This window comes from Leptonychotes weddellii, chromosome 15 (genome assembly GCF_054177405.1).
Source record: "Leptonychotes weddellii isolate Sample4059 chromosome 15, ASM5417740v2, whole genome shotgun sequence".
NCBI lineage: Eukaryota > Metazoa > Chordata > Mammalia > Carnivora > Phocidae > Leptonychotes > Leptonychotes weddellii.
The window spans coordinates 13,370,346-13,507,616 of NC_138383.1; the positions used below are offsets into that span (position 1 = coordinate 13,370,346).

At 53.3% G+C, this 137,271-nt stretch overlaps 7 protein-coding genes across 22 annotated transcripts in view; 5 read left to right on the forward strand and 2 right to left on the reverse strand.

Moving 5' to 3' along the window:
• Nucleotides 1-17,466, forward strand: part of ERN1 (endoplasmic reticulum to nucleus signaling 1) — an 83,027-nt gene extending 65,561 nt beyond the window's left edge. For 5 of the 7 annotated variants that reach the window (XM_081804708.1, XM_081804712.1, XM_081804711.1 and 2 more), the window contains 10 exons: nucleotides 80-344; nucleotides 1,100-1,190; nucleotides 1,470-1,659; nucleotides 2,445-2,544; nucleotides 2,832-3,031; nucleotides 3,488-3,635; nucleotides 4,869-4,996; nucleotides 7,479-7,602; nucleotides 8,283-8,350; nucleotides 8,883-13,486. In XM_081804708.1, coding sequence (XP_081660834.1) covers nucleotides 80-344; nucleotides 1,100-1,190; nucleotides 1,470-1,659; nucleotides 2,445-2,544; nucleotides 2,832-3,031; nucleotides 3,488-3,635; nucleotides 4,869-4,996; nucleotides 7,479-7,602; nucleotides 8,283-8,350; nucleotides 8,883-9,095 — 1,527 coding nt within the window. In that variant the 3' untranslated portion in view covers nucleotides 9,096-13,486. Of the gene's footprint in view, nucleotides 1-79; nucleotides 345-1,099; nucleotides 1,191-1,469; nucleotides 1,660-2,444; nucleotides 2,545-2,831; nucleotides 3,032-3,487; nucleotides 3,636-4,868; nucleotides 4,997-7,478; nucleotides 7,603-8,282; nucleotides 8,351-8,773; nucleotides 13,487-16,004 lie in introns of those variants that run through there. The other 2 variants (XM_081804709.1, XM_081804710.1) reach the window with 2 other exon arrangements.
• Nucleotides 17,467-24,943: 7,477 nt separating this feature from the next.
• Nucleotides 24,944-37,987, forward strand: ICAM2 (intercellular adhesion molecule 2). Of its 3 annotated transcripts, none has more exons than XM_081804715.1 (5): nucleotides 24,944-25,076; nucleotides 33,256-33,360; nucleotides 35,102-35,365; nucleotides 36,758-37,078; nucleotides 37,652-37,987. In XM_081804715.1, exons 2-5 carry the CDS (start codon nucleotides 33,288-33,290, stop codon nucleotides 37,798-37,800), a joined length of 807 nt encoding a protein of 268 aa, XP_081660841.1. In that variant the 5' UTR covers nucleotides 24,944-25,076; nucleotides 33,256-33,287; the 3' UTR covers nucleotides 37,801-37,987. The 3 variants fall into 3 exon arrangements, with proteins under 3 accessions (XP_081660841.1, XP_081660842.1, XP_006749465.3); XM_081804716.1 differs by lacking the exon at nucleotides 24,944-25,076 and adding an exon at nucleotides 26,784-26,802; XM_006749402.3 differs by lacking the exon at nucleotides 24,944-25,076 and having other exon boundaries at nucleotides 33,123-33,360.
• Nucleotides 37,708-41,981, reverse strand: PRR29 (proline rich 29). Of its 2 annotated transcripts, XM_006749404.3 has the most exons (6): nucleotides 41,101-41,981; nucleotides 40,743-40,818; nucleotides 40,462-40,568; nucleotides 39,287-39,513; nucleotides 39,047-39,123; nucleotides 37,708-38,901 (listed from the first exon to the last, which is right to left on the reverse strand). In XM_006749404.3, exons 1-6 carry the CDS (start codon nucleotides 41,158-41,160, stop codon nucleotides 38,873-38,875), a joined length of 576 nt encoding a protein of 191 aa, XP_006749467.2. In that variant the 5' UTR covers nucleotides 41,161-41,981; the 3' UTR covers nucleotides 37,708-38,872. The 2 variants fall into 2 exon arrangements, with proteins under 2 accessions (XP_006749467.2, XP_081660843.1); XM_081804717.1 differs by lacking the exons at nucleotides 37,708-38,901; nucleotides 39,047-39,123; nucleotides 39,287-39,513 and having other exon boundaries at nucleotides 40,100-40,568.
• Nucleotides 41,982-47,799: 5,818 nt separating this feature from the next.
• Nucleotides 47,800-90,854, forward strand: SCN4A (sodium voltage-gated channel alpha subunit 4). Its single transcript, XM_081804718.1, has 25 exons — nucleotides 47,800-48,013; nucleotides 61,822-62,473; nucleotides 62,564-62,681; nucleotides 62,820-62,910; nucleotides 63,188-63,316; nucleotides 63,793-63,884; nucleotides 65,753-66,067; nucleotides 67,131-67,194; nucleotides 67,435-67,576; nucleotides 68,381-68,590; nucleotides 69,156-69,309; nucleotides 71,158-71,396; nucleotides 73,143-73,316; nucleotides 74,350-74,706; nucleotides 78,769-79,239; nucleotides 81,150-81,282; nucleotides 81,949-82,103; nucleotides 82,650-82,823; nucleotides 82,941-83,063; nucleotides 84,370-84,648; nucleotides 84,904-84,957; nucleotides 85,226-85,363; nucleotides 85,875-85,979; nucleotides 86,584-86,854; nucleotides 87,618-90,854. The coding sequence occupies exons 2-25, from the start codon at nucleotides 62,201-62,203 to the stop codon at nucleotides 88,841-88,843; spliced, it is 5,487 nt and encodes a 1,828-aa protein (XP_081660844.1). The 5' UTR covers nucleotides 47,800-48,013; nucleotides 61,822-62,200; the 3' UTR covers nucleotides 88,844-90,854.
• Nucleotides 90,855-95,032: 4,178 nt separating this feature from the next.
• On the forward strand, nucleotides 95,033-98,530 carry CD79B (CD79b molecule). Of its 2 annotated transcripts, none has more exons than XM_031032780.2 (6): nucleotides 95,033-95,186; nucleotides 95,884-95,928; nucleotides 96,796-97,098; nucleotides 97,332-97,450; nucleotides 97,722-97,763; nucleotides 97,873-98,530. In XM_031032780.2, exons 1-6 carry the CDS (start codon nucleotides 95,129-95,131, stop codon nucleotides 97,969-97,971), a joined length of 666 nt encoding a protein of 221 aa, XP_030888640.2. In that variant the 5' UTR covers nucleotides 95,033-95,128; the 3' UTR covers nucleotides 97,972-98,530. The 2 variants fall into 2 exon arrangements, with proteins under 2 accessions (XP_030888640.2, XP_006737702.2); XM_006737639.3 differs by having other exon boundaries at nucleotides 95,037-95,186; nucleotides 95,881-95,928.
• Nucleotides 98,531-106,513: 7,983 nt separating this feature from the next.
• LOC102740189 (somatotropin) lies at nucleotides 106,514-108,058 on the forward strand. 6 transcript variants are annotated; one of them, XM_081804139.1, is made up of 4 exons: nucleotides 106,514-106,775; nucleotides 106,891-107,043; nucleotides 107,229-107,390; nucleotides 107,680-108,058. In XM_081804139.1, the coding sequence occupies exons 1-4, from the start codon at nucleotides 106,575-106,577 to the stop codon at nucleotides 107,878-107,880; spliced, it is 717 nt and encodes a 238-aa protein (XP_081660265.1). In that variant the 5' UTR covers nucleotides 106,514-106,574; the 3' UTR covers nucleotides 107,881-108,058. The 6 variants fall into 6 exon arrangements, with proteins under 6 accessions (XP_081660265.1, XP_006737704.2, XP_081660266.1 ...); XM_006737641.2 differs by having other exon boundaries at nucleotides 106,514-106,769; nucleotides 106,927-107,043; XM_081804140.1 differs by having other exon boundaries at nucleotides 106,514-106,769; nucleotides 106,969-107,043.
• An 11,581-nt stretch (nucleotides 108,059-119,639) lies between these two features.
• LOC102744530 (intercellular adhesion molecule 5) lies at nucleotides 119,640-125,392 on the reverse strand. The gene is given in 8 exon segments (XM_081805953.1): nucleotides 119,640-119,702; nucleotides 119,704-119,849; nucleotides 120,051-120,293; nucleotides 120,966-121,235; nucleotides 121,767-122,045; nucleotides 122,302-122,622; nucleotides 123,504-123,770; nucleotides 125,320-125,392. Coding segments are annotated over 8 exon segments (1,644 nt in total). The 5' UTR covers nucleotides 125,375-125,392.
• Between the last annotated feature and the right edge of the window lie 11,879 nt (nucleotides 125,393-137,271).

The window sequence follows — 137,271 nt, forward strand, 5'->3', positions numbered from 1 at the left end:
GGGAGCCTCTCCCTGCTGGCCTGCCTGTGTCCCTGGGGGAGCGGGCTGCACTTGTTTGGACGTGTCTCTCTCTTCCCAGAGCATGCATCAGCAGCAGCAGCTCCAGCACCAGCAGTTCCAGAAGGAACTAGAGAAAATCCAGCTCCTACAACAGCAGCTGCCCTTCCATCCACCTGGAGACATGGCTCAAGATGCTGAGCTCTTGGACTCGTCCGGCCTGTACTCCGAGAGCTCGGGCACCAGCAGCCCCAGCACGTCACCCAGAGCCTCCAACCACTCGCTGCACTCCACTGGCTCAGCCTCCAAGGCTGGCACCAGCCCCTTCCTGGAGCAGGACGATGAGGGTAAAGCGAGTTGCTGTCTTCTCTCTCCTTTGAACACAACCTGAGAACCATAAAGTACCAAGTCCTCCTGGGGAGTCTGCGTGGGATTATGGAGTGCCGTTTCTAAGGGTTCACCGTGTTCTCACCTCATTCCCTGTCACTCTGGCGGCCGGGCTTCCACGCCATCCCAGGGCCTTTCGCCCTCAGGGGCCCTTTGGGGGACCACCTTGCCCTCCCTCCATCTTGCTCCATAAGGGCTGGCAGTTGCTGCTGGCCAGAGGGCCACTGGGTGTCTGGCTTGAGAGCGTTCCTGAGGCCAGCCAGGGGCCCTGTGTGACAGTGCCATTGTTGACCCCCATTCCTCTGGGGGGTTGGCTCAGACCAGCCGTCAGGGCAATATTCTGAGGGGATGGATGCTGAGCTCGTGCAAGAGACCTGAGCCCCAGTCTCAAGCTGGAGGCCGCTCCTGGCCTCATTTGCGCATCCACTGCTGCTCCCTGAAGGCTTCAGGCGCAAATCGTAGGTTCATCTGTGGCAAACCCCTGTCTCCTGACAGTAATGCGGAGGTAGGAATGGAGGGCGGGAGGCAGGGGAGGCCGTGGTCCTGGGCGTCAGGGAGGCGTGGACCCCGCCGGCTCTCGCCTACCGCAGGGCTGGGAACGTACAGCCTGAGAGGTCCCGTCCCTGAATCTGAACTCAGGAAGCTCGCACCATTCCGGCCTCAAGGTGTTTTAGATTATGTTTGTTTAAAACCACTTCTTCCTGTTTTGTCCCAGATGAGGAAACCAGCATGGTGATAGTTGGGAAGATTTCATTCTGTCCCAAGGACGTGCTGGGTCACGGAGCTGAGGGCACGATTGTGTACCGGTGAGTGGCCCCGGGAGCTCTGTGACTTCACCGCCTGTCCCAGTACCTGTCAGCTTGTGGGTGGCAGGCCAGGCTCCAGGGGTGCAGCGGGGTCACAGCGGTGGCGTGGTGCCAAGACGCAGGAGTTCACCTCCGGGGAGGAAGCGACAGTTGGTCAGGGCTGTGAGGGTCACGAGGCGGCTGCTGGCTCACGGGACAAGGAGCACGGTGGGTCCGTGGGTCTCTCGTGTCCACAGCCTGTCTTGCCCCCCCAACCCAGCCCCTGATCCTTGTCCTCAGGGGCATGTTTGACAACCGCGATGTGGCCGTCAAGAGGATCCTCCCCGAGTGTTTCAGTTTTGCGGACCGCGAAGTTCAGCTGCTTCGAGAATCAGATGAGCACCCCAACGTGATCCGTTACTTCTGCACAGAGAGGGACCGGCAGTTCCAATACATTGCCATTGAGCTGTGTGCAGCCACCCTGCAGGAGGTGGGGGCCCTGGGGCAGGCTTGCCGGGGCCGCTGCAGCCTTCCTCCTCCCAGCGGCGGTGGCTCGAGGGACTGCAATTTCTTTTTCTTTTATTTCTCTATATTTACTTTATTGAAGTTATAACACAGCCTACTCATTTCAGTGACCAGTTTGGTGCGTTTGACAGGGGCACACGCCCATTTAACCACAAACAATCCAAACGGAGAGCACCTCAGCTTCATTTGGGTGGGGCAGTCTTTGGGTGCAGTTGGTGTCTGTCTCCCTGTGCCTCCAGGTAACCCCGCAGTTGTTCTCACCACTGGTCAGGGCTGGTGTGGGCTTGGAGGATGCTGGTTGAGGAGTCAGGCCTTTGAGATCCTCCATCAATCTCCTTTTGCTCAGTCTCCAGGCTGACTGTGAACCTATCTTGGTATTAGCTGGCTGCACTTGCAGGTTTACCTATATGAGGCCATGAACTTGAGTTCCTTGCCCTCTTACCTTTATCACTGTACACTAGTCCGTCAGAACTTCTGGTTGTTTAAGTGAGCCTATGGCTTCAGGAGAAAGTCTGTTGGCAAATGTGGATTTGGGCAGAGAACGTTGTCAGTAAAACTTCCCATTTCTTTCTTAAAATAGGAGCAAAGAAAATGAGCTGACCTAATCCCAAATGTTAAAGCAAAAAGCTGCAGGCGGGACTTTTCTAAATAAAATTGAATCACTTGAAAGAAAGAAAGAGCGTGCTGTGCAGAGGTGCCCCTCTCTGCAGAGGGGCTTTGTGCATGACCTGGCCATGGTGTCTCTTACAGTACGTGGAGCAGAAGGACTTTGCCCACCTCGGCCTGGAGCCCATCACCTTGCTGCAGCAGACCACCTCGGGCCTGGCCCACCTGCACTCCCTCAACATTGGTGAGAAGCTTCCCTTTCCCAGGCCGCACCCCAGCTGAGGAGGGAGGTTGGGGAGGGTGGCCGACTGCTGGCGTGGTCCATCCCTCCGCTGAGAATCTGTGCTTCATCGCTGGCTTGCACGTGGGGTTTTTAGGTGGCCTTTTGACAATAAGAATTTGAGGAGGAACCTTTCATAGTCACAGACCAGAACCTGTAGAGGTGGCAGCAGGCCTGCTGGGAGTCAGAGAAAGTGCACTCCCTGACACTACTCATGGTAAATATGGGACTGATCTGGAGCGTTCTATTAGTTCACAGAGACCTGAAGCCCCACAACATTCTCCTCTCCATGCCCAACGCACATGGCAGGACCAAGGCCATGATCTCGGACTTCGGTCTCTGCAAGAAGCTGGCAGTGGGCCGGCACAGTTTCAGCCGCCGCTCAGGAGTGCCAGGCACAGAAGGCTGGATCGCTCCAGAGATGTTGAGCGAAGACTGCAAGGACAACCCGGTGAGCACTGGGCACAGCTCTCAGCCTCTTGCCTCTTCAGGAGTGACAGCCTCTGAATTCAAGACTTGGGGGCTGTGGCACATGAAGAATGACATTTCTTTGTCAAAGAGCTTCTGTGTGAACAGTATGCTGCTGGCACTTTCCATATGGTCTCCTGCTCAGACGAATGAAAGGGACATATGTGGGCAATTACTATCCGCACCCCCCCAACTTTTCCAGTCACTTCCAGCCCCAGCCCATCGGCTCTAGAGCCCACATTCCCCGCTGTGAACGCCAACACGCCCGCAGCCCTTGCAGGGGGCCGGCGCACCTCTGGGCACTGCCAACATGCTAGACGAGTCTCCCGGGACCCCTTCAAGGTGGGAGAAGCGGCAGCAACACTCCGGTCCTCACTGCTGCTGAGTCTGAGGATGAGAATTCTCCAGAAGGCCTCTCACACCCTGCCTCTCTTTTCAGACCTACACAGTGGACATCTTCTCTGCAGGCTGTGTCTTTTACTACGTGATCTCAGAGGGCAGCCACCCTTTTGGCAAGTCCCTGCAGCGGCAGGCCAACATCCTCCTGGGTGCCTACAGCCTCGACTGCTTGCACCCCGAGAAGCACGGTGAGCGGGCCACAGGGTGGGAGAGGTCGGGAGCCACCCTAGCTGCCCAGGTGGACCCTTGGCCTGGAAGGGTGCCAGCTCTGTGCCCCCAGAGGCCCTTCTTTCCAACTGCTTGCCCTGTGGGCCTCCGTGAATTGATGACTCATTCCGAAGCTGGTAGAAGGTTGGGTAGGTTGTCTTTGGAGCACCTCCCCCTAAAGCCAGGCAGCTCTGAGGTTCCTTCAGGTCACCCAATGACCTCTGTGACCTGGGCAAGGCCCCCTTTGGGGACCTCTATTTTCCTGCTTGTGACTTGTGAGGGGTTAAGTAACCTGAGGTCCCTTCCTGCACCGACATTCAGGAAAACAGATAGTCCATGCTCTGTAAACTCTTGTGTGCAGGCCAGTGGTCAGTGGGTGTGGTCTGGGCTGGGAACAGACAGGCTGGGTCTTGCTCTCCGGGTGCAGCGGCAACAAGTCTTTCTTTCTGACTTCAAGGTTTCCTGTGTTATAATTGGCCCATGACACCCAGTGCCACCTTTTTAAAAAACTAAAACTGGGGCACCTGGGTGGTTCAGTCGGTTAACCGTCTGACTCTTGATTTCGGCTCAGGTCATGATCTCAGGATCGTGAGATCGAGCCCCACATCGGGCTCTGCACTCAGCACGGAGTCTGCTTGGGACTCTCTCCATCTCCCTCTGACCCTCCCCTGCTCGCATGTGTGTGCACTCTCTCAGTCAAAATCTTAAAAAAAAAAAAAATTAAAACTAACTTACTGTTTTGGTCATGGATTAATTTTCCTTATTCCCTGTAGAAACAATAGGTTAGCATAAAGACCCACAACGCCTTTACACCGTGATGAATTCCTGCTATTAATACCTTTGTGTATCTTATTCCAGTCTTCTAATTAGACAGGTGTGTGTCCTTTTGTAAAACATGGAGGGTAAATCGTACATGCCGTCGAATCCCTCTCCATGTTGACTGGTGCTCCACAGGGCATCATTTTAAGAGCACAGCCCAGGACCTGGAGGCAGCGTTACCGGAGCCTCCGCTAGTGGGTATCTCCAATTACTCCTTTTCCCAGACACCCCGCCCATCAGCTGACATTTGTGCATGTTCTTAATTCCATTACTGCAGTGAGCTCCTGTGGGTAGAATCTTGAATCAAAAGGCACGCGTGCTGTTAAGTTTCAGGTATTTCACGGTGACCGTGGGCCGGTGATAATGAGTTACTTGCTTGTTTTCCTCCTTTGTAGAAGATGTCATTGCCCGGGAATTAATAGAGAAGATGATTGCGATGGATCCTCAGAAACGCCCGTCCGCGAAGCACGTGCTGAAACATCCGTTCTTCTGGAGCCTGGAAAAGCAGCTCCAGTTCTTTCAGGTCGGTCTCTTGGGTTTTTGCGTTTGGGGTATTTTTTTTTTTTTTAAGATTTTATTTATTTATTTGACAGAGAGAGAAAGCACAAGTAGGCAGAGAGGCAGGGAGAGGGAGAAGCAGGCTCTCCACTGAGCAGGGAGCCCGATGTGGGGCTCAATCCCAGGACTCTGGGATCACGACCCGAGCCAAAGGCAGCCGCTTAACCGACTGAGCCACCCAGGCGCCCCGCGTTTGGGGTATTTTTTTAATCAAAAACCTTCATTTAACTTCTCCCAGATTTTAAAAAACAGAGCAAAAGACAATGAAACAAATGACTCCTAATCCCATAACCAAGAGATAACCATGGTTGACATTTTAACATATTTTCTTCATATAGCTAAAAGTGTGATTAGGGCCAAACTGTATATACAATTTTATATCCTTTTCTTTTCTCAGTACCTAATATTTTTATACAGTATTTCATTCAGTATTAATAATAGCATTAGTAGTATTTGCAGTAGTAAATGTAGTGTTTTAACATACTCTTTTTCCATGTTAAAGTTCTAAAATTTTAATGACTCTAGTACTCCATCCTACGGATGTGCCATAATTTAAAAACCTTATGTTACGGGAACTTTCAAATATACACAAAAGTAGAGGGAATACTAGCATGAACTCCCCTTTATCCATTCTCCAGCTCCAGCAATTAATAACTGAACCTCTACTCCCTCCTCGAATCTCCACCCCAGATTACTGTGAAGCAAATCTTAGGCATTATATAATTTCATTCGAGTCTCCTAAATCTAAACATTTACTTACATTGGATTCTTTCTATCCTCTTTTACCTAATCTTTGCCCAGATTTCTTTTCGCTTACGTTGGATTCTGAGACGTGAAATTAATAGGATCAGTAGAGATGAGCTCTGTCGGTGGTTTGGCTGTCTTTTTTTTTTTTAAGATTTTATTTATTTATTTGACAGAGAGAGACACAGCGAGAGAAGGAACACAAGCAGGGGGAGTGGGAGAGGGAGAAGCAGGATCCCCGCGGAGCGGGGAGCCCGATGTGGGGCTCAATCCCAGGACCCTGGGATCATGACCTGAGCCGAAGGCAGTCGCTTAACCGACTGAGCCACCCAGGCGCCCGGTGGTTTGGCTGTCTTAAGGCTTTGTGGTATTGCCCGCCCGGTGGCTTTTGTAGAAAGGGAACGTGTTTCTCAGAGTCTTCCCTGGTGTCAGTTCAGCACAGCTCGTCCAAACACATCGTACCCAGCACACCAGCTCTGGAAAGCAAGCACACGGGCTCAGTGCTTTTCCTCCTGGGGCTGGGTCAGAGTGAAGCTTGGGTTTAGGAGTGACCATTGCCCTGTCCTGGAATCTGACTAGAGCCTTAGCCCCCAATATTTAAGCTCCTTGAGGGCAGTGGTGGTTGACTTCTGGTTCATCGCTGCCTGGCATGTGGCAGGTGCTTACTAAGTATTTGGATGGATTGGGAAGGCGAGGGTTTTGTGCCACTTTCCACGGACAACATTAGGATTGTTCACTGTGTGCCACGGGTCATAACATTACAGTTCGGAGGTCAGGTATCCTCAAGGGACGTCTGGAAAGTCGCCAGGTTCCTTTGATGATGACAAGATGTAGAACAAGAATAAAGCTCACACAAAGGGACCTCTAGCCCACCGTGGGTTAGGATTTAAACTCTTCATTTTTCCAAGCCTTCTCTCATGTGAACACACCTGCCTCGCGTTGTATCAACTCGCCGCCCCGGCTCTGCGGCAGAAGTGTGTGTCTACAGGGCGTCCAGGGCTTTCCTCTAGCCACTGTAAGTCTGAGAGTCAGCCAGTCTGGCTTCATCTTCATCAAAGAAAGAAAAGCCTATGGCTAGTGAGTCTGTGTGGGGCTCCTCGCTCCGTTTCCTCAGCTGCTGGAGCTCGCGCTCGGCTCGGGCTGGAGCCCTCAGACACGGGGCAGGGCGTGAGGCTGGGGCAGGGCCTCCGGAGCCCACACGCTTGTCAGCAACTTTCTGCCTCTCAAAGAGCGCTTCATCCATCTTTTCTAACTGTTTGTATGGGGAGTGCTGACTGGCTGTGGATCTGAGCATGTCCTGTTTCCCTGCGTTGACAGAAAAGCCCAAGATGCAAATCAAAATTGAGCTTTTGTTGTTGTTGTTCATTGATGAACGATGATTGCACTACGGCTCCGTGTGAGATGCGGTGTGCGTGCGCAGGGGTGAGACGTGGGTGCGGCATTAGGGTTCGTGGAGAGGTGCGACACCTCCCCCTGTCACGGAGGTGGTCTGTGTGGGTCTCTCCCCAGTGAGCCACAGACGGGGCTGCTTGCAGGGGAGAGGGTGACGGATCGGGAGGGACCGAGGCACAACACTTCCTGTCAGTCCTGAGGCCCGAGGCTCATGTGGCAGCGACCAATCTGTGACTTGTGTGTGTGTCGCTCCTCCAGCTTCCGATTCTCCACACCCTGACCATCATCTGCTGCCCTTGTCACCCTCACAGGACGTGAGTGACCGAATAGAAAAGGAGTCCTTGGACGGCCCGATAGTGAAGCAGCTGGAGCGAGGCGGGAGAGCTGTGGTGAAGATGGACTGGAGGGAAAACATCACCGTCCCCCTGCAGACAGGTGACCACGCCGACGCCCCAGCCGTGCATGTTGGCGGAAACGTTTCAAGAGCAGTAGCCGTTTCTTTTTTTTTTTTTTTTTAAAGATTTTTATTTATTTATTTATTTATTTATTTGAGAGAGAGAATGACAGAGAGAGAGAGAGAGAGAGCACATGAGATGGGGGAGGGTCAGAGGGAGAAGCAGACTCCCTGCCGAGCAGGGAGCCCAGTGCGGGACTCGATCCCGGGACTCCAGGATCATGACCTGAGCCGAAGGCAGTCGCTTAACCAACTGAGCCACCCAGGCGCCCCAAGAGCAGTAGCCGTTTCTAAGAAGCGAACGTGGAACTGGCAGCTCCAGGCGGTCTGGGCTCCAGATCCTCCCCTCGGGGTTGAGGCTGCCGTCGGTGTGTCCTCTGGGGTTCGTTACGCTGATGTGGGTTTCATTTGTGTCTCTTTGAATGACAGGTTAGTGCCGGGTGCTGTGCTCTTACTGGTTGGTTGTGCTTGTGGGGGCGACCCAGAGGTGGCATTCATAGCGCTGCCCTCGGTCAGGCTCGCTCTGGGGGCCACACTCCTTTAACCCCGAGCGTGGTGGAGTTCTCTTGTGTTGCAGTCTGATCGCTCGTCCCCAGGAGCCCCGGGAATTTTCTCCTTTCGAAATGGGTTTGTTACATTGCATTCCTTGTTTTTTCCCTAGATCTGCGGAGATTCAGAACCTATAAAGGTGGCTCCGTTCGAGACCTCCTCCGAGCCATGAGAAACAAGGTAAGGGGCGTGAACCCCCAGTGGTCCGGTGACGGGGGTTACAGCCACCTTTCTCCTTTCTGTTCTTTGTGGGTCCTTCCATTCGTACTAGAATTCTGAACTTGCAGGGCCAACTTGTTCCCTTAGGTCGGTTTTCTCTTCCGGGATGTTGAGACGAGGAGTTCCGCTCTGGGAAGCGGGCTGTCTGGTGTCATCTGTGGTCTCTGCTGACTTGTGTGTGCCCTGTGAGACAGCACGGTATAAACTCCCGTAATGGGGACCTTCCCACACAGGCCTGGCCAGTGGGCCACTCCGGTAGGGCAGCTCCTGCCTGCCTCCCCAGCCCTGGGCCTGACTCGGCTCTGAGGCACCCTCCTGAACAAGGGGAAGCAGGGAAGGTAGGCGGATGGACCGTTGAGTATCTGAGTCTTTTCTCTTTGACAGAGAACCAACTGACGTTCTATCTTCCTTGACTAGCGAGAGGATCTTTCACCCGTGCTTCCTGGGCTTTCCAGCTGCTAACCCCTGTGTCTGTGTGTCCGCCTGTTTGCAGAAGCACCACTACCGGGAGCTCCCCGCGGAGGTGCGGGAGACGCTGGGCTCCCTCCCTGACGACTTCGTGCGCTACTTCACGTCCCGCTTCCCCCACCTCCTCTCCCACACCTACCGGGCCATGGAGCCGTGCGGCCACGAGCGGCTCTTCCAGCCCTACTACTTCCACGAGCCCCCAGGGCCCTGGCCTCCATTGACTCCAGACACCCTTTGAGCCAGGGTGGTCCTCCGTTCTGGTGGCCGCAGCTGTGACTGTGGGCCTGGTCTCTACAAGCCCGAGCCTGACGCCTCCCGGCTGGGCAAGGAGACCAGGCTCCCAAACCAAGTGCCTTGAGCTGTCCACAGTGCAGCCAGCAGGGGATGATGCCGACCCCAGGAAGCGGGAACCATGACCCGTTCTGACCTGTAGGGAGCTGGGAAGATGCTGACCACGAAAGTTCTGCAGTCGGGGGTCCTCTGCCAAGGAGGGCCCATCCCCAGAGGCAGCGACAGAAGCATCCTCCACCTTCTCCTGGATGCACTTGCTTCAGACCTACACTTTCTTTTTTAAACTTCCTGTTTGATGTCAGCCTGTGGGCCTGTAAGGAAGAGAGAGGAGGGAATCCCACGTTTTGCCTGCGTGTGGGACCAGGAGCATCTCTCTCCCTGGCCAGCGAGGCTAAGAGGCACTAAGCACAGCTTCTGCTCGAAGTGGGGCTCCAGAGGTGAGGGGTGTTACGGAGGAGGAAGTCGTTCAGAGCGTGTCGTTCCTGGGGATCGGAGATGCCTCACTCATCACGGACGCACCCAGAGTTTCCCAGCTCACTCTGACCAGTGCTCTTTGGGGGCAGCGAGAGTCTTGAGTGTGAGGCGCAGCGTTGGGACAGGTGAGCACCGCACACTGGAAGATGAGGCCGTGTCTGCAGATCTCTTAGAAACGAAGAGGACGCTCTGTCCTGAGTCCACGGTAGCCCAGTGCATCAGTGGCCTTTGGTGGATTTGGGGGATGTTTAGGAGCATTTGGGGGCAAGAGGTGATAAGTTCCCCATCAAGAAGAGCAACACCCAGGCAGGAACAGGCCTTTGGGACCAGAGGGGAGCAGGCCAGATGGGACACTCACGGCCACCGTGGGGGAGTCCTGGGCCAGCAGGTGGGCAATGTGGCTCCTCCGTCCCTGGAGCCAGCAGGACGGGCCAGGGGGTCGGGAGAAGAGGCCAGGGTCACCACGGGCTTCGTGGGCAGGCTTTTATGTTTCTCTTGGCAGATTTTAATAACTTTATATTTTGATCATACTGTAGAATGCTATGTTAGCATAAGTAAGCTGAACTTGAAGCTTCCTTGTGAAGAAGATAAATGCAAGATATATAATTCACTTTTTATTTTGTGGGTACCAAAAGTCTCCCTCCCCTCCAGAGAGAGCGTTCACGTTCAGAACATGCTCTACTGCTGAAGAGTAAAACAGTGTAGCAAGGCTATATACATCCATTAAACAACTTCAAAGTAATAGTCCCTAAATTATGTCAATATCTTTTTTTGCTAAAATTAGTGTAGTTTTTAACTTTAGTTTCAGTCAGAAATTCCTGTCTTTTCCTCTACCGAGAGCCTTAGCGGTTAAATGTGAGCAGGGTACAGTGTGGAGGTGTTCCCCGTGTCCTTTGTCCAGCCGGGTGAGTGGGTCCCTGCACTTCATTCAGTGCTGGGGAGCTCGGAGACTCCACTCGGGAGTAAGGATGTTACTGACGGACCGAGAACTCACTGTTTCTTCTGTGAAATGCTTCCTGATGGTGGATTGGACTGAGGGCCACTCCTCAAAAGCTCTCCTTCTGTCTTCGTAGAATTCAGTTCCCTTCCTTTCATAATGCCCGGAGTCACTTTTTTCCTTAAATTCACATTATCCTCCATCTGCGTTATCCTCCACCCTCACCGGTTACCTCATCTAGACCTGGGAACCCCGGTGTTCTGGGCTGGCCTTGTGGTGAGTCTTCTGCCATACCGCCCGTTTTTCAGGAACCCGGCCAGATGCCTGCCCTCTCCCTGCTCTGCTGCATCCACGCCATTGTCCCTGTGGCCCTGCGGTCACTTTGCGGCCGGGCCTGAGTGGCGATCCCCCCCCACCAGGCAGTCAGGTGGAGAAGGTCCCACAAGTGACGGGCAGGCTGTCGGTCCTCTGTGCTGCTTCTGTCTCGTGGCCGAACGGTGTCGTTGGGGGAGTAGCCAGTCACTTCTGGCTGCCCAGGGTTTGTGTCCTCTCGCTGTTCAGGCCCAGCTTGTCTCCAGGACAACTGTTTTTCACATGCCTTTTCTGCTTCTCCTCTTCATTTCTACCCACCCATCTTCTCAAATTCATGTATTCGATGTGTTGGATTCTGGGTACTCACGGGGTGAGCCAGGCTGGATCCCGGGGGCTGGGGACGCAGAGGTGAACAAGATAGGCAAAACCTCTGCTTTTGTGAGAGCGTAGAGGGAGAGACACAACAAACCGTAAAGATCAGGGCTCCAGGAAAAGCCGTCCTCCGTCAGCCTTCTCTCCGTCACTTTTAGGAACCTGGTCACTCCTCAGCCCCTCGGGTGGCTTGAAGAGGTCTCATGTGGACCCTGGTCATGCAAACTGCTTGGGCATTCTCCACCACATCTCTCTTGTCTCTAGAATCCTGGTTTCCTGTTGTGCTCTGCACCATGAGACGGTGTCTGTCCTTTGCTAGAACAGGGCTCTGCGGCCTTGTGTATCCTGTCACAGCGGAGCTATTTGATCTTTAGCACGATTCCTGGAAGGCTGTTTAACTTTTTAGAAATACACTATCTTCATTGTCACGACAGAATTTAGTCATATCTGTTGGGAATCCCAGGGACACTCTCATTAAATCCTGTGTTGAATCTGTCTTTGGCACGCCTGCCAGAATTTCTCCGGTTGCTTCTTGAGTCTTTTTAACTGCAGTCTATCGAGAGCTCCCGTGTCGCTAGGAATCAGAGCACTTGCACTTTGGGGGATCATTGGTGTCTGTGGTAAGTCACTAAATCATCTAGTGGCGGATCTAAAACCCTGGGTGCAGAGGGGCTCTCCTTAACCCCGCCCTCTCCGTGCCATAGCCATCCTAGGCTCTTTCCAGTGAGACCTCACTCTGACCCATTACACGGATTAGAAGATCCACAGGTTAGTGGGCCCCGCAAAGTATTTTCTTTCTACCAACTCTAGAAGAAAGGCCTTGATCAGAATCAACTCCGGGCAAGGTTTTGTGTGAATGTGGTTTGTTTACCATTGCACTTCTTTCACACCACAGTGAAAGATGCGGTGGCTGCTGATCGGACCTCTCGCAGATGTGGGGGGCCTCTGGGTTGTAGACCTTTCTCTTCTTGGCCGCTGTCTCTTCAGAAGTTGGGCTCTGGCCGGGTTTGGGTTTCCTGAGTCTGCTTTCGCCTTCCCGCTCTGTGTATTGGGTCCTCAGCCTGGAGGTCCTCGCAGAAGGTAGGCTGGTTCACCTTCTGCTGCCTTCTGTGCCACGAGCCCTGGAAGAGCACCCAGCACATGTGTACAGAGCCTCTCTACATTCTCTGCTCTTTTAGTGTCTGAACTCCCTTTTCTTCACATATCCCAGTGTCTCTTCCTTGCTGATTCCTTCACCATCCTGGAGTTGTCCTTGCAGCTGAGTGTGGCCTGGCATTGACCTTTCCTGGAAGAAAGTCACTGGGTGTCCCATACAGATGAGCCAAAATGCCACCTTCCAAGGTTGGACTATGATCTTTTAAACCAAAGTGTCTCCTCATCCTGCACTTTGTTTTCTTGATGAAACAGTGATTTCCCCCACGAGTAACCCTGGTTTCAGTTTTTTGTATCTGCGCGTGAATCCTTTCTGTATTCATTGGGCAACCACAAAGAGCGCATCTGCAATGAGCCTCCCCCTGGGGCAGCCTTAACCTCCACTTCCGGCCAAAGTCCCCACTCCACTCGCCTCACCCTGTGTTTGGCGGGTACAGTGTTCCTTTTCAGTATCCCAAAAGCTGTGACGGGGGCATCCCCACTTACCTAGAGAGCATTACCAGTCAACCATGCGGCATTCTCAAATGCAAACCTTACGTAGTGTTCTTTTTGCCATGACCTATTTATTTAACCTATTTATATTTATTTAATTTTTACTCTGACGTATATCCAGCTATAATTGCACTTGCTTTTAAAGCACATCAGATTTGTTTTGGACAACACACCCCTGACCATTCTAAAACTGGAAAAAGAAAAGTTATACTGTATCCTTCCATGGGATGGACGCCTCACAGTAGTTTTATCATTAAAGGGTGAGAAATTTGGTCAGGGTAAAAATTTTCTTTTTTGAGTGATTTTTTTAAAAAAATTCTGTGCCATTGTGTCTTCTCTGTAGACAGTTGTTTAATGGGTATGTGTTAATTATGTGATAGAATCCTCTCTGTGAACCTACAATCCTCTTTTTAGCTTTATATTTTATAAACTGCCAGATTGTACAATTTTTATGTGTATTTTTAAAGCTTGATGTGAGGGTAATTATCTAAGTTAAACAGCCTATTTTTGTACCTCCTGTACAGTTTTATAATTCTGCTGATTGATAAAGGCGTCTTACGCAGCGCCAACCACAAATAAAGGTAGTTTTAGACCTGGAAGTCGGCTTCGTCTTCTTAAAAACTTGACCCCCACTCTCAGGCCTGGGGTCATTCCTGGCCCTTTTCCTGGCTGTAGGGGTCTGGATGGTGAGGGTGAGCAGCTGACTCGGGGGGTGAAAGGGGTGCAGTTGCCCGCCGGTGTCCGAGGCACGGTCCAGGGGGCTGGAACGTCCTCCTTGGTGACTACGGGGAAAGGTTCTTTAAAACCCTGCAGGGAGTCCCCAAAAGTATTGGTTTGGGCTGAATTCCAGGAAGCTGGCCAGGTTGGGACCGAAATGCCCCATGGTGAGAATGAGACTCCAGCAGAGTTTGGGGGTGGGGGTGTACAGTGGGGAGGACCCGGGACCAAGAAGCCCATGAAGAGGTTAAAACCCCTTCAGTAACTCGGCCGGCGCAGTGCCGGGAAAGCAGTGACCTGAGTGTGTCAGGGGCACATACTCCATCTACCCACATGCCAAGGAATGAGCCAGCGGCCAGTCTGGTTGGAATTTAGAATCCTGCCAGTGTGCTTCTTCCTTTCCATCTGGTGAAAAAGCAGAGGAGGTTCCTCTCTCTTGGATCACAGGAAGGGACCACTCACAAAGCCCCAGGACTGGCTCCTTCTGCTCTGCCCGCCACTGTCCCATCCCTCTGGCTCGGCAAGGCCCCAGGAGCGTGCCTGACAACCATGGACACAGCCTCTGAAGCTCTGGATCACGGACACACCCAAACCCAAGGGAGCTGCAGGATGCTGTTGATGCCCGCTCGCTGCCTCCTGCCACTCGATGGAGCAGCAGAAATAGCACTTGGAGTCCCCAGAGAGCTGCGAGGCCGGAACAGGGGCCACATTTGGAATTGGCCCAGGCCAGGGAGGGGGGCCTCTGGTAGGACCCTTAGCTGCCTCCGAGAATAGAGACAGCAAAGGCACCGACTGGTACTCTTTCTCTTATTTGTCCCATCTGTCATTTGTGCTGGGCGCATGCCTGAGCTACAAGAGCTCATGAAAAGAGCCAGCTAACAGCCCCACCTGTCTGCCCTTCCCACAGGGCCAGGCACTGTGCCTGACCTTATTTCTCTCCCCCTGCAGACCAGCATTTCCCTTCAGATCAAAAACATACAAATCTTTCGTTTTAGCGAGACACTGACTGGACCCTTCACCAAGGCCAACGATCGGGAGATGATCTCGCATCTGGGCCACTTAGCTGGGGGCAGAGGGAGCAGGGCTGGTAAGAAGATGGCAGCCCCTGGGAAACCATAATAAAAGATGGCAGGGGGTAGAAGGCGTGGTTTCCAGAAACAGGAGAGGCTGGGCCGGCAGGACAGTAGCTGAGTGAACTTGGCCTCTGAGAGGGTTGGCAGGTGAGCCCAGTAGGTGTTCTTCCCTGCCCTCCCCAACCTTTGCCTCCCCAGGTTCACCTACGCCTGCTCAGCGATTTGGATGAAGCCACAGAAGTGTGCTCATTGGGTTTGCCTGCCGGCGACACAAACCTGGAAAGAGTGACTAATCACGAACGTGATTCATGACCCAGTCAAAATTCCAGAAGGTTAACAAGAAGCTGGAATGCCAGCCCAAACCCAAAGGATGATCGGAAGCCCTTTGACATTACAATGGGGTTGGGGGCGGAGGGCAGGGCCGTGAGGGGCTTGGGAACTGCCACAGACACTTGAAAGCAGAGCTGTTGGGGCCTCAGCCATCTGTCACATGACGAGGGGCTGGCTTTGCCCCCTTGCGCCGGAGGGTTTCAGCTAGCCTAGTGGGGAGCAGGGTCCAGGCGGGAGCCTGAGCTGCCCGACAGTGCCAGAGGAGGCTGGGCAAGGGAGGGAGAGCTGGGTTTCTGGAGGAATCCAGCAGAGGGGACAGGCGCCATCCTGCATCCCGAGCAGATCAGGAAGAAATTCTTCCTTGGGTCGGAGGTTGCACTCAGGGCCCTTTCAAATAAGCATCTGTGGCTGAGGCCTGCCCCTCACCGCAGTGAGTTCCTGGAAAAGGCTGCCTGGCTGGGTGTGAATCACAGGAAGCTGGGGCGGGGGGGCACCTCGAAGGAGCTGTTGATGATTGGAGGGGGCTGGGCTGGTGTTCTCTGAGATTCTGCCGGGGGCGTCCGCTATTCCAGACACAGATGCTCTAAGTGGTTATATAAGCCACAGTTGACTCATTTGGGACAAGTGTTCACCTCAGAATGCCAGTTCCAAGGAATACTGCACTTAGGAAAAAGCACTCGATGACCAAATAAACTTGGGAAATGATGGACTAAAGACAGATTTCCTATTGAGTGCAACACCATTCAGAGGCTTTTCATATACCAACAGGAAGGGCGCCTGGCTGGATCAGTCGGTGGAGTGTGTGACTCAATCTCAGGGTCATGAGTTCAAGCCCCACATTGGGTGTGGAGCCTACTTAAAAAAAACAAAAAAACCCCACCATATACTAATAGGATATCTTGAATTATTGCCTTTAATTCTTTTTTTTTAAAGGATGTTCAGAGTGGCAGAGATAATGTTTTCATCAAATCTTATTTTCCTCTTTCTGGATTCCTAGGAAGACAGCATTCCCAGCCTCGCCGGAAGTTAGGTTGGGGCACGTGACTAACTCTGGCCAACAGGCAGGAGGGGAGGTGATCGGTACCTCCAGCTCTCTCTTCCTCTGACGCGGTGACCGGCCATCGTGGAGGCCACAGGTGGAGATGACACACAATGGAAGCCACCTGGATCATGCAGACACCACACAGAAGGCAAGCTGCCCTGAAAAGTCACCTGATTCAGAACAGGCTTCTCATCAGTAAAATAAAGAAACAAACCAACCCTTGTGTTAAGCCACTGAGATGTCTGGGTTCAACACCGCAGCCCAGCTGAGCCCATCTTGACTAACCGTTTAGGTAGAAAATATCCCGGAAAAAGACTGCCACACATGCCCTGAAAGGTGAAGGACAGTGCTGGGCCACTGGTGAATTTAGCCAGCTAAAAAGTTTGTGCTGTCAACAATCTGAGGGGGCAAAGGAGATGGATTCTCTGCCTGCTGCTCTGTCTTTTGTCCACCCACCTCCCCTCATCACTGAATGCCCCATTTGGCTTCTATGGTTACCTGTGGTCACCTGATGTTTTGGTGGTTAGCGGTTCTCACGGCAAACCCTGATGAGAAGTGGCTGAACCCAGCAGGGGAAGGGGGAGGGGCAGGGCAATAACACACCCCCCCCCCACACACACACATACACACACACTGCCTTCCCTTGGCCCCACAGGGCTTGCTGGGCTCACGGTGGTCTCTCCCAGGGCTTGGGACATACAGTTGGTGGGGACCAGAGGAGGTGAAGGTGGGAAGGAGAGTTCCTCTCGTTGGCACCCACTCTCCCCAGAACAATTTTAGGGGAGAAACAAAATGGGGACTAAGGGGCAGTAGGTGGATAATTTACATTAGGCCCCATGAAGCATGGAGCTGAGGGTCTGACCTCCATTCTGGGTGGCTCAGAAGCCCCCTTCTTGCTCTTGTGCTGCAGAGGAAGGAGACAGAGATAAGGACAGTCAACCACAGCTATTACTGAGCAAATATTGCTTTCCCTTCCAACATGGGAGCCATGTTTTGACACCCTCTGCGGCTGGGTGGCCGTCACAGGGAGTGGGGGGCAGACAGAGAGTGGAGAACTTGTTGGTTGAAAAGGAAGCCCTCTTAGATAGGATTTGCTGTAACCAGGATGACAAAACCCAGTGTCATTGTTTGTAGGTCTTAGAATTTTTAGCTAGGTCAGTGGTTTTCGAACTTTGATTGTATCAGCATCATGGTGTGGGAAACGGGAAACTTGCCCAGGCCCTGGTCCTATCCTGCTTCAGCAAGCCTGGGTCTTTGCATTCTTTGATTCCCAGGTGATTCTGGCACAACCCAAAGTGTGAGAACCATCGATCTAGGCCATAGTGCTTATCAGAGAAAGGAAGTTCACAAGATAAGTACCGTTAACGCTTTGGTGTGTCTCTCACCTATTACAAATAAATGGATACCAGTTTTTAAATCCAATGATATTGTACATACTTTTAAAAAATCCTGGTTTCCACAAGCCAGTCCCCAGGGCTGAGAAATAGCTGGTCATCTCATTCCTTGGGAGGGTGGGTGAGAGCAAGAGCTCATCATCTGGTTTCCTCAGCTACTGACTTTCTGAAGGAATGCGGTCAAGCCCTCAGTCAGAGACCCCCAGCACCCAACCTCAGCCCCCAGGAGAGTGTGTTCCATGGAAACTTTGGGGAGGAATCTCATTATTGCTTGTTCCCAAAGACATGTCTGCATGTGGGTCTTATTTCCTTGTGCTGGACACTGGCAAGTCCTTTCAACCCAAAGGCTTGTGTCTTTCCGCCGGGAGAAATTGGCTTGTCTAACTTTTAAATCATTGTATCCCCTCCATTTTCTGTTTTTATTTTCTGGAACTTTCAACAGTAGAATGTTAGAACTCTGGGTTTGATCCTCCGTGGCACTTACAGTTTATTTCTTATATTGCTTTTGTTGACTTTGTTCCTTCTGGAAAATGTCCTGGCTTTATTTCCCAAATTTGCCATGACACTCTTCTTAGTTTCAGCAGTCATTTTTCATTTCCAAAGCTCTTGATCCTTGTCCCTTTCTTATAGTATTTGAGGATACTAATTAGACTTTTTTTTTTTTAAGGCTTTCTTCAGTTCCCTGTATCATCTCTGTATCCTTTTGGGTAGTTTTTGCTTATCTTGATCTCTCTTTTCCAAGTTGCAGATTTTCCTAAGTGTTGGTGATGCTTGATGGGTTATACATACCAAAAAATGAGGTAACAAAAAGCTGATTGAGGCCCTGTGTTGGTGAGTAGAGCTTGTCAGCTGGCAAGCCTTGTTTTTTAAGTTATTATATGGGGAATCCTTAAATGCCAGAGGGCAGAGGTCTTTGCTCTGGGGTCCTTAAATGTCTTTGGAGAAGAGTCTTCTGATTGTTGGCCTGGGGATTAACTGCTACTATCTGTCCTTCTGCATCAGGCATCAAATGTTTTGTGAACCAACTTCTTAGTTCATTCCAGTTCTAACATGTCACTCCCAGCCTCCCCTGAATCTCCAAGGGGAAGCCTCTCTCTGGTTCTGTTGGCCAGATCTGCCCCTCCTCAGTTCCATCTCATTCACGTGTAGGCTGAGGCAACCGCCCTTGGCTAGGGCTGCAGCCTGTAGAGGAGACCTAGCCTATTGGGGGTGGGGGTACTGAGTGGGCACAGCAAGTGCAAAGATGGGGCATTGAGGGAGTGGATGGGAAAGTGGTTGACCTTGGGGTCCAGGCTGATGGAGGGAGACAGGAATGTGGTCAGGAGAAGTTCCGGAGATATGGAGGTGGAGCAGTATTGCATAGTGACAAAGTAAGATTTGGCTGCAGGAGTGGGTGGTGGAGTGAAGGTGAAGAAGACTCTTACAGCTTGAGGAAGCGAGCAGATGTTGAGGCTCAGGTGTAGCTGGGTCTTCTGGTAGACGCTGGGGTTGACCATGGTGGCAGCAAGAGTCAGGGGGCAGGGGAGGTAGAGGTAGACTGGAAGACAGAGCTGAAGTCCTCCAAGAACCCCAGGTTGGGCAATGGCCTTGAGATGGGGAGTTGGCATGGGCCTTAGTGGGGGAAAGCACATGAGGGTGGGCTTGCTTCCAAAACGCTGAAGCCATGAGGAACCAGCCAGTGCTCAAAGCCTACCCAGCTCAGAAGTACGGGAAGTCCCCACTCAGGAAGAATGGGGGGAAATGAGGCATCCTCAGAGGAGGGCCAGGCTCCAGCCAGGGCGAAGAAATGGAGGGTCTGTGAAGAAGTGAGGGATGTGGGCAAATTTATCTCCAGTGAAAGAGAATTCAGAGGGCAAATGGGAGGTTTGAGCCAAGAGAAGCAGTAGCCTGAATATGGGTGAAACCTCAGGAGCTGGTGGGGGCCGAGCACAGTCCTTCAGACTGACAAGGCCCAGGACAGTTCACACGGGTGGGTTAACTCTCCTTCAGGTTGTGATCTGAATGGACAGAAAGTTGCTCAGCAGCCAGAAGGGACATGGGGCCCCCGGGAGGTTGTGAGGTCTTGACTTTATCAGCTGCTGAGGCTCTCTTCTACACCAGCAGAGGAACTGAGGCAGTTCTCTGCTGTTGCAACAGAACCTGACTGGCTGGGTGGCCTTGTTGTGGCTGGAGAGCCCACGCAGCCGTGAGGGGAGCAGGGAAGCCAGATCCAAGCCCCAGCACCAGCCCCCTCAGGTCCTATCCCTGCCGCTGGGCCCGGACCCTACAGCGGGACCCACGTACAGAAAGAATATGCAATCAGAACCACTGAAAAAACACAAACACCTGGTAGTATCTAATTTTTAAAAAATAATCTTTATCCACATTCAAATATCTTTTAATCTAACACTCAGGCCTCAAAAGAGAACAGTCTCACAGTAAAACCAAAAGTTAACCTCTTACACGCTTGGATTTTGCCTTTGCTTTTCCAACAAGCCGAGGAGCCGCCTTTGGTGTCTTTCCTAAGGAAGCAGTTCGTTTCCCCACCTGGGTTCCTAGTCAAGCATCTCAGTCTATTCTCTCCCTTGCAGTAAAGGTGAAAGGAAGAAAAGGACAGCAGGTGCTTACCCTGACATCCGTGTTTTCCAGAGAAAAGGCGATCTTCCTTCTGTGAGAGACACTCTCAGCTCGTCCTCCGTCAGCTCTTTGGCTGTTGGGTGGTTCTGGGTAAATTTGCTGCATCTATATAGATCACCTTCCTTAAAAACAGCCTCTCGGGATCCCAGCCCATTTCCAGCCTCCTTGTGATTGCAAAGAAATGTGATCTCCCACTGCCAACGCCATCAGGAGAACTTAATCGTGCCTTTCAGACAGAGCAGCAGAACCCCTGTCACTTGGGCCACTAGGTGGCGCCTGTGTGCAGCCTCCTTTCCTGCTGGGCCAGCAGCTTCCCGAGTTGTCCCCTGTCCTGGGTGTGGCTCCTATTCCTCCCTCCAGCTCTGTGCGGCCGCCCTCTATGACATGAGCCTGGGATCCAGAAAGAAGGCCAAAGGACCTGGTGTTGTAAACAACTCAAGTCCTTCATGAAAGTAATGCATATTCACAAGTTCTTCTCACTCGAGCATTAACATGAAACATACTGTGTACGGCCCCTTCTCTGGGGATGATCTTGGGGTCTGACATTCTCTGGATCTACACCATAGTCAAGACAGGTACTAGGGTGTCCTTGAGCTCAACTACAGGGACACAGATAGATGCATGTCCAGGCACCAGTTGTAACAACCCCCATAAACGTGGTCTGGTGCTTATCATGTACCAGGCTCTGAGTCAGTGTTTTACAAATCATCAAATTTATTCCGCCCAGAAGCCCTTCGAGGGGGCTCTAAGGTGGGCAAGAGGACCTTGGAGCTTGGATGTGGGATCCCAATTGCCTGGAATAATTTTTGTGTGGCCTCTTGTTGCCGCGGCATGCCAGCTCAAAGAACCACCCACCAACTACTCACTCAACATCCATACCGAGTAAGCGCAGCAGAAATGTTGGCTGTCAGTATTTTCTGCATGTTACAGATAGGCAAATTGAAGCTCGGAGAAGTTAGGCAACTTGCCCAAGGTCACACAGCCGGCAGGGAGCTGTGCAGAGAATCAAACACAGGTCCTTGTAACTGTACTCCGCCAGAATGACCCCACAGTCTCCACCCTTCGGCCTGTAGGCCGCTGCGTCTATGAAGAAATGCCGTCCAAGGACCTGGTCAGCATTTCTACTCTGAATCTCTGTTTCTACCTGTAGTTGCGACTCCCTTGACTTTATTTAAATGGAGAGCATTTTCTCATTCTTGCTAAAACCGTGTGGTCTCGGCACCAGAAGCATCAGCATCACCCGGGAACTTTTAGGAATACAAATTCTCAGGCCTCATGCCAGACCAGCTGACTCAGCAACTCTGGGGATGGGGCCCTCCATGCTGATGCATGCTAAAATTTGAGGGCACTCGCTCGTGTCTCATAAAACCAAGTCCCTAAGCTTAATTAAGTCCAACAAGCATTTCCCGAGCATGTTCTTGGTGGCTCAGAGAAGAGGGCACCAGAAACCTAGCAGCGAAGGGAAGGAAACAGACACGAAATGGAATCTGCCCCAGAAGCTACAAAATGGTGGGGGGCAGAGACAGGGGTTGGGGGGTTGCAGGTCAGAGATGGACCCAAATGAGGCATCAGAACTGTCTGCGCAGCTCTTAACACAGGCACACGGGGTTATAATCAGACAGTTCTAAGGTGGGTTCAGCATCTCAGCTAAAACCTGCCCAATCTGAGATGGCTTTGGGGGCTTCACAGCCAGGCTTCGGTCAAGCTTGGCATCCAGGTGGAGTCTGATACTGTTTGCAGTACAAAAGATGTCACCCACCCTTCTGGAGAGGGACCGCCTTGGTCTTTCCCTTCCTCGGCTCACTTTTGGGGACTTGCAGAGCACTTTGTTGCCTCTTCATGCACCTTCTGTGCTCTCTGCCCCCAACTGACCCCTGCACCTCCCAATGCACCGAACGGGACCATGGCTTCATGCCTCTGCTCCTGCTTTCTTCTGCACTTTTCACCCACATTTCTGCTTTTCCACCCGGTGCGCTGGTGGCTCAGCATTGTGCACCTTGGAATTACCTGGAGAGCTTAAAAAACACAGTATATACATACACAAGATGCAACTTACAATGCGCAGTGTTTGAGACATACTAAAAATAATGTATCTGAAATTCCAATTTCACTGTATTTTAGGAGAGTCAGAAGCAGGGCTGGGGACCAACCAGGTCTAGACCCCCCTTGGACAGCGGATGGTTGATAAGAGCCTGTAAATGCCGGGGCTCAAGCCTACTTCCCAAGCCCCTTCTCTCATTACTCCCCCTCTGAAAGCAAGCTTGGGTCCCCAAGGTGGCACTCAGCCATCAGGGAAGTCTCGCCAGCCTCCCGCCCTCCCCCCACTACCAGGTTATTACAGTTACTACAGTCCTGGCTCTGATGCCTCATGAGCCACAGACCCCACATATCAGACAACCCATGCATTCCCCACTTTACTCCCCTGGCCCGGGGAGTGCCCAAATGCAGCAAGATGCTGTCTCTGACAAAACAGAGCAAGTCTGAATTAGGAAGGAACGAATGTGAGGCACAGCAATCTATAGTGAACTGCTCACACGCTTGTATTTTCCTCAGTACAATGCGATTTCGCTTTGACCATCTGAGAATTCGAAAAGCAGTTACCAAAATGCTATATTACTTCCTAAAGCTCGAACCAAAATGCATGTGGAGATGTTCTCAAACATTGATGCCTTTTCACCCGCCCTCTTTTTGTGAAGACCCAGCACCAAATTAAGCCACTGGTGCCAGAGCCAATCCAAGCAATGGGCAATTTTATTCTGGAACATTCCTCGGTTGACTGATCAGTTTCTCTGGCATGATTCATGGTTTCTTATTCCACACTCTGGTTGCACAGGGCAGAAACCAGCTGAAACTGGCTTAAGCAAAAATGGCAAAAGGATAGGCTCATGGAAACCAATCTTCAGGAATAGGCTTCAGGAATGGCTGCAGACAGGGGCTGGAACGCCATCAGAACGTTTTCACCTCTTCTGTGTGCATTTTGACCTCTTCACCTCCTGCAGATCCCCCTTCTCCTTTGACTGGGCGGATAGCCTCAGGTAGCATCTGTCCTCTGACCTCTGCAACCAGGCAGGAAAAAGGCTCTTTCCCTAACTTGTTAAACACCACCACCACGACAAACCCTCAAGGTAAGACCTGAAGGTGGGGTACGATGGTGCCAACCTTGGACCAATCATTTGGCAGGAAAGTGGGGTCGAGTTGGAGGACAGAAGTTCCCTAGAAAACCTTCCAGAGTAGAGAAAGGAGGGGTTCCCCTCAAAAAAGGCCAAGTCCAGCATAACTCCTGGGGAAATTGCAAGTGGGACATGCATCCTAATTTGTGTCTATGACAGATGCCATCAAAAGTTTCAAGTCACATGGGCTCCTCCAAGCTTTGGGCCTTGATGCCCTCCCACCCAACGTCCCACATTGGCTTTGTTTCTGCCAGCAGTATGACAGGGAGATTCCAAAAAGAACATTTGTGAAGATGCTGATGCACAAAAATACCAAGAGAGATTGTTCCAGAACCCAGCAGACCCTCCGCGTTCATGGTCTTGATTGCCCTGTGGTCTCTCACGTGATCTAATTTGTGACTTTGCTAAGCCAGGAATTTAAATGGTATGTGGGGCTGGCTTGTGGAAGCAAGATCCCCTGCCTCTGTGTGAGCCGAGCTGGCTGCCCAGCACCCACCTCTGCACCTGGCTTTGATACTTTCTGCCTATTGGTACAAAACCACTCTGCTAGGGTAGGGTTTGTTTTTTTTTTTTTTTTAAGATTTTATTTATTTATTTGACAGAGAGAGAGATAGCGAGAGCAGGAACACAAGCAGGGGGAGTGGGAGAGGGAGAAGCAGGCTTCCCGCCAAGCAGGGAGCCCGATGTGGGACTCGATCCCAGGACCCTGGGATCACGACCTGAGCCGAAGGCAGACGCTTAACAACTGAGCCACCCAGGCGCCCGGGTTTTTTTTTTTTAATTGCTGGGCGAGGTGGCAAATGTGGCAAGATCTGAGAAAGCAATGGTTCTTAGTCACAAAGAGAAGTTTCTCGTGGCAGGGCATGTCAATTAGGGGCAGACCCAGCTCTGTGACAGTGACTAGCCTCCTGCAGGGGGACAACAGGGGGCTCCTCCTGGAACTGTCCGTGCATCAAAGGCCCCCAGCGGTGTAGACGCTGCATATCCAAAGAGAGAGTAGGGGGAGAGCGTAGGGCAGTTCCTCAGAATCTTGCACCTAGAATTATCCTATGACTTGGTAATTCCACTTATGGGGCCTACACCTCGCAGAGCTGAAAGCAGGGCCTCGAGGACGTATCTGTGCCCACGCTCATAGCAGCCTGATGCACAGTAGCCAAAAGGTGGAAGGAACGCAGGTGTCCATCAACCAATGTGTGGGTAAGGAACGGTGGTGTGCACAGGCAGCCGAGTGTCACTCAGCCTTAAAAAGGAAGCAGATTCTGACACCCGACTCTGACACGGACGATCCTTGAGGACATCCCGCGAAGTGAAGCAAGCCAGTCACAAAAGGACAGGTACTGTAGGCTCCTATTGCTATGTGGTTCCTGGAGTAATGGGATCTGTACAGAGAGAACAGTGGTTGCCAGGGGCTGGGAGGGGGCAGGAACCGGGAGTTAGTGTCTCCTGGGACAGAGTTTCAGTTTGGGAAGATGACAGTGCCTTGGAGGTGGGCGGCCGTGGCCGTGGCAGGACAGCGCGAATGTACCCGAAGGTCGTAGCAAGGTGCCCTAAAAGTGGTTAACACGGTACCTTTTCTGTTGCGTGTATTTTGCCACCGTTTAAAAAAAATACAAACAGGAGTGGTCTGAAAGTGAGGTTCGCCTGAGGGGGGAGCCTGCCACAGGAAAGCACGTGAGTCGGGCGTGAGGAGGGAGGGAGGAGTCTGAATTCACACACGCAGAGCCACACAACCGCAGAAGTGGGAGTACCTTGTCCCCTCCGCCGATCCCGGCCGCTGGAGCCCGGGCTGCCTGCGTCCCCACCCCCCCGCCCACCCAGCCCAGTCGTCCCATCAGCAACGACAACGGGTAAGGTCACGCCTCTCCCTTCTCTCTTGGCAGCCTGGAAGGGGTTTCCCACGGACTGTCAAGGCCCGACTTCTAGTCCCTTCCCCTCTCTTGGCCTGAATCCCTGGCCAAAGCGGGCAGAGACCCCCAGAGTTCCTTCTGGGTCGATGTTCCCTGCCGGGTGAAGCTCCCCCCTGTCATCTCTGAGTTCACGAGTTTATTGACCTTGCTTTTATGGTTGCTTCCTGTTTTTGTCCCACTTCCTCTCCTGTTCTGTCATCAGGTGACGGATTTAGAAGCGAGGGGCTGCCTTCTGGCCCGTGGGCCCACGTGGGTAAGGCCTGAGCCATCTGCGCTGTGCTCCGAGCAGATGCAGAGAGAAAGGGATGGTCCCCTTCCTCTGGGGATTGCATCTGGGGTTCCTGATGAATCTCTCTTCTAACTTTCTTACTATAGGTCACACAGGTTTTGCTAGTTTATTCCTCTTACTGCTACTGTAAATGGTGTGCTTTTAAAATTTTGTTATTGTATGTTACTGATACACATAAAAGCAACTTATTTTTTGGATCTTGATCTGATAGCTAGTTGCCTTGCTAAAGTCCCTTGTGGTTTTGAATCACTTGTCTGGTCATTCTTTTGGATTTTCTACCCAGGCAATCGTATCATATGGAAATACTGAGAGTTTATCTAGGACCTCTGGAGCAATGGTAAAAATAGCAGAGATAGTGGGCATCCTCATCTGGTTCTTGCTTTTATAGGAAATGCTCCTAAGATTTACTCATTAAATATAATATATGCATAAGCTTTTTGTAAATTCTCTTTACCAGTTTAAAGAAGTTTCCTTGGGGCGCCTGGGTGGCTCAGATGGTTAAGCGTCTGCCTTCGGCTCAGGTCATGATCCCGGGGTCCTGGGATCGAGCCCGCGTCGGGCTCCTGGCCCAGTGGAGAGCCTGCTTCTCCTTCTCCCTCTGCCTCTCCCCCTGCTCATGCTCTCTCTCTCTCTCTCTCTATCTCTGTGTCTCAAATGAATTAATAATAATAAAAAATCTTTAAAAATAAGAAAAATTAAAAAATAAAGAAGTTTCCTTCTAGGGGTGCCTGGCGGGCTCAGTCAGTGGAGCATGAGACTCTTGATCTCGGGGTTGTGAGTTCGAGCCCCATGGTGGGTGTAGAGATGACTTAAAAATAAAATCTTAAAAAAAAGGTTTCCTTCCAATCTGCTAAGATCTTTTTCATGAAATGATATTGAATGTTCTCTCTCTTTTTTTTTTTTTTCTGGATGATCCTATGTTTTTCTTCTTAAATCTGTTAATGTAAGTTTTTAGTTTGAGCTCCTCTAAAGGCAGAGCCTGAAACAAGGACTTGGGTTCAGGTAGGTTATTTAAGAGGTGATTCCAGAAAGCTGGGAGTGAAAGAGCAGGGGGATCTGAGAGGGGAAGGAAGAAAAGCCAATTAAAGGTGCCTTGACTGAGGTCATGGATGCAGGCAAAGAAGGCTTGACTCTCTGCAACCTTGGAGAATCCTGCTAGGTGCCTCCCACAGTTGCCCAAGGAGAAGGAAGAGGCTGGAGCTCACATCCCGCAGCTCCTGTCCTTTACTGGTTGAGGGCTGCATCTTAGGGAACTTCTCTCCCACTTTTGGGAAACACTTAGGCTGATAAGTGGCTCCTAAAGCATTGAAGAAGACCCTGAGGCAAGAAGCAAAAAGAAACATGGTATAAAGTTGAGGTGGGACACTGCAGGGTAAGGTAAGTCTAAGCTTGCATGAAATTATCTGCATTAAGTTCTGCTGATAGCAGAGAAGGGCAGAAGTGATGTGACAGAGCACCAAAGTCTTCTGTTACCAACATAATAAATGATATCTGTAGGTTCTCTTCTATTGTTAAACAACTTTTGCATACCCAAGATAAGGTCAATTTGGATGTGATATATATATATTTACACACTGCTAGATTTGGTTGGCTAGCATTTTTCGTATAATTGTTGCATCTATATTCATGAGTGAGTTTGGCCTCTAATCTTTCTTTCTCATCCTGTACTGGTCTCATTTTGATGTTAAGGCTAAGGTTACCCTGGCCTCATAGAAAGAGTTAGTGGTCCTGCTTTTTCCATTCTCAGGGAGAGTTTTCATAAAATTAGAACCATCTCTACTTAAACTTGCATAACACTATCTGGACCAGGTATTATCTTTGTGGGAAGATTTTAAATTATGGATTCAGTTTCTTTAATAGTTATAGAACGATTTCGGGCTTTTTATTTCTTCTCAAGTCAAGTTTGGTAAGTTATATTTTTCTAAGACTTGGCCTGCTTTGTTTCATTTTTTTTTTTTTTTTTGCGTAAGTCATTTATAGTCTTTTAAAATTTTTAATTGTGGTAAAAAACACATACCATAAAATTTACCATCTTAACCATTTTTCAGTGTAGAATTGGTTGTGTTAAGTGTATTCAAGTTGTTTGGCAGCTAATCCCCAGAGCGTTTTCATCTTGCAAAACTGAAACTATGCCGATGAAGCAGTTCACTTCCCCTCCCCCAATCACTGGCAACCATGTCGACCTTCTGTTTCTATAAATTTGTACTGTCTTCATTGTAATCCTGTAGCTATGTTCCCATTTTCATTCCTAATAGTGGTGACTTGTACCTTCTTTTGTTTATAAGTAGATTTCACCAGAGATTTGCGTATACTATTAGTTTCTCCAAAGAACTTTTGGTTTTATTAATCCTGTCTACCACATCTTTGTTTTCTATTTTGTTGGATTTTGCTCTTTATTATTCCGTTTTGCGTTTACTTTGTTGTTCTGTTTACTTGGATTTCTGCTCCAATCTTTACTCCCTTTTGAGTCACTTTCGGGTTTTCTTTGCTGTTCTTTTTCTAACTTCTTAACTACATACTAAGATTGAATACTTACTTCTGACTTTTTTTCTAATACAAGCATTCAAGCCTATCCATTTCCTTTGAAGTGCCACTTTTGATGTATTCCAGACATTTTAATATAAGTATCACTCAATGCGAAGATTTTTAAAACATGTCATTACAATTTCTTCTCTGACCCATGTGTCAGAGGACGTTTTCACATTACCGAGTATATGGGGCTGTAAAGCCTATCTTTTTTTTTTTTAAGATTTTATTTATTTATTTATTTATTTATTTATTTATTTATTTATTTATTTATTTAAGAGAGACAGAGATAGCGAGAGAGAGCACTGGTGGGGAGGAGAGGGAGAAGCAGCCTCCCCACCAAGTGAGGAGCTCGATGCAGGACTCGATCCTAGGACCCTGGGATCATGACCTGAGCCCAAGGCAGATGCTTAACCTACTGTGCCACCCAGGCTCCCTAAAGCCTATCTTTTTGAAGAGTTTGTGTTCTCTAATTTAGAGGTGCAGATCGAGCTTTTAAATTATGTGTTTCATCTCATCCATTCATTTACACTCTTGTTTGGTGGCTTCATTATTCCTAATTGAGAGACATGTATTATAATTCCTTGCTATAATGATGGTTTTATCTCTTTGTGGTTCTTTCAAGGCAGATGCTTACAAATTTAGAAGAATTATAACTTTATGGTGATCTGTCCCTTTAGTCCAGGCATTCATGCTATCCCTCATAATATTTTTGTCTTAGAAGTTCTCTTTCTCTGATATGAACAGAACTTTCCCAGCTTTCTTTTGGTTAGTGTTTGCCGGGTATATTCTTTCCCATCTTTTGACTTTCAACCATTCCATACTCTTATGCCTTAGGTTTGTCTCATAAATACCAGAGAACTGGGTTTTGTGGGTTTAAGATTTTATTTATTTGTTTGAGAGAGAGAGAGAGAGCACAAGCAGGGGGAGGGGGAGAGGGAGAGGGAGAAGCAGACTCCCTGCTGAGCAGGGAGCCCAATGCAGGACTTGATCCCAGGACTCTGGGATCATGACCTGAGCCGAAGGCAGACAGATGCTCAACAGACTGAGCCACCCAGCCACCCTGGGTTTTGTGTTTTCATGTTTTAAAAATCCAATCTGAGATGAGAATTTAGGAATGACTGAGTCCACAACTCCCACTATACTCTACTGAGTAAGAGTTGAGTTTAAAAACCTGCATTTTCAACAAGTTGACAAGAACCCTAATCCAGAAGTTTCTCTTTTGAGGTTGTGTGTTTGAGCTACTTATAGAAATAGACTTTATTTTTTTAGAGTAGTTTTATCTTCATAACAAAACATAAAATGGCCCCCACGCATGCACAGCCTCCCCTATTGTCAACACCCCCCACCAGAGTGGTCCACCTGTTACGTTCAGTGATGCTACCCAGGCACATCCTTAGCACCCAAAGTCCACAGTTACATTAGTGTTCACTCTCGGTGTTGTACATTCTATGCCCTAAAAATCCTCTGTTCTCTGCCTATTCACCCTTCCCTCTGCCCCAACCCCTGGCAACCACTGATCTTGCCTAAGTTCTCATTTCACTCTATCACTTAATAGCTCCATGACCTGGGTACATGATTAAGTCACCTAAGCCCCGCTTCCTCAAATGCATAATCAGAATGCAGAATGGTTCCTTATTTTTGTGGTTCCTTATTTTTGTATGAAAATTAAATAAAACAATGTATTAAAACCTCCCTTCAGTCCCTAACAGAGAATACACATCAACGAAATGTTAGTTTCCCATTCCTTCCCCCCACCCCCTTCTCTTAATAATCGGAAATCAAGTTTTGCTGAGAAAAGGCAAAGGGATGTTCCCTTGTGGCAGGGTGTATCACCAGAAATCTAAGCAGGGGAGGACACAAGAGGTTACTGCCTCCCAAACCCTCTCTCGCCAACTTGGAAAGTCCCTCCCTTTCTGCTTCCTCTCAGGAGGGTTCCCATCCATACATTATCTGTCTTCTCCATCCAACACCTCTGACCTACATCTGACAAACACACAGGTGTGTGTTTTAGTTTTGAACTTTTTAAGACTTCTCAAATTAAATATTATAAATATTACATACTTATCTTCCATATTTGTTTGCTGTTTTGTTTTCTCATGCTTCCTTCTTGCATAGAAAACTCTCCTGCAATCATTTTTTCTTCTGGACGCACATCTTTAAAAATTCCTTTAGTGGAGGTCTCTTGGGGGTAAACTCTCTCAGTCTCTGTTTATCTGTCTTTCTCTCACTTTGGTTCTTGAAAGACGGTTTTGTTGGGAACATGAGAGAAGTCACTGGATAAGACCCAGTCATGACAAAACCCTTCCCCAGCCCTGTGAAGACATGAGTTCACTCCCCAAACCGACACACCAATCTCCATTCCCCTCAAATCCTCTTGTATCTTCCAGAGCAGAGCATCTTAACTCTTCCAGCTTTATTGTCCCCTTCACTGGAGAACTCAGAGACCTAAAGAACAAGGCAGGGAGTATTTGGTGGTAGAACAGTGCTCCAAGAAGGAGCACCTGAATTTCTTCTCTCATCTACATGATGGTCGGGTTCCTCTCATCCCTGGGCAGCTTCTTGGTGACAGGAAGCGTTGGTCTTCCCTCTTTGTTTGGAAGCATCCATCTGGCCTTCTAGGGTCTGATCATCAGGCCCCCGAATCCACATCATTCTCTCTCCCGGAAGGCCTTGCAGCCTCATGCCAAGACAGCACCCCCGTCCCCCCACACCGCCTTCCCATTCTGCCCCAAAAGTTCTGTGAGGCAGAACGGGGCTCCAAGTAACTCCCGGTTCACAAGGACCCTGACTCCCATGGGCAGGTTTGAAGGGCCAGAACCTTCCAGCCTGGAAAGCACAGAGTCATCACCAGCCCCTCCACCCAGAGGCCACCCCGTAGCCAGCACTCAACCTGGGACAATTCTGGGTCACCTTCCCTCCACCACTGAGTCCAGTTCCTCTCTATCAGCTTCTGCACTTGCCGGGGGCGTAAGTGCGGATAGCTGCTGGTTCATGGGTGCCTGCTGTTAGGATCAGGAAGAGAAGGGCTTGTTCCTACCAGTTCTGGTTCAGAGAGTCCCAGGAAAACCACTGTCCAGGCTTCACTCTGAGGGCCCATCTTTGGGGGGTGAGGGGCCCTGGTTGGCCTTGTTAGGTGTTCAGCCAAGCTCCGTGGCCTGGGGATCAGCAGAGACATCAGCAGGAGAAAGGTACACTGGACAGGCCCAAAAAGAAAGACCCCATGCAATCTTATCTGGGTGGTACACCAAAACAAACTACTTCTTCTCTTCATTTACTCAACCATTCCTCCATCCCTCCATCCATCCTCTTACTGAACAGTTACTCAGCATCAATGGTTCGCCGGGTAGTACCTACCATACCCACGGCAGAACAGTAAGCAGGTCTAGAATCAGCTTCTGCCCTGCTGGACAGGCCAGTGGGGAGGGAGGGGAAGTTGATGTGTAAGCTATCAGATGCACAGCCACATTCCCATGCCTGGAGATCAGAGAGGAAGTGGTGGGTGGGAACAGGGGCTGAGGGCTTACAGCAGGACCTTGGCCCCCAGAAGCTTCACTTGAACACTGGTGGGGATGGAGTCAGGCTGGCCCAGCTGTGTGTGCAGTTGGGATTCACAGGCACAGACCCTTCCAGAAGATGTTTGGAGAGCTCCCTGGGCGTGAGCCACACATACACACACACACACACACACACACACACACACACACACACACCCCACAACCACTACCCCCGCCTAGCCCCTTATGGCAAGGAAGGCCCCAGCAATTTCCTTTGGCCTTCTGCTGTCTTGCATTTCTCTCGCAAGGGTCTCCTGGGCGTGTAGCTTCTAAGAATCCTTCTCTTGCCCCTGCTCTGTGGGCTTCCTCTCACTCATAAAGACTTCACTCTGTCCTAGGGATGTGACCTTGGCAAGTCAATCACTCTGTGCCTCGGTTTCCCCATTGGTAAGATGGGGACAGTGAGAGTACCTACCTCACAGAGGTAGAGCGCTTCTGACAGTGCTGAGCTGTAGTCAGTTCACTATTGCATTATTTTTGCTGTTATCGCTCTCAGCATCATTATTATTCTGACCCAGTAGAGACCACAGGGTCTCCAGCACAGCAGTGCCCACTGTCGGAGCCCCAGGGCCGCACCCTCAGCCTCCCCGTGGGCTGGACGAGTGTTCCCTGCAGCGCCACATGGACCAGATCCTGGGCTGGGGTTACAGCTCGCGCTTTCCTCCATCTTCTGTCTACATCACTCCAAAGCAGTGCCATCCAGGGACGTCCCTGGCTCCAGGCTGACCAGCAGCCCTTGCCCACCGCACACGGTGGTGACAGCTTTTGGCTTCAGTAGCCAAAGAGAAGGGGACAACTTCATTCCACCCTCATAACCCAGAACCGAGTTAGGCCTGAGCCCTGAAAATGCCGGGGCACCCCTTGTTAAAGCAAGGAGACCCACTCCTCTCCTGCCTCTCCCAGGCCCTGCTGGCCCCAGGGACTCCTGCTTCTGGGGATTCCCTCAGTAGGTGACAAAGCCTTTCTAGAAACGCACTGCAATGCCTCAGGCCCTGAGCCCCCCTCCCCAGACCAGGGCTCCCTGCCCAGAATGGTTGGGGGGAGACACCATAAGCCAGGCCCTAGAAATGGAGGCTGGGGGTTTGGGCTACAGCCAGACTGAGCCCCATTGCTCTGTGCCTGGGCTGCTGGGCACTCTTGTGGGAGCTCTTCCCTCAAGTTGTCCCTATCAGCTGAGTCCGGGCAGGGTGAGGTTGCAAGCTGGGTGGGTGTTGAGCTTTCAAAAGACGTGCCAAGGTGGGGGGTGTCCATCTGAGCACTTCCACTGCCTGCCCGGGTCTGCTTAGAGAAGGCCAGCTCCCGGCCCGCTTTGCGAAAGAGACAGCCTGTCCTGGACAGACCTGACTTTGGATATTCTCTTCCCAGGAGGGAACTCGATAATGTGTCCTGTGGGATTGGGGGTTCTCAGGTCTGGGGCTTGTAGGCATCATGGTCCTTTGTGCATACACAGTGCCCTGAACCCCATGTGGAGGCACATCACTCACATGTGTACCCGCCGCTTGCACTGACCCCCAGAACAGTGACATGGCAGGAGGCCAGGTCATACCCCGGCTTATCGGCTACCTCCCAGCTTCCTCTGCCTGCGTTCCTGCAGGCCTGGAGCTCTGAGAGCTGGCCTTCCACGTGGCTTCCAGAAGACCTCTCAGATAATGAGAGGAAATGTGGTCATCAGCTCATAGAAGACTGGGGTTCCGGGCTACAGCTCTAGGCTACCACTCCCTGACCTGGTTCCACCATCTCCCTCCAGGAGGCCCTCAGCTGTTCCCAGTGAGCCTGTGGATGCCACTCGAGATGTCCCCTTTTGGCTGCTGGGGACTGCCTGCCGCCCTTCTTGCCCTGTTCTGCTGCCCAGGTGAGTTGGTACCTGGGGATCCTGACTTGGCATGTGCCAGGCCAGAGGGGGGGCTGCCTGTCCCCCTGGCTTCAGGCGTGGGAGGCGGGGCTGGTCCTGAAGTCACTGAGGCTTTGAACACAGGGGCAGCCCACCCTGGGCGCTGGATGCTCTACCAGCCTGGCTCCCCCATGATCCTGGTTGGGGGTTGGGGAAGCTGGTCTTTTGGAAAGCAGGTTGAACAGGCTCCACGGCTGCATGGCCTGTGGAAGTGGCAGGTTGTGGAAGCTGAATGGTGGGCTGCGTGGGGGACTGAGGCAGGAGGGGATGCTGGGGTTCGAGGGAAGGTGAGGGAATGCCCCAGCTGTTCTTCAGATGTGGTCCAGGGACAGCAGGGGGCAGCAGAGGACATGGCCTTTACACGACCCCAGGGAGTCAGGGGACTGTGAAGGGAAATGCTACCATGTGCTCAGCACTCTGTTTTGGACAACCTGGCAGGTGCTTTTCAAGGGCTAGCTCACCACAACCCTGCAGGAAAGGGATTACTAGTCCGTTTGACAGGTGAAGAAACAGGTTCAGAGAGAGAAATCACCTTGCCCAGGGTCACACAGCTGGTACATGGCAAACTCAGGATTCAAATCCAGCTCTGTCTACCTGCAAAGCTCCTTTCTTGCCACTTCATTATATGCCACTCACTGAGCGCTGAGTGGGGACTTGCTGGTGTGGGGGAAGCACAGGATAGGCCCCGCTGGTTGAGATCAAGGACCTTCTGAGTGGGAGCTGAGCTCTGAGGACTCAATCTTGAGGCATCAAATACTTCTGGATGTCTGTCACACACAGGGCATTGTGCTAAGCACTGAGGGAAACCTATAAAATCTCAGCCCTGCCTTCTAGAAGCTCTAAAACATCTAAGGGAGAGTTGGCATGGATATCAATCATTTGCAAGGTGGTCCCATTATCTTCCTGAACTCCTCTCCCCCTGCCTTCCTCCTCACTGAGCTCTAGCTGTCCTGATCTTGTCATTCCTCAAGCACACCATGCATGCCCTTGACCCAGGGTCTGAAGGCTGGGAACACTCCCTGCTCGCCAGATATCTGCAGGGCTCACACCCATCTCTTTTCGTGTCTGTGCTCAAATGTCAATGCCTTGGTGAGGCCCGTGCTGACCACCCTATTAAAATGGCAACTCCACCTCATTCCTGTTTCCTGTCCCAGGCACTGATCACCGTCGGACAGGGCTGGATATTTCACTTGTTGATTATTGTCTCTCCCCTTCATGACAAAGGGAGCTCTGCAAGGGCAGGGTTTGGTCTGCTTTGGTCACTGCTGTGTCGTCAGAGCCTAGAACAGGGCCCAGCACACAACAGGTATTTACAAAGTATTTGCAGAAGAAAGGAAAGAGGGAGGAAAAGGTTGAACCTAGGGCCACAGGGACCCAGAGCACCCAGTCCACCTCCGTCTCTGAGAGGACTTCATGGAGGAGGGGACATTTGGGCTGGGCTTTGAAGGTCGCATAGGATCCCTCTACACGGAGATGGAAGACATGCACGGAGGAGACTCATCTGAAGGTGGTGGGCTGGAGGAAGAGCTGTGGGGTCGCCTCCGCAGTCTGGACACGGGGCGATACATAAGGCCTGACCAAGGGGACAGTAGCAGACGGGCCATCTCTGGTACCTGCCCCGCGATCAGACTGCTGGCGGTGGGCGGGCCCACTGGGCAAGGGCAGCAGACACGTTTGCTGCCCAGTCTTTCTGGTCTTCCAGGGTCTGGTGAGGGGTTCGAGGTGCACATGTATCCGGAGCAGCTTGTGGTGGAGCCTGGAGGGTCAAATTTGATCAACTGTAGTACCAGCTGCGCCCAGCCGCAGACCGGTGGCCTGGAGACCGCCCTAACCAAGACCCTGCGGGAGTCGGGAGCTCAGTGGAAGCAGTACTTGGTCTCCAACATCTCCCAGGACACAGTCATCCACTGCTACTTCACCTGCTTCGGGAATCAGAAGTTAAAGAGTCTCAACATCAGCGTGTTCTGTGAGTGCCACCCTGCGGGGCCCTCCTCCCCAGGGCCGAGCCCGTGTCTCCTGACTGTTTGCAGAGCAACTCTGGTACTGCTCCTGGGCACTCGCTTTGGCCCCCACCTCCCTGGGCTCCTGGGGGGACGGGGAGCGGGACCCCGGCCATGGGCTCAGAGTCTGCTCACACCCTTCACTGGACTCCGTGAGCCTGCTGGCCACGCCGCCTCCGAGGCTTGCTCAGAGGACAGTCCAAGCAAGGTTTGCACAAACTGACAAGTCATTTCCCCGGCAGTGCTCACAGTCTCCTACCTGCTCAGGAGCAGCCCATCACCGGACACCCCCCACCCCACCACAAATAGCGGGGCACCAACAGAAGGGCCACCGTGCTCTCCGGTCGCCCCTTCACCTCACGGAGAGAAGGTTAAGGCATGACCTGGTGCTTTTATATTCCTTTTTTTTTTTTTTTTTAAGATTTATTTATTTGAGAGGGCTGGGGAGGGAAGGAGGGGAGAGGGAGAGAGAACACGAGCAGACTCGGGGCTGAGCGCGGAGCCGGACACAGGGCTTGATCTCACAGGCCTGAGATCACGACCTGAGCAGAAACTGAGAGTTGGGTGCTTAACCGACTGAGCCACCCATGTGCCCCTGCTTTTATATTCCTGAGGGCCCCTGGCAAATGTGTGACCATCACCCATACGCACCTGTGCACGGGCCATGGAGACCTCCCCATAGGGCAGGATTCTCTCAACGTCTCGGCACCAAGGGTATGGCTTGGGTCCTCCCCATGACCAGCATCAGTGGATCAAGTGAATAGAAAGATGTTCTAAATCCAACATATTACCTTGGGGTGATGGGGGCAAGGTATTCTAGCTCGAAAGGGAATCCATGATACCACTGAGGACCCCGTTTAATAGATAAGGGATGGCAGGTCTAACTAAGCAAGGCAGGTCTGACTCCAGCCCCCACCCCTTAAGTGGGGACCCCACAACTCTTGACCCAGTTCCAGTGAGCACCCCCTTCTTAGTCTCAATATAATTATCCAGCTGTTTAATACGGAAATTTGTGTTTGATTTCTGGAGAAGGAGACAGATCCATTTTTTTTTGTTTCTGGTTGGCTGTACAATTTCTAGACCTCCTCTTTGTAGACCCCTGGCCACCTCCATTCTTGTCAAGTCCAGAAAACGTCATGTTGATAAAACTCCCGGCCAATCCATCCTTCACCCTGAACTACTTCCTCTGTCCTCTCCCTATGCTCTAGAGCAGGCCAGGCCCCAGCCCGCTTCCTCCCTATGTCCAGCCGAGGCCCTGAGAACACTGTGGCGCCAGGGGATGGGCCAGGCCGGAGGGTGGGGGGGCTGCTGGGACTGCACCCCCATCCTGACCAGCCCTCCCTTCTCCTTCCCTGCAGACCCTCCAAAGCAAGTGCTGCTGAAGCTGCAGCCCGCGTGGGTGGCTGTGGGGAGATCCTTCACCGTCGAGTGCCACGTGCCGGCTGTGAAACCCCTCGAGGGCCTCACTCTCACCCTGCTCCGTGGCCAGGAGGCCCTGTGCAACAAGACCTTTGCGAGGGGAGACAGTGGCACCCGAGGGGCCACAGCCACACACAACAGCACGGCTCACAGGGAAGACGGCCACCACAACTTCTCGTGCCACGCCCGCCTAGATCTGCGGTCTCTCGGCGGGGGCATCGTTCACCGTGTCTCCGAGCCCCAGATGCTCAAGGTCTATGGTGAGGGGCGCCCCCCAGATGGGAGGGGTGGGAGAGGGCATTCGCTTTCAGTTCCTTAGGGGAAGAAAAAGCCCTCAGCGCGCCCTCCGCCAGCCCAGGGGGCAGGCACCCAGGGACCCCACGCTGAATCCCGGGGCTTCCCTCTTGCTCTTCGGGACCTTGACCAAGTCACCCCCCTCTCTCTGGCCATGGCCCCTCTCTACGTTCAGAGGCTGGGCCCAGAGGTCCCCTGGAGCTCTGCTGTTCTGTGACTCTTGATGGCCAAGGTGTTCCCTGTCTTCAGAGAGTTTGGTAGAAGCTCACTCAGCTCTGCCCAGGGCGGGGCTGGGCTGGGACCACACCGCGGTCCAGGCCACGGTGGCCAGCATACATACGCTGCTGCCAAGGGCCGGTGGCCTGGACCCTGGCCTACCTTTCCCTGAGATCCTACACCATTAGCCCTTCATCTCTGCAGCTCAGGTGGCTGCAAGATGGATGAGGCGTGGGCGGGTGACAGGCGGACCCCTCCCCCGTGGGCCCTGGCCTCGAGCACCGGAGGACTTCTGAGACCACTGCCCCCTCTTCCCTCCCCAGAGCCCAGGCCAGACAACCAGATGGTCGTCATCATCTCTGTCGTGTCGGTGCTGCTGTTCTTGTTTGTGACATCCATCCTCCTGTGCTTTGTCTTGGGCCAACACTGGCGCCAGAGGCGGATGGGCGCTTACGGGGTACAGGATGCTTAAGCAGGGCCGAAGTCGGGCCGACTGGGCACAGCCTACATGAGTGGCACGGCCACCAGCACCGCAGCCCCTGGAACTCAGCACGACTCCTCGGGATCGTGGTCCAGCCCTGACTACAGGACTGTAACAAGCAGCCGAGGACATCGGGGTCATTTCCTTTTCTAGTCTGCATATAAACATCTGGACTTAACCCTGTGCCTCCATGTCTTCTCCTGGGATAGGACTCCACGGCCAGGAAAGGCACCCACCAGGCCTGGACTTCTCCCCAGAGGTCTCCTAAGCCTCCCTCCCCCCTCGCCTTCACAGGGGCCTTCCAGAGCCCCAGCCAGCCCAGGCCCTGGGGCGTCCCCATGCTGACCAGCCCAGGCCCTGGGGCGCCCCCATGCTGACCAGCCCAGGCACCAGACACCCTTCGTCGCGGAGCCCTGAGTGACTAATTTCTCCCGAGGGACAGGGACGTGGGGGAGACACGCCCTGGCCCAGGAGGGCAGAGAGACCTTCTGTTCCTACTTGGCGCTGGGGGACCTGAGGCCACTCCCAAGCAGGACATGGCTCTGACTTCTTTCTGCCAAAAGAGCCAGCTTCCTGGGGCAAGGGTGGGGTCCAAGGGAACTGGTTCAGCTCCAGGACCCTCTGAACCAGGCCTCTCTCCCATCACTCTAGGCCTTCAGAGCCTTGGACAACAAAAGCAGTCCTCCCCTTACCTCCTGCTCTGTCATTAGGCCACCAAGGCCCCACAGCCCTGGCCCTCCCACATAGGGGTGAGTGGAGGAGGTCGAGCGAGGGAGGGCTCTGGTTCCCAGACCCCCAGGCCCCCCCACCGGCGGCTTCCCAGCCCTGGATGATGCTTGGAGGGGTCTGTGCTCCAGGGCAGAGATGAGGCCAGTTCAAGGTCTCCATGTGGTGAAGAAGGTTTTGATTCACCCAGGAGAGGGCCTGGCTGTGGTTGAGGGAGTGGGGGAGGGCTGCCAGGCATGGCTGCAGAGTCGTAGGCACTAGAGGGGCACCTAGGGGCTCCAGGGCTCTTTCCAGCTCTGCGGTGAAGCTGGCAGGGTCCCAGGGCCAATGTCTGTCCTCACGGGAGGCTCTCGGCATCATAGTAGTCTGGGGAGAGACAGTACCCGTATCTTGGCTCCGGACAGGCCAGTTGCCTGTAGCAGTGATGATAGGCGCTCCCCCACCCCCAACATGGCCCTCCTGGCCTCCTGACACATCCCTGGGCCCCACTGCCCCCCTACCCTGCCCCTACCTGAAGCCGGGGGTACATCCGCACCCACAGTGCCTGTGGCACTGGGGGGTGGGGGTGGGGGCACGGTTATGGTTCTTCTGATATAGAGAAAAGAAAGACCCCCCCATCAGAAGTGGTCTCTGGGGTCTCACCCAGAAGTATCTCCACCCCCACCCCCCACCCCCCAGCTCCTGGTGAGCTCTTCCAGCCCAGCCCCAGAGCAGGACTCTGGCAACGCCCAGATCCCCCAGCCTCACTTACCCCCTCCTTTTCCCAGAGGCAGGAGGGCAGTGCTGAATCCTGGATGTGTCCTGCAAGTGAGGCTGATGTGGGGGCAGGGAAAGGAAAGGGACTGGCCAGGGTAGCGAGGGGCCCAGCACGGGCATTGGGCAGGGCAGGTAGTGGTGATGAAACACCAAAGGCCCTTCCTCCTGGGCTTGCATCTCCTCCTCCTCCTCCTCCTCCTCCTGTGGACCCTCCAGGTAGACCTGGGGATTGTGGGAAAGGGGGAGGAGGGATGATGATATGGGACCCAACGTCCCTACCCCCACTTCTCTGTTCCTCTAATTTCTCCAGAGGAACATCATAAATTGGCTTCCCTTTATCGAGCAGCTAGGTACTTTGGAGACGTCTATTCCTTATTTTGCAAGAGGAAAAACTGAGGCTCAAAGAGGTTGAGCAACTTGTCTAAGGTCACCCAGGTAATAAGTGGCTGAGCAGGGACTGGAAGAATCCAGGTATGACTCCAGAGCGGGGTTAGGAGTCCAGTGACCTGCGTCTGGCCTCGCCCCCAGCCCCTGGACCCACCTGTGCCCCCATCAGGGAGGTGGGATGCTCATCCCAAGGGCCCCCCTGAGGGCCAGGGTGTGAGGAGTGGTGGCAGCCCCTGCCAGCCTGGATGGTGGACACAACCTGGCCTCCTCCAAGCGGCAAAATCCTACCTGGCTTCCAAGGGCTGGTTCTAAGGTCACCTGCTCCTCCAAGGAGCCTTTCCTCATTCCCCAGTGAGTGGCGCTCATGCCTTGCCCCCCTCCCCGTGCCAGTTGGGACGAAGTCGCCTTGTATTCATAGTCATTGATTTATTTTTTCACTTGTTCAGCAAATTTCATTTGAGCCCCTAATAAGTATCGGGCACCCTGCAGACTCCAGGTACAGTGGCGCCTGTCCTCCTGGGCCTGCAGTCTAGTAGGGGGTGCACTGCAGGGAGAACTCCTTGAAAACAAGACCTGAGTGCTCTGGATGTGGGGACTCCCACCCCATGGAGGCTGCTGACTTGGGAGCCTGGCACATAATAGATGCCAAAGGGACCCAGCCGGGCGGCTGCACTGTTGCCTGGTTCGTTTTCTCCAGGATGCACCCCAGATGGATCCCCGCCCTTGGACCTGCAGGCCGCCGGCCCTGGTGGCACACCTCCACCCCACCCCCAGCTGACGCACCTGCGGGTGGCAAGAGGCTGGCCCCGGGTGGAGCGCTGCTGCCACCAGGCGACTCAGCAGCAGCTGGTGCGTCTGCGCGTTCTGCAGCGACATCAGTTCCAGCAGGTCTAGGGCGGGGGAGTTCAGCAGGCCCACGCCAGGCCTCCCACTGCCCGCCGCTCCACCCCCACCGGCCCCCCCAAAGCCCAGCCCAGGACCGCGCGGAAGGGAGGTGCAGCGAGGACGCCCAGAGAATGTGCGAAGCAGAGTGGGGTACAAGGCGGGTGAGCCCCGAGTCTCACCTTCCTTCACTCGGCCGGGCTGCGGGGGCGGCGGTGGGACGGCCCATGTGACAGGCTGCAGGACGGTCACCCAGGGCTGGGGGGAGCGGGAGACTCAGGCGAGGCGGACAAGGGATCCGGACCAACCTCTCCCCAACACCCCCCCACCCCACCCCGTGCACCCAGCGAGTGACCTCCCTCACCCCGCTGGGGCCTCGTTCTCCTCCCCGCCCGCCCCGGTTCCCCGAGTCTCCTCCTCTGCGGCTGGCGTCGCTCTCTGCTCCCACCCCACTTCCTCCAGGGGTCGGCCCCTCCACGGACGGCTCCCCAATCGGCCAAGCCCCCAGGCCTCGCCAGTAAAAGCCGGCTCAGCCCTCACCGTCCCGGCTGCACTCAGCGGTGGGGGCTGACCCCAGCTCCCTCCAGGGCCCGAGGCCATGAGGGCTCCAGCGGGTCACGGTTACCTAGGCGACGTGGGCGACGCCAAAGTCTCCTCCCACGCATGCGCAGGTCCCTCCCCGCCTCCGGTGCTCGGGGCTTGCTCAGCTGCGAGGACTCCCTCCCCCAGCAGGCGGGTCCCTCTGCCAGATGTCCACCCCCAGCTCCCAGGCCAGGCATCGGGTCTTGCTCCTCGCTGTACCTTCCACCCTTGCGCACCTCCGGGACCAAGCCCGGGGGGGGGGGGGGGGGGGGGGGGGGGGGGGGGGGGAGCGGCTCATGTTTGTTGAGTGAATGAGTGAGGGGCTGGGGACACTTGGTTTTCAGGCCCCAGGCTTGACTAGGGTGATGAGTTAAGCAGGAATAGAACATTCTGTAGGAGCGGACTTGGCGGGGAAAGGCAGGTGAGTGAGGAGGGCAGAAGGTATGTTCTCGGTCACTCTGAATCAGAGGGATGTCCTTTGGGCCAGGAGTGTTTTCTGGAGCAGACCAAGGACGGTTCACAGAAAAGTCTGGGCCCTGGCCAGAAACAGGTGGCTGGCCCCTTGACGCCCCCCTCATGGCCGTTGGCTCCCTCATTCCCGGCTGCCGCTTTGCAGAGGTGGAGAGGCCTGGGGCGATGAGCACCAGAGCCCACATTATTGTCCCACAGCCGGGAAAAATCACCAAAGCAGGCATTCTTTTGATAGAAGTTATCAAGGTCTTCCTTGCATCAGAACAGGTGAGGGAAGAGATCTATTTCGGCAGCTGTGACCATCCTAAGATAGGCTCTGAGCAGCAGTCAAGGAAAATCCAGACAGGAAACTGGGATTAGCACCCATGAGTTGCCCTTCCCCCACCCTCTACTTCTGTTCAGCTCCTCTTCCTGGCAGTCCTGGTATCTAGAACCACAAAGACCATTCCCACCTCCTCTTTTGTGCCTTAGTCCCTGGGAGGGGCCTGCGGGCTGAGCATTAGCTGTGAGTCTTATAGCTTCAGTGGCCATCAACCAGCTGACATCGGGCAATGTGGTGACAGTCCCTGGGGGGGAGTGGGATGAGCACAGAGGTGCGTCTTTCCGTCTGCACCCTCATTGCAGTAAGAGGGGCAAAACCAGGGGCGCCTGGGTGGCTCAGTCGTTAAGCGTCTGCCTCCGGCTCAGGTCATGATCCCAGGGTCCTGGGATTGAGCCCTGAGTCAGGCTCCCTGCTCAGCGGGAAGCCTGCTTCTCCCTCTCCCACTCCCCCTGCTTGTGTTCCTGCTCTCGCTGTGTCTCTCTCTGTCAAATAAATAAACAAAATCTTAAAAAAAAAAAAAAAAAAAGAGGGGCGAAACCAGTCCTTGTGTTTACCATCACCCAAACCTTGACCAAGGAGGTGCCTGTGTGTGCAAGGCGCCCTTCTGAACACTGGAGACACAGTGGTGTATTCTTGCTGGTCCCAGCATTGTTGGGAAGTGAAAATGTACCCATGGGAAGAGAGCAAAAATACAAGGCTCCCTGTGGGGTGAGACCTAGAAGAAGGGGTCATAAAAAGGGATGAGTTGATCACTGAGGGATAGAGTTCTGAAGTGGAAGACCTTGGGATGGGGCCAAGCAGTGTGGGAGAAAAGGGGCAACCCAGGCTGGGGACACAGCCCAAACAAAGGCATAGGGGCAGGCACCGACAGGGCCTGTAATGACCCAGTGGTCACATTGTCCAACTGTAGTGGCGGGTCTGGGCTGAGAGAAGTTCTAACAGCCCAGGCAGGAACAGGTCAGACTTGCAGGCCCGATCATGGAATTTAGGCTGTGCCACGTGGGTAATGGAGAGCTCTTGGTGAGTTCCGAGCAGGAGAGAAATAGGGGGGTGACGTGTGCACGGCCATGTTTTAGGAAGATAAATCTTGTTCCTTACATCTTTGTGTATGTCAACCAGAATTAGGAAGAACAAATGTCTGATGGGGATGTATCCTCCCAATGGTATACAGTTGGTTCCTGCACTCACCTACAGTGTCTCCAGTTGGGGACATTTTCTGGCCACAGGTGAGGCAGGCCAGAAGTCATCCCAGAAGCAACCCTGATGCATTTAAGGGACAGGAGTTGATGGTAGAGCCCGCTGGCCTCAGTAGGACAACTCTGGGAGAATCCTCCCCAGAGTCTCTCAACACTCCTATGTGTCCCAGTTATAACCTACTTACCAACCGAATACACACTTTACTGGCTCTTTTCTTTTCTCTGTCATTTCTCCAATCCTTCACAGTGAGTGCTTCCTGGGATCTCCTTCCAAATAAAATACTTGCTCCCAAATCCTTGTCTCAGGCTCTGCTTTTGGGGAAATCCAAACTAAACACCAGCCTCCCATTCTCTCCGTGTCTGCCCCCAGGCTGCTAAAAACTCCTGGAAAACACAATTCTAATAGCTCTATGATAAATTTGTGTTTGATGAAGTAAAATACTGAAACAGACCCTGAAGAAAATTCATCTGGGAGTATAATAGTCAATGGATTAACCTGAGGCAAAGCTGGAGGCAGGGAGGCCAGTAGGAGGCCGCCGCCCTCCTCCTTCTAAAAGCTGCCCAGAGGGGTGCGCCTGGGGGGCTCAGTTGGTTAAGCAGTTAAGCGGTTAAGCATCTGCCTTCGGCTCAGGTCATGATCCCAGGGTCCTGGGATCCGTGGTGGGGGTGGGGGTGGCAGGGAGTGGGTTTCTCCTTCTCCCGCTGCCCCTCCCCCAGCTTGTGCACTCTCTCTCCGCCCCCTCAAATAAAGAAAATTAAAAAAAAAAAAAAAAGTAAAAATAAATAAATAAAAGCAGCCCAGAGCAGGTTGGAGGCGGCTGTGGAAAACAGACAGGGATTGGTGATTACTTCACTACGTCCGATATAAGACCGCACGTTGAGCCCACATGTGTTTTGGAAGACAGGGCCAAGGTAAAAACTGCCTGGCTTCTGTGTGCAAGCAGAGTTCCTTGTTGAAGGAAACTAAAGCATTTGCCCTTTGAAGAATGGAAAAACTGCACGCGCTTATCTGCCGGGGCTCTTTTGCTTATAGAAGATCTAACATTAGTCCCACAGTGGAGGAGGTGACTTTCCGGCCACTTGCCTGGCCCCCTATTATTTTCTGTGAGGCACTGAACACTCCACCTATTTCCTTTTCATGTTGTCTCCGTGAGGACTCTGGTTTTGCATCTTTGTTTTTTTTGTTTTGTTTTGTTTTACCAGGTTTTTCGTTTGTTTCTGGGTGTCCCACAGCGATATATGTTAAAAGTCCTCCCTGTTACCTCGGTAAATCTATTTCTGGGAATAAGCTAAACACCGCAAAGGATTTCTCCTCAAGTGTGTTCATCACAGTGTTATTTTTAAGGGTTGAAAATTGAACACACCCAGGGTCCTCTAAGAAGGGAATGGTTGTGTAACCGAAGGCAAGTCACTCAAAGGAAGAGTGTGCAGTCATTAAAAAAAACCCCACGAAAAATGAGCTCCTTCCTCTCCTCCTCAGATGGGAATGGAGAGAAAAGAAAAGAACTCGGGTGGAAATTTCAGTGTTTCTTCTTGGTACAGATAGGAAGTGCTGAGCAGAGACAGATGACCCGACAGCAGGCCCTTTTCTTGGGCCCAGGTCCTAACGAGACACTAATTGGAAGGAGGTAGTTACATGACCGACTGGCTATGTTTGGAAGGCCTTGAAAATACCACAGTAAAGAAATTCCATTTTTCTGCTTGGAGGCTCTGACTGTGCTGTTTCTCCAAATCACGGTTCTCCTTGTGAGGTGTGTGTGTGGTTTTGCCTGACAGGACCCTGGTGGTACTCTGGGGACTTACAAAGGGTAGATGGCACCAGTGGGATGCACGGTGGTGGGGACTCAGTTTCAAGGTCCCCCCCCCCACCGCCACCAGAATAGAGCTGTGGTATGGAGCCCTGAGCCCCTCCCCTCCCCCACTCCCTGGAATCGGGGTGCCGCCAACCATGGGGGAGCACCTGCCGAAGCTCCCAGGAAGTCCCCCTGAGTGAATGGCTCAGGAAGGAAACTGAGGCCCAGGTGGGGGTGAGGAGCGGTGGGTGGTGGCCAGGACAAGGTACGACAAGGCCAGTTCCAGCGGGTCAGGGTGGGATTCTCTGAAAGGTGGTTCTATTCTGCAGAATTCTTGTGTCTGGGGGCAACTGAAACTCACCCTAAACTAAGGAAAAGGGATGCTTTTTGGTTCATGTGATGGGGGAGGACGGTGATGGGGCTTCTCTGTAGTCCCACTGACGCAGGGGTCAAGCAGGGCCTTCAGGTCCCCCTCTCATCCCCCCCACCTGTGAGTGGTATTCTCATTCCCTCGTCCTACAGACAGACGCTTCCACTTGGTGGGAGACACACCTCAGGCAGCTTCAGACTTACCTCAGTTACTCTACACAAACTCAGAGAATCTGAGGAGAGAGAGATTATCTTTCTTTTGTATGGATATACATAAACCCCCAGGAAGGACTATGATTGACCCCACTTGCGCCACATATCCAGCTTTGGGACCAACCACTGTGGCCAAGAGCATTGGCCAGGCCTGGGTGACATGGCCATTTCCATGGCCAAGGTGGGGGGGGGGGGCGGGAATCAGCAGCCAGGCCAGAATGACATATTTGGGGTAGGGAAGGAGCAGTTTCCCCAAAGGAAGGAGGAATATTGGCATCAAGAGAGGGAGGCATTCCTTCCCCTTGGGCTGTGGGAAAAGGTCATATTTCCCATACAGCTTTGGTTTTCCAATCAGCCTTATTCCTAATCCCAATGACACCTTGTGCAAATTAGAAAAATTAGCCCTGTCCTCTAGACAGTTTGCTACCATCTGCTACACAATTATCATCTCAAATACACAAATCTATAATGATTACAAAGGTGACGGTGCCCAGAGTTGTACAGTGTACAACCCAGACAACCGAATGCAACAGCCCTCCGCCCCCTTCATATGTTACCATTCCCTTCAATTACTTCAACCCCTCATTAAAGAAATTCTTACCCCATAGAGCTCTAGGCAGTGCCCGGGTAGAGACCATAAATGGGAATGACGGCTGCCTGCCCACCTCCCTCCTCCGGTGCTCCCAGACAGGGAGGAGTGAGCTACCAAGGGGACAGTAACCAGCAGCAAAGCAAACTGGAGCCACAGCAGGGCCTTCGGTGGTGACAGGGGCCCCGGGGAACAGTTCCAGGGAGACAGCTTGGGAAGGCAGACACAAAATGTGTGCTTTCCCTCTGAGAGCTAGAAGCAGCAGCTCCTTATACAGAAGAGACAGAGGTGTGCAGATACCTGGATCACATCAGCAGTAAAACTATACGGAAAGTGTGTGTCAGAAAGGTGTGTGAGCCAAGCAGCATAAGAACGGTGCACAGAGAACACCAGCTTCACACCTGTAGGTTTGGGAGACCCACCTCTGAGGGTGTGAAGTGACTCCCCTGGGGTGAGCTGTGGGCAGTTGCAGGCAGAGCAGAAACTTCTCAGACCACAGCCAAGCCTGGCCCCCGAGGAGGCACTCGACAAGACTGAGACTGGGTCCACCGAGGGTCGCTGGGAGGAGAGATGCCATCCAGCCTCAGCCTGAGGGTGACCACTCCCCAGACCTCCCCGGGCCCCTCACAAAGGCCGCCCTGTCCTGGGCTCAGCTCAGCTGGAGCTCTGGCTACCAGAAAAGACGGCGTCAGGGACGGGCATGGGACACTGCGGGGAGCACCGCAGGGAGCTCTGGGGCACCGTGACTCTGGACTCAGCCCAGGGTTCTCTTGGCTGCCTGTGGCAAGCGTGGTGGGCGAGCTGGGAGATGGGTCATTTCCCAACAGCTCCACTAGGGGTCATCACAGCCCCTGAATGGAGGGGGGGCGGGGGCTAAACCCACCTCATCCTTCCCCCCCCCCCCCCGCAGCCCACTCTCCCCTCCCCAAGCTCTGAGGGACAGATGTCTAGCCAGTGGGATGGTGGTGGGGGTTGGGGGGGAAGCGGTGGTGGAGAAATGACTCTTGAGACTTCTGTGTTGTCCCCTGACAGTTGGGTGTGTGCAGGCAGGCATACACTTCATGAAAATCCCGTGACCGTAGGTACGCGCAGGTGGCCCTGTGCATGTGGGAACAGGAACGTGGACGCAGACTCAGGCAACGGTACAGATATAAGGAACGTGCGTGGACACGCGTGAATGCCTGAGCGTGCCCGTGGGAATGGGTGTGTGCACACACAGACATGCGTGTGATAAAACTCTAGCGTCCGGGATACGTGGCGTTCGCGCTCACCTGGGCAGGACAGTAGCTACGACTATGTGTATATGATAATACAAGTGTACGCACGAGCCTGATGGGAGTGCGGGAGCGTGTTTGCGTGAGCAATGAGCGTGCGTGGGCACGGGGGTAACACACAGTGGGAGGGTGTGTGTGGGTGTCTGCAGGGTGACTTATGTGTGTGGCTGAGCATGTGTGAGCGCGGCATTCGTGGGGAGACGCGTCCGCGAGTGTGCACGGGAGCGAGTGTGAGTGTGCGAGCTGGCACGTGCCGCCGGGGCTTTCCCGGGGCTGAGTGTGAAAGGACACTGCGTGGAGAACGAGCCTGCGAAGCTCCTCGAGGGCGGGACAGGGCCCACGTGAAAGGGCTCCTCCGTGTGCCCCGCTGCGCGTGCGCGTGAGCAGGAGCGTGCGTGCCGGCGGCGCCCCCAGCCCCGCGGTCCCGGGCCGGGGCCGAGCACACCCGGTGAGGGAAGCGCGGCCCAGGCTCCCACCTGAAGATTGGCCCAGTCCTCAGGTTTCACTCATGACCCTGTGACATCAGCGGCAGCAGCTGTCCCCGCCGGCCGGCCCCCCGGCCAAGTCCCCCAGAGTCCCAGCCCCAGCCCGAGGTGGGCACGGCGCTCCAGGCTCGGCCGCAAGCACTCCGCTCCTGTCCGGCAGTGAGTACCGCACCCCCGCCCCGGCCGGCGCCCCGAGGGCCGGCCACCCCGAGGAGCAGGGCACCCTGGCCCCAGGCCCAGCCTGGCTTCAAGGAAGCCAGCGCTTCGCTCCGGGCACCGCTGTCCTCCTGCCCACACCGGGCCCTGCTCTGCCCGGGCCGCGCCGAGCTCCTTGTGCCTTGACCCGCCCCGTCCCCAAACTCGCCTCGTGCGGGGGGCCCCCCCCATCAGCTGCCCTCGGTGCCCCTGGCTGGCCGTCTTTGCCCCCAGCAAGGGTCCTCGCCCTGGTCACCAATGGCCCGGTGGCGAAGGCTCGGCTCCAGGCGAGCGCAGGGTGACCCCGGGGACGGGACGGGGCTAAGTGTCTTCAGGAGAGGAGAGCAGAGGAGCCAGAAGCCCGTTCCCAGGGGCCGCTCAGCCTGTTCCGTGGCTCCGTGGCTCGGCTCTCTCGGAAGGCAGGGCTGTGGGGGGAGGAGAGCGGCGGGAGGCCGGGTGGGGGGTGGCGGCGGCTCCTTTGCTCTGCTGAAACAGGAATCTTCCAGATGCCAGCAGAGGACACATCTCAGGCTGCACGGCCCAGGCTCTGCCCACCGCCCTGGCCTCTCCCCGGGCAGCTTGTGGCAAGGCCGGGCTCCTTTCCTGGATGAGTGGGGAAGGCAGAAAGCCTGGCCCGAGGGGCAGAAGATGGGCCCAGGGCCCTGAGGGGCCGCTGGGGGCTTCAGGAGGGGACTCGGGCCAGGGTGTGCGGCCGGGAGCGCGGTGCCAGGGCAGAGCGCAGCCCCCCACCCCCTCCCTGCTGGCAGAGCCGGGTCCCCGGGGCCGGGGGCTGGGGGCGGGTGGGGGGGGGGGTCGGGCAGCGGCTAGGGCGAGAAGCCGAAAGGTCTGAGCGGAGGTAGGAGACGGGGTTTGGGAGGAGTGTGATGCTGCTGATCAGAGGAAGGCATTTGTTCAAAAGATTGGGGAGTCCCCATCTAGAGGGCCCTGAGGGTGGGATGGGGGCTTCTGAGGCTTTCCAGGAAGGCACTGGTGTGGCACAGAGGGCCTGGGCGCCTTCCCACTCCGAGCGGTGAAGTACCCTGTCTTGCGGCCCCTCCCCCTGCCCGGGGCACAGGGCCCGGCTGAGAGGGCTCACACTGCCCCAGGGTGGGGAGGGGGCCCTCCAGGTGGACACTAAACATGTCCCCTCCCACCCATACCACCTGCAGCGGGGGACCGGCCTGGAAAGAAATCACCCCAGAGCCTGGGATGGGCAGAGCCCGAAGCAGCCTTGAAGGCCCTTGAGTTTAGCCTCGATGGAGGAGCCGGCTTGAGGAGAGTAGCTCCAGGCCAGTTTGGGGCCAGTCTGGCTAGTCTGGAGAGGGGAAGGGGCTGACGGAGAGGTAGGGAAGAGCCAATGGTGAGCACTATTGTCATTCGTCTGTGACCAAGGCTGTGACTGCCCCTCAGGGCCCTGAGCTGAGCTAAGGAGACCCCAGGGGTGGTAGTCGGGGGGCACAGGAAGAGGACTGGTTCTCCCAGGACCCTCCAGATTCTTCTGGGCCGTCCCCAGTCCCCTGGCCGTGGCTGGCGGCCTCACGCTGCGTGGCAGTGTTGTGGACCGTTATGGTTAACACACACGTCTTTGGAGCCACATCATCTGTGCGGGCGATGCAGGGTCCCAGACATAACCCGAGGGCCCACTCCTGTGTCCATCCCAGGCATCTCTCAGGGGATCGGCTGAGATTTTTAGTGGGCTTTGGAAAGATAATTAAGGGCCCTTCCTAGGTGCCCCTGTTCTAGCCTGGCTCTGCTTGTCATTTCTGGTTGGGAACTTGCCTGATGTGGGGGCTCAGGACTCAGAATCATCTTCCCAGCTCTAGGCTGGCCTGAGCGTCAAGGCCTGCCTATGGCTTCCCTCGCCAGGGCTTCTGGGTCCCACCGCCGGGCCCAGGCCACTGGGAAGCCCTGAGTTCAATGCTGAAAGCACACATCTCCTGGCCAGACAATGGGGGTGGTCCTGACAAGGTCCCTGCCTTCGGAGGCAATTCTGGCCCACAGGACAGAGAAAAGTGTAGAGAGTGGCAGGGACAGGGTAGGGGGGAGTCCAGCTGGGGATGGAGTTCAGAGAAGTCTCCCAGGGCCAGGCACAGCCAGAGAGGAGACAAGGGATTGGACCTTACCGAGAGGAGCGGAAAGGCTCTTTCCAGGTGACAGGAGAGAGATGCATTGACCGGAAATGAAAAATCTGAGGCCTGAGGTCCCAGAGAGCAGGTGGGGAGAAGGGAGGGGACGTCAACACCCAGGTTGTGCAAGCCTTCCGTTCCTTGACTCGTCTTAAGGGAATGTTCAGGCTCCGAGGGTCCTGTCACTTGCCTGAGGCACACAGCTAGTGAGGGGCGCTGATGCTGGTGCCGGGCTGGGTGGGGGGGCGGAGTTCGCCTCTGAGACTTGGGGGCGGGGCAGGGGGTTCCCGTGGGCGGGCAGCCCGAGGGCTGGGGCAGGTGCTGGGCCTCCTGCAGGGGTCCCCAGCTCTGCAGCAGCAGAGACAGGCCATGGTTCCCAGGGGCTCCTTTGGGAGGTGCTTATGGGGCTGGGCGAACCCCAGGTTCCCTCTACCTCCACCACCCCTGCCCCAGGCCTTTCATGTGCTCTGGCCCCCCTTCTGCCTTGTCAGCAACAGCTATTTTTATTCCCGGAGGTTTTCAGTCAACAGCCATCGTTGGGGGGATGGGGCAGCGGGAGGAGCAGGAGGGGCTCAAGGAGCAGACAGGGAGGGGGTGGCAGAGAGCTGTGCCCCTTGAAGGGCAGGCTGCCCCTTCCCCTCAGGCCTTGCTGCCCTCTGCCAGGAGCCCTAGCATAAATGCAAAGTACAGAACCACAATGGTCACCAGACCCCACTCTGCCTGCCCCGTCCCCCCTCCACCCCCCACCCCCCGCCCGATAGGTGCTAGAAGGACATGGTCCATGTAGACTTGAGTGGTGGTATAGCTTAGTCCTTAAGTGCCAGGGGCTCTTTCGAGAGCCCCAAGGGCCGGGTTTCCAGCCCCAGTCTACTATATAAATCACCTCCAGCAAGTGACTTACCTTCCCTGTGCCTCAGTCTCCTTCTCTGTCAAATGGAGTGATAATACTAGGATCATGGGGAGGATTAAAAGAGCTCATGAATGTGAGGTGCCCAGAACAATGCTTGGCAAGTAGTCAGTTCTATGTAAGTGTTAACTAGTAGTTAATTATCGTGCCTCTTACCAGGCTGTGACTCTGAAATCAAGAGCTCATCTTGTGGGGGTAGGGGGGAGGAAGCGATGGAAGGAGGGAGAGGAGCTATAGAAGGAGGGTCTGCCTGGCAGGAAGCAGGACGAACTTATCTAGCTCCGGGCACCCTGCATAGCTGGGAGGAGGGCTATGTTTTTTTCCTGTCTGGTCTCCCTCAGGTGAGGGAGATCCTGGTATAAAGTGGATGGCAGACCCCTTCCACGAGGGTCCACGGTTGACACATGTTTGCTGTGAGGACAGTGACGCCAAAAGCCAAGCAGAGTCCCTCCGGCTTTCATTTCAGTAAGATCTGCTCGTGACCCCAGTGTCTTTTGAGGCTTGTAAGTTCTTGATTGGCCTTAGTTGGGGAGAAAGACCTTTTACCGGGGTTGTTGGTAGGAAAACATCCCTGGAGCAGTTTCTGGGGTAGAGCGAAATTCTCGGAGGTAGTGGCAGGGCCCAGCTGGCTGAAGGGGCAGAAAGAGTCCGCCAGCCTCCCTTGTGGGTTCCCGGTGATGGGGCTGGGGCTCCATAGGCAGTAAGAGGGCCACTCTTCCTGGGGCTGGTGACGGTGATCCCCAGCTCCCAGGACCTGGCAGGCATGGGGGGCCCACGTGGGGAGGGCTCAAAGCCCACCTTACCTGGATGGTTGGGGGTTGATGGAGGAAACGGGGAGCCAGGTGGGCTCTGATGGGTTTTGAACAGACTTCCTGTCACCTTCTTGGTGGACCCATGGCAGGAAAGAGCCTGTCTGCCATGGTCTGGGAGACCATAAGAAGAGCACAGAGGCAGAGGTATCTCCCGGGGCAGACTAGAGGTAGGAACAGGCAGGGCAGGGGAAGCAGCCCTGTGTGCAGGGGGTGGATCTGCCCAAAGGCAGGCCCAGATGTGTACAGGAGAGGGTGTGCATGCACAAGTTTGAGGGGTGGCATCCATAGAACCCTGGTGGTCATGCTTGGGGGCTCCTTAGAGAGAGCCGAGCTAGCAGAGGGCAGGAAGCCTCAGGCCTGCGTGGAACTAATCAGCCTCTCCACCCTTTGGAGCAGCTGGGAAATGACTCATAGAAGCAGTGTGTATGTGTGTGTGTGTGTGTGTGTGTGTGTGTACAAGTGGGCTGCAGAGGGCCTTAGGGGGTACATGAGGGTCGACTGGTATAAAAGAAAGTCTCTTTACCAAGTTGTTGACTTGTAACCCCCACTCCCACGATTCTCAACACATACGGCCCCAGGAGGCCCAAGTCTAGTCCTGCCAGGGCCTGCCAGACTCCCACCCCAGCTGGTGTGTTTTAGGGGTTTGGCCCAAGGACCCTGGTCTGCCTTTTGAAGAGGACAGAGAGGTGAGGGTCAGGCCAGCCCAGTCCCCCAGAGGGCTGGCGGGGGAGGCAGCGTTTGTAGGAGTAGGCACATGGATTTGCCTCAGAGAGCTGCATTCAAATCCTGCCTCTGCTGCTTGTCAGCTGGGAGGCCGAGCCTGGAGCGGTGCCAGGCACTCAGTAAGCACCAAATGAACATATCCATGACTGCTTTCTTCAAGAAATAATTCTTCAGCCTCCGCCTCAAGGGCCTATGCATGTCAGCATGCTGGGTGAAGGGGTGAAATTTGGGGGCCGGAGGAACCAACCTCCTTCTCTCCTAATAGACTCTTCCCCATGCTGACTGAGGTCGGAATTCCACATCTTAAGATGAATTCCTTTGATTTGAGGCTCAGTCTTGGGAGGGGAAAGCCACTCGTGGGCCTTTGCTTCTAGGGAGAAAAGGCTTCCAGGGCCGTCAACAGATGAGCTGAGAGGGGTTGGAAGGAAGGGGGCACAGTTCACAAAACCCAAACACAGCCCATTTGAGGATTTATTTCCCATTTGTGGGTTTTTTATTTCATCGGGCCCCAGGCCAACGAGAAACACTCTGGGTGAAGGCAAAGAGTCAGGTTTGAGAGGAGGAGGCAGGTTGGCAAAAACTAACTGATGTTTTTTGAGAGCCGTTGGGGGTTGGCAGAGAATGGATCTGATTGTGGGGGGAGGGGCTGCTGACATATCCTGAACAAGAAAACAAACTTGGCATACAGTAAGTACAAAATAAATGTGGTCACCACTATCATACTTAACCCTTGTGGCGGATACATTATTAGGCTGGTTGATTCAGGTGCCTAAAAAAAGGGGAGGCATGTTTTGGTCCAGTGAGCCCCATATGGAAAGCGTGATCATCATTAGCCCACCCCTCGCCCTGGAGCACCCCTCATGTGCCCCTGATTGTTTCCGGAACTCTTGGGGCTCCTGAATGTCCGGAGGTTTCCACTCCCAGCTCTAGGCCTCCCTCCAAGACCTCTTGGAGCAGATTTCCTCTGCAGAGTGTTAGATCAGGAGGGGAGGGCACCCGGGGTGACTTCCTCCAGGGCCCTGGTCTGCCAACACCTCAGCCCTAAGTGCTGGCAGAGAAACAACACAGCTACCCCTTTCCCATCCCCACCCCCAGACTGCCCCAGCTGAGAAAAAGCTGTGACTTGAGATTTATAACTAGGGGGCATGGGGATCCATTTTGCATTCTTGGAGCAGGGCCACAATGGGAATGCAGGAATTTGGGAAGTAGGCCACCCGGATGCCCGGTGCTGTCTTTGGCCAGGATAGAAAAGCTTTGATCTCTTCCAGTCTCCCAGAAAGTTCTGAGTCTGAGCCCCCACTGCAGGTGAAGCTTAAGGAGGGGTCTCCACTGGCCACATGGAGCTCTGAAGTAATCTTGCTTCCAATCCACAGAGAACCAAAACAGCCTGACCCTGGACTGCAGCTCTGCTGCAGATGAATGGCATGCTTGGTTGGCAAGAGGCCCGATGATTGGGGCCTGAGCAAGGCCAGAAAGCTACCTCTGCGTCCAGAGGGATGGGCCCTAGAGTGAGCAAGGAAGGCTGCGAGGGACAGGTCACATCCATTCTCAATCTTCCAGGAGAGTTTCTCAAAGTGGCTTTTATATCTCGGGCTGGTATGGCATGGCTGGCATTTCTTGGAGGATTCCAGCCCCATGCAAGTGCAGTTAGGTGGGTTTCTGGATGTTTAAAGGACTGTCTTTGAAAGCATGGTTTCCTAGGAGAGAAGGCTCTAGAAGCATGTGGTGGTGGGGGATGGTGGTAGTGACATCTATCCTGAGCCATGTTTGGCCAATAATTTGGGACAGTCATGATCACAGACACCTAGCTGTGAGGGTGTTGAACTGAGAGGAAAAATCAAGATCCAGCAGGCTTTCACAAAAGACTAGAAGTGAAGAGGTGCAATGAATAAGAGGAACTTGTAGAATGTAAAGTCCAACACCTGGATTTATATTAGCCTTGCATCCTAAAACCATTATTAGTTTCAAGTTTGGTTTGTTTTTGTTTTTTTTTTTTTGGTCAATTCTTTCGGATTTTGTACATAGATAATCATGTCATCTGTGAACAAAGACAGTTTTATTTCTTCCTTTCCAATCAGTATACCTTTTATTTCCTTTTCTTATCTTATTGCATTAGCTAGGACTTCCAGTACGATTTTGGAAAGGAGTGGTAAGAGGCAACATCCTTGCCTTGTTCCTGATCTTAGTGGAAAACTTCTAGTTTCTCATCACTAAGTACTATGTTAGCTGTAGGTTTTTTATAAATGTTCTTTATCAGGCTGAGGAAGCTCTCTACCAATCCTAGTTTACTGAGTTGTTGTTACTGTTGTTGTTTTATCATGAATGGGTATTGGATTTTGTCAGATTCTTTTTCTGCATCCCTTGATATGATCATATGATTTTTCTTCTTTAACCTTTTGATGTGATGGATTATGTTAACTGATTTTCTAATGTTGAACCTGCCTTGCATACTTGGGATAAATCCCACTTGGTTGTAGTTATACTGCTTTTTATACACTGCTAGATTTGATTTGCTAATATTTTGTTTGGGGTCCACCTGGATTTAAAAGGGAAAAATCAATTGCACAATTTATAGGATAGGGAAGATCTAATTTGACTATAGTTCATGAGGAAAAGATCCAGGAGTGATTGCAAATTTCATCTTATGAGTAGGCTGCTGAAAGAGTGAATACTGTCTTGGGATGAATGAATACAAAGGGTGTCTAGGCCAGGGAGAAAAGGCCTCTCTCTGTGGTCAGACTATGTCTGGAATTGGGTGTTCCAATCTGGCAGCCCCACAGAGAAAGACAATGCTGGGCTGGACCTGCTCCAGGGAGGAGCCGCCTCACCCTCCAGCGTCCTTACTCTCGGCTCCCTGCCTATGGACAGCTGGCCCCAGCCTGGCTCCCCGACTCCTGACCCTCCTTCCCCCACCCTCATCTCTGTCTGCTCACCACTTCCAGGCCCCCAAGATGGCCTGACTTTACTCACCACTTCCGCCCCAAAGTTCCGTTTCAATGCAGGTTCCGTTGGGGCTTCTCACTTACTAAATGGGCTCTGGCCCTGGTGCTCAGGGAGCTGGGTTTTATTCTTGGCATGGCCTCTCATTTATCACTCTCTAAAATTATCTTATTTGCTTCCCTATTTATTATCTCCCTCCTCCCTCTGGAATGCAAGCTCAGTGAGGACAGGGGGTTTGCCAGGGCTATATTGTGGCTCCTAGAACAGAGCCCAGCGCAGAGCAGATGCTCAAGAAATGTTTGTTGAATGAATAAATGTATGATCTGGGGGGAGTTGCTGCTCCTCTCTGGGCCTCAGGTTCCCCATCTGTGAAATGAGGGCGTTGGACTCCTTGATCTCTTGAGTCCCAGCAACTCCCACATTCTTCAATTCAGTGGGAAGAGTTTGCCTCAGTTGCCACATCTGAAGAACAGACTGAGGGTGGAGGCCAGAGTCTGATCTCACGCTGTCACGTTGGCCCCCATTACTCCAGGCTGTAGCTGGAAGAGCCATGTGGAGATGTACCAGCATGACACCTAACCCATGATATGGGGCATTGTTGTGCTTGTCCCTGCCAGGAAGCCACCATGCACACATCCCCGACAACCTTTCACTCCTCCACTGGTGTCCACTGCAAACAATATAGCTTGTCCTGTCTATTCTAAACACATTGAAAGGGTGGGCAGAAGGCACATACATGCCAGCTAACTGTGGTCTTATCTCAACCCACTGCCCCTGCAAGGGGCTCTCCAAGGCTGCAGGGTGAAGTCCAGACTCCCAGGCCTGCCAATCAGGGCTACAGCCAGCCCCCAGCCCACCTTCCCCAAATCCCTGAATAGATTCTGTGCCCCAGAAAGACTGTCATAACTGCAGCTCCCTATGTCCTGCCTCTGTCTTTGCTCTGGCTGCCCCCTCTCCCTGGAGTGTTCTTCCCCTCCATTTCTCTGTGTTTATAACTTAAGCATCCTTTGAGGCCCAACTGAAAAGCCACGTCTTTCCTTCTCTGACCTGGAAGTAGCCATTCATCCATCTGAACTCCCGTAGCACAATGACCTCCCCTCTTTAGGGCAAGCATCGCTTTCTCCTCATATCATAGTTACGTGTGCCCATGTCCACCTTCCCCCAACCACCAGCTCTCAGAAAGCAGGATGACCAACTGGTGCATCTTTGTGTCCTATTCAGGGCTAGCTCAGCTTCTGGCTTATAAACAGGATGGATGAATTGATGGATGGATGGATGGATGGATGGATGGATGGATGGATGGATGAATGAAATGTATAGGAATCCATTTTATGCCTGGAAAGGTCTGTATCCAAGTCTTTCTCCACTCATTCTTTCAGCAAACACGTATTGAGTGCCTACTGTGTGCTCAGTCCTAGGACTGGCTATAGTGAGCTAGACAGACAGCTCCTGCCCTCTTGGCATTTCAGTCTAGTGGAGGACACAGACAAATAAATTAGGCAAATTGCTTGTTTAAGTAATTACCAATGATGACATATGATGTCAAGGAAAACACAGGGGACTGATAGAGAGTAAAGAAGGAGAAAGCCACTTGGAGAAGAGACATTTGAGCCTTGACTGGGGGGTGAGATGGAAGAGCCAGGTGAAGAGGGAGGGGAGCAGAGGGCCAGATAAAGGCCAAAGGCAGGCATGAGCCCAGTGGTCCAGGAGCTGGAAGGAGGTCAGCAGGCCTGGGGCAGAGGGAACAGGGAGGAATCAGGAGACAAGGGTGTAGAGGGAGGCAGGGACTGGATCGCCTGGGCCTTGTAGGTCACAGTAAGACATTTAGGTTTTGTTCTAAGCACAACAGGAAATTGCTGGAGAAATTTAAGCAGAAGAAACAACATGATTAGTTTCTTGTTTTTAAAAGATCACTGGCTGCTCTATGGAACGGATTTGCAGAGGGCAGGGCAAAAGCGGTTAGCAGGAAACAGGCTATTGCAAGAGATTATTGTGATATGGTCCAGGGGGAAAAGGTGGAGGTCATGTATATTTTGGAGATGGTATTAATGGAACTTTGGATGGGCTGGATGTAGAAGGTGAGGGAAAAAAGCATTCAGGGAGGCACCCTGATATTTGACTGGAGCAACCAGATGGATGGATGGACATTTTCTGGGTTGAGGAAGACTATGGGTTGGACCAGTTGAAGAGCGCAAATGCTTCATCGCAGATACTTTAGGTTGGGATACCTCTTAGCTATCCACATGGAGTCGTCCAGTTGGCAATTGCATACATCAGTCTGGAGTTCAAAGGAGAAGTGATGCTATTCCTGTAACACTATTTACAGTCCTAGGAATGATGCCATCCAGACCCAGATTGAGCCCTGAGAAACTTTAGAGATTGGGCAGAGAAAGAGGAACAAGCAAAGAAATTGAGAAGAAGCAGCCAGAGAGGTAGGAGGGAAACCATGGACGTGCTCTCATGGAGGCTGAGCGAATAGAGCCTTTCCAGAAGGGGGCTGCGGCCAACTGGGTTGAATGCTTCTGAGAGGTTGAGGGAGGTGAAGACAGAAACGTGTTCGGCAGACTTGGCAGCAGAGAGGGTGCCAGTGACTTGACAAAAGCCGTTTCAGTTGAGTGGGGGGATGGAAGCCAGGTTGGAATGGGCTGGAGAGTGAACAAAAGGTAAGGAAGTAAAGACAGCTGGTGTAGACACTTTCTAAGAAGTTTCTCCATGAAGGGAAACAGAAAAATGGGGCAATAGATGAAGGGAGGTGTGAGGCTGGGAGGGCGGTTTCTGTCACCACCGCCATTATTATCACGATAGGAGAGCCTGGTCATAGACAGGAAGAAGTTCACGGTGGTAGAGAGACGATAACTAGAGAATGAGATCCTTGGGAAGGCAAGAGGGGTCGGGGCCGAGCCCACGTGGAAGGCCTGGCCTTTGGTGATTCCCCGTCTTCCGTTTAGCAGGATGGCGGGGGCAGGGGGCAGCGAAGATGGTTTTGTCAGTGAAATGGGGTGTGATGCTATGTTCTTATTGAAGGCTGAGGCAAAGTCACTGGCTGGGAGCACCCTAGGGAGGAGTGTGGGGGGTTGGAGGAAAGAAGAGAAGGCATGGGATGGTTTTGTCACCAAGTGGAGAAGTGAAGCCGCCAGAGAAACCTGCACCCCCAGGGCAAAAGTGAGGGCACACGTGGTGTTTGTAACCACGACGTCAACTGTGACCCCAGCCCGGCCCCGCCTTTGTTCCAGCAGCATCCAGCCGCGCAGGGGCTGACCCAGGAACGGCACAACTGGGATGGGCGGGCTGCGGTTTCCCCAGATGAGTGCGATGGAAGGAGAGAGGAGGCCGGAGTTGAGAGTATTTTCGAGGAGGGATTGCGATGATGGCACTTATACTTGAGCTGGGCAAGTCAGAGGGTTCTGTTGGAGAGGGAGAAAGTGCAGGGACAAGGGGTGAAGGCCAGAAGAAGCCCAAGGATCACAGCAACGGGCACTTGACTGTGAGCTGAGAGGTAGGAAGTGAGGAGAGGGGATATCAGAGGAGATGTGGTCTCTGGTCATGATTTAGATTCAGGGTGTGCTTACAGGAGAAAGGGGGCAAAGGTGGAGGGCTCCTCTCATTCATTCACTCATCCATTCATTCAACAACCTTTTATGGGGCATCTGGCTGGCTCAGTTGGTAGAGCGTGCGATTTGTGATCTCAGGGTTGTGAGTTCGAGCCCCACATTGGGGGTAAAGTTACTTAAAATCTTAAAAAAAACACACACACACACACACAAAAACCCTTTTGTTCAGTATTAGGTACTTGGGTGGTACAAAGGAGAAGTCCACTCAGCCAGGGTGCCCAGGGAGGGCTTCCTGGAAGTAGTGGTTCTTGTGTAGGTTGAGTCTAGAAAGACAAATTAAAGTTCTCTGGGGTGACAAAAAGGAGGGGTGCCCCAGGAGGCAAGCAGACCATAAGCAAAGGCCTGGGTGGGGGGGGGGGGTTGTAAAACAGCTTGGCCCATTTGTGAGGATGGAGATGGCACAGCCAGAGGGTGGGTACGTGCGGGGCAGGGGAGGGTGATAAAGTAGGGATGGGGTCGTGGCGAGCCTGGGGAGCCAGGTGGAAGGGTGTGGACACGCTACTAAGCAGTAAGAAGCCACTGAAGGAGAACGCAGGTTTGATCAGATTTGTGATTTCAGAAATGTGGATGGTGGATTACCGGGGAGCCCAGTGGGAAGTAGGGAGGCAGGTGGGGGGGATCTGGACAGAGCAGGTGAGGGGCGATGAAGGAGCAAGAGCCTGAAGGATGGAGAGCCTTGTGGGTGCTGGACCTGGGAATGGACCAGGTGTACCACCAGCCAAAACCATGCCTCAACTGGCCTAGCCAGGGACAGCACTTTCTCCCTCTCATAACAAGACAGCCAGACATGAAGGGGCTTCAAGGCCGGTGAAGAGGGTGGGAGAGGAATTTAGGAGGAAGTGCAGATTTTGAAGGGGGAGATGCAGAGTCTGCCTGGGGCCGGCTGGGTTCAGCAGGAGGAGTTCACACAGCCGCTGTGCCGTCTGTGGGTCTGGAGCCCGGGGGAGGGGAGAGCCCAGGGGAAGGAAGAGGCGGGGGCCAGGCAGCAATCTCTAAACAGACATGTGCCAACGTGCCAGGCACCAGATTCAGTGATGACCCCAAACCCCAGGCTGTGTGGAGTCTGGCGGGGGAGACGGATACCAACAGACCCTCGTGCAAGCAGGGCATGAATTACTGCTGACCTTAGAGCTTTGAAGACTTCGTGCGCTGGGGGCCTCTAGGGACTCCAGCCAGTGTAGCTTCCACGAGTGCTGGGGGGGAGCCAGACTGTCTCTGGTTCTCCGTCGTCCCACTTGGGGCCCCGTGAAGGGCAGAGTGGGCAGCATCAGGCCAGAGGATTGTTGCCAAGCGAGGCCTGTGAACTGGGAGGGCGCCCAGCAGCCATGGGGTCTCTGCAGGGCCATCTTGTGTATGGGCATGTCTGTGGGGCCGGGGATGGGATGAAGGCGGGAAGGTGTGTGGCCAGCGGCAGGGTAGGATGGGGTGTGTGTGTGTGTGTGTGTGTACATGTATGCTCTCGCACACGCGCGCTCCCACGCCCACGACGGGGCGGAGGAGCAGCTGAGGGACGGGCTCAGCAGGGATGAGCAGAGTCATCCCCGTGGAAACACGACTCCCTGGGTGATGGTAGGGAGCAGCTGGGCCGCCAGGCAGGGGGGCGTGGCCGGCTCCGCCCAATGGCTCTGGCCTCTCCCTGGGCCGCCCTCCCCACCTGTTGACCAAGCCCGGGGAAGTGCCGTGCTGGCCAGGGCAGGGACGCTGCACGCCGAGAAAGGGCCGCCCTCACGTGGAGCCCTGGGAGCCTCTGACGGGGTCTGCCTGAGCCCCTTTGGTGGAGAGCTGGCTCTGGGGTGTCCGTGCGGGCAGGCCTTGCAGTGGCTCGGGTGACTGGGCTGCCGTGGTCCCCATGTGCCTGCCTGCTGATGTGGGTCATTCCCCAGGGCCTTGCGGATAAGTGACCCACCACCTCCACTGGGAATGGGTTCAGGAGGGCTGGGCAGCAGCGGGGCCATCAGGAGAGGCCAAGGGACAGTCCACACTGTTCTCACAGGCCTCTGAAGCTCCGGGTGGGTGCGCCTTTATCCACCCAGTCCACACAGGGACCACCAGCCAGAAACAGTCCCTGGAACCTCTAGCCCTGCCCCGCCATTGAAACTCCCATGCCTTTGTCCCCATGACCTTGCCTTTGTGTCCTCCTCTTCCGCAGTGGCATCTGTAGGCTCTCCTGACATGCCCCCACCCTCCCCCCTGCACACACACAGCTTGCATCCTTTTGCTCCAGCCCCTCTGCTTGCGCACGGGTTAGATCCCACAAGTTCCGTGGGAGGGAGCTGGTGGGACCCTCTGCAGAGCCTGGGTCCCTTCCTTCTTCCCTCTCCTCGCCCAACATCATGCTTCCCCAGGGCTCAGGACAGGGTGGCCCGCCCCCCACATCTTTCTTTCCCCTTCCCTCCAGGCCAGGGATGGCAAATACAGGCAGATTGGCTACATTCTCCTTTCTCGATGGGGTCTGCCCGCAGTTCTAGGCAGTCCACAGCAGCCCTTAAGACGAAATCCACCTGCCCTTCCTGCTTTAGGCTGCTGCCACCAGGCCCTTCATCTTGAGCCATCCTTGGGGCCGCCTGCACTGTCACCTTCGAGTCCTGTCCGCCTCGCTGCCGGCCTCAGGCCGCTTGAGCGTAGCCAGCTGTGGTTCTCTCTGTCCCCACAGGCCGACGCCGCACAGTTCTGGAGCTTGGGCCCAGGAAGCGGTGGAGGGCACTGGGGCGTTGGCCCCAAGTCCCCAGCACTGAAGAGGACCTGGTGGGTTTGCTGTGGGTCCCAAGGGCAGCCAACCCCCTGCTGGGGAGAGTGTGGTGCAGGCCCGGGGGGTGATGCTCTTGTGTCCAGCACCCAGGCCCTGCAGGCACAGCTCCCAGTTCCGACAGGCCTTGCGTGCTGACCACCCCGGCCTGGCCCCGGGGCAGGCAGGAGGTGAGTAGCAGACAGCAGGCCCAGGGCGGGGGAGCCGCCAAGCACCCGGGGGGCGGCACCCTGCAGCCACCCCGGCGACTCGCCTCCCTCCCAGCCGCCGAGCCCAGGATGCGAGAATGGCCAGCTCATCTCTGCCCACCCTGGTGCCTCTGGGCCCTGAGAGCCTGCGCCCCTTCACCCGGGAGTCCCTGGCAGCCATAGAGCGGCGGGTGCAGGAGGAGGAGGCCCGGCAGCAGCGGAACAAGCAGATGGAGATCGAGGAGTCTGAAAGAAAGCCACGCAGCGACCTGGAGGCCGGCAAGAACCTGCCCCTCATCTACGGGGACCCCCCACCGGAGGTCATCGGCATCCCCCTGGAGGACCTGGACCCCTACTACAGCGACAAGAAGGTCTGGACCCGGTAGGGTTTCTTCTCCCTGCCTGTCCATCATCCGTCTGTCTGCCTGTCCCTAGACCTCACAGCACTCTCTCTGCCACAGACCTTCATCGTCCTTAACAAGGGCAAGGCCATCTTCCGCTTCTCTGCTACGCCCGCCCTCTACATGCTGAGCCCCTTCAGCATCATCAGACGCTGCGCCATCAAAGTGCTCATCCACTCATATCCTGCCCAAGTGGGGCGAGTGCAGGGGCAAGAAGGGGTTAGGGGCGGGCAAAGCCAGGTGCTGTAGGCGAGGAGGCCCTCCGCCCACCTCCCCTCCCCACCTGCTCCCTCACTTTCCTTGACCCTCCCCCTGACGCTGTTCAGCATGTTCATCATGATCACCATCCTGACCAACTGTGTGTTCATGACCATGAGCAACCCGCCTTCCTGGTCCAAGCACGTGGAGTAAGTCTCCTCAGAGGCCCCCTCCCCCCACCCCGCCCCGGTCTGGGACACAGCCCACCCCAGGGGTCTGCACCCCAAGGATGCCCCAAGTGGCACTTCCAGGAAGACACACACTGCAACTGTCCCCCCCACCAACACCGTAAGACCCTAGGGTGGTGCACACTGTCACTCTCACCAATATCCTCAACCCCCCGGGCGGCATATTTCATTGTTGTGACCTCCCTCCTGGGAGGTCCATCCTCACCACCCCTGGCCCTGGGCACACTCTCCCGACCAGGTACACATTCACGGGGATCTATACCTTTGAGTCCCTCATCAAGATGCTGGCCCGGGGCTTCTGCATTGACAACTTCACATTCCTCCGGGACCCCTGGAACTGGCTGGACTTCAGCGTCATCACCATGGCGTGAGCAGGGCCTGGAGGGCATCCTGAGGTGGAGGAGGGTGAGGGAAGGGTGCCAGGCCTCAAAGAGGGCAGCTGAGTGGGCTGACCCTCTGGGAGGGACGGACTGCGGGGGTGACGGGCAGGTGTGCGGCGAGCTGCCATTGCTGGGGTCTGGTGGGGAGGCTCTCCTGATGCCCCCTCCGTGAGCCTCCACACGCCGTGTGCAGCCACAGGCAACAGGGCTGGACCCCAATCCCACAGGCCTCTACCCTTGCCACCCCCACGCCCAGAAAAACTCCTGCACTGTCTTCCCCAGCTCTCAGGACCCAAGAGGAACCTTGGGGGGTCTGACCTGACCTTCCCCCCCAACCCCTGTGGTTACCCCAACCACAAGGATTCCTCAGCAATCCTCATTCCGGGCCTAGAGAAGCTGTGATTTCTGCCCTCACATCCACTCCCGACTCTGACACAGCCTTCACCCCAACCCCCCTGCCCAGGTACCTGACGGAGTTTGTGGACTTGGGCAACATCTCAGCCCTGAGAACCTTCCGGGTGCTGCGGGCCCTGAAAACCATCACGGTCATCCCAGGTACTGGGAAGGTGCAGGGACCCTCTGCCTGAGCCAGCAGGCCTCCCCCCACCAATGCCCAGGCCTGGAACCTGACACTCAGGTCCAGGAGCCTGACGCGGGGTCACAACACTCTCACACCAAAACCTGGACACAGTTGGGGGTGCCCCATGGCCAGGGAGGAGCAGGGGCTGGAGGCTGGAGGATGGGCGTCTGAGAGGCAGCACAGCAAGGTGGTTAGAGCACAGACTCTGAGCCAGACTTCTTGAGCTCAAGTCTCATCTCCACCACTTCCTAACTTGGACTTCGGGCAAGTGGTTCAACCTGCCTATGACTCAGTTTCCTCCTCTATAAAATGTGCATAATAATAGTCCCACTCATTGGGCTGTTACGAGGATTAAATGTGCATGGATGTGTGTTAAATAAAATGAGCAGACTGGGCAGAGCAGAGAACTCCACTAGGGAGAGACAAAGGGAATGAGTGATGGAACGTGCCGGCCCCGAGGGCTCAATAAGGAACATGCCACATACCCACTGAGCAATCAGGCCAGGGCAATTCCAAAGTAATGCAGCGAGAAACATGAAATAAATAGAATCCTGAAAACCCAGGTCCTCAAAAAAGCACATGGAGAAACCAGACAAGGTTCACGAAAGGAGAGAAAGACGGTCTGAAAAGAGATGGACCCTGGGAGGAGGGGGATTAGGTCTGAGTGCTAGAAAGTACCATAATTTTCCTCTAGTCCAATGCCCTCAAACTGTGGCTGAGGAAGGTGACACCCTGACAGGCCCTGGGAGAGGAAGTGCTTTCCGAAGGCCATACTGCTCTCTGGCCACCGAGTGAAGGCCACGGTCCTCAACACCACGCTTCCAGCATCCTCCCAGCTTGGAGGGTTTTGATAAGGCAGCTGCTGAGCCCCTGTTTTCCACATCAGGATAAGAAAAGGAAATGAACTGGGTGCCTGGGTGGCTCTGTCAGTTAAGTGTCTGCTTCGGCTCAGGTCATGGTCCCAGGGTCCTGGGATCGAGCCCCACATTGGGCTCCCTGCTCAGCGGGAAGCCTGATTCTCCCTCACCCGCTCCCCCTGCTTGTGTTCCCTCTCTCACTATGTCTCCCTCTGTCAAATAAATAAATAAAACCTTAAAAAAAAAGGAAAGGAAATGAACTGATATGGAAGGGAGAGACACTCTGATTAGGCCCAAAGAAAAAGTTACAGCTCTTCCATAAATGATGGGAATCCATCCCTGGAAGTCTTTAAGAGTTTCTATGCCTTTGTCTGTCCAAAGGGGCAGGTTGCAATAAGATCTCCAGCTCAGTCCAGAGCTGCTGTTCCTTGTTCCTCCAGCTCAGTCCAGAGCTATGTCCTTATAATAGGCATTATAAGAAAAAGGGTTCTGTTGTCAAGTAAGTTAAGAAAATGTGGTATTAAAGTGTGTGTTTGTTTCTGCAGGACTTGTCAGAGCCTTTGATAGGCTAATCTACAGTCATGCTCCAAGAGCGGAATCTAGAACTGAGCCTTTCCCAAACATTTATCGAACCCCTTCTTTTAAGGGCACAGCTGGGGAGATCAGTGTTGTGTAGAACACAGTTTGGGAGTGTTGACCTGGTGACATTCAACTCCACCGTGGGCCTGTGTGTTACTCTACAAGTCAGGCAACAACCTGGAAAGTCCTTATAGCTTACTCTTCTAGTGGCCGAGATTCTGTGGCCATTCAAAGGCTCCACATCAAGGATGAGATGGGAGAGGGGTGGGCTCATTTGGGGAGGCTTCAGGGAAGTGGTGCCCCTCATATATCAAGCCTTGAAGGAGATGTGTAGGCAAAGGCTTGAGGGGATAGGAGAGGGAGCTCTCACCCTGCGAAACCCCTACCCTCACCCTCCCTCTGGTCAGGGCTGAAGACGATTGTGGGGGCCCTGATCCAGTCCGTGAAAAAGCTGTCGGACGTGATGATCCTCACCGTCTTCTGCCTGAGTGTCTTTGCACTGGTGGGGCTGCAGCTCTTCATGGGAAACCTGCGGCAGAAGTGCGTGCGCTGGCCCCCGCCCTTCAATGACACCAACACCACGTGGTACGGCAACGACACGTGGAACGGCAACGACACGTGGAACGGCAACGACACGTGGAACGGCAACGACACGTGGAACAGCCATGAGAGCTGGGCCAGCAACTCGACCTTTGACTGGGATGCCTACATCAGTGACGAAGGTAAGAGCGCAGGCTGGGGAGGCCGGGGGGATCTGTCCCAGCCCCTAGGGCAGCCCCTCACACAGGATAAGCAGCAGGGGGCACCGAAGCTTAAATCCATCGCTTACCAGCTTGGGGAACCTCTGACAAGTCACGTGGTCTCCCTAACCCTCAGAACCCTCACCTCTAAGACTGAGGCAACAGTGCCTTTCTCGGGCGCCTGGGTGGCTCAGTCGGTGAAGTGTCTGCCTTCGGCTCAGGTCATGATCCCAGGGTCCTGGGATCGATTCCCGCATGGGGTGCCCTGCTCAGCAGGGAGTCCGCTTATACCCCTCTGTCTGCCACTCTCTCCCTCCTCCTCCCCTCTGCTCGTGCATGCTCCCGTGCACGCGCTCTCTTTCTCAAAAAAATAAATAAAATCTTTAACAAAAAAATTCCTTTCTCAAAGGGTGAGCGTGACAATGAATGCCCCATGGCTTTGAAAATCCTCCGGCTTTCCCTATGAAAAGCAGCGGCCCATCGTCCCCATTCCCTAACCGACACATCCCTTATTTTCCCCCATAACATGACCTCCTGGCACCCTGGCAGGGCCACCACCCGCCACCTATGGACTCACCTGGTCACACCCCATACTCCACAGGCACACACACAAGCCACACGTTTTCACGCAGCCACCGTTAGTCCATACAAGGCCTTCTGGCTAATTAAGAAAAGGTACCCCTTCTTCAACCTGGCCCCTGGATTCCAGCTCTCCCCCCACCTGCTCACCCCTCAGTCGGGCGTCCCACACAGACGTGCGGTAGCTGCGTGCAAGTGCACACACCGGCCGGCCGGCTCTCTGTGCCCCTGCTGCGTCCCGACCGCCCAGCCACACACCCGAGGCACTGAGCTGACACGGCTTGCAGCTGGGCTCCCTGAAAGGCATCTACCCAAAGACCTTAAAGGAGGGACAGGGGCAGCCAGAGAGCCTCCATTTGGTGCATGTGGTGCACACAGATGTGCCCCCAGGCGTGCAGTGAGTGCGAGTGTCCACAGTGTGTGCACGTGGGTGACACGTCTCCTTTGTGGCCTCTGACTCCCAAAGGGAACTTCTATTTCCTGGAGGGTGCCAATGACGCCCTGCTCTGTGGGAACAGCAGCGATGCTGGGTGAGTGATACGGGGGGCTGGGAAGAGGTGTCCCAGGGGTGTCAGGAGTCGGGAGCTGACTAGGGACAAGGACGTGGGGTGGAGGGGAAGGTAAGGAAAACCCGTGGATGTGAATGGGACCCTTCCCTGTTTGGGGGACATGGACAGAACTATAGGATTTTTCCTCTTGGGATTCCCCCCATCTTTTGCTCGGCTGGAGTTCTCTTCCTCCCTAAAGCCAGCAGCCTGTTTTATCCACAGGCACTGCCCCGAGGGTTACGAGTGTATCAAGGCTGGGCGGAACCCCAACTACGGCTACACCAGCTACGACACGTTCAGCTGGGCCTTCCTGGCCCTCTTCCGCCTCATGACCCAGGACTACTGGGAGAACCTCTTCCAGCTGGTACGACTGCCCCCGCCCTGCTCGAAGCCCCCCCACCACCTGGCCCCAGCCCCACAGCCTCCTCAGGGCGTGGCCCGACCTGTAACAAGGCCCCCTCCTCCCTGAGACCCCCGTCAGCACCCCTGCAGACAGCTTCTCGGAGGCCTCTGACACTGGGGACCTGCCCACATCTGGCCACAGCCTTCTCTTCCTTTGCCACCTTCGCCTTAAGCGCTGAGATCTGGGCCTGGTACAGACCCCCCAGGCCTCACAGCAACCAGGAGGGTAGCTTAGAAATTCAACCCTGCCCCTACACAATTATTTAGCTTCTACCGTTTGCATGGTAGGCAGGTTGCGTCTGGAGCCTCAGTGCCTTCTGGTCCCTGGTAATGTTTCTAACACTGATGATATTAATGATAATAATAACAATGGCAACTATTATTTGTTGAGCTCTTATTAGATGCCAGGCACGGTAGCAACGGTAGGATTCAAGTTGACCCCAAAGCCTGTGCTCACCACTTCTTTTTTTTTTTTTTATCCTGGCTCTCTAATCTCAAGATGTCTGTCTCAGGTCCTAGGGCTCTCTGAGCCAGGAGACCAGGAAAGTCTGGGTCCCAAGTGTATATTTTGAAGCTCCCCAGAATGTGGCTTAGCCTGCCAAGGATGGCTATCCCCTGCCTCAAGGTCCTCAAATCGCCAGGCTCTGTGAGCGACCCTCCCTGTCTACCTATCTGGGCAGTGGGTGTGTGGAGAGGGGTGGTGGGTGAAAGCAGGCAGGGGGCCATGGGACGCTCCCTCTCCCTCTCCCTCTCCCCCTCCTCCCAGACCCTTCGAGCTGCTGGCAAGACCTACATGATCTTCTTCGTGGTCATCATTTTCCTGGGCTCCTTCTACCTCATTAACCTGATCCTGGCGGTAGTGGCCATGGCGTATGCAGAGCAGAATGAGGCCACCCTGGCCGAGGATCAGGAGAAAGAAGAAGAGTTTCAGCAGATGCTGGAGAAATTCAAAAAGCAGCAGGAGGAGCTGGGGAAGGTCTGGACTCAGGGAGAGGAGGCCCTCAGCCTGGGTTCTCCCGGGCAGGCTGAGGGTGAGGGAGAGGCATGGGGTAGGGGCTGCAAGGCAGGGTGAGCACAAGGCCCCAGGCTGGGGGCTTTGCGGGGATGGGAGGCATCCAGGCAGTAGAAAGAGTAATCCGCAGCTCTGTGCCTCAGTGTCCCTATAAACAACAAGGCATCTGGAGTAGTTAAACCTGAAGTGACCTTCCAGCTCAAATATCTATGGTCTTGTGATTCTTTCTGGGTGGGATATGGGCCCATGCTGAGGGAGAGGTGGGTCCTGGGGAGGCCCTGGTGTGAAGCCGCCCATTTCCTCACCACCTCCTGGAGTGTAGGGTCAGTCCAGGCTTCCGAGAGCTGTGGGTCTTCAGGGATGAAGGTCTTCAGTCACTTTGGTCCCTACCCTGTCAATCCCATCACCCCCGAGGTTGCCTCCCAAACCGCACCAGGCTCAGGACTTGGAAAGAAGCTCTGAGAGTCCATTAGTCCGTCCACCGGGCTCCAAGATGGACTCCGTGCCCACCATCCTTGCTGATCCACAGGCCAAGTCTGCCCAGGCTCTGGAAGGCGGGGAGGCAGATGGGGACCCAGCCCACGGCAAAGACTGCAACGGCAGCCTAGACACATCGCTGGGGGAGAAGGGGCCTCCCCGGCAGAGCTGCAGTGCAGACAGCGCTATCTCAGACGCTATGGAAGGTGAGTGCTTGACACCCCTCTGGACATCCTACTCTGCTTGTCCTGCCCATCAGGCCACTCGGGCTCCTGGGCGGGGGGCGGGCAGGTGGGGCCTGGCTGGGCCCAGCTTCGGAAGGACAGTAACTTAATATAGGTATCGAAGAAATGGCCGTGAGAAATATAATCCTGGCTTAGCCCGGCCCAGTTCTGGCTGCAAGGCCAGGCTGCTATGGGAACTGGGGGCTTCCGGGGGAGGACCTCGGGGGCTGCCAAGGCAATGGGGAAGGACAGGAGGATCATACTAACCAGGAAGGCCCAGTGTTCTGGAAACTGGAAATCCTGCTCCTCAAATGTCTTCTGGACAGAAGTTAAAGGTCAAAGGTCAAACTCTGCCCAGGTAGAGTCCCAGATTCCCTCAAATTCCCATACTGCCCAACAAGTGCCAGGGAAAGAACAGGATAAGGTAACAAGGACAGGGTGGATAGACACAAACACAGATGGCTGGATGGATGGATGGATGGGCTGAAAGATCAGTGAATGGGAAGAGACATGGGTGTGTGGATGGATGAGAGGAAAGCGGGGAGGGAGGGAAATAGGAGGAGGGAGGAGAAGGGGAGGAGGAAGCAAAGGAAGAAGGAAATCTGACATGGAAGAGATCTGGTCCCCTTCTCAGGTCCCCCTCCCCTTCCTTGTGCCAGGAAGGACTGGGAGGGCCTAGAGGACTTTGGAGACCTCTGGAGGACACCTTCTCATCCCACCTCATATGACAGGCATCCAGGGGTCTGTGCCCTGCCAGAGAATGCCACAGGGGGTACTTGGTGTCACTGGCTGAGGAGGTCACTCAACGCTGCCCTGGCTGGGACTGCTGTGAGAAGTTTTGGGTGTCAGACACTGTTTGAATCACCTGCAGTGACTTGGGGGTCACCAGCTTGGGGGTGGGGCTGTTACTATCAGACTAGAATCTGCAGCCTTTGCGAGGTCCAATTAGCTAATTTCCTGGGGTGTCCCAATCCTGCACTCGAAACCAGATCTCCATGGGACGGCCCCTGACTCTCTCCTCATCTATGAAATGGGGGGTCACTGATAGCACTTGTCTCATAAATTTCTGGTGGTAATGAAATAAGATCACGCTGAGGCTGCGGACTCCCACAGGCCAGCAGGAAGGGCAGCTTTATCCATGGGCCTGACAGAACCCCAGGACTCTAGAGCTGGGGTGGCAAGAATAGGCGATGTTTCCAGAAAGCCCCTCTGATGGGAAAGGACAGACAGGCTGGGGACAGTGTGGAGGGGTCACCTTTGCTGGCAATGGGAGGGAAAGGCCTCAGGGGGATCCTTGGTCTGCTCTGAATGGCAATGGCCAGCAGCAAGTGGAATGGGGCCCAACCCTCTGCGGTGGCCTCCCACCTCTCCCTGCAGACCCTCGGGCCCAGCCAGAGATCAGGGGTCTCCCGAGCCAGGATCACCGCCCCGGGGGCCACAGGCAGAGGGTGGGAGTCACTGAAGGGCGGGCTTTGTGAGGTGTGCCAAGAAGGCCCAGCCTGAGGTGGGGCATTAAGAGAAGGGATTACAGGTAGGGCTGGCTGAGGGGGTGGGGGTTTGAGGGTGGGAGCATTAATAGGCGGGGCTTTGGGGGCGGGACACTGGGGTGGGTTGGGGCATGTGGGCGGGGTCTCTGGGGGCAGGTCTTGAGGGTGACACCCCCACCCCCCAGAGCGGGGCTTGAAGTAGGCTTGGCTGAGGGGATGGGTTTGAGATGTGGAGCTCAAGGGGCAGGCCTGGAAGGTGGGACCTAAGATCTGGGTCAGGGATGGAGGACACTTGGGGTGGCGGTGGGGGTCCTCAGCAGGTGTGTTTCTACCCTACTCCCAGAGCTGGAAGAGGCCCACCAGAAGTGCCCACCGTGGTGGTACAAGTGTGCCCACAAAGTGCTCATATGGAACTGCTGCACCCCGTGGATGAAGTTCAAGAGCATCATCCACCTGATTGTCATGGACCCCTTCGTGGACTTGGGCATTACCATCTGCATTGTGCTCAACACCCTCTTCATGGCCATGGAGCATTACCCCATGACAGAGCACTTTGACAACGTGCTCACCGTGGGCAACCTGGTAGGGAGGGGACAGGAAGAGGTGTCACTCCCAGGCAGGACAGGAGAGAGAAGGGCCACAGGGCCCTATGGGGCCATCTGGGCTGTGCGGAAATACGGGGCACTATTGGGGGGCATATGGGGACAAGCTGGGCTTATTCTCTCCCAGTATATGGGGGGCAGGAGTTGAGATACACGGGAGGTACATGGGGTGACCCATGGGATGTGGAATTTGGGTTTTAGGGTATTTGGAGGCAGAGAGAATGGGAATGAGGTGCTAGACATTTTAAAATTAGGACTCAGGGGGTCTGGGGTCCAGGCCATGCCCTGGAGGCAGAGTTGGGGGAGTGGGGGCTTGGGTGACAGGTCTCCACTTTCAGAGGTTGATGTGGGCCTAAGAGGGACCAAGGGACCTGAAAGTGGGGGCATATAGCCCTGGGCACCCAGGCCCAAGAGGCCCCCTGGGCATAGTCCCCCAACCCCAGCGCCCTGCCCACTACCATTTCTCGAGCGTGGCCAGGCCAGCTCTGGGCGGCGGCCTTTCCTGCCCAGCTATTGTTGACATGCACTGATCCGCCTGCTTATCCCTGCCCATTAGGAGCATTATCACCTCGTTTCCAGCCCCGCGGAGCCTGACAAAGGGAAAAAGCCGCCTCATCCTCCAGCCCTGCCCTGCCCTTCCCCATTCCCTTAGAAATGTTTCCAGATGGCAAATGGGCCAGATGCTCCCCCCACCACCCTGAGGGTGAGGAGAGCCCAAGGAGAATAAGATTTGGGGGCCTGCGGCAGGATGAGGACGATATGGGTGGTGTGGGCATCAGACCCTGGACTCCCAGCCTGTGAGGCAGGCACTTCTATCCCATGGAGATGTCTAAGGCAGCCATGCCAGGCTGGGCTGGAGGGACAAGCGTGTGCTCTGGACTCACAGTGCAGCTGCCGGGCTGTGCGTGATGGGCCCAGCCTGCCACCTGCCCACCGCCTACCCACCCCTGCCCGCACTCTGCTGCCGTCTGGGCACCTGCTATGGCCAGGGACAACTCCTGGGTGGGGTTCAGCATGTGCCCGGGCAAGCTGTGGACCAGGGCAGCTGGTGCCCGGCAGGAGGGGGGCTGTGCCCAGGGAGCTTTCAGAGGCTAGGAAGCCCTTACACCCCTGTGCCCGGTTTGTGGAGGGCAGCTCTGGCCTTCTCCTGGATCCCTGATCTTGCCCCCTTTTGGCCCCTACCCTAGACTTCTGAGTCCACCAAGGTTTGCTGAGTTCTGCCAATCAGGGTAGAGAGGGTAGGGTGTAGAGACAGGAAGACTGAATTAAGCACCCCAAGACCTGGGTTTGAGGTCTGACTCATTCCCATATGGGTGGCGTGAGCAAGCACTTGCCGCTTACTCTCAGAGTCTCAACGGTCTCATCTCTGGGACAAGTGACCATCACTCCCAACTACGTAGAAATTGGCATTCCAGTGAGGTCATCACGTGAACCGCAAAGGGCTGTATGAGTGCTAAATATTATGACTGGGGGGAGGCCCCCAAGAAGTGAACGACTGGCCCATGGGCACAAGGCCAGAAGCGGATGGGTTCAGGCCTCCCTCAGGGTGGTACCCACTGTGCCCTGGGGCAGGGCCATTCCACTCACGCACGCACACATGTGGGCCACGGGTACCACCGCCTGACCCCGCTCAGGGCTCTGCCAGGAGGTGGGAGTTGGGGGGGGCGACCCTCAAGGCCCTGTGCTCCCTGAGGCTCTGCGATGTGGGGCGCCCCCCACCCTGCAGGTCTTCACCGGCATCTTCACAGCAGAGATGGTACTGAAGCTCATCGCCATGGACCCCTACGAGTACTTCCAGCAGGGCTGGAACATCTTCGACAGTATCATCGTCACCCTCAGCCTGGTGGAACTGGGCCTGGCCAACGTGCAAGGGCTGTCCGTGCTCCGCTCCTTCCGACTGGTGCGTGAGGCCCAGGGGCCAGGTTGAGGAGGGGCGGGGTGGGGGTACACAGGAAGGTTGGGGTAGAGATCGCCAGGAAGGCACTTGTGCATGCCACTCCACCACTCAGAACCTTCCTTACTGGAATTGGGGAGGAAGAGAGCCCCCTCCCTTATCACATAGGGCAGCCGGGGGCCAAAATGAGAGCCCTGGGAGCTGACATTTGGGCTTGACTCCTTAGTGACCTTGGGTGAAAGTGGAGAAGGCACCATATTGCAGACCTGAAGGCTGGGGCTCAGGAAGCTCATTAGTAGTGGAATCAGGAGTCCGGTTTAGTATCCTTTCCACCACCCCATAGGAACACTTTTTTTTTTTTTTTTTAAGACTTTATTTATTTGCGAGAGAGACAATGAGAGACAGAGAGCATGAGAGGGAGGAGGGTCAGAGGGAGAAGCAGACTCGCTGCCGAGCAGGGAGCCCGATGCGGGACTCGATCCCGGGACTCCAGGATCATGACCTGAGCCGAAGGCAGTCACTTAACCGACTGAGCCACCCAGGCGCCCAGGAACACTTTTTTTTTTTTTTAACTTTATTATGGGACCTGTCATTCATCCACAAACATATAAAGTATACTGAACCTCTGTGTACCTATCACCCACTCCAACAGCCATCAACATTCTGTAGTTCTTATTCCATCTGTCCCCTACTTTTTATGGGGGGGGGGGAGCATGTTAAAGCAAATCCTGAACATATAATGTCACTTGTAAAATACTTCAGTCTGTATCTTTAAGATATAAGGACTCTATTTCTTTTGAACACAGAAAGAGGATGAGGTGGTCAGATAGGAGTATTCCCATTTAACAGAGAGGAAGGCTGAGGCCTCAGATCACTCATGGGGCGGGGATTTGAGTTGTTCTGGAGAGTTCTTCTCCTAAGGATGGGGCTCCCTCGGGTTGGACCGGGTGGTGGGAGGGGGAGGCTGGGCCTCATTGGAGGAAGGGGGCCTGGACCTCATTGGACCCTGCTTGGCCCCTACCCTCCCCCTGCCCCGCAGCTGCGGGTCTTCAAGCTGGCCAAGTCGTGGCCAACGCTGAACATGCTCATCAAGATCATCGGCAACTCGGTGGGCGCTCTGGGCAACCTGACGCTGGTGCTGGCCATCATCGTGTTCATCTTCGCCGTCGTGGGCATGCAGCTGTTTGGCAAGAGCTACAAGGAGTGCGTGTGCAAGATCGCGGCCGACTGCAGCCTGCCCCGTTGGCACATGCACGACTTCTTCCACTCCTTCCTCATCGTCTTCCGCATCCTGTGTGGGGAGTGGATCGAGACCATGTGGGACTGCATGGAGGTGGCCGGCCAGGCCATGTGCCTCACAGTCTTCCTCATGGTCATGGTCATCGGCAACCTAGTGGTGAGTTAGGCCGGCTGGGTGGCTCCCCCCGCCCCCACCGCCAGGAAACCCAAGCGTCCGAAACATGTGCATTCAGTTATGTCCTTTAAATTGGGCTGTCCTTCAAGGGCCTTTGCTGCATGTGGTTAAACTGGATGAAATCACTGATACTGTAACGTATTCTACTTCCCCCACCCAAAAGGGCAATTTTATATGGTTTAACCCAGGGGCTCTCCAATTTTAACCTGCTTAAGAAGCACCTGGGAGTTTCTTAAAACCCAGATAGATTCCTGGCCCCACGTCCGCAGAGTCTGATTCAGCAGCTTGGGGGCCAGGGCCTGGGACTCTGCATTTCTAACCAACGCAGCTGTCGCTGGTCCAGAGATGACGCTGTGAGTAGTACCGTTGAAACCTAGTGTTTGGGGTAAAGTAACATGATAACTGGAGTCAGACAGACCCACGTTCCAGGCCCAGCTCTGTGTGACCTTGAACAAGCGACTGCTCTGTGGTCAGCTGGGTGCGGGAAGGCGGCACGCGGGGTTGGCATCAGAACTCCCCAGCCTCCTGTCTCTCTCTCACCCTCTCACCCTCCTCCGTTCCTGGAATTGGGCCCCGGGAGAGGAGAGATGGCATAAACTGCTTTCATCCTACCACCTTCTGTGGCTCAGGGCTTCCCTGTGGGGCTGGTGCAGGGGAGGAGCTGCAGGGGGGCCCATGAGGAGCAGGGGTGCAGGCCGCCATCATGCTGACCAGCATTTCTGTGGCTGGGGCCTGGGGTGGCGTGTCTCCACATCCTGACGCCCACAACTCCTGCCCTGCTCAGGGTGGGTGACACTTCTGCCAGGAGCCCTGTGCCCGGCTGCCCCCTGCCGTGGCCGATGCTGCCCTGAGCAACGGCGGGGGGGGGGGGCGGTGCTGGGAAGACGCACGTCCCCACGTTCCACAAAGGCCGGTGGAATCCTTAGGCTGCTGGGTCAGCGCTTCTCAGATATCGCTGAGCTCTGGCTGGGGGTAGGAGTCGGCTGGAGGGGAGGGGTGTCACCTCCACTGAGGAAGAGACCCTGGGATGAGGTCCTGAGCCCCCAGGGACAGCTAGGCAGGAGAACCCCAGCTGGCTGTCCCTGGGAGAGGGCCTGGGGCCTGGGGAGAGAGAGAGAAGATGCCCCAGCAGAACTTTGGGGTGGGATTGGGGTGGGTAGGTAGCTCTGAGTAGAAGGTAAGTTTAAGGGCCCAGCATGACTATAAAGATCTGTTGGGTTTCCGTCTGTACGTGTGTAAATTCAAAAGCATTGCAAGCCCCTGTTTTGCCACTTACTGACCGGGAAAACTTGAGACGTTATTTAACCTCTCTCTGGCCTTAATTTTTCTCATGAGGAAAATGGGGAGGGTAATGGTGGTGACCCCCTTCAGCGTGTGGTCTGAGCACTCAGCAAAGCACTTGGTCTACAAGGCCGGGGCCAGGGGGTGGGGTGGAAAGTGACGGTTCAGGTCCTCACCTTAGGCGTCACCCCACCCTCCGCAAGGACTGGGCTCCTGCCCTGCGCCCGTCCCTGCGCAAAGGGCTTTACATGCGTTATCCCTAATGCTCTCCCAACCCTGGGAGGGAGGTCAGGTCCGCGCCGTGCTCCGAGGAGCCCCTGCCCTAAACCACACAGCGAGGGTGAGACTGAGCCCGGACTAGAACCTGGGTCTGCGTCACGCCAGTAACCGCATCAGTAATAGCCGGGGGTGAGAATGACGGTGTCAACAGGGGCAGTAACAACGGCGACAGTTGACCTCTCTGTGCATTTGTCCAGCATTCTGAGAGCTTTCTGTGTATCCATCTCCCGATGCTCACCACCGCCTGACAGCGACGTGCTGTTTCTTCTCTGGTTTGTAGATGAGGAAGCCAAGGCTCAGGGCAGGAAGCTAGTAACCTGCACAGGATTGGAACCCAAGCAGTCTGGCTCCAGAGTCTGGAACCCCTCCACTGCCTCTGTGTGCCTGTCACACATGTGTGTCACTCCCCACACATGCATGCACACGTGTGTGCACACACACACGCACGCATACACACACACACCGCTGCTACTCCTTCCCAGCCCACTCTGCCGCTCTGCTCTCTTGCTTTGCTCAGAAGGACTGGAGCAGCCCGGGGAGGCAGCACTGGCAGGTCCTTGGGCGCTGTCCCCGCCCACTGCCCCCCCAGCCCAGGCCTCACGGAAGCTGGTGTCTGCCAGAGGGCACTGAGGCATCCTGCCAAGGAGTGTGGGGCCCCATGTCCCCTGCATGTGGCACTTGGGCACTTCCCCTGGGTTACGATGAAGAAGAGGAAATGACAAGGGCGTAGGTAACCCACCCCTCAGAGCCCCTGGGGGAACATGATGTCCATCCCCCTTCCCTCCAGGCCTCCTCCCTACGCCTTGCCTGAGACAGCTATTTCTGTCCCAGGCAGGAGCCGTGTGCAAACCCTGCTGACCCAGAGAGCAGTTAATTCCCATCTCAGATGTGTTTCTGGCAACTGGATGCCTCTCCCCCCCGCCACCCCCCGACAAAGGGAAAGAAAGACCAATAAATATTGGTTGGGGGCAAAGGCAGAAAAGCAGCTAGGGGGCAGAGAGATGGGGAGGAATCCCCCCAGCACCTTCTCCCCCAGTGTGTATATATAGATACACACACACTTTAAAGACATTATGCTAACATGGTAGGTAAGGCGATGGTAAAAAGACCTTGGAGGGCCCCCGGTAGAAGCCAGGCTGCGAGAGGCACATAGAGAAGTTGGTCAAAGGTGGACACATATAGGCTCCCCTACTCCTTCATGTCCACTCACACACCCAGCCCTGTTCCAAGGTCCCCAGAGTAAGACCTGGCCCTGCCTCTGGCTGACAGGTGCCAGGACCCCCCACCCCAGCTGGGCTTCACCTTCCTCCTCGTTCCCTGGTAGAAGGTACAGCCACCGTACTGTACAACCTCTGGGGCTGCCATTCACATTGTAGTCTAAATGAATGATATCCTCTAAAGTTATGCAATGACTGGACACCTGGATTCTAGTCCTGATTGTGCTGGATGTCATAGGGCACGTCCCTCTACCTCGCTGGGACTCAGTTTCCTTATTAATAAAATGCTGAGCTGGCCTCAGAGTTAATCGTACTCTTTCCTGTACCTTGTACCTTCTGTCCTTGCACATGTAACAACCAACATGTTTTGAGTGCCTACTGTGTGCTCTACTTATATTGATCTTTTAATCCTCACAACAATGCAAGGAGGTGGGTACTGGAATCATCCCCACTAATACCCATGAGGAAACGGAGGCACAGAGCAGCGATATGATTTGCCTCAGGACACATCGCTAGTAAACTGGGGTTCAAGGCCAAGCAGCATGTGCACCCCAGTGTCTACTGCCATGCAAACCCACTGCATTGTATCTGATCCAACGTCTGTCTCTACTAGGTTGGAGCTCCCTGACACCACAATGGGAGAGGCTCAGCAAACATCTGCCTCTGGAAAATAAGGCTGGAGACTGGAGGGGTAGACCAGTAACCTCCTAAGTCTTTCAGTAGGGAAATGGGAAGAAAACCAGGTGGAGCAGGGAATCCCGGGGAGAGAACAGGGGGTGAATAGCAGTAGGGTATGCCCTTCCCAGAGCAATGGGGTACATGCATCTGAGCACCGGGGAGCACAGGCTCTATTAACAGACAGGAAAAGAAGGCTCAGCTGATTCAGGGTCCCAATAAGTCCTGGGAACTCAAAGACGAGAGCCCTGTTCTTTGTTCTGCCTTCCCCAACAGTGGAGGTGGAAGACAGAGTCCTGGAAAGAGCCCCTGTCACCCAGTGGGCCTCCCCAAACCCTGCCTCTGCCATGGTCTTGCAGGCTCCTATCATGTGCCTAAGGCTCTACTTCTTTTTCTGCAAAGTGGGGGTGATAGTAACACTCCTCACCTCCCTGAGCAGTTGTGAGGATCCCAGTAGGTGATATCCTTTCAAATGCCCCACCTGTGGTAGGTCTGATCTGGAGACCTGAGGCCCCTGGTGCTGGCTGAAGGTGGCACCCTTGGGGGGGCCCCCGAGGCTGAGCTGAGGTTCCTCCCAACCCCTCTTCCCCAGGTCCTGAACCTCTTCTTGGCCCTGCTGTTGAGCTCCTTCAGTGCCGACAGCCTGGCCACCTCAGATGAGGATGGCGAGATGAACAACCTGCAGATCGCCATTGGGCGCATCAAGTGGGGCATTGGCTTTGCCAAAGCCTTTCTCCTGGGACTGCTGCACGGCAAGATCCTGAGCCCCAGGGAAATTATGCTCAGCCTTGGGGAGCCCGAGGAGGCCGGGGAGAGCGCCCCAGAGGACGAGAAGAAGGAGCCGCCGCCCGATGAGGGCGACAAGGACCTGAAGAAGGACAATCACATCCTGAACCACGTGGGCCTGGTTGACGGCTCTCCCCCCAGCATCGAGCTGGACCACCTCAACTTCATCAACAACCCCTACCTGACCATTCACGTGCCCATCGCCTCCGAGGAGTCCGACCTGGAGATGCCAACGGAGGAGGAGACCGACACTTTCTCAGAGCCTGAGGATGGCAAGGTGAGCCCATCACAGGACCTGGCTTGAGGGGGCCAGGGGTCGGATAGACATGGCTTCAAGTTTTTGCGTGACCCTAGAGAAGTCACAAATGCTCTCTGAGATTCAGTTTCTCCATCTGTAAAATTGGCGTAATGGCACCTACCTCAGAGCATGGTCAGGAGCATCAGGTGAGATGCTGTGTGTAAGCACATAGAAGGCTCTCTGTGCATGGTGACTGACGATTATTATTCCGATGGGCCCTGCCTGTCCTTCCCCAGTGTCCCTTCGCTCTGGCTCCGCACCTCCACCTGGGTTCCTGCTCACCAGCAGGTGGTGCTCTTGGACAGGATGTTCCTACCTGTGGCACCTTAGCTCCAGGGTGGGGACCCAAGAGGCCTCTCTTAACCCCGCTCCGAACTTGAAGGCGCTCCCACTATCCCACTGGGGCTGGTCCCAACCTCCCAGTGTGGGCCAAAGTGCTGGGTCTGGGCTGGGGACTCTGAGAGGTGGAGGGGCTTGGGGGGCCACGGGGTTGGGTACAAGGAGAGCAGAGAGCTGGGCATCTCAGCAGTAGCCCTGACCCACCCACACAGGAGATGCCCCCTCCTCCTGCCCCTTCCCTGCGAGGGAGACGGAGGCACTGGTCGTCACCCCCAGAAGCTCAGGCTGAGGCCAGACCTTGCCTGAGCCTCTCAGGGGGGCGGACTCTGAGCCGCAAAGCCTATCCTCCAGCTCTGGCCGAAGAAGGACTAGCACCTCAGGTAGGGCAGGGCCCCCGTCCATCTCTACCCTATCGGCCCTGGGCCTGGCTGGGCACTGGAGTCTCAAAGAACTTTGCTCTGAAAGCTCTTGACTCCTTATTCCCCCCAGATATGTGTCACGCTACTTACCAGGGGGCCGAGTGCCTGCCAAGCTATAAATACCCAGGGAAATGTGGCACTGACCTCGGTGTGAGGAGCAGAGGTGGGGGAGGGCTGGAGAGCACCCAGGGCCAAGGCTCTGGGGACTCTCAGGGGGGCAAACAAGGCTCCAAGGGGGACTGTGGGAGTTGGGACACACAGGCAGGGCAAGTGGCTTAGTGGGTGCCCTGGCTGACCTAATGCCTGCCTCGGTTTCCCTTTCTGTCAGCTGGGCACAAGGGGACCTCCGTAATTTTCTGGTGACCATTCTGGATCCAGAGGCTGCCCCCCAAGCTGTCCTCTTCATCTTCCCCTTCAGGGACCTCAACTCCAGCCACGAAGGGGTCCCCTTGAGGAGGGGGGCTAGGGCCAGGAACCTGGCTTGGGACAGCACCAGCTGAGGTGGGGGAGGCCTGGCCAGGCCAGAGCCCCAGCCTACCCACCCTGCCCCACTCCCATCGGGTTTCCTTGGCCCCAGGCTGGAGCTTCTGCAGGGGAAAGTTTTCCATTCCTTCTGGGCTCCTCAGCCCAGCAGCCCCTGGGCATGGGAAGGCTCAGAACTTGACACTGCACACCATTCCCTGTGGGCTATGGCAGCCCTGGCTCCATTCTGACCCCTTTCATGCTCCCTCAAAAGTCCCTTCAGGCCTCTTATTCCTCCGCTGCCCCCACCCCGTGCACGCTTCCCAGGGCCCCCAGCCCAGCTGAGCCACGCCCAGCCTCCTCCCTCACCTGAGGCCCTCACCTGCCTCCTTGTGTCCTCACATCCCTTCCCAGGCCTCGGCCTGCCCTGCTCCAAATCGAAGCCCCGCGAGGGCAGAACCATAGCTGCCTTGGTCACTGTGGTTCTCCTGCAGAGGCCACAGTGCTGGGTCCATAATCCGGGGCCCAGGGAATGAATGAATGATGAATGAACGAGTAGGTCAGCTCCACCCCCTCCTTCTCCTCTCCCATCTGGTCTCCCATCCTGCCCTCTGCTGGTTCACCTGGTGGGAGGACCCAGGGCTCACGTGACCCCGCGGTCCCCTGCAGAAGCCACCGCAGCGCCTCGATGGGAACTCCTCCGTCTGCAGTACCGCCGACTATAAGCCCCCCGAGGAGGACCCCGAGGAGCAGGCTGAAGAGAACCCCGATGGGGAGCAGCCTGAGGAGTGCTTTACGGAGGGTGAGGGCGAGCCCATGTGCGTGTACCCCCACCACCTCGCCTGGTGCCTCCCCCAGCCCAGCAGCCCCTGGAAGGGACAGACCAGGCCAGGGCCTTTGGGGCGCAAGAGCCCTGACCCAGCCCCAGCCAAGTGCCTCCTCGAGGACATCTCAGGATCATGTGCATCACCGAAAGCATGCAGAACTTCCCGTCCCCCCCCCCCCACCCCGCACCAACATGCTGCCCTGCCCTGACACAGCCTGGGGGAGATACAGCCCCAGGGAGGGGCGCCAGAGCCCGGATGCCTCCCAGCCCCTGACCCCCTGAGCCTCAAGCGTGTGCGGTGGGTGCACACCCGCCCCTGAGGACTGCCGTGCGGGATCCCCACAGGGCCCTGAGTGTGACCCCGTGCTCGGGGACGGCCAGTGCTTGGGAACGGCTGCTCTAAGACCGTTACCCTCCTTGGCTTCATCTGCAGAGAGGGGCCAGCCCAGCCCTTCAGGAGAGAGCCGTGCGGACACACCGTTGCCCCCAGGGCGTGGGCTGGGCAGCATGAAGGCCATCAGGGAGAGGTGGGGAGGATGGGATCAGCCGATCCCCGGGAAGGCGGTGGGCACACGCTGGCTGCACGTCCTGAGGCAGCCCCCAGTCCTGTGATGTGGTGCCCTTGCCCCTTCCCTCCCCCAGCCTGCGTGCAACGCTGCCCTATCCTCTACGTGGACATCTCCCAGGGCCGTGGGAAGATGTGGTGGACACTCCGCAGGGCCTGCTTCAAGATTGTCGAGCACAACTGGTTCGAGACCTTCATCGTGTTCATGATCCTGCTTAGCAGCGGAGCCTTGGTAAGCACCGCCCTGGGGGACGGGCGTGGGCAGAGGCAGGTGCCAGGCCCAAAGGAGGCCCTCCCAGGCTCCCTCCTTCCCACATCATGGGAGGGACAAGGCCCGGGCAGTCTGGACCCCAGAGAATCCTAAATGGACTCACTTGTGGTTGCAGGATATGATGTAGAAAATGTTCATTTTCTTAAAGCGACAGGCGGGGTCCCACTCTGTGTGCACCCCCAGTGATAGGTGCCAGCCAGGGCAGAAGTGGGAAGGCCCTGGGAATGTTGAGTTGCTTGGGTGGGGGCGGTCAGGGTTGAAGATGTGTCATGGTGCTGGCCCCCAAGCAGATGACTGTCACCCCTGGGGAAGGGCTGCTGAGGGGTTTCTCCCCAGGGGTCTGGCACCCGTGGGCCCTGGGGAGTCTGGGAGAAGCCAACAGCCTGCCCCTGGCCTGGACCCAGTGCCAGACCCCTGGGAAGCCCCAGCAGCAGGCAGGGTGGGGGACGTGGTTGCTGCCCCGGCCTCCCGGGCCCCGGCCACCCCCGGCCATGCTGGCATCCCCAGGCCTTCGAGGACATCTACATCGAGCAGCGGCGAGTCATCCGCACCATCCTGGAGTACGCGGACAAGGTCTTCACCTACATCTTCATCCTGGAGATGCTGCTCAAGTGGGTGGCCTACGGCTTCAAGGTGTACTTCACCAATGCCTGGTGCTGGCTCGATTTCCTCATTGTGGATGTGAGTCTGCCCCGGGGGATGTGAGCCAGATCCAGAGGTGGCCCTGAGGCCGAGGGGCTTAGAAAGCCCTGGCCTTGAGGCCCTTCCTGCCCTGACCAGCCCACCCTCCCTCTGCAGGTCTCCATCATCAGTCTGGTGGCCAACTGGCTGGGCTACTCGGAGCTGGGTCCCATCAAATCCCTGCGGACGCTGCGGGCCCTGCGTCCCCTGAGGGCGCTGTCCCGATTTGAGGGCATGAGGGTGGGTGCCGAGGGCGGGCTCTGAGGAGGGCTAGGGATTGGGGGAGCAGCCTCCGCAGAGCAAGGTGCAGGGGGCGCAGGTCTGTACTCCAGCCACCACAGGGGGGAGGAGAGGCCTCAGACTCTGGGCCCCGCTGAAGGCAAGATCTGAGGGCCCCCAGACATCCTCCCACACCACCCAAGGGCCCCTTCCGGCCCTCAGCCCCTCCGGAGCTCTCCCTGCCACCGCTGGGGGACAGCAGAGGCTGCATCAGCTCCCAGGGGGGAGCTGTGAGGGCACAGGGGTAGGGAGGGAGGAAGGGAGGCAGGTCGATGGGTGTATAGGCATTCCTCCCCAGCCTCACACCAGGGCCGCCAGGGCTCTGAGACCTGGGTGAGCCGGCGGGTCCTGTGCCTGGCCTCTGAGCCTGCCCACCCTTCCCTCAGGCCCTTGAGAACAGAAGTGACGGTAAATAATAGAAGCTTTGGCTGAGACAATTGGGACCTCCCCAGCCAAGAGAGGTCTGTTGGGAACAAGACCCACTTGGAGGGACAGCTGGTCACAAGCCAACAGGGCACTCAGCTGGAGGGGCTCCCTCCTGTTCATGCAAGGGGCCAGCCAATGCTGGGTCTTCCTGCCTCCAGAACCAGGGACCCCTCCTCCCCGAGGGGAAATGACCTGCCCATGCAGCTGGTTGGTGCCCCAGCCAAGAATAGAGCTACCCCGGGCCTTACCAGGTCTGTGCCACCCACTCTGTCTGGAGGTCATGAAACAGCATCTCCTTGAAAAAGCACAATTCTCAGATTTGGCCCAGCCTGACAGAGTGAAGCTGGCCTGTGCAGCCAGGGCTGGGGAGTGGGGCACAGGGTCCTGCCGCTTTGAAGACCCACGATGGCTTCTTTTCGGTCTCTGTGTCTCTAATACTGGGAGCAGATGAGGAGGGGGCCGGGTCACAGGGGCTGAGTTTCCTATGGGGGCCGAGGTAGGAGTGTTTGTCTCCTGCCTAGTGACCCGTGGCCAAGCTGCTTCCAGAGAAGCCTAGTGCCCCGACTCTGGGCTGATGGCTCCAGCCAAGCAGAGAGCTCTCTTCAACCATAGGCCAGCAGCACCCCCAACCCTACTCCTCACTTCCCCACCCCCACCCCCCAACCTAGAGCCCAGCAGACTTCTCCCCCAGGCCTGGCTCAGAGTGACCCTCCTCCAGGAAGCCTTCCCTGAATAACAATGCCCAGCCTTGTCTGGTGCCCTGGTTAGTGTAGGTGGGGAGCCCTGTCCCAAAGGGGCCTGGGTAAAGACCTGGGAATGACCCCTCCCCCCCGCCCCCCAGGTGGTAGTGAATGCCCTCTTGGGAGCCATCCCCTCCATCATGAATGTGCTGCTTGTCTGCCTCATCTTCTGGCTCATCTTCAGCATCATGGGTGTCAACCTGTTCGCCGGCAAGTTCTACTACTGCGTCAATACCACCACCTCTGAGAGGTTTGACATCTCCGAGGTCAACAACAAGTCCGAGTGTGAGAACCTGATGCACACAGGCCAGGTCCGCTGGCTCAACGTCAAAGTCAACTATGACAACGTGGGTCTAGGCTACCTCTCCCTCCTGCAGGTGGTAAGTGTGACCTGCTGCCCTCGCACAAAACTGGGAGCACTCCCAGATTCGTGTTGTACCTGGACCCACCCTTACTCCTTGTTAGGAGGCCCCCACCTGCTCCCAGTGCTAGGTAGTATCTAGACCTCTCTGGTCTCTGTGTGACGCCTGCCCCGTGGGGCCCTGGGGAGGCCCAGGCTGGGGTGAGGAGGGAGACTCATGGATGGTGGAAACGGCAAACAGCCCCTCTCCTCACACCCAACCACACTCTCCCAGGCCACCTTCAAGGGCTGGATGGACATCATGTATGCGGCCGTGGACTCCCGGGAGGTGAGTGGACCTCACCGAGACGTGGCCGGTGAGTGAGCCCGGGGAGAGGACGCAACCAGAGACACAGTGGCAATTCTGCCCATCCCCGGCCCCATGCCACCTCCTCAGAAGCCCCCAGACTCGGCAGCCTGGGGGTGGAAGGGCCCACCTCTGGGCCCCAGGCCCTCCTTGCCCACAGTGAGATGGGAAGCAGGGGGCAGCCAACACGCCCCCCCCAACCTCCCCATCCCACCCCGTCCCAGCCTGTCCTGTCCTGTGGCCTCTGCAGAAGGAAGAACAGCCCCAGTATGAGGTGAACATCTACATGTACCTCTATTTTGTCATCTTCATCATCTTTGGGTCCTTCTTCACCCTCAACCTCTTTATCGGCGTCATCATCGACAACTTCAACCAGCAGAAGAAGAAGATGAGTATCCACCCACCTTCCCTGGGCTCCATCCTCCCTCCTTCGCTCACCCGTCCCTTGGGATAGTCCCACGTGCTGCCTCAGCAGCTACTGTGCTGTGGCTGGTGGCGTGACTGAGGCAGCAAGCCCGGGTTCAGACCCTCCCCGGCGACCGTGAGAGAGGGACTAGGCCTCTGTGACCCTTGGTTACCTTGTTAAGAAACAAGGCTGATGCTCCCTACCCAGCTGGGTCATTCAGAGGACCCATCGAGATACGATGGCAAGTGTCTGGCCCCAAACAGGCTATGAGCCGGTGCTGGTCCTCTTCCAGACTCTGTCACCCCGCACCCCTCCCTCCTTTCTCTGGACCCCGCAGACCCCCATCCCCTTCCTCCCTCCCTCAGCCCCCATCACTGGCCCCTCCGGGTCCCCTGCTGGGGTGCGGGCTGCTTTAAGGGTGGGGCCTGAGGTGGGGAGGCCCTGGAGGCCGAGAAGAGGGGCCTCTGGCCTTACAGACACCATCCTACTATACTTCGGAGGGAAAGACATCTTCATGACGGAGGAACAGAAGAAATACTACAATGCCATGAAGAAGCTTGGTTCCAAGAAGCCTCAGAAGCCAATTCCCCGGCCCCAGGTACCGGCCCTCTGAGCCCGTCCTCCTGCAGCCTGGATGAACCTTCTGCCCAAGGGGGCCCATGGGGGCAAAATGCAGGCTGTCCTCCGCCCACCAGGTGGTGTCCCTGGCGTGAGGCTGGGTCCCCATGCTGGACAGCTTGCTTCTTTGTAACCGCACTGAGGCACTGCGTGGGGGGGCAGCAGCAACCTGATAAACCCCAGTCGCTGGTTCGCCCCCAGTGTCAGCCCACCCCTTCAGCGGGTGGCCTCTGGGGCAAGGGCCCCTGGAAGCGGGAGGAAGAGGATGTCCAGACACCCTCCCCAGTGAGCAATGACTTCGGGAGAAGGATGAGAGGTTGCCGGGGGACCTTGAGAGGAGGAAGCGTCCTAGAGTGAGGAGGAAGCCCACGGACCCCCCAGCATGGCTTGTCCGGATGGGTCTCCCCTCCCTGCCGTGGCCGACTCTACCACAAGCCCTAACACCTCCTCCCCCCCGTCTCTGTCTCTCTCTCATGCTGTTGTGTCATCCTGTGTCTCCTGCCTGTCCACATCCTGTGTGGGTCCTGACCACTGCCCCCCCAAAATCCACCCACCTGCACCCCCGCACCCCTCCCACGCTGCAGAACAAGATCCAGGGCATGGTGTACGACTGCGTGACCAAGCAGGCATTCGACATCACGATCATGATCCTGATCTGCCTCAACATGGTCACCATGATGGTGGAGACGGACGACCAGAGTCAACTCAAAGTGGACATCCTGTACAACATCAATATGGTCTTCATCATCATCTTCACCGGCGAGTGCGTGCTCAAGATGCTCGCCCTGCGCCAGTATTACTTCACCGTCGGCTGGAACATCTTCGACTTCGTGGTCGTCATCCTGTCCATCGTGGGTGAGCGGGGCCGGGCCGGGCAGACTCACTCAGGGAGGCCTACCGCTCCCGTCCTTGCGTTCACGCACCTGCTCTTGCACGTGGAAAGCTCACACATGCATGTACACGGACACATGGGCTGCCTATGCACATCACACTTAATGCACAAAAGGCACATGGGCCGGACTCACAGGCAGTCTGTCACCTGCACACCCACGAATACACTTCTAGAAACCAGTAGATGCACACTTGGGTGCCCGTGAGCCCAGTGGAAGACAGAAAATGGTTCCAGTCTCCATACACACAGAAGTGCACAGACGTGTGTAATCATGATAGCAACTAACCACCATTTACTGACCATTTACTATTTGCCTGACACTGTGCTATCCCAGGAGGTAGGCACTGTTACCACCTCTGCTTTACAGATGAGGAAACTGAGTCACAAACAAGTCGCGCTCCGAGTCACACACACAGCTGTCCTCCCTCTCTGTCTCATCTGGGGCATCTACAAACAGCCTTGGGGGTCGCTTACCCTGAACCCCATCAGCTTGGGCACATCTCACCTCCTTCCGGCTGTGCCAGGGCAGAGCAGAGCCCCTGGCCCCAGGACCCTGGGGGAGCCCAGCCTCATGGGTCAGGCCATTTGGACTGTGCTTCTCTTGCTCGCTTCTGGGGAGGAGCATACCAGGCCAGGCCCCCTTGAGCCCTGCATGCGCCTCACCCCCCGCTCCCTGATCCCGCCTCCTACCCCAAGGACAGTGCTCCTCACACTTGCTCCCTGCAGGCCTCGCGCTCTCCGATCTGATCCAGAAATACTTCGTGTCTCCCACACTGTTCCGAGTGATCCGCCTGGCCCGGATCGGGCGTGTCCTGCGGCTGATCCGTGGGGCCAAGGGCATCCGGACTCTGCTCTTTGCCCTCATGATGTCCCTGCCGGCCCTCTTCAACATCGGCCTCCTCCTCTTCCTGGTCATGTTTATCTACTCCATCTTTGGCATGTCCAACTTTGCCTACGTCAAGAAGGAGTCGGGCATCGATGACATGTTCAACTTTGAGACTTTTGGCAATAGCATCATCTGCCTCTTCGAGATCACCACGTCAGCTGGCTGGGACGGGCTCCTCAACCCGATCCTCAACAGCGGGCCCCCCGACTGTGACCCGACACTCGAGAACCCGGGCACCAGCATCAGGGGTGACTGTGGCAACCCCTCCATCGGCATCTGCTTCTTCTGCAGCTACATCATCATCTCCTTCCTCATCGTGGTCAACATGTACATCGCCATCATCCTGGAGAACTTCAATGTGGCCACCGAGGAGAGCAGCGAGCCCCTCGGCGAGGACGACTTCGAGATGTTCTACGAGACATGGGAGAAGTTCGACCCCGACGCCACGCAGTTCATTGCCTACAGCCGCCTCTCAGACTTCGTGGACACCCTGCAGGAGCCGCTGAGGATCGCCAAGCCCAACAAGATCAAGCTCATCACGCTGGACCTGCCCATGGTGCCGGGGGACAAAATCCACTGCCTGGACATCCTCTTTGCCCTCACCAAGGAGGTCCTGGGCGACTCTGGGGAAATGGACGCTCTCAAGGAGACCATGGAGGAGAAGTTCATGGCCGCCAACCCCTCCAAGGTCTCCTACGAGCCCATCACCACCACCCTCAAGAGGAAGCACGAGGAGGTGTGTGCCATCAAGATCCAGAGGGCCTATCGCCAGCACCTGCTCCAGCGCACGGTGAAGCAGGCGTCCTACATGTACCGTCACAGCCAGGACGGTAGTGGGGACAGTGGCCCGGAGAAGGAGGGCCTGATCGCCACCACCATGAGGAAGATGTACGGCCATGGGAATGGGAACAGCGGCGTGCCGAGCACGGGTGAGGAAAGGGGCTGGACAGGGGACACCGGACCTGCCATTGGGCTCACGCCCATGAGCCCCTCGGATGCTGCCCTCCCTCCCTCCCCACCCCTGGGGCAGACAGCGCGCCCGGGGGTCAAAGAGTCTCTTGTCTAGTAGCAGCAGCGAGGTAGCCAGCTGAGCCTGGCACGGCCCCCCAAAACTCACTCATGGTGCCTGCTTGCTGAGGGAGCAGGCTTTGAGTCTACCGCTGACCGGCTCCCTGTCAGGGACAGGTTGTGGCCACGCTGGGGCTGACACCCAGGCCATGGAAAATGGGAATTGCCCTCGGAGGCTCCACCCTGGGCCTGAGGCTCCCCCCACCTCCCCCCTGCCTCCCTGGTTTCTCACTTCAAGTTGCTCTCACCCCCTCACGGGCCTCTCCTCTTGGGGGAGGTTGGAACACCAGAGATCTCTGCCCCCCACGCGGGGGAGGAGCCAGCCTACAGTGGAGGGATGAGCTGTCGTCTTGCCACCAGAGTCTTAAGGGCTACAGGCCCCCCCAGGCCTCTCCCGGATAAAGATGTCTTAACTCAGTGAGAGCGGACACCTGACCCAGGGCCTGCCAAGCCTCCCCTGACTGGGATACAGCTTCGTCCTGCCAGCTCACGAATTTCCTGGAGAAGAGAAACGTCACTGGTCCACAAGTGGCTCCCCGAGTCCGATTGGCCACTGGATCCTGATGCATCTGGCGGGGCTTGTGGCCCCTGAAACCACATCCCGCTTTGTCCATTGTGCAGCCCCTGGCTCCCTGGCTGGCCCCTGGGGGAAGAGCTGGAGGGAGGAGTCCACTCAAGAACCGTCTTCTTCTAGGAAGCATGGCGGGTTGATAGAGGTGGGGTCCCGCCAGCCGCATCACTGCACGGGAGGCTTCTTTGGCCAGAGCGCCCAGACCTGGGGCGGGGGCAGGGACCCTGGAGCTCAGGAGGTAGATTTCTGTTCCCTCCCTCCCCGATCAGCACCACAGGGCTCTCTGTAGCCTCACCCAGCCTCATCCCCCACCACACCCATCTCTTCCTCCCTCCTCATCCTTCTCTCCCCCTCCTCAAAGTGGTCCCAAGAGTGTTGTCGCCGAGCCCATGTTAGACATTTCAACCCTGGGACGTGCACAGCTCACCTGGCTCCGGCCCAACCTTCCAACTTCCTGCTGCCTAGCACGCCAGGCAGCATCTTTGTTGGTACCACTGGTCTGGGCATGGCTGTGCCAGGCCTCTTCTGTCGCTCAGAGAACGGACGGAGGCCGAGCCCAGAGGGGGCAGTGAGACACCTGCTCAGGCGTCACTGGATTTACTCACTTGCGCGTGTGCCTTGTGTCTGCTTCACGCCTGTGTGTACAGCTGTGTGTGTGCTCAAGCCCACGAAGCACTGTGTCCCGCCTGTGTGTGTGCGTATTGTGTCAGTGTGCCCCTGTAGTCTGGTGTGTGTGTGTGTGTGTCCTAGGCAGGTGTGCCTGTGCTGTGTGGATGAGTGTGAACGTGTCTGGTAAGGCTTGCACGTTGAGTCCCCGTTGCCCTTAGTTCCTCTTCTCTCTCTTGTTTCTTGTGAACAGTTTGATTAAAACTCAGGAAGCAGCGAAACCTCCAAAACAACGTGGGTGTGTGGGTGTGGGTGTGTGTGGGTGTGTGCGCGTGTGCCCACAGGCTGGAGCCTTCCTTTCTGTCTGCCCTACTCTCTGGCCTCCTTGCCACCCATTGTCCCTTCTTCCTATTCCGTTCATCACACCCATTGCCCCAGCCCCACTCCCCGTCTCTTGCCTGTGTCCTCCGTGGAAAGGAGGCCCTACTCCTTCTACCTTCCTGCAACCGTCTGTCTCTTGCTTCAGAAGATGCGCCCTAGAGAGGGCAGCCTCCTCCCTGACCGGCACCCTGCCCCCTGCCCTTCCCTCAAACTGGGGCCCCAAACTGGGGTGGCCCCAAGAGCCTCCGCATCTGTTGGACTGGATACTCACCACTGGACTTCATACAGACTGCAGAGCCTCCCCTGCCTATGGCCCCCTCCCCTGCACACCCACACCCATTCCCACTCTGTCTGGGTGGGAACAGACCCAAGCCAGGCTGACAGGCAGGCTCCTTTGTACAGTTCTTATAATAAACCTTCCCCGCCCACCCCCCTCCCCGGGTGCCTCTCATGTGCGGGCTTCTTCCTTCTGCACCTCCTTGTGTGGACGTTGGCAGGGTCTGAGGGCTGCTAGAAGCAAGAAGGGCTGGTGGGGATTGGAGCCAAATGGGGAAGACTTGGGGAACCTCAGGGTGGGTAGAGGGCAAGATAAGGAGGGCCCCAACTCCCTTTCTGGCCCAGTCCAGCTCTCTCCTGCCCCCCCTCCAAAAGGAGGCTTGGGTTTTGAAAATTAATAAAGGGAAGCCTCACTAAAACGGAGTTGGGAGGTTCAGCTGGGGGAGCTGTCAGGCTCCACCACTCCTCATCAATTGCAGACCCAATAGGAAGAGGTGGACCTTGCAGTGGCTACCACTTCACTATCTGGCAGGGAGAGGAAAGGCTTTCCTCCTGCCCTGGCAACAGCCCAGCCAATGAGAGACACTCAGAACTCAGCCAATGAGAAGCCACCATACTCCCTACTCCCACTTTCCTCCAATAGACTTTGCGTTTACAACAGCCTTCCCAAAGTCCCCCTTTCCTCTATAAAGGAGCCGGTTCTCCCTTTCGTGGCGGTGCCTCTAGTTTTGCCTAGCTTGCTTCTTTGGTCTTGCAATTCTCTGCTCTTCCCGAATTAACCCGTCTTTTGCCGGTAAGATAAGTGGCAGTTTTATTTATTTTTTTTTTTAAAGATTTTATTTATTTGAGAGAGAGAGAATGAGAGAGAGAGAGCGCGAGAGGGAAGAGGGCAGAGGGAGAAGCAGACCCCCTGCTGAGCAGGGAGCCCGATGCGGGACTCGATCCCGAGACTCCAGGATCATGACCTGAGCCGAAGGCAGTCGCTTAACCAACTGAGCCACCCAGGCGCCCCAGTGGCAGCTTTATTTTTAAGGTTACAGCTCCAACCTCTTAGCTGGAGTCCAAGACGCCAGGTGAGGTTAGGGGTCGTGGCCCCCTCCCCAACGGGCAGTGCCACGCTCCCCTCCCCCCCCCCCGCTCCATGATGGTGCCCAGGAAATGGCGTTGGGACCCAGTGGCCCCAGCGCCTCCTCTCTAGAAGCCTCCTTCGCTTCTCTGCGTCCCCCAGGGGCCCCGAGGTGCCTAAGGGACACCCCTCCTCACAGATACTGTCCCCCCAAGGACCCTACCTCTGGCCTCTGACCTCAGAGAGCCCAGGGTCCCGTGGACCTGTGACAATGAGTAGTATGACGTCGTGAGCTAAGTCCAGTCCTGGTGGGTGAAATATAGCTTTATATATACTTTTGTTTTCTACAACTTGATTTCTGACTCCCAGGGCTGTATTTGTCCAAACTAGGAAACACTTCGTCCTTTACAAGATTTCTACACCCTCTTTTCCTGGCTCATAGCACCTGTGCGGGCTCGGGAGGGCCACCACAGGCTACCCTGACGTCCTTCAGCCATATTCCTGAGGCCCCTTCCCTCCTTGCTGTTCTCTATGCGTGGGGAGAGGGATCCAGCATCCCTGCAGGGTTCTGAGCTCTCCCACCGGGGTGCTGACCTCCCTCCCTGGGGCGGGGGGGCTCCTTCTCACTCTGTTTCTCCACACTGCGCCTGGGGCTTCTCCAGCTTCAAGGACAGGAGAGCTTGCAGGGTGTCCTGGCCCACCCTTCCCCTGAGCCTTGACTAGTGCAGGAAGAGAGGCAAAATACTAGATGAAAAACAAAAGCCAATATTTCAAAATCATCCCCTCCATCAGCTATCAGCTGGCCCCAGTGCCTTTGCCAATGCCCCCGGGGTGGGGTGGGACCACTCCTCACTGAGAACCACCAGGTAACTTGGGGCGGCTTTCTGGCTGCTGCACTACAGGGCCAGGAATCAAGCCTACCTCCTTCTTAGCCAGCGGGCCTCCACCCTCCGCCACAGAACAGCAAGCCCAGCAGGGCCAGGCAGAGTGGATTGGGGGAGGGGCGGAGGTCTGAGCCCCTCCTTCCAAACTGAGGTTCTGCCCTCTCCCACCCTCCCCAGGGGTGCTGGGGGTTCCTGACCTCTTGCTTCCTCAAACTCCTAAGCCCCTTGTCCCCTCTCCCTCCACCCCCATCTCTTGTCTCGAAGCTGCCTTCCTGGAAAGGGGAGGTGGAGGCTGCCAAATGTTGGGGTGTGCAGCCCAGGGTAGCCGGGGGCAGAGGCGGGAGCGGCTTATGGGGCCTCCTGTTCCAGGAAAGAAAAGGCGTCACAACCCGAGACAGAACTCTGTGCTGTTGTCACCGGAGAAGGAACAGCACAGCCCCGGCTGTGACAAATAACCCTGCAGGCGGTGGGGGCCCCACTGCTTCCACCCACTCCTGAAAATGGATCCCTGCCAGGCATGAATGGGAATGAAGTCCAAAGACCACATCTGCATGCCTGCCCACAGGGGATGTGGGTGTGTGGGTGTGTTTGGAAGATGCCATCTGCCCCCCAACCTCCGTGCTCCCTGTAGTCACCCTGGGCCCTGGGCCCAGCTCCTGAGCAGGACCCACACCACGCAGCCGAGGCAACACATCGTGTGAGCATACACGTGCGTGGGCGCGCGCGCACACACACAGATGTGTGTGCCCCAAGTCTTCCCCAATTATCTTCCCAACTTTGGGGGGACACTAGCTCCAAAGCTAACCAAGGTCTCCATCATGAGGAAGTACTTTGCTAAAGGAAGAAACCCCTGGATTTTCCCCCCATTCCTCTGGGGGTTCTCCTATCACCCCCCAACCCCAGCACAAGGGGCCTGTGGTCCCCAGGCTGACCTCAGGTGATGTTTATATTCCTGGGCTGTTTGTTCTGTGAACTGAACATCTGACGCCTTTTCAGAGAAATGTTTTGTTTTTTTTTTATTTGGAACATCTGGAAACAGCAAGAACATCTGGGACTGCCAGGAACGAGCTGTTCCTTGGGTGAAACCTAAAGCCTCCTGTCACTGTTTTCTATAGCTCTGGTCCTGGCCCGCACTCCTTGGCGGTGGCCCCTACCATCCAGGTGAGGCCTGTGTCCACAAGGATTGAGGGGGTACCACCACCCAGACCCCTGCCTTTCTCATTGCCAGCCCTGGCATGGAGCAGGTCCACGTCTCTCTAAACCCAAACAGACCCACCACTAATGTAGGCTGTTTGAAAAATGGAGGGTGACAGGGAGAACGAGATATAGGCAGAAGACACATAGGATTCAGCATCCTTCTTCCCCTCCTGGGAGTTGGGAGAAAAGAGGGATTGAGGGGACAAGAGAGAAAAAGGGGGAAACATAAAACTCAGAGTGGGCTTGGCTGTGGGGCTGAGGTATGCAAGCCTGCCATGTGTGGTTGTGCAGGTTGTGCACTGCACAAGGGCAGCCCAGACACCCACCCCCGGCCAAAGGTGCAAAAGTTATATCTGACTCAGGGACACAGACAGGAACTCAGACAAGTTTCTGGACGCTATGATTCCATCCACTGCTCTACTGACTGGCAAGATAAAGCCAGAGAGCTTTTGAGTGTCAGAACCTAGAGGTTTCCCCGCACTAGGCTCCTGTCCCCTACCCAAGACCTGGGAGCTATGGACAACTCCCTGGAAGTCCCCTGATTCCTGAGTGGTGGGTTTTTTCTAAGCTGTCTCTACCTAAGTCCACCCCCTTTGGCAGCCTCTAGCAAATTCTCTCACCAAGTGAGGGAGGGAGGCCTCTTGCCAGGGTCTGGCCAAGTAGCTGCCACATCTGGCTCTTGCTCAAGAACCTCTGTGGCTCCCGGCCTCCACAGGGACAAATCTTCATCAAGCCCCAACATGGCTGCCTGCGCTCCAGCTGAGAGGCTGCCCGCTGGGCCCCTCCAGGTGCCAGGCCTGGGCCCAGTATAAGTACCCCCACCATCCCCAGCACCCCTGCACCATCCTTCCTTGGTGCCTCTCTTCCTGCAGAGTGCAAGCTGGCCCAGAGCCGAGGAGCTGGGCTCGCATTCACCCCCAGGACCCGGGTGTCTTCAGCTAAGGGCCTGGGAACCTGGACTGCACAATGGAAGCCTGGGGACCCCAGGACAGGACCGTCAGTGGGGTGGGGGTGCGGGGAGGGGAGCACAAGATGCCCTCGGATGACCCAGTGGCCCTTGCCTCCCGGAGTCATCCACTGTGGTGCCCTGTGAGCCTTAGCTGCACAGCTGACGAGAGAGCCCGCCCTCCCCAGGGTCCCAGGAGAGCTGGTGCCTCCCCTGGGTCCCAATTTGCATGGCAGGAAGGGGCCTGGTGGGGAAGAGGCAGGGAGGGGACGGGCTGCAGCCCAGGCAGTTACACGTTTCCCCCCAGGAGCCTCTGTCCTAGCCACCAGCTTAGGGTCCAGGACGGAGCGGTGAGCATGGCCAGGCTGCTGCGCCCTGCGCCTGGCACCTGGCTGGTGCTGTTGCTGCTTTCAGGTACGCCGCCCCCCTGAAGCGGGCCCCCACCCCACCCCCCACCCCCACCCCCAGAGGCTGTTCGGCCTTTCTCTTCTGTGTCCCGCTCTCTCCAGCCCCCGCCTTCTGTCTCTCCCACTTTCTGCCTCCTGTCTCCCTCGGACCGCCCTGGGGCCTGGGTCTGTGGGTGTCACCCCGCTCAGTAGCTCTGGGCTGTGGGGCCCCGGCCCCTCTTCTGCTTAGAGGGTGTCCGGCTGAGCTGGGGGCGAGGGGCTGGTGTCTAGGACGGGGACGGAAGAAAGGAGTATGGTTTACCCCAGTCCCTCGGGGGCTGTGTGTGTGTGTGTGTGTGTGTGTGTGGTGGGGGGGCGGGGGACACGGGAGAAAGGCTGCCCCCAACCAGACCCTGGGATGTGCATGTTCCAGAAATGGTCCCCTGGTCTGGAAGACAGTTGTGACCTTCCTCCCATCTCATCCCCGTGTCTGCTCAAGGCCAGCCGACAGGCCCAAGGCAGGAGGGGGACTGGGAGGTGGATTTCTGGTGACTCTTCCTCACTCCAGTCTCTCCAGAGCAGTGCCAGGGAGGGCTGAGGTCTCTTGACCTTGATGTCCCGGGAGGAGGAAGTGGGTCTAGGAATGTAGGGGCCGCAGGGGTGGGGCAGCCAGTTTCCAGTGGAGAGCCCTGGCCCAGTCCCGCCTACTTCCTCCCACCCAGCAGGTGTGCCTGCAGCCAAAACAGAAGACAAGTACCCGGATCCCAAAGGTCAGCAACTTCCCCTGCCCCTTCTGGGGGCAAGTATGTGTGTGTCCAATGCTGGTCCTGGTCCCAGGGGCTGTCCCATGGTGGCCCCTGTGCTCTTGTTCCCCCGGATGTCCCCAGCCAGGACACCCATCTCTAGGCTACCTTAGGGTCTCCATCTCAGAGGCCTGGTTCCGAGGGCCCCCCCCCAGCACCCCTCCTGCCAGCTGTCACCCTCATTAGACATAAGCGCTCCAGTCCCAGCAACTAAGGGGTGTGGCTCAACCCAGGGTGGGAGGGGGGAAGCCAGAGGGAATTGCACCGAGGACTCAGGCTGGGTCTGTCTAGCTGGGTCAGACTCAGCCTGGGAAGGAGCCTGTAACCCTAGGGGCTCCGACAGGCCACAGGGCCTCAGAGATTCCCAGGGGTCTCTCACTGGGAATGCTGGGAATGATGCAGGAAGGGGGCTTCTTGGAGCAGGTGGGTGGGAAGAGCTTGCCAAGTTGAGAAAGAAGGTTTAGGAATCAAAAAGTGGGAGCACCAGGCCAGGTGGGAGGCTGCCCTATGGGCAGAGGCCCCAGTGGGTGAGGCCTAGATCACGCTGCTGTATGGGCATGGAAAGGAATTGGAAGGTTCCAGAGGCCTTCTACAGGAAAATCAAATGTTGGGGTGGGGGCAGTCGGCAAGGGGCGGGACACAGTGGTTTGGCCTGCGGCCACTCATGGGGCTCAGCTCCCACACACCTCTGCCTCATGACTGTCCCATGCCCAGGAGCAAGGACAGACGAAGGGGACAGAGCTGGGGTAGCGGCGCGAGGGGAGGGGCCCACGGTGGGGCAGGCAGTCAGGAAGATGCTCCGCGGGATGCTGATCCCAGCCTTGGCGCCCACAGGAAGCGCTTGCTCCAGCATCTGGCAGAACCCACGCTTCATAGCCCGGAAAAGGGGCGCCACAGTGGAAATCAGGTGCCACGCAAGGGAGTTGGAAGCCGTGAGCTGGCTCTGGAAGCAGAAGATGGACTTGGAGCCGAAGCCGCTGCTGGACGAGGGCCGCATCCTACAGAGCCACAACGGCTCCATCGCCACCCTCACCATCAAAGGCATCCAGTTCCAGGACAACGGCATCTACTTCTGCCAGCAGAAGTGCCCGAAGGGGTCCCTCAGCAAGGGCTGCGGGACTGAGCTGCGAGTCATGGGTGGGTTTGGGACCTGCCTTCCAGCCGGGGTGGGGGGCAAGGGCGACGGGGCCACGGAGCCTTTGTAGAGCCATCTGCATCCCGCCCCGGCCCAGCTTGCCACCTGAGGGGGGCGCCACACTGTGAAGGTGGCCGCGGCCGTAGATGGCCCAGGAGAGCCGCTGAGGAGGTCCTGAGGGGCGCAGGCCCGGAGGGGGCCCCCAGCCTCACCGCCCCTCGCCGCCTCCCCACAGGGTTAAGCACCTTGGCACAGCTGAAGCGAAGGAACACACTAAAAGATGGCATCATCATGATCCAGACCCTGCTCATCATCCTTTTCATCATCGTGCCCATCTTCCTGCTGTTGGACAAGGTGACCGCGGCAGCCAGCGAGGCGGCCATGGGGCAGGCCAGACGTGGGCAGGGTCTCCATCTCCCCGGCCCCGGAGCCCACCCATTGACTCACCTATGCAGTCTCTCCTTCATCCATTCAGTTGTTCTGAGTGCTCCTCACCCCCTGACGCCTGACCCCTTGCCCCCAATCCCTCTCCCCGGCCCAGTCTCCCCGGCGCTCCCCAGCCTGGCCCAGCAGTGGATGGGGTGGCGGGAGCTAACACTCTGCTCTCCATCCCCTGCCCCGCCAGGATGACAGCAAGGCTGGGATGGATGAAGATCACACCTACGAGGTAAGGAAGAGGGGGGCCCCACAGCGCTGAGGGCTGTGGGGTGGTTGGCGGCCATCCGCTGGTGTGGTCAGAGAGGAGCCAAGGCCTGAGCGCCATCCCATGTCTCCAGGGCCTGAACATCGACCAGACGGCCACCTATGAGGACATAGTGACTCTGCGGACAGGAGAGGTGAAGTGGTCAGTCGGGGAGCACCCAGGTCAAGAGTGAGGGGCCGGCCCTCCCCATGCCCCTGGGCCCAGCCAGCCGGGCCCTCATTGGCTGTGTGAGAGCCGCCTCCAGCTCCCAGCTCATCCCCACTTCCCTGGACCTCGGTCAGCCTCTGAAGCTGGCCCGCCACATCTGCCTGCCGCCCCCCCGGCCCCTGGTCCCCAGCTCTTGGCGCAGAGACTGGAGTGGAAGGGCCGCAGGGCAGGGCAGTGATTTGGAGTGGGGACTTCTCTGGGGATAGACTGGACCCAGACTTCTGGGGGTGCTATGTGGGGATCCAGCCCATGTTCGGGACGGGGAAGGCAGAGGCTTGTCTGGAACCTGCAAAGGGACTCAAGCAGACCAGCTTCCTGCAGAGCCCGGGAAAAGCCGTGGTCCATCCCACTTGGCCACAGATGGGCCGCAGAGGGCTACATGCCTCTCCCACCCTCTCCCACCCTCTTCCACCCTCTCCCACCCTCTCTCATCCTCTCTCATCCTCTCTCATCCTCTCCCACCCCAGGGGGCTCCTAGCCTTGATCCCATTCTCCCATGGAATAAACAGTGTGTCGAGAAACCACACACAGGCTTGTGACATCTATGGGTATGGGGTGGGTCAGAGTATCTCTCTGGGCACAAATGTTTGGACCTCTGTGGGCCCGGAGGGTGTGGGAGAGGATCACTGCCATGGATCTCATGGGCCTCTCCTGGGCTCACTAGGGCTTCTCTCTGAAAGCCTGGCTGGGATCTGTGGTTACGCCCTTCAGGTTTTCCCTGGCTGGGCCCAGATCAGAGAAAGGCTAGTAGCCCTTTTTTAGCAGGAAGCCTTCATCCTGCATTCCCTTTAGCCCACAAGCAGTACTTGGGTCCTGCTCTGTAGGGCAGGGGTCTCAGCCTTGAAGGAGCTTGCCCTTGCCCACCCATTCCCAATCCTTCTGTCCCTGAAGGCCCTCCATCTGCAAGAAGCCCTCCCAAATATCCCCAGTCCCTGCCCAAGCCCCGTTCCTGCCTTGTGCTGCCCATGCTGGCCTTTGTCTCCAGTTAAACTACTCCCCACCATGCCTGACCCAGAGCCACGCAAGAAAGAGATTCCTAAAGAAGGAGGCTTTGCGGTGGTGAAGTTTGGGGGTCCTTAGGTGACTCCCTTCAGCCTTTCCCAGCACCACATTGGAGGCCCCCTAGAGCCCCAACATCCCCACAAAATGATCCCTAGGGCCCTACAAATTAGGCCCCAGTGTGCCGGCTGCAGGAGGGACAGGAGCAGTTCCCAGCTGGGAGCTTAAGGGCAATGAACCTCCGTGTGCAAAGCCAGGCCTCGCTCCACTTCCTATGGACCTTGGGGGGGTGGGGCGCCCTGAAACACCTCTTTGCCACTCATGCTCTAGATTCAGGCCAGAGAAATCCCTGCCCCCAGGGAAGGGCCAATTTAACTGGAGAAGCAAGACCAGCATGTGGGGACCAGTAAGAACAGCCACCAGTTGTTACCAGCTTCCCCGCTGGACCAGCAGGTGGGGTGGGGCAGGGGGCTAAGCTTCCTGCGCCTGGGGTTTCCAACAGTCCATGTGTGCGTGGCTCAGTGGCGCTCACCGGGAGCCAGGCTGGGCAGGCCAGGCAGGGCCCGCTCCCTCCGTGGCCTCCGTGGCCTCTGTGGCCTCCGGGTGGCCCTGAGGAAACCGGTTTGTTTTGGCATCTGCCTCCACTGAGCTGGAGCCCTTCCTCTCCTGCTGCTTTGCATAGTGGCGCTAATTCTGTCCTCCTACCTCCACCAGGGACCCTAGCAGCCGGGCTAGGGGTGGGAGGGTGTCTTCACTTCTCCCCCCAGCAGGGTCTCCCCTGACCTGGGGCTGCCCTGAGTCTAGAGAAGCCCTGGCTTTACCAAAAGACTAATACTTTTGGATCACTGAGTTTTCCTAGCGCTTCGCAGTGCTGTTGGCCGAGAATTACTTGAGCCGCAAGCCCTGCCTCCTACCCTGGACACCCCTAGAGGGTATTTGCCCTCATGGTAATGATGTAGAAGCCCTCCCTGGTCTGTTTGTCTTTTTTTTTCCTTTGTTTTTGTTTTTCTGTTTTAGGGGCTTATGCTCTGGGTATTGTCCTACCTATATTAGGGGCCCCTGGCCCCCAGAACTGACTGAGGCAATGCCGATGAAACTGCGTGATGCTGGTGGGAGTGATGAAAGTCTCAGGTCTCAGTTGCTTTATCTGTAGAATGGGAATCATAAAAACTTGTCTGAGGGAAGGGAGTTGAACCAGATGCTGTTCTTTTTCTTTTTTTGCCATACAGTAAAATTGATTTTGTTTTCTTTCAGTATACAGTTTGATGAATTTTAGCACATGTGCAGATTTATATACCCCCCCACCCAAATCAGGATACAGAACATGAACCAAAATCTTTTATTGGGCCCCTAAAATACTTACATATTGAGCACCTCTGAAATGCCAATAAAATTGTATCGAACAGCCCCATATTCATGTACATAATCTTGCATAAGCCCCAGCATAAACCTGGAAGGGGGCAGCATCATCCGCATTTGATAAATGAGCAAATCAAGGCTCAGGAAGATAACAATGGGTCAAAGTCATAGCTTCTGGGGGATTGGACGCCTGCTGATGCCAAATCCAGCATTCTTCCCGGGACCTCGCCTCTGCCTCCCTCGGAGGACTCTGCAGCATGGAGACATTGAGGAGGAAGTAAAGAAGGAGGAGAACCAGGGAGGAGAGAATCCTGGGACAACATTGGCCGTCTGCAAACATTTCCCATTGTTCCCAAGTCCCAACACACAAGGACACGAGTCCCAGCCTGGCTGGAGTTCGCGCCACGGGGACATCCTTCTAGGGGTCCCGCTCTGGCCGACTCCCCCAGGCCTCCCCTTCCACAGAACACAGCCCTGAGGTGCCTTGGTGGGCACATGCCCCACTGCCCACTGGGGGAATCCAACCGGGTCCCTCGGGGCCCTGCTGTAAGCATAGGCTGGTTCCTTCTTTGTTCTAGCTTGACTTCCGGCCCCTTCGATGCAGGTGCTGCCAGGCCTGGGGTGCTCTCTGACCTGAGGGTTTGGGTGTTTTTTCCAGCAGAATCAGAGGTGACAGAAAAACAAAACAAAATGTCAAAGCTGCCGCTGTGTGGGTGTCACTGGTAGGTAGTGTTTGTCCCTTAGCAGGTGTCTGAGTCTTCTGCGAAGGGGCCGCAAAAGGCCATCTTGGAACACAGGGTTTGGGATTCCCAGAGTCTGTCTGCGAGCGTTCTGCTCTTTAGATGACCCTCAGGGCTGGATCCAGAGCCCACATCTGTGAAATTCCTGGGTGAGTCCGGCTCTCCACGGTGCTCCTGGTTCCGGCACCCTCAGAATCTGCCGGTGACTCAGCTGCAAACAAAAAAAAAACACACCTTCTACTTGGGATACCTCAGCGACCTCTCCAAGTCCAAAGCCTCTACCTGGAAACTTAGATGACTCCACAGCACGCAAAGATTAACTAGCGTTCAATCCTGAGTTCAAAGTGTAGTTTGTTAAAGTACATTTAGATGGATCCTAGTGCGTTTCTTAAATTAAAAAAATAAATAAATAAAGACCTCTTTCTCTCCAACTGAACACCACTTTCTCTGGTGGTGAAAGCAGGGGGGAGGGGGGCGGTGCCAGACACCTCGGGAGGTCCCGCTTAGGGCTCAGGTTCTGCAAGTCATGAGTCCGTGTAGAATATTTGTGATCAGCATCTGCATACTGCCTTGTCTATTTTTTTTTCATTTAAATTTTTTTCATGCACGTAGTGCCGTGTATCGCAAGATCTTGTACTTTTTATGATTTTTTGGGGGGTACTTCTCATTTTAAATTCATTCTCTGAGAAGGACATGGAGACACAAGGTGGCCTACCTTATCATTTCCGGGTGGGTGGGTATTTGAGTTCCTCCCTTGGCATCGTCCTCGCATTTGCTCGCCCCACCTAACACGTGCTGGTTGAGTTCCTGGCTCTGGGAGTGTGCCTGCTGTCTGTCCCCCCCCTCTTCCCAGGCTTTGCTCTCACCTCTCTATCTTAGCTGTTTCTTTCATGGCATTTTTGGCAACGTGAAATTTCCTTGTATATTTTGCCATTATGTATTTGTTTGCTCTTGTCTCTCTTCCCCGTAGACAGTAAGCTCCAGCAGAGAAAAGATGGTGTCTTTTTTTCATCTGGGTATGCCCATCTGCCGGGTACGATATCCGGCACATAGAAAGAGCAATGACTACTTCTAGAACCAGTTAATGCATGAAAAAGAGAATGAGTGAATGAATGAATTGATGAAAGGCATGAATCCAGCCTCGAAGGGTTTACAGTCCCACAAGGGGCATAAAATGTCCACAAATAAGCACAGAATTAGGTAAAAGGAGTCAGAGGTGATTTCCAATAAAGGGCACCAATCAGAAAAGCACCCCAGACTTCCCACAGCTGCTGGACACACCTGGGTACTCACTACTTCTTTTTCTTTTTTTTTTAAAGATTTTATTTATTTATTTGAGAGAGAAAGAGAGAGACAGAGAGAGCAGGAGCAGGGGCAGAGGGAGAAGCAGACTCCTTGCTGAGAGGGAAGCCCCACTGACGGGGGTCTCGATCCCAGGACCCCAGGATCATGACCTGAGCCGAAGGCAGCCACCCAACCGACTGAGCCACCCAGGTGCCCCTCACTACTTCTTTATCCATGGGACTGTCTCCCTGGGGAATAATCCCCAAAGTGGAAATTAATAGGTCCAGTTATGGAGGCTGTTATGCACTTGTAGATGGTTCAGAGATTCTCAGCCAGGGTAAACAACACCCTTATCAACCCACAGGAGTGCCTACCCCTATGCTACCCCCCACCCCCAAGCCCTCCAAGGCCCTTCCTCCCTGCTTGAGCCCTGTGGCAAACCCAAGGGTCCAAAGAGATAAAGGAAGTGAAAACATGATGCACACTGAAACGTGCAATTCACATGTGAAGGATGATGTGATTTGGTTCATTAAATTGGGTTACATCGGGTTGTTTTTTCTGCAGCTTTTCTTGGTGTCCGTGGACCTCATTCTGGGGTGAAGCTCCTTCCGTTCAATTCCCCCCAGCTTCACTGAACATCTGAGCGGGGATTTGACCCTCCTCTGCTAGCTTTGTGCTGAGGAAAGTTCTGTCCGTGCCCAACAGCGCCACTGTCTTTCCCGGATGAGGGTTCTAAAGAGTTCCATGTGGTGGGAAGATGGGGGCCTTGGACAGCTATCACTTAAGAGCCAAGAGACTGTGGGCAAACTACTTTATTTCTTTGAGTCTGAGTGTCCTCCTCTGAAATGGGCCTCCCACCCCAATCAGCCAGGACGGAGCCTCGCACATGGTGGGCACTCAGAAATGTTGATCTCCTTCCCCACCTCCCCTGACGAAGCCTTTGGGAACCCCCACATAACATTCTCTAGAGACCTTGACCCAGTGCTGGATGATTGACGTGGTGCTCGGACTCCTGCTGGAAGCAAAGGGGAGGCGGAGTTACATCCCAGGGGTAATCCCAGCCTCGGGCCTCAAGGAAGACAGCACAGAGTTCGTGGTGGGAAATGTAGGCCTCAAGTGACCAAGGTGGGGGAAGTGGGAAGAAGGGTTACCAGTCTCTCTGAGGCGGGCCCTAAGGCTGTGGTAAGTATGACTCCAAAGTAAGTTGGCCCCAAACCCCGCGGATTGAACCTCAGAGGGGTTCCTGAAGCCTGAAAGAGGCCACTTTCTGATCAAGAGCAGATCCATGAGCTTCCATAATAGGTACAGAAAACCCCAGATTTCAAATCTGAAAATATGAAGGGCTTCCAAACACACTGAATTTCATGGATTCCAAGATGATGGGCAATTCATCTCGAGTCTTTTGAGGCTGACCCCAGAGATGCTAATCATAGCCTCTTCCTACCGGCCACCATACGGAGGCCATGGTTTGACAATCTCTGAACCTGGAGAAGCCAGGGGTCTGGCCCTTTGGTGCCCCAAGAAAGGGTGGATGACTCCCCAGCACCAGAGGGAAAATCCCAAGTCTACCTCCACACCCTTCCATTCTTGCTGCCACCATGGTAACCCTAAAGGGGTATCCTCAGGGACCTCCAGAGTCCTGTGAGCCGATCTAGTTCTGGGGTCAATGGAAGTGGGTTTGGTGAGAAGAGAAGAGCCCCTCCCCTGATCTGGCCAGTTCCATCTGTTCTTGGCAGTACCCTGCCTGTGGGGAACCTCAGCCACACTTTCCCTGTGCTCACCTTGTGTGGTTCTCAAGCAGTCCCCAACTTGGGCTCCTGTACCCTCAATCCTAGGGGAGGCCTGACGCTTCACCCGTGGTCCACAGTTCACCTACAAGTCCCCCCACCATGAGCTAGAAACTGGTCATGAAGGGTTCCACATCAGTCCTCCTCCACAGGGTGGAAAGAGGGGGGCGGGGAGGTAGAAGGCTGTGTGGGCCTCAGAGAGCTTCCTCCATCTTGCTCCTGGCCCCTCCTCTGTGGTAGAGCTGCAGGGAAGAGAGGAAAGTCTTCCCCACGCTCCCCTTTTCCTCAGGCCTCCATCTTTAATGATAGCCCACTCTGATCCTCCCTCAGCCCTCCCTGGGGAACAGCTCCATGCGTCCAGTGCCTTCCCCAACAGCTGGTGAATCAGGGCACAGTTGGGCAATGATTCCAGAATGATGGGAGAAAAGGAAGCTGTATCCTAAAAGTGGGAGGTGGCAAGACACCAGTACTCCTGTCCTGGACCACGAGGGTGTGACTTTTCAACGTTGGTTGTCAACACCATAACCAATGACCTCTAGAAGGGTTTGCTGGTTCATTTGTTTGTTTTCCCACAGGGCAAGTGCTAAATGTTCTTAGACTCAAGGGGTGGAAGGTTTACACGGAGGGGAATGTGTTCTTTCCTGCTCTTAGCCCTGGGGGTGATCTGTTGCTGGTGGCCTGCAGATGCCACAATGTCCCCAAGCCTGGGCACCAGGAGGCTGGAGGGCGGCTGTCCTACCCAAGCCTTCCCAGCCCCCGCCTTGCAGGGCTACCTGATCTCCGACGTGCACCCTGTGTCTCTGGGCCAGTCTCGCCTCGGAAATGAGGAACAAAAGTCTGCCTCGTAGGGGAGGACAAAATGAGGCAAAGGGACCCTCGTGATGAGGGGGCAACACAAAATCCCTGTGTTGAGGGGGATTTAGAAGATGAAATGACCGAGTGGCCCACCCACTCTGCTCGGGAGAAAGAGTCTGGGATGATCAACAGGGGAAGAGCAGGGTTTTGGAGGTCAGCTTCAGCCGAGGTAGCTGGCGCGAGCAAGCCTCTCTGAGCCTCGGTCAGCTCCTCTGTAAAATGGGGAGGTAATAATACCGCCTTCACGAGATGGTTGTGGGGGTCAAACGTGTCACAACGTGACCAGCTCTGTACGAATATTTAAAGGGGAAGAAAGACTGGGAGGACACTAGGGTGACTGGAGAGAGCATCTGTGGGGGTGCTGTACCCGGAGTTCCAGCGCTGGGGACGAGACCCAAGCCCTCAAGGCCTCTTCCAATCTTGAGATCGTCTGGCGGTGCCTGGGCTTGGGGGGCGGGGGAAGCACTTGGGGCCTGGGTCTGTTCACTTCTCTCCTTGGTTTGCATCTCTGTAGCAGGTCCGAGGAGCAGGGGGGATGCCTCCAGGTTTGGTCCTTTGCCCCAGCCACCTGGGGGCGCCCCCACGTCAGGGAAAAGGGGGGGGAGTTGGTGGGGAGTGGACAGTGTGGGGCTGGGGCCCCCTGGAGGTCGGCGTTCAGCACCAGCTGCCTCAGGCCCGACCAGGTGGTGGGATGGCAGGAAAGAGTGGGGGATGGTGACCGCAGCAGAAGTGGAATCTGGGGCTGAATTGTGCCCAGAAACCTCAGGATCCATGGCTGTTCTGGGCTCCCTTTCCCCAGACACACATTCTCTCTGGTGGACAGAGGGGAGCCGTGCGGGGCGGAGGGTCGGGAACAGAGGGCGAGGAAAGGTGGCGCGGCCCTCCCAGCACAGCCGACCTGACACAGCCCCGCTTTTGGGGACCGGTTTGGGTCCTCCTCACCTGGGCGGACCACCCCATGACGGTACCTGAGCAGAGCGCGCCTGCCACCTCCCCCTTGAAATGAGGACCGATTGGGTGGTCTCTCAAGCTGAGACCCTGTGTGCAGGGCCGGTGACATCAGAGAGGGGAAGATGGCAGGGAAGGCCTGGGGGACATGACCCCAAGAAGAGCGGGAACAGGACAGGAGGGAGGAGGCTCTAAATTATCCATCAGTACAGACCGGCCAGTGGCCCGATGCATAAATGTATAGAGAAAATAGGGGGGGCGGAGGGGGAGAGAGAGAAGGGACCAGGGTATAAAAAGGGCCCACGAGGGACCAATTCCAGGATCCCAGCACCCAGCTCCCCAAAGTGCTCAAGGTCCTGTGGACAGCTCACCCGGCTGCGATGGCTGTAGGTAAGTCCCCTCGGGCTGGGCGAGGCGGGGGCCCTGCCAATGGATGGGGGCGCTAAGCCTGGGCTCTGGGGCTGCTGCAGGGGAGCACAGAGGTCTGTGCCCGGACGTTTGGCCAAGCGTTACATGTTCTCAGTCCTGGGGCGGGGGCAGGGGAAGGGCTGGAAAGAAACAGGCCTCTCTCCGTCTGGGCCCCAGCCTTGCCCTCTATGTCCCTGTGTGTCCCTGTGTGTCCCCGTGTAGGCCCTCAGAACTCTGTGCTCCTGGCCTTCACCCTGCTCTGCCTGCCCTGGCCTCAGGAGGTGGGCGCCTTCCCGGCCATGCCCTTGTCCAGCCTGTTTGCCAACGCCGTGCTCCGGGCCCAGCACCTGCACCAGCTGGCCGCCGACACCTACAAAGAGTTTGTAAGCGTCCCAGGAATGGGTGCTGGGGGGGGGTGCAGGAAGGGGTGAGGAGTTCAGGGTGATTTCATCAAAGCGAAGAGGCTGTCTGCTGAGCACAGCCTGAGGGGGCTTCCGAGTCAAGCAGTGGGGCGGCCCTGGGCGGGTGTCCTTGCTGCAGGAGCGTGCGTACATCCCCGAGGGCCAGAGGTATTCCATCCAGAATGTGCAGGCCGCCTTCTGCTTCTCGGAGACCATCCCGGCCCCCACGGGCAAGGACGAGGCCCAGCAGAGATCCGTGAGTAGGCCAGGGCGGGCCGGCCCAGGGGCAGGGGCCTCCCTCCTTCCAAGAAGGCGGCCCCTCCTCTCCACAGGAGTCGGGCCCCTGGGGCGGGAGGGGGCGCAGGGTAGCAGGGTGGCAGCGGGAGGCCCCCGGGGCCCCCAGGCCGAGGCCGGCGCGCCCACCGCCCCCTCTGCCCGCAGGACGTGGAGCTGCTCCGCTTCTCGCTGCTGCTCATCCAGTCGTGGCTCGGGCCCGTGCAGTTCCTCAGCAGGGTCTTCACCAACAGCCTGGTGTTTGGCACCTCGGACCGAGTCTACGAGAAGCTGAAGGACCTGGAGGAAGGCATCCAAGCGCTGATGCGGGTGGGGATGGCGCCCTGGGTCCCCTCCTGGGGGGCCGTGCCCGCCCTCTGCTGGGCCTGGTGGCCCCGCTGGCTCAGACGAGGGGTGGGGGACTTCCAGGGGCGACGGTGCCCCTTCCTTTATAGTAAGCAGTCAGGCCTTGACCCCTGAGAGCGCTTCCTCGGTCCCCCCACCCCCTGTGAATCCTCCGTTCCCTTCCCTGAGCCCGGAGGGGAGGGCCGCACCCGGAGGGACTGGGAGGAGCAGCGGCCGAGGCCTGGGTCTCTCTCTCCCTCCCCGCCTTTTGCAGGAGCTGGAAGACGGCAGCCCCCGGGCCGGGCAGATCCTGAAGCAAACGTACGACAAGTTTGACACAAACCTGCGCAGTGACGACGCGCTGCTCAAGAACTACGGGCTGCTCTCCTGCTTCAAGAAGGACCTGCACAAGGCCGAGACGTACCTGCGGGTCATGAAGTGCCGCCGCTTCGTGGAAAGCAGCTGTGCCTTTTAGTGGCCGGGCCTCCCTTTCACCCCCTTCCCTGAGCCTCCCCTCACCCTGGAAAGGGCCACTCCCGTGTCCACTGTGCTTTCCTAATAAAATAAAGTTGCATCACACCATCTGAGTAGGTGTCATGCTGTTATGCGGGGCAAGGGCCAGGCTGGGAAGACCACCGCGGGCATCCCGTGGGATCTGCTGGGAAGGGTAACTGACACGATTCTTCCTGGGCTAGAAAGAAACGGACACACTCACTGCTGTCTGTCGCACATCAAGTCCCCTGCCCAGGCCCCGGGTCGCAGCTCTCTGGGCAGCCGTAGGTCAGGCGCACCCCCATAAAGTCTCTGGAGGTGTTCCTTCCTCCCCCATGGGCCCCACAACACCAAATCTAGCCCCCAAGAGCGGGAAGAAGTGGAAAGCAAGACAAGCTAGTAAGTACAGAAGCAAAATGCCCCAACATGGGAGAAAACAATGAGAGAGATCAGAATTACTTTTGTGCAGAAAGTACACATTAGACGCGCCTACTTTTGGAAAACAGGAACGATGCAAAAGGCTTTGGGACAAACAGACCCAGAATATTGGGGATCTGAACGGTCGCAAGGGAAGTGGAGGAAAGACACTAAATCGGGGTTGCAAATTCAGCACCAGCAGGTGCCAGGTAGATAATTAGGAAAGTAAGGAGGGCTGGGCGTGAAGGGATAAGTCCTGACTGACACTCCGCTTCCTCATCCGGGGTACAACACCGAACATGGGGACCAGAGCAACCTGGAGAACTCAGGCCTTGGCGCCATTCAGGACCACAGGGCAGGGCTTCCAAACCTCCTGATTTTTAAGACACGCAGGACATCCAGACTTTCACGTGAAATCTGATTTTTAAACATTGGTGACTAATTCACATTGAAAACATTTTAAAAAATATTTTACTTCTTTATTTATTTTAGAGAGAGAGCGAGAGTGGGGGAAGGAGCACAGAGAGAGACAGGATGGGGGAAAGATCTCAAGCGGACTGGGCACTGAGCCCGAAGCCTGACGCGGGGCTCGATCTCACGACCCTGAGATCATGACCTGAGCCGAAACTAAGAGTTGGACGCTTAACCGAATGAGCCACCTAGGCGCGCCCATATCGCAAACATTTTTAAGGTCAAAAATGAACCCAAACGCATTTGCTCTTCGAGTTGTCAGTGAGTGATTTGTTCTAAGGGCAGTGGATTGGAATAACTTGTGAGGGAAAGAATCAGAAATATTTGGACTTGAATTTAGGCTCATGAGTAGATTACTTAACCTCTCCGGGACCCAGTTTCCTCACCCATAAAATGAGATGATAACATATCGCCTTGCAAGGCTAATGTCAGGATTAGATAAAATGGTGTTTCCGAGGTGTTTGACACATTACAGCCCTCAAGAAATTGCAGCTCTTTTGCACTGAATTTTGGAGCGTCCTGTGTTTTCTGATGGAATGTTTAAATATTTGTTATTAAATCAAATTCTGTTTTGCTAATCGCTTCTCAATTGTTTCTTTCTTATTTCCACATAAACTTACAAGGGCAGTGGTTAACACTGTAGAATGAAGTCTTTGGTCACCCAAGCACCTTCGCTAAGTAGTGACCTATAAATCAATACTTAGATGCTCAGAGTAACTCTATTATCCAAACATGATTTTACAAAATCAATGATTCTTTTATAACACAAAAGTCAGTGTCCTAATTAATCTTGAAAAGTTCAAATTTGTATATGCTATGATGAATTTTCTTTAAAACAAGACCCACCTGTATTCATTTTGGATACTTGACATTTAGTAAGTTCTTGGGGAGTGGTTGAGAGCTGGGATAATCAGAACCCAGAGCTCCATTTCTTAGCTCAGAAACCATTCGCCTGCTGTAGATCATTCTTTTAGTGTCCGGCTTAAAATCACGGACTTTGGGGGTTAGAAGGGGCTCATGGGTCATCCTAATTCATTCTAATTTAGGAGTCTTACTCCATAGCATCGCCTAGAGATAGCACTCACTGTGTAGCACTAGTATGAGGGAGTTACTGTTTCGCAAGGCAGCTCGCTCTATTACACCGCTCTGGTTTCAGAGAAGTATTTCTTACATTAAGCTGAAAAGCAATATTCCTGTATTATCCCTCATTGGATCTTAGAATTATTTGGAAAGCTCATATTCTTCAGAAGTTGAGGTAATGAGCATAAATAGAAGGATCTCTTAGCTTGGATAAGTGTTTTAGAAGGAAACGTGACCATTCTTTAAAAAGTACGGTGTTTGTTGAATGAATGTGGCAGAAGAGTGCCTTCGGAGCGGTGTTAACAGCTGCTAGGGAGAGGGTTCTACAGTGGGCTTGTCATGACAGCAGTAGACTGCAGGGGGAGCCACAGGCCAGGGAGCATCCGCTCAGCTCCTTCTGGGTTTAGCAGAATCCACTCCACCAAAGCTTGTTGAGAAATTCAAAGATACTGGTTGATTTTGCAAAATTTTAGAATTTAAAAAGACCTTAAAGACCATCTCCCCTAAACTTTTTGATTTGACCAATGTTATTCTGTCTTTCAGCTTTTCAATTAAGCAGTGGAGACCACGCTCCATTGCAAATTAGAAACACCTGAAATGTTTTCTAAACAACTCTGGCAGTAGCCTCCACTCTCTGCAGTTCTGATTTAATTGGTCTGGAAGGGATCCAGGAAGGAGTCATTTTAAAAACTCCCCAGGTGAGTCTAATGTACAAACAAAGTTGAGAACCAGTAAGTTAGGGACCACAAAGATGAGATATCCGGGTCCACCGGTGATGAAGACCTGGGTCAGTTGTGGCTCTGTCTGTTTCTAATTCTAAACAGTCCTCTAAAAATGTTCTAATAAGCCAGTAACAAAAGACAAGTATTGTATGATTTCTCTCTATGAGGTACTTAGCATAGTTAAATTTATGAAGACAAAAAGTGGAATGGTTGGTTACGAGGGCTGGGGGAAGAGGGAATGAGTTGTTGTTGAATGGGTGGAATATCAGTTTTGCAAAATGAAGAGTTCTGGAGACTGGTTGCACAGTGTGAATGTACTTGACACTACTGAACTGTACACTTAAAATGGTTAAGATGGGGGGTGCCTGTCTGGCTCAGTTGGTAGAACATGTGACTCTTGATCTCGGGGTTGTGAGTTTGAGGCCCATGTTGGGTGTAGAGATTATTTAAAAATAAAATGCTTTTTAAAAAAATGATTAAGATGGTAAATTTTATGTTATGTATATTTTACCACAACTTTAAAAATTTTTTTAAATTTCTAATGAAAAATCTTCCCAAAGGTGAGATTGGTGAGATTTGCCGAAGAAAGAGTTCAATAGCCAGAGCTCAAGGAATCTTGAACCCCCCTGGAATAACGTTTTTCGGACTCCATGTAATCTTTTAAATTTACTCTAACCTAAAATGACCTAAATTTACTCTAATCCGAATTTCTGTGAAAATTAATAAAAAGAAACCTAGTTTAGAATGGAGTGGGGAGGCCAGCAGGGGGAGCTCTCATGCCCTGCCACTTGGCGATTGCAGACCCAACAGGAAGAGATGGACCTTGCAGATACCACTTTACTATCAGGCAACTAGAGGCAAGACTTTCCTCCGCCCCAGCAACAGCCCAGCCAATGAGAGACACTCACAACTCAGCCAATGAGAAGCCCCGATACTTCCAACTCCCACTTTACTCCAATGGACTTTTTGTTTACAACAGTCTTCCCAACGTCCCCCCTTCCTCTATAGAAAAGGAGTCCTCTCCTTCGCCCTGCGGACTTGCCTATGGTTTTGGGGTAGCGTAGTTCCCCTAAATTGTGATTCTTCGTTATTCCCATATAAGCGCGTTTTTGCTGGTAAAATAACTGGCATTTTGTTTTTAAGGTTAACCTTAGTGATCATGAGTGGGATGCAGAGAAGCGCCCCAACAATTCTGGGGCTGAGGAGCAAACAGGCGCTGGTACCCGCAGAGCCAGCCGGGCGCACTGACTCCTCCAGGACCTTGGCGTTGAGGGTAAGTTTTCTCCTGGACTTTGAGCTCTGCTCTGTGTTTGAGCTCTCCAGTCTTTATTCCGGATGTGTTTTCAGATCTCGTTTTTTTCTGAGAGTGTTCGCTTGGCCTTCCGTCTGACTCTTGTTCTGAACCGAACTGTTCCTTTTGGATTGGGCTGCCCTTCGGTCTGACTCCCATTTGGAACCAGACTGCTCCTGGTGGAACTGGGGCTGTTGAAAGTGTGTTGGCCTTTGGTGTGGCAGAAATCAGACTCACCACAGCAGAGTCGTATCGTTTGTTCCTCTTGGCCCAGCTACCATCCTCTTTATGAGCAACATCTGCAGGTGATACTGGCCGAATCCACAGTGCACCTCCCAGCAGGATTCAAATAGATCCCTCAAAATCTCTTCTCAGAATGAATCAGTACCGTATAAAGAAGCCCTTCAAGGCATCAAGGCTATAATAGAAGATTGCAAGGCTCGGAGCCTCATTATTCCCTGCACTCGTGCCTATAATACCACTGTTTTACCGGTGAGGAAGCCCCAGTAGCTCCTCAGCTCACAACTCAGGATGGGGGTTTGTCCCCGACCTCTGAGCAATAACAACATTGTTATCCCTTGGCACCTGTTGTTCCTAAGCCCCATATGCTACGGACATCCAGTCCCACTGAAGGCAATTTTTTTTTTTAAAGATTTTATTTGTTTGACAGAGAGAGAGTACAGATAGGCAGAGCGGGGCGGGGCGGGGCGGGCAGAGGGAGAAGGAGAAACAGGCTCTCCGCAGAGCAGGAAGCCGACGCAGGTCTCGATCCCAGGACCCTGGGATCATGACCTGAGCCGAAGGCAGCCGCTTAACCGACTGAGCCACCCAGGCGCCCCTGAAGGCAAATTTTTCACTGTATTTGATCTATGCAGTGCATTTTTACCATCCCGTTTGATAAAGATAGTGTCTTTTTGTTTTCACTTGGGAAGAATGGAAATGCACCTGGACAGTAAGCTCCAGGGTTGCATACACAGTCCTTTTTACTTTTCACCAACCTTAAAAGCTGATTTGGGTGATAGAAAGTTTTCTGCAGGCTCTATTTTGTTACAATTTGTATATGATTTACTTCTCTGCTCCCTTTCTCAAACCCCTTCACAGGAGACAGCATCCACCTGTTAAATTTTGGCCTTAAAGGGACATAAGGTCTCCAAAAAAAAAAAAAAAAAAAAGCCATTTGCTCAAACTGAGATGCGATACTTAGGGCATCTAATCTTGAAACAAGGACTACATTTAGACCCAGACAAAACCCCTCACGACTGCTTAACACTGACAGATTACCTTTTGACCCTCCCCCATGGAAATATACAGGAAACACCTCTAACCAATGCAGATTTTTCATGCTTTACTGATGTTTCTTTTTTTTTTTTTTAAAGATTTATTTATTTCAGAGAGAGAAAGTACACGTGAGCACAAGTTGGGGGGAGGGCAGGGGCAGAGAGAGAGGGAGAGAAGGTCCCAAGTAGACTCCATGCTAAGTGCAGAGCCCGATGTGGGGCTCGATCCCACGACACCAAGATCGTGACCCGAGCTGAAATCATGAGTCAGACGCCACCCAGATGCCCCTTACTGATGGTTCTTATTTAAAGGATGGTAAATATTGTGCTGGGTATGCTATAGCAACTCCTTTTGAAGTCGTTGAGACAGGAGCTTTACCTTTATAATTCAGCCTTACTCCAGCTTGTAACTTAGCTGAGGATAAAATCGTTACCATTTACACTGATAGGTGGTATGCTTTGGGGGTAGCTCATGACTTTGGAATGTTATGGAAACAGCAAGGTGTCTTTACCTCCAATGGGAATAAAATTAAAAATGGCTTCTATGTCCAAAAATTTTTAGATGCCATACTTTGCTGGCTGCTCTGGCTATTACTAAGGGTCCTGGGCATTCTAGACTCAACTCCCTGGAGGCCAAAGTAAACCACTTCACTTATATTTTTGCCAGAAACAGTGCTCCCAAGGAAACAAAAAGCTAAACCTCTGTCATGTTCCAAAGTGATGTTCTCCCAAATGATAACTTGGAAAAATTGACCAGAGATACCGAGCAATTGGCCCCAGAGAGGGAAAAACACTTTTGGAAATCTAGTAATTGTTGACTCAATAAAAAGGGGGACTTCTGGTTTGGACCAAATAACAATCCAGCCCTACCAGAAATTCTAAATTTTCCATTCCTTAGCGCTGTACATGCATTAAACATTGGTCCACTGAGAAATAATAGCATTCACGCACCAATATTGGTGGGGAAATATCAACAAGGTCACAAAAAGTACCTTCCTCTCTTGTCCCACCTGTCTAAAGTATAATCCAGGGAAACCTGTTTGTACAAATGGATTTGATACAGCTTCCCCTTCTCGTGGATATAAATGTTTTAGCCATGGTTTGTATGTTTCTCACTGGCACGATGCTTTCTCTTGTAGACAGGCCAATGCTTCTTCTGTGGCTAAAATTCCATTAGAAAAAGATATCCCTACCTGGGGAACCGCTCTCATACTGCATAGTGATCAGAGAACCCATTTTGCCATTTGCTGGTTTCACAGCACTTTTCATTGTGCATACCATCCTGAGTTCTCAGGGTTCGTTGAACAGACTAATGGCACTGTTAAGACTCAGTTGGCAAAATTTTAAGAAATCCTTCAAATACACTGGCCAAAAGCACTGCCGTTAGTCCTAAATCTCAGATCTACCCTGGAACTCGTAGACTCTCACCATTTGAGGTAGTCCCGGGACGTCCGATACCCTTGGCCCCTGCCTCCGCTGACCCCCAGTTGACAAAAGAAGATACACTTCAGTATTGCAAGGGCCTCACTGCTTCGTTAAAATAACCATGGTTTGGTACAGCTGTCTTTTCATGGTCCATTCCTGGGAGAATGGCCTCACACCTTGCAACCTAGAGATTTATTTCATCTGTTGGAAAAGACACCTCCGGAAAGGCTCTCTTCAACCTCGCTGGAGAAGACTTTATCAGGAACTTCCAAACAACCCTTATGCCACCAAACTCCAGAGCATAGCCTCTTGAATTCACGTGACACATCTAAAGAAAGCACCAAACCCTGACTGGACCTGCATGCCCTCTGGTGACCTGAAGGTAAGATTGCCCAGAATTGAAGCAGGTGGCATCTGATGGGACCACTTTTCCAAGATGTCAGGGCAGGCCTGTAGACGTTTTTCTCACTGTTGCTTCTTTTTTGTGTGTGTGGAAAGATGATGCCCTTGTCTGCATTTTCTAAGTCCGTGCGAAAGGGGGAAACCTCTTTTGATTATGGGCTTTTGGAAACAGCCTCATGATGATCCCAGCACAAATTAATCTTACGCTTGTTTTTTCTGAAGGATTAGAAGGTTCAGAATTCACAAAGGCTTCTTTCATCTGAACTGTTAACTGAATTTAGACTCTTAGCCAAATTCATGGTCTCTGAACTTCATGGTCTTTGCAACCTTAGAGGCTGTATTATCAATAACACGTTTGTTTCAAACAGTTCTTTTGAGATAACAATACTGTTTTTAAACAGCTTTCAAAGTTTGCTGTTTTGCAAAAAGTTCATCAGCTGTTGCTCCATGCTTCTACCTGCACTGTCTCTTCCCCACTGCACTGGGTTAATTCTCTCCGTGTGCTCTTGCAGAATCCACGATTCCTCTTTCATGGTTGCTTTAGGTGGAGACTTTGCCTTCACAGGGAGAACCTTTCTCCCCTAGGTCTGAATAAGTGCAAATAAATTTCTCAGTTAGCTACTTTCAGACCTAGAGTCCTGGTTTAGAACCATCATATGATGTGGAATTGTTAATGTTACTTTTTCTGTTTTGTATCATTATTTTGAGTTTTGTATTTTGTTGCCTATCAGACTTTTAAAAGCAATGTACCCAATAAGGTGATGCTGGCTCAACCCTTGGGGATGATCTCCAGTGCTTACAGTCTTGATAAATCTGGATGACAGGTGGGAAGTACCTGAGAGCTCTCCCTCTGAACCTTCCTTGTTACTCAAATGTGGCTTGAGTGGTTTCCAACTGCTAGGCACTTTCCCGCCAACTTAGAACATGCCAACCGGGAAGGCCCTTCGTGGTACTGAGGAACAAAACCATGAAATGTGGAGAACCTGACTCTTGATCAGTGATGCTTTCAAAGAAAGATCTTGATCAGAAAGGGGAAATGTGAAAACTAATCAAAGAAAATCTTGTTTAGAAAGGAATTGGGAGACCGGCAGGGGGAGCGCTCATACCCTACCACCTGACGATGGCAGACCCAACAGGAGACAGACCGTGCACCTGGATATTGCTTTACCAACCGCTGAGGAAGAAAGGCTTTTCTCCTCCCCCAGCAACAGCCCAGCCAATGAGAAGCCACCATACTTCCAGCTCACACTTTACTCCAATGGGCCTTTTGTTTAGAACAGTCTTCCCAACGTCCCCCTTTCCTCTATAAAGTAACTGGTCCTCTCCTCTGTTCTACAGACTTGCCTAGGGTTTGGTACATGTAGCTTGCTTGTCCTGGATTGCAATTCTCTGCTGTTCTCCAATAAACCTATTTTTGCTGTTAATATAACTGGCAGTTTTATTTTTAAGGTGAACACTTACATCAGCATTGCTGAAACACATATATTGTTTTGATACTTTATACACATTTGAGAACAAAACTGACACTTTCCCCTTTCTTCACAAGTCCTCAGAATGACAGGACCTGGTCATCTGGGTCAAACAAACATGACACTTTGCCTCACAGCTTTAATTCAGGAGGCCCCAGCAAACATGAGAAATACTTCAACTGCTATCAAGATTAGGGTCATCAACTCCTCCCCATCTGCATGAGACTACTAATTTTAGCATCTCAGAACACCTCAGCTCAGTGCAAACTGATACAACTGGTCATCCTACTAGTAGTCCTACATCGTAGGGCACAAAAAAGGGGAGAAGTAGAGAAAGGAAAAGGGAAAGGAATAGAAGAGAGAACACAATGGAAAAGAGAAAGGTGTCCGTGGTGTATGTGACTTTTGATGGCCCTCCATGGCTGCCATGGGTTTCTGACCCTTGCTTTGAGTTTATGATGATTACGGGTATGACTAGCACCAGCATTATTAGTGTAGTAAGAACTGATATTGTGTACACATGTACAACACCATGCTAGTGTCTTTTATAAGTACTATGTCATTTCTTTCCAACTATAATCCTGTAATAGGTAACTAGTATTATTATCCCTATAGTAAGAAGGCCCCACTGAAGAATTAACTTATTTTCTCTCAGGTCTATAAAGAAAGACACCAGAAAGTCAACTTGACTTTCTTAAGAGGATAAATTTATGGAGTATTAAAGGTAGCTCTCATTCCCTGAAGATAATCAGGGTAGCTGCAGTTAAGTGTGAGCTAATTGTTCAGAAAAAGAGTATATGCAAACCTTTTATGGGTGGGGCTCCCTGAAGACAAGGCAGCCACCCTCAGAAGAATGGGCAGAGACCAGCTTTATTATTCTGGAAAAGAGATGTAATGAGATCCTTTGTACTTTAAGAATTAACTAGGAGGGGCTGCCTGCCCCCTGGTTGTGTGGATCCCTGGGGAAGGAAAGAGAGGGAACAGATGTTCCAAGTCTACATAGGGAAAGGCCTACCAAAATCTGAAGAGCCTTACTAGACGGCTAATCTAAAGTAGTGAGGTCTGTAACCCTGGAAATTCATGCAAGGAATCACCCCTAGGTAGACCAAGCCCGAGGAAACGAATTATCCTCCCTGAAAGCTCCATGGCAGCGGACCCGGGAACCTGGATCAGGGGGAAGCACGAGGTTTTATGGCCTGTGTAGGACTGTCAACAGTGACACCAAGTGGCAGTGAGAAGCAAAGGCAGGAGCCTCTAGGCTCTCCCTGGCACCTCCACTGTGCCTCAGGGTATGAGGGCCTTGAGGTGAGGTTTGCTCTGTGGGGTAACTACAGACCTGATGCAGCTGATCCCAAGACACTGAAAATGGCTGGAGATTCCTGGATTAGGCTGCTCTGTACTCTTTTCTTTTAAACCCTCTTCCTTATTTCCCTAAGTGCTTAATTCAGAAAAGTGAGTAATTTTCTCACATGATGAGAGAGCAATGGCTATTGTATTTAGTGGAAAAATTGAGGCTGAGGTCATTTGATGCAAGGCAGGGGTGATGCTGTTCTGAAGATCAAACAAGGTATTTCAGTCTCCTCCCAGGAAGCCTCCCTTGATCCTGAGTTAGGCGTTTTCATAAGACCTGTGCTTTCCCTGTTATGGGAGTTAAGGTACAATTGTGATTTCCTGTTGACTTGCTCTGGATTCCCTCGTTGACTAGAAGCTTGTAGAAGGCAGGGACACTGTTTTGTTCACCGTTGTATTCCCTACTGCCTTGTATGTTTTGAAATCAAAGGGTTATTTTTATACCTGATCCATAACCCAGACTCAGGTTAAGGTCTGAAAAGAATGAGTTTTTTTCACTTTGATGCCTGATGCTGTATTCTTTCTCATAATGTCTACAATTTGGAAGGCTGCAGACCTCTATCTGGAGGTCTCAACTTTAGTTTTAAGGGCAGGTCACACAGGCTGCTGCCCTGAGCTAACACACCACCTGCCCTGGGCTAGTTGTTCGTGCTACCAGCTTAACATTCTTTTCTTAGAAACTGTACTCAAAATGCAACCACGTGGCTTAATAAGAGTTTTCCAAAATGACACAGAAGAGAAATACTTTCAGATATCGTAAAATCACTTTTATTTTTTTACTATATACAACATTTCAGTGACCCATACATGACTGATTTGGGAGAAAAGATCTGGTTTTATGACTCCTCATATCTTCTGTATGAGTGAATATATATTTTCCAAAGAACAGAGAAGGAAGCTGAATCATAAGATCTATGGTAAACACTGTCACAGGAGGAGTTGTTCTGAAGCTTAAAGGACATAGTTTGCAGACATATGAAAATAAATACTTCTTTATGGAAAGGGAGAATAAACACTGGAACTCTATCCTAAGAGCCTGCGTAGATTAAAAAATTAGTATGTCAAATGTGAACTCACAGATGATTACTTTATAGTTGATTATGAAAAGGAATTCATAGATGTTTGGAGCCCATAACCTATGAGGCCAGTTTAATGGAAGAACTCTAATGTCCACTTCAGGGACAGAACATGGGGTTAGGGAAGCTGCTTGTCTGACCCAATATGGAATTTATGACTTTTACACTCCTCCAAGGCACACAGTAGATGGTTAGTGAGTTGAAGCCTAACCACCCACGGACCCTTAATGGTGTTATCAAATTCAGCTCTGGGAGCAGGCACTCCAAAACCTCAGGTTAGGGGAGCAGGGGAATGTGTAGGCAGGAATAAGCTTCTGATTCCTATCTCTTTGGTATTCACTCCCTTTGAAGTCCTGTCTGTGGACTAAGAAACTGGTTCCCACCTACTCATAAGGAAACCAAGAGAAATGAGCTGCATTTCTGAGATATTTTCTTACTATCTCTTTAAGTCTGATGTTTGGGAGCAAAGGTAGGGATCTTTTTTGAGTCTAAGAGCGAGTGGACTGATTAAGCACACAGTGAGGAGCAAGAGGCCCTCTCATCAGCTGGACACTGTGAGTGAAATTCCTAGTGACTAGAGTGACTTCAGAGGAGCTGAGCTTGCGGATGGATGAGATACAAGGGACGCGGGGTCTGAAACACCTGTTTTATGGGACTGCAGAACACAAAGGGTAATGTCTCCTCCTTTCTCCTCCCCCCCCCTTTCCTCCCTTAGGAAACCCCAGTAGTAGAGGTTGCCTTCAACCAAATAGCTGTTTCCATTTAACAGTTATGTGCATTGCACTTTTCTGCTTGCTGAACAGCAAACTGGCTTTTCTCCTCTTTTGTTCTTCTCTTTCTGCCTATAGGGCAATTTCCGCCTCTCTATTTTGCAAGGCCGGTAATTCAGATACAGTGCTATGGTGATTACACCCACTCCAAGGGCGACAATAACGATGACGAAGATGGTGGAGCTGATTCCTTCATCCAGTCCTGCCCAAGCACAGAAGACAAAGTTCGGGAGGGTTCCAGGGCAGAGAGAGTCCCTGCCTCTCCCAGCCTACCACACCCACCTCTCAGTTTCACCCTCCCTCCGCCCACTGGAAGTTTTCTTCTTTCCAGGTTTCGATAAGAATCCCAAACCCCTGGGGGATTTGCGTCCTGGGCCTGGCAGCAGGGGAGAGCCACAGTCACCTTGAACGATGACAGCAATGTCTTTGCTGACGGAGCCCAGCTGGTTAGTGGCTGTGCAGCAGTAGGTTCCCGTGTGGCTCTGGGTTGCCTTCTGTGGCACCTCAAGGTGGAAGATCACTCCATTCCAGGTACACACCAAGGTTGGAGTTGGGTTTCCCTTTGGGACGCATGCAAGCATCTGCTCTGTCCCTTTGACCCACGTCTGGTTGCCAGGGCAGTCAGATTCCTCTAACCGAGGCTTGTCTGGAAGACAGTCCCCCAGAGAACTGAGCTCAGTGTGTCACATTCCTTCCTCACCCAGAGGCTCAGCTCCCCCTCCTCCCCTAATCCAAATACTGTGTCCCTTTGACCCAACAGCTTTCCTTCCTGAGGGAAGGACCACTGTTCCCTGCTTTGGGCCATGTTTGTCTTTCCTTCCCTAGGGGCGAGGAGTCTGAGACACATCAAAGGCATTCTAATGGATTCAGACTAAATGATCTGGGTTGTCCTATCAATGGTGGCTTCCCTACTTCCCATCTTTGCTTCTCAGTGAGTGAGGAGATGGGTAGGGACGACCCCAGAGATGAGAGATTTTCTACTTTTCCAAAATACAGATTCTTATATGAAAATTTCCCTCCTCAGCATAAACTCCCAACTATCACTTTCTGTGTCCTCAGCCATCAACCCTCAACTAATACCACTTGATCACCTTGTATTCTCTTTTCCATTCCCAGTTCCCCCTCATGTTTCTCCCAGCTCATTTTCCTGGGGCTAAGGTAAGCTTGGGAAGCTTTAATGTTATTTCCTTCTTTGATTTTTTTATTTTAATGAGAAAAATGTGGTAACTCTAATAATGAAGTTGCTGGCCAAGACCTCTGGAAATGAGAGACTAATAATAATCCTTGTTTTGACCAGAAAGATCAGTCTTCTACTCACATAAGACATGGAGCTGCATTGCAGTGGTTTTGATCAACCGTTGACCCTGAAGCTCCAAAGAGGCCTCACAGGAGAAATTTCGGCCATTATCTTCCTCCCTGGTGGTAAGTAAAAGCCAGGCAGGCTCCCCAGGGGCAGGGAGGTCTGGGGCTCCCTTCAGCCGAAGAGTAGGGCTGGGTGATGTTAATACATGCCCTGAACAGGTCACATTAATGTCTGTCCCCGCCAATGGGTATAATTCTTCTATCTCCAGGATTGGTGGAGGGAAGCCTATAAGAAAAGGAAAAAGAGAACCAAACATATTTCTCAAAACTCACAGCCACTTCTGTACTCTTGCTGCTGAAGGTGTGGTATCTAGGCAGACAAGATGGGAAAGACTTTAGATACCCTCCTGCCTCTGTGCTGAATGGCAGGAGCAATGAGATTTGGGAATTTGAGAGTTCTTCTTACAACAAATGCAGGGTGCATACATTTGGCTATGCCTCTGTGGCAAGGACAGCAAGATGGCTTTTCATCTTACAGATTCTTCCTCTTTACCTCAAAAGTTGTTCTAGAAACAAGGTGAAGGACCCACAATCACTCTGTAAGTAGGATGGCCTAGGGAAACAGGGTGAAGGCCGAAGAGAACCACTGTCCCAATGCGTGTCTCCAACCTGCCTGCACTCATCAGAGAAAACTCACTTGAGAGTATACCTGGGAAAGGTTAGTAGGGATATTTACTGTCGAATCACCAAGACTTTACTGTGGAAGATTTCAGTGGCAGAGAAACCCGTTGCGGAAGGGAAGAGGCAGGTCACTTACTATAGACATGCACTGGCTCTCTTGTTTTCTGTTCCATTGGACCCAGAGATACAAGGCAAGACAGCTCCTGATCACCAGTCTCCATGGCCCGAACGGTGGCATTGGCCCATGCTGTGTCTCCTTTCCAGGAGACAAAAGGGCTCAGCTCCTGGTCTCCCAGGAACATGTGGAACATGACCTCTCTGGCTGGAAACACCCTAGACAACTCACAGCTCACAGCCTCTGCCATCCCAATCTCCAAAAGTGGGGAGACCCAGATTTGGGGGCTCTGAGAGAATTCTGCCAAGAAATGAAGAAAAGGAAAGAAAGGAGGAAAACCATGATAAATCATGTGCTATGTAGAACTCCACAATGTAGGAAGGGAGTGTGGCTAAAAGCACTCTGTCCCCCAGGGTAAGTTTAAGGCCCAAGTAGAGGTAGAGCTCAATTACCCTCAAACCCTCATCTTAAACTTTGTGGGAACTTAGTCCCAAGGGCCAAGGTAAGACAAGGAAAATGAGCCTCAGGATCCTTCCACACCTGGGCTCTGACTCACCAAAGATCCGGAGTACCTTGATGGCTGAACTACTGTGAAAGAGCCCTCCACCATGTGAACTCAAGTCCAGTTCTGCACGGCATGAGAAATTACACCTGTCATCTTCCCTTTGGGCTTTGACATTGATGGTGACCTCAGCTCTTTGGGAGGCCACAGCCAAGCTCATAAAGTTCCTTCTATGTAGTTCCTGGTTACCCTGGAGAAGGGTAAGGGTGAGGTTTTCCAGGGGTGCTACACTGGGCACATGGCACTTCACTGTAAAGGCTTCATCCATGGCTACCCATGCAGGCTGCAGCTCCAGGATCACCTGCTCTGGTGGCTCTTTAAGACAAAAAGTGGGCTTGATGAGAGAAGGCTACTCACTTCTCCAGAAAGAAATGATACAGGAACAGGCAGCTTGTGATACAAGGTGACTGTTACCCTTGAACCGTCTGATCAGCAGTGTCAGCTTTCTGCCAACCCTGCCCTACATGGAACGAGTCAGTCTTCTGACTCGTCTGCTCATGAAAGGTGGCCAAAGTCACAGCCAAGAAATATGACCGCTGAGGGGGAGTCCCTTGTGTTGACTGTTGCTGCCATTCTGGAGAACTTTCTCTCTTCCAGAGGTGCTTCAGAGGGACGAGCAGCTTCTGAGGAGCTCCTCAGCATCACACAAAAACTACACCCTAGTCTACCAAGCTTTTACCCCACCGAGGTCACACTTACCCTTATGGCCGTATCCATGCTGGTGCTATTTTCCCACCTGTAAGACCTTCCTCACCCATCCCCATCACTTCAAATCCTTACCATTCTGCAGGAGGGAAGCTCAAGAGCCTCCTTTTCCATGGAGACTTCTCCCAACTATCCCGGCCCATAAAGACCCTCCTTTCTCCAAACCCTATTTATTCTAAGAATTTGTGTCAAATAATTTAGCACTAATTGTATACTTTTTTGATCATTTATAAGCTAGCATTACTGGCATACGCCTTCTGTATCTGAACATATGCTCAAGCACAATGTCTGGATGCCCTCTATGGTCTGCTCCTAATTTAAAATCCTACACCAAAGGCAAATAGAAGTAATTAGCCCTAGCATTCCTACAGTATAACAGAAATCTCTATTAAGGTTCCTAATTCTCTCCCCTAAAAGAAATCTCTAATTTTTCCCTAAATAAGGCCTCGTCCTGTTCCCCTACTCTTCCCTTCCTCCTCAGCCCTACTCACGATACACAGTGATGCCAAGGCTTGTGTCCTTTTGGATCCCTGCACAAGAGAAGAAGCACTGCAGAAGAGAATTCTCTGTGACATCCTCCAGGAGAAACTCCTTCCACTGAGGTCCTTTGTCCACCTGGGTTTTCTTTAATAAAGTCTCAATTCCACTGGGTCCGGGGTCTGGACAGGTAGTGCTGCAGTTGACCATTAGAGAATGTCCAAGCTTTACCAGGGCCTGATCTGGCCAAACAGAAACCTCAAATGTCTCTTCAGTAGCCCCTGAAATGATCAACCACATAGGCCAAAGACTTTGGTGAGGAACACATGACCCAAATAAAATACAAAGCTGATTCTATTTGATGGTTAGAAATAGGAAACCTAGGGGCATCTGGGTGGCTCAGTTGTTAAGCAACTGCCTTTGGCTCAGGTCATAATCCCAGGGTCCTGGGATTGAGCCCCACATTGGGCTCCCTGCTCAGTGGGAAGCCTGCTTCTCCCTCTCCCTCTCCCCCTGCTTGTGTTCCCTCTCTCACTGTCTCTCTCTCTGCCAAATAAATAAATAAAATCTTACAAAAAAAAAAAAAAAAGAAAGAAATAGGAAACTTACCCTGAAGAAAAAGTTACAAGGAACCAGACAAGAAAAAGACCCTTAATAAACAAATTAAAACCCTGATTCCACCATTCCCTCCACTCATCATCTTTCTAGGGATCTTGATTTCTCTATTAGTGTCACCTTGGAAACTATGGAGTTCTTAAAACTCATGCACAGGAAACCATTCTCTTCCTGAGCTTCCAGAGGTCTTGGAAGCTCCCAGGATTGGCTGCTGAGGGCTCTCAAGGGGTTATCAGGCCCTGGAGAAAAGAGCTTTGTTACTTATACCTCAAAGCAGTGTTTCTTTGAAATTATGGTCTAAGGACTGCCTTCACCAGAATCACCTGGGGTCCTTGTAAAACTGCAGATTCTAGCTTCACCTCAGACTGAATGATTAAGAACTTGTGAAAGTGGGACCTGGAAGTAATGCAAGTGAGCAGAACGAGCATTCCTGATGACCCATATGCATACCAAATCAGAAGAACCACTAGCCTAAAGGTGACTCCTAGGGTCATTCATTTCCCAGAGAGCTTTTCACCTCTTCTCAACATGAGACTATTCCTTTTTGCTTTGGTACTAAGGCAACAGATGTTTTTGGATGCTTGAGAGTTTAGTCTGTTAGGGAAATCTCAGGTGCAATGAGAGAGACATCAGGTAAATTTTAGATGCCTGACATAGGTGAGAGGCAGTCTTCTGAAAGCTTCCCTACAGGTCCCTTTTAGCTACTCCATGTCCACCATCTGCTTCGTCTCCCAAATACCAGTCCCATCTAGGAATACACAACTCATGAGGCCGAGTTACCTACTAAGGCTCCAGTTCCTTTCTTGCCATCCAGAGAACTCACTCCTCATAATTGAGCTATGGGCCCTCTCCTATCGAGACCCTATTGTAGCTTTTCATGACATAGAAGGTGGCAACAATGAAGTAAAAATATTCTCAAGAGTGGAAAAATAAGACAGTCCTGGGGCAGCAGGGAGCCAAGGAGAGAAGGCATATTTCTTAAGGAGAGTTCTCTCTAATGGTCTATTATCCTGTCCCTCAATTCGGGTTCCCCAATTACAAGCCAGAGATACCTACAGATTCGGTGTCCTAATGATCCCAAAATAGGAATCTCTCCCTAGGGTCCAGACAAGTGTCAGTTTTTGCCCTGAAGTACTTCTTATCCCCTTTCTCCTTGGCCAGCCATCTGCACCCGGGTACATACTGACTAAAGAAACTGTCCCCAAATAGCCTCACCTGGGAAAGGGATCAAGGCCAGCAGGGCCCAGACACGAAAGAGCAGCACTTCCATCCTTGTGAGAAGGGCCAAAAGCTGGAGAGAAAGGAGAAAACAATGCTGGAGAAAGTGATCAAAGAAAAGCAAAAGGATATAGAAAATTATTTCTTTGATATTGTTAAAGGTCAGCCCCTTTCCTAAAACCTTGCATAGTCTGGAGAAATTGTAGCAAGAGTAACAGTGGTATGGTATGGGTATACTAAAAGGACATAGGAAAATAATAGAGGATATTAGATTGAGACTCTTGTAAAGCTTGTATTGCATTTATCTGTTTACATATTTGCCTCCATCTATTTGAGTCAATAGAAGGCTGTTAGCATGAAAACAAAAAATGAAGTTTAGAGAGATGAGATCGGCCAATGTATATCTAGCATTGTTCAATGGAAAGTGACCCTGAATCTAGAACACATGGTCGCTAGAGTCCCATTCTCTGATATAAGGGAGAAATGTTTTATCACGGCTCTCTCCTCATGACCTCTTTGAAATATCCCTCAAGACAATCCATCTCTTTCTGATCTGCCTCCATGTTCACCAAGCAACCTTTGGATTATTAATTTGGCTAAGTGTAAAGTGTCTACTTCTCTTTTCTCCACACCAAGTTTTTTTCTTTCAAAAGCCCATTCAAGTTAATTTCTTCCAAGAAAGTTTCTTGACTAACCCTGTCCCACTTCACAATCCCTTACTACACGTGGTACCTCACTTTATGCCAAACACGATTTCTGAAGCTATGTATATTAAAATGCAATTCACTTTAGTGAATTATTTTTAATGATGAAATTATTACTATGCTAGGAGTTCCCTGAGGACAAGAGACTATAATTTATTTATCTTGCATCTCCACCTAGCACAGTGCCTGGCATGTTATGGGTATTCCATTAAATGAATGATTACCCTCTAATTCTGTATTTGAATGTTCATGCATTGGGTTTTACACAGGTGTACCTTTACGTGTATGCTGGTCTGAAAGAGGTTGTTTTCTTGGGGGGGGGGTGTCTTTTTTTATACATGCATAATAGGCATATCAAGATTTATAATCCCAAGTGAATGTTACTCTTCAAATACTTTGGGAAAGCAATACATTTATTCCAGTAATGACACCATTATTCAAAACTTTTTTTGGAAGTGATTTAGAACTGGCTTTTAAGCTACATAAGAAGTATCAGTCTCTTTCTTAAACTATTTTATTATTCTTTGAGCAAAAATGATATGACTCAGACACCTTATTCACCAGACTTAGCTCTGAGTCTCTTTCCAAGGAGGGTCTCCTATCATTGAAGATATTCTAAAGTTACCCTAGACTCTGAAGTTTTAAGAGTTTTAAGTAATAACAGCTCTGTTTGAAAAAGTATAAAAGCCCCGAGTGGAACTGCTTATATTCATACATTATTCCAGCAAACAATTATTGAGCATCTATAGTATTCCAGGCTTTTAGTGAGGTGCTGAAGTTACCAAGATTCATCCAATGACAGTAGGAATTCCTGGAAGTTACTAGGAAGGACAAATATAAATAAAAATAAGAATATTATGTCAAGTGTTATTTTTAAAATTCCCAGGGGGGAGGGAGGAAAGTGAGAATTAAATGACTTAATTCAAGCCAGTGTTTAGGTCAGTTCCTGCTAAGATTTCAATAAGTTAGTGTTGATGCTGATTGTGTCACTGTTGCTGATGCTGTCAATAATGACAAATTGATCAAGGAGCATTGAGGAGGAAATCATTACTTCTCTCTGAAGGAGTTGAGGTTTCTCAGAGACACCTCCTTTGAACTGGTTTTCTATTATGACTGGAAGTTTATTAAGGAATGAAGTGATAGGGAGAAGAGGTCAGGCCAGACTTAACAGAAAATTCAAGAAGTTCAATATGGGTAGAGGGTAGCTTATAGGGAAAAGAATTTGGGTAAAGTTAAGAGAAGTAGGTATACAATTAAGTAGGCAAGTAGGAATTTACAGAGTTTTTAAAGCATGGGGGTGGGATGATCAGCTTTATTTTTCAAGATGACAACACTGGCAGTGTGTGGAAAAAAGAAAGATGAAGAGAAGATTGGTGGCCATGAGATCTGTTAGAAGGATTACTACAGTAATCCAAGGGAGATATGAGAGGACCTGAAGGCAGTGATGGCTGCAAAATTTCTATACAGATGACGTTCAGGGGGTCTCAGTCTGGTTGGAAATAGAGGCTAGAGGTTGTGTTTACATAGTACACATACTGGATTTACTTAAAATGTATCTTACAGATCAATAAAAATAGCATTCTAAATATTTTTTCACATATTTAGAAAATATCAATTATTCATATCTAGTATTTTGAAAGTGGCATGGAAAAGGCGGAGGAAAATGGCATTCCCACTGTTTGAAGGGCATGTATAACATTCATTCAGCTATATAATTTTTAAAAAATATCAGTCACATTAACTTGGACACTGTAGAATTCCCATTTATTCTTGTATTTCTTGAGGTAAACTGCTCTCTTCCTAACACCCACTCCAAGGTAGGCACTCACTACTGATCTGTATCTCACTTCAATGACTCTTTCTCAATCACATCTTGTCTAACAGCTTTTAACATTAGTAACCATATACTATGTTCCAGGCTATGGAACTATGCTGAGTGGTTTACTTCAGTTATCTCATAACAATCCTATGATTATTGCTAGTTTTATAGATGAAGAGATGGAAGCTAAGAGAGGTAAAGTACCTTACCTCAAGTCACACAACTAATTACGAGGTAAAGCCGCGATTCAAACCCAGACATCTTGACTACAGGGCAGTGCTTACTATTTCACGGCTTTTTTATATTCAGTGAATCTAGATTATCTGTGCTTTGATGGGGTCACAGTGCCACAAATAATACCCCATAGAGGTTAATCCAAGAGCTCCTTCTATTTTAGTCATCTCTCCTTAGCTCACTCCTGTTGCCTTTCTCTGCAAGCCTAATCTTGCTGTGAATGAATCTCATGATTATATTCTGCTCCTAGAGCCTTAGCTAAAAGACTTCCCATCTTTGATGTCTACAAGCCAAGCCAGTTGGTTTTCCCTTGTGGTTGCCACTAGCATATGCCACACAGATAAAAGAAAATGGGGTGGGGAGAGTTGATTTTTTTGTTTTAATACTCCTACACTGACCATACCTTGTTCTGTGTTGTTTCAAGTGCCCCAGTGCCCCTCCCCCCAACTATACCCACAGCTCTACCCTTTCATCCCTGTTTTCACGTGGCATGTTATGATCAGGTACTGAAACGTGCACTTTTACATTCATTCATTTTCTTAAGAGAGAAAGCAGCATCCCTAAGGGGAGATGATTTTTAAATCTTTTTTAAATTCCTTTGGCTTACTTGCTCCGTAGATGATATCCCCAAATTCAAGGTTTAAAGTGGCTGAAGTCCTAGACCTATAATCAGCCACTAAAGGGTTGCAGGGGAGAGCGCAGGCAGTTGAGCGAGGGCCACAAACACTGATCTGCTGCTGGGACTGCTCTGGCGCTGTAGCCAACCTGGACTTCCAGTCCAAGTCTGGGGCTCTTCCAGCGTTTCTGGCAGTATCTTACACAGATGTGAGTCCCACCCCACCCTCTGTGCTCTTTTCTCTCGAATTCCCTGGAATTCGCTTCCTGCCCTGGGCACACCCCCTTTCCCCCCGCCCCGGTTCAGGATACCTTCGCGAGGGGGGCCCAGCACCACCTCCCTGCCTCCCACCCCCAGTGCCCAGGCCGCAGCCCGCGCTCCCGCTTTCTCGTCTCGCAGGCCGCTCTCACTCCCTTCTCAGGCCTGCTAGTCTACCTCCCCCGCCGGGTCTGTTCGCCCCGGGAGGGCAGGGCATCCCCAGCTCCAAGGGACGGAGGACGAAGCGGATACAGTAGTTACAGATGTTGGAGGGAGGGCGGGCGCCCGGCGCTCGGACACGGCGCGCGAGGCCGGCTCCCGCTCGGAAGGAGCCTCCTGTCTCGCGTGCACACAGTGTGGCTCTCACGCTCTCGGCCCGACAGGCCCGGAAGGCCTTTGAAGGCAGACGATATTGAAAACATTAAAAACACGCGGGGAAAAAAGTACTTCAGCGAGTGCTCCTCGGGGGTTTGCGGGCCGCTACCGTGTGAGAAGGCGAAGCCCGCCACACGAGGTCAGATCTCCGCAGACTCGACGGAAAAGCCGGGAGGAGACACCGGCACGAACCGAAGCACACAAAGCCAGACCTAAATCCTCACTGAGGGCCGCTGCTCGCTGCTCCGGTCACTCCTCGGGTGGCTCGACCGCCTCGCCTTATCCGCTGCCTCGCCCGCGCCGCTCTCAGAAACCCGGCACGCGCTCAGACCGTTTGGGCGGCACCGCCAGGAGGGGGCGCGCGAGGGAGCGCCTGGCGGGAGGATTTCCTGATCTGCCTAGAAACTCGTGACGTCTACGCAGAAACTTAGCAAGGGTTGGCTGGGACAAGTGGGGGCGGGCCAGGAAGCTAAAACCACAGGAGGGGTTTGCGGGGAAGATACGGGTAGAGATGCCTGTATCTTGCTTGGTAGAGAGCGCATGTTTGACCCAAGATAATAGCTACCTGGCGAAACAAAGTGAAAAGAAAGAGAAAGGGTTATTGTAGCAAGTAATGGCACTATAAGAAAAACAAAGGGTGGTGCGCCCCTGTGCCTATTTGTCATGTGGTACGGCCTGAACACGTGAGGCGCCGTGCGCGGGAAAGGGCTGCGCGCGCAGGGGTCGCGCAGCTTCTTGGGTGTCGGATCTCGGTGCCTCACTCGGTTAAGAATCTAGCTGGCGTCACTACGGGTTCTTCCTGGGTGACCTGGGAAATGGGTTCCACGGGACTTTTTGGCAATATCCGAAAAGACCTTTTTGTGCCCGCCCCCCCCCCCCCCGTTTCTCCAAATACAAATAACACTCTTGAGTGAACGAGCATTCCCTTCCTCACGTCCTACCAAACGTGCCCGCGCTCTCGCTTCCGCGCCCAGGAACTATCAATAAGCCGTAAAAATGGGGGTGAGTAAATCCTCTGTTGCATCTCTCCACCCGAGACCCTTTTCCTCCGCTTTTATGTCAAACGTCTTCCGAGGCTCGTTTCTCAAGAACACTCTCCTGCGTCCAAATTGGGCCATTCTCAGGGGCGTCCTGCGGTGTCCTTGGCTCTCCCGCAGTCCTTGTCCGATCGTGAGCCATGGGCTGAGTTCCTTGGTGCAGTGAACTTTGAGGATTTGGGAGTTTGTTTTCCGGGGACCAATTACTACGTGCAGTCCCTGTCTCATTTACTTAACTCCTTTGAGGGAGGCACTACTAGCAACTCCATTTTATGGATGAAGGCTTATTTCTTTGGTATTACGAGTGAGCGGCGTCTTGTCCAAGAAGGGCAGCCGCCTTTCGTGTGCCTAGTTGTACCAATGCTTTGCCTCCTTCCATACTGACAGTTTGAGGGAGAATGTCGCGAGAAATTGAAGCTTTGGGGCCAGACAAGCCTGTCTATGAATTCCTCTTCGATGTCTTACTAGCTTTGGGACTATGGGGAAATTACATAACTTCTAGTTCCTCTACTGTCAAAAGGAATGACAATTGGTTTATGTATGTGAAAGTGCCTACCATTGCTTTTGACACTAAATAGGTGTTCAATAAATGGTAGTCTGTTTTCCGTTTGCAATCACAGAAAGGCCTTTCCTGACTACTCACCCTAAAACGGTCAGGGCTTATTCAAGGCTGGTTTGTAAGACCTATCCTAGTCACCCCTTCAAGCTACCCTCATTTCTCTTTTATGGCTTTGAATGGGTTTTGCTCATTCATGTTAAATATTTCTGCAGAGTGCTACCAAATCAACATCATAATCACCCCTTGCTAGAAACCAGTCTCTGCCCTTATACTTAGCAGGATTTTTCTCAGCTGCTTATTTTTATAAGGTACTTTGGAATGTTGGATTCTATTTTGTCGTATGCTTACATTTTTATTGTCCTTTCCCCAATTCTTCAATGGCATTATCAACCTTAACTTTCATTTCTTTGATTAAAATCTTAAATTTTAATATTTTAAGGCTGTTAATATAATCCCATCTAATAAAAATAGGTGTATTGTATAAAAATAGTTCTTAAAAAATTATAGTACTTTTATAAATTGGTCCATAGTGAATTGAATTTTGGCAAGTGGGCTTGCTCCAATTGACCCATTTCTTTATGTGAAGGTACTTTCCCGGGGAAGCAGAGAAATCATTCCTTCAAATGGATAATTGCTTTGGCCTGGGTGGTCATGGTTGTGGGAATGGGTTATAGAAGCAGTAGGTTTGAACCTGACAAAAATGGGAAACCACAGCTAGAGGAATGTCCTCTTCTGAAGTGGCATTTCCCTTTTGACTATTTTACTTTGTTTCTGGGCTCCCCAAATCTGCTGCTTCCCTGATCCCTCAAGATTATTTCTCCCTTACCTCTTTGTTATTCCTGGGGCTGTCAATGCCTGGCTCACAGGCATATTGTTTATAGAAGCTACACGGTTGTTTAGGGTCAGTACAGTCTTCACCAGAATTAGAAGAACAGAAAATTAAGGGTTCAAATCAGGAGTTAGGGGGCGCCTGGGTGGCTCAGTCGTTAAGCGTCTGCCTTCGGCTCAGGTCATGATCCGGGAGTCCTGGGATCAAGCCCCGCATTGGGCTCCCTGCTCAGCTGGAAGCCTGCTTCTCCCTCTCCCACTCCCGCTGCTTGTGTTCCCTCTCTCGCTGTGTCTTTCTCTGTCAAATAAATAAAATCTTAAATAAATAAATAAATAAATAAATAAATAAATAAATAAAATCAGGAGTTAGTATTAAGTGAATCAACCTTGGCCAGACCATCAGAGTCAGGGTGAGGATAAGATCTGGGCTAAGAAGTAAACAAAGAAAAATCCAAGAATCCAGGTGGAAGGTCGCAAATCATTAAAGTTTAAGAAAGCAAGAGCATAAAGCTTGAGAAAGATTTGGGTGCCAAAGTTAACTGTTACAGCTAAGCTGGTTTTAACCTTCTGCCCTGATGGGTTAAGTCCTAATCAGGACTGACTTGGAACAGAGTTCTGGCATGGGGAAGCGGAGGTAACTTTTATCAGAGCTATTTCCTGAGCAGGCATTGTTTCTGCACTGTCCTTGTCCTCCTAGAGTTCACACTGGAGGGGTGTGTGAATAGAGGCAGAGCCCTAAACAAAAGCCACAGCACAATATGATGATTACTCTTACAGAAATTTAGACTGAGTATTATGGAAAGCAGAAAACCAACAAATTGATGATGGCAGTTGGAAGGTTGGGATAGAAAGTCATGGAAAATTCCAGAGGCAGTGACATTTGAGTTGGCCTTGAAGAATAAACAGACACTTGCTTAGCAGGGAACTGGGGAGGAACACTTACTCTTTTAATCAATATGAATTGAGTACTTAACTTTGTGCCAGAACCATTGTTCTAGGTAGTGGGGACACAGCAGCAAACAAAGCTCCAGCCTTGAAGGAGCTTACATTCTAGTGTTGTCATAGGCAGAAGAATCACAGCATGGAAGAGCTTGGTATGTTCAGGGAAGGGTGAGTTCAGTTGGGATGTTGGTGGAAAATAAAGCTGGAGAGGTAGGAGGAGGACAGAGTAAGAGCCACTTACGCCATGCTGAAAAGTTTAGAGACAGACTCTTCTGCAAGCCCTTGCCTTTTCAACGTGTCAGAGCTGTGGAAACCTTTCCACCAAAGAATCCTGCAAGGTCACTTAATATATAAAACAATAAAAGCAGAACTCCTTGTTGAAGCAGGGATGAGAGGTGGGGGAGGGTGGGAGAGGATCTCTCAGTGCTTCCCTCCCTTCTCACTCTCAGGTCATCGCAACAGCTCGGAGAAACCCGAAGGACCACAGTGGGTTTAAAGCCCACTGCTGAACATAATGGAGGGCAAATATAGGAAAATGGAGAGATGTGATCACATTTGCTGCCTTGGGACAAAATTGCCAGGGAGGATGGGGTAGGACGGCTTATAAGGAGAGAAACTAGTTGGGTGGATTACGGAAGAGATGCTGACGACCTGACCTATGGTGGGTAGGATAGATCCAAAAAAGATTTAGGAGGTAAAACCAACAGAACTTGAAGACTAAGACTGAAGGGGAACAAGAGTCAGAGGAGTGAAAGATGATTTCAAGATCACAGAATAGAGGTCCTTAAGGCTTTCTCTATTCTGTTCACCTCTTTGATTGCAGGTGTCCTGGGCATCTGGTTGGGTCACTCCATCTTTGGCTTTCATCTGCTAACAAGACCGGTTTGAAATGTCTCAGCAAGGCAGGGTTGGCCCTACACCATGTCCTCATGCCCTAAGTCAGGATAGATACAGGAGAGAAGACTGGGAGGGAGGACAATGAGACCTTGATTTTGGACAGATGGGTATAAATGACCTATGGAGCATCCAGCAGTGAATTGGAAATATGGATCTGAACTTTAGGAGAGAGGTGGTAATTGGAGTTAGAGTGAACTTTAGGAGAGAGGTGGTAATTGGAGTTAGAGATACAGGCTCATCAGAAAGTAGACAGTAATTGATGGGATGGGAATAGATGAGTATGCCTGGGTAGGTCACATATACAGAAAAGAGCTAAAGATAGAACCCCAGAGGACAAGCACATTTATGGACCCAGTGGAGACGCTTACCTTATCTTTCCTCTGTCTTAGTGGTCTTTTTTTCGGTTATACTGGTGGATCTGAGTCCAAATTCAGGAGCCAGGAGGTCACCTCTGAGAAGGTCTGGGAAGTGACCAGGGAGAAGACTCAGACCACAGTGCCACCCAGGTCTCTGAATGCGCTATAACCCTCTACCTTGCATGGGGAGAGAACAACTGGTAGAATCATGCCCTAGACCGTGGCTCCATAGATTTCAGGAGTGTCACCTGGGCTGTAGACCTGAAGCTCACCTCTTAAATCCTGGTATCTACTCCCACTACTGGAAGACATTATTCTTAAGGTTTACCTGCTAGACTGTGTTGACTATGAAAATATGTGTATTGAGAACTGTGACTATGTTATGCACATAGAGAAGGAGCTTCCATACACTTGATGATCCAGCAAAATCGATTCTGATTCTCTTCACCCTGTACTGTTTCATGCCTTTGAGCCTTATTCTGTTTTCTTTGCCTAACCCGTCCATAGCCTTTTTTGCATACCGTCCTCCAAGAAGTCTTCACTAATCCCTTTCCTTTGTTAAAGGCCCCTCCTCTGTTTCCCCATGGTACCTTATGAATACCTTTTATCTTAGCAATTGTCGCATGGAGAAATGGTCTATTTCTGCATCGATCTTTACTAGAAGATGTCAGAGACTGGCACATAGAAGATGCTCAGTAAGTGCTTCTCAAATGGAGACTACAACAGCTGCTGCTTTGCCATCCAGACTTTCCGCTGCTCTGACTGGGCAGTGCCCCAGGCCTACCTCACCACCACATCCGTGTGGAAGTCGGATACGTCGCTGCTTGGGGTCCCACCTAGGACAGGCTCCTGGTACAGCCCCGGCAGTGCTGCCATTGTGGTAAATGTTTCCCCAGCAAGACCTGACTATCCACATTGCTTCTTCTGAAATTCCAACCTTCTGAGGGCCGTCATAGTGAGAAGTGATCCTTTGCTGGCCTGCTCTAGGGGAAGCCCTTTCTCCTAGGAACTCCTTGGGAGCTGTTTTGCCCACCACACAGCTGGGTGAGGAAGCATAGAGCCCACACTGGGAATTGTCTTTTTGGCTCAGGTTTATTAAGTACTTTTAAAATACTTTAATAGGGGCGCCTGGGTGGCTCAGTCGGTTAAGCGGCTGCCTTCGGCTCAGGTCATGATCTCAGGGTCCTGGGATCGAGCCCCACATCTGGCTCCCTGCTTAGTGGGGAGCCTGCTTCTTGCTGTCCCTCTGCCTGCCCCTCTGCCTACTTATGCTCTCGATCCCTCTGTCAAATAAATAAATAAAACCTTTAAAAATAAAATAAAGTACTTTAATAAATTAAATACTTTAGTTCCATTAAGTCTCTGAGTGTCTGTAGATGCAAAAGAGTCAGAGGTTATAGGAAAGTCCCTCTTCTGAGACCAAAGAACGTTTCAGAATGAAATTCTGAGAAGTGGTCAGTGAGTAAATATCAAGGGAAGAAGAGAGGAAGAGAAAAAGGCATTCCAAGTCAAGGGAATAAAGGCATGGGAATGCTGCCTCCATGACTGCAAGTCCTGTATTTGGCTATAGCATTAGGTCCTATGAGGGTGGCAGTAGGAATGGCCTCCCCTCCCCTCATCTCTTTCAATTCTTGAGCATTAACTCAGTGTTCTCTTTTACAAGGTCTTGAATTGCCCCTAGTGATATATCAAATCCCATTTGCCTATTGTGTGACCACCAGTGGTATATCCTTCAAATCAAAATGCTCCAGAAAACCTTTTTTTCTTAAGATTTTATTTATTTTATTTTTGAGAGGGGGGAGGGGCAGAGGCAGAGGGAGAGAGAGAATCTCAAGCAGACTCCCCACTGAGTGCAGAGCCCGATGCGGAGCTCGACCCCACAACCCTGAAATCATGACCTGAGCAGAAATCAAGAGTCAGAGGCTCAACCAACTGAGCCACCCAGGCGCCCCTCTAGGAAATCTTTCTAATTAATCAGGTTCTGCCAATTAACCTCCTTTTCTCTGAGTCCCCACAGAACTTGCTTTTCAGTTTGAAAGCTTTCTTTCCAAGTAAAAACAGACCAGAGGTAATAACAGAGAAATAACAGCAATGAACAAGAAGTCACATATAGTAGTTAAGTGTCTGGATTGTGGATTCCAAAACCAGGTCAGAACCAGGTTTGAAGCCTAGCACCATCACAGTGAGAGTAGGGGAAGTAACTGAATCTCGCTGCCTTGATTTCTAAAATAGAAGTAAAATTAGTATTTACCTCATATGCGTTGTGAGAGATAAAAGAGGTAATACATATGTAAATACTTAATAAATGTTAGCTATTTTCTGCCTTCTGTATAGGAAATCTTTATCCCTTAGATAGCTCTATTTTCTCCCTAATATCTTGAGGATATTTTTTCACAGCAATTAACTCATTGTTGATACTTTGTTTATCATTCTCTCTCACTACACTTAAAGATCATTCACTTATTTAAACACACTTATCGAGTAGGTTATGACAATGATTGAGTGACACAATATATCCTAAATAATTGAAAACAGGTACTCAAACACACATACATGCACATTCACAGCACAGCACTCCTTACAATAACTAAGAGATGAAAACAACCTAAATGTCTATGAACTGATAAATGGGCAAGCAAATTATGGCATATTCATACAGTGGAATATTACTCAGCCATAAAAAGAAATGACATACTGGTACATGCTATAACACGCATAAACCGTGAAAACATTATGCTAATTTTTTTAACATTATGCTAATTGAAAAAGCCAGACACAGAAGTCACATGTTATATGATTCCATTTATATGAAATAATTGGAATAGGTAAATCCATAGGGACAGAATGCAGACTGGTGGTTACCAGGGGATAGAAGTAGGAGTGAATGGGAAGCAACTGCTTAATGGGTATGGAATTTTCTTTTGGAGTGATGAAAATGTTTTAAAATTAGGTAGAGGTGTTGGTTGTACAACACTGTGAATGTATTAAATGCCAATGAATTGTTTGCTTTAAAATGGTTAATTTTACATTATGTGAATCTCACCCCAATAAAAAAAAATAAAAAATAAAGAGAGAAAGTTCCTGCCTTCATAGAATTTGTATTTTAGCAAAGGAGCCAGATCAGACAGTAACCCAGTTCACATATAAACAAGCAATTATATATTGTGATAATCACTTGATAGGAAGTAAAGTAAGGGGAGAGGGTGGAAAAGCTAAGAAAGAGCTGGAAGTAGAGAGGCTCTGAGGTTGGAAGGGGCTTAGCAGTTTGAGAAATTGCCAGGAGAACCTCTGGACTGACTCTTAAAGAACCAAAGGCAGTGATCT

Excerpts from the sequence above, each read along its gene's own strand:
- ICAM2 (XM_006749402.3), top strand. The coding sequence starts at position 33,168 with ATGTGGTCATCAGCTCATAGAAGACTGGGGTTCCGGGCTACAGCTCTA. Across the intron at positions 35,366-36,757 it reads TCTCAACATCAGCGTGTTCT|ACCCTCCAAAGCAAGTGCTG; the intron begins GTGAGTGCCACC and ends CCTTCCCTGCAG. Across the intron at positions 37,079-37,651 it reads CCAGATGCTCAAGGTCTATG|AGCCCAGGCCAGACAACCAG; the intron begins GTGAGGGGCGCC and ends TTCCCTCCCCAG.
- PRR29 (XM_081804717.1), bottom strand. The coding sequence starts at position 41,160 with ATGGCCTCGGGCCCTGGAGGGAGCTGGGGTCAGCCCCCACCGCTGAGT. Across the intron at positions 40,819-41,100 it reads CGCTGAGTGCAGCCGGGACG|CCCTGGGTGACCGTCCTGCA; the intron begins GTGAGGGCTGAG and ends CGCTCCCCCCAG. Across the intron at positions 40,569-40,742 it reads GCCCGGCCGAGTGAAGGAAG|ACCTGCTGGAACTGATGTCG; the intron begins GTGAGACTCGGG and ends CCCCCGCCCTAG.
- SCN4A (XM_081804718.1), top strand. The coding sequence starts at position 62,201 with ATGGCCAGCTCATCTCTGCCCACCCTGGTGCCTCTGGGCCCTGAGAGC. Across the intron at positions 62,911-63,187 it reads TCCTGGTCCAAGCACGTGGA|GTACACATTCACGGGGATCT; the intron begins GTAAGTCTCCTC and ends TCTCCCGACCAG. Across the intron at positions 74,707-78,768 it reads TGGTCATCGGCAACCTAGTG|GTCCTGAACCTCTTCTTGGC; the intron begins GTGAGTTAGGCC and ends CCTCTTCCCCAG.
- CD79B (XM_006737639.3), top strand. The coding sequence starts at position 95,129 with ATGGCCAGGCTGCTGCGCCCTGCGCCTGGCACCTGGCTGGTGCTGTTG. Across the intron at positions 95,187-95,880 it reads GGTGCTGTTGCTGCTTTCAG|CAGGTGTGCCTGCAGCCAAA; the intron begins GTACGCCGCCCC and ends CCTCCCACCCAG. Across the intron at positions 97,099-97,331 it reads GACTGAGCTGCGAGTCATGG|GGTTAAGCACCTTGGCACAG; the intron begins GTGGGTTTGGGA and ends GCCTCCCCACAG.
- LOC102740189 (XM_081804139.1), top strand. The coding sequence starts at position 106,575 with ATGTCCCTGTGTGTCCCTGTGTGTCCCCGTGTAGGCCCTCAGAACTCT. Across the intron at positions 106,776-106,890 it reads CCTACAAAGAGTTTGTAAGC|CAGTGGGGCGGCCCTGGGCG; the intron begins GTCCCAGGAATG and ends TTCCGAGTCAAG. Across the intron at positions 107,044-107,228 it reads ACGAGGCCCAGCAGAGATCC|GACGTGGAGCTGCTCCGCTT; the intron begins GTGAGTAGGCCA and ends CTCTGCCCGCAG.